A 144179-nucleotide genomic window follows, 5' to 3' on the forward strand; every position below is an offset into this window, starting at 1 on the left:
TTTTTAAAAACTCACATGAATTCGAAATTCAACTTTGATAAATGTGCCTCGTAATGTTTGTAAATTATGTATTTTATGTATGATAGGAAGAGTTTAATATCGTAACCCTGCCAACTTCCCCAAATTGGAAAATTAATTATTTGGCTGAAGACACCAGGTCTTTTCTGTTCAAGTGAACTGCAGCCTGGCATGGGTATTTTAGGTACTCAGCTGCTGAAATCTGCCAGAAAAATAAAAATTAATAAGTTACCTTCTGGATGGCTGAATCATTTTACTTTTTGGCACAGTGGATCCAATCGTTGCCTGAGATTTCACATTGGAATGTTTAATGGAGGGTGTTCTGGAAACTGCACCAGATCCTGAAGGATTCAGACCAGGAGAAGATTGGATTTTACGTATACCACTTGAATTATTGTAGCCAGAGGATTTTATTGCTTGCCTTGAGGTCAAGTGTGAACTTGTGCTGACACCTGGTTTAATAGGCTGGCGAACGGACAGTGCAGGTTGATTGTTTGCATATCGCAGTTTACTTGGAGGAGTACCTGAAAAACCAAATTGATTGTTAACTACAGTTTTCATTGCATATGCAACCTGCATCACCAAAATTACAGTTTGAAAACACTCATGTACTTACTGCCCATATTATAAGGATGTCCACTACAGAAAGATATTTGAATCCTAAAAAAAACCGAAGTATAGGGCTAGACAGGGGCCAACATGAGCTAGCTCAAATATGCTGGTTGATTTCATCCCTACCACGGGCAGTAGTCTCCTCTCTTTTCCACATTTGTAAAGTGTTGGCTCTGCTTCAGCGTGAACAGACTTCAGTGGGTTTCGGCTCAAAATAGAGTGCTGCAGTGGGTCGGGTACCCCTGGGTAACCAGCAGAAACCTGCGGGTTGCAGATACGAGTTTCGGGAGCAGGTAAAGACGCGGGTTGGCAGTTCTTCAGGTTTGCGGGTTGGGTCGCAGGTCTTCTCAATAGCGAGTTTTACTCCTTTTTTTTCTGATCACGCCTACTTCTAATGATGTCACTTCTGGTTTACAATGACAGGACTTACTGTTTCTTGATGGTCAGCAGGTTGCAGATAAGGTACTTGTGGGTCAGGTAGCAGGTCCAAGCGGGTCTGGTTTAACAAATTGGTTTCGCGCAGGACTCTAGCTCAAAATGCAGAGACTCGTGGTTCTTCCCTTGAGGGCAGAGACACGCTCAGATTCGGCGAGATTAGTCGCCCAGCAACAAATATCCTCTTCTTCGGGCGACTAATCTCCCCAAACTGCCTCCTGCCAGCTAGAATGTAAATCACTGGCGGGATGGCAATTGGTGCACCTCGTTTTCCGAAGTTGCCTCACGAGGAAACTTCATGCGACTTCGGGAAACAAATCGCTCTGAGTGCAGTCCCGCCGGCAATTCAGATTCTAGCGGCGGGAGGCAGTTCGGGGACTATATATCCCCGAATCTGAGCGTGTGTCTCTGCCCTAAATCCACCCAGTCTGTTCCAATCAAATCTGATTTAACACTTACGAATGCAGAAAAAAGAGAGGAGCCCACGTTAGGGCTCAAATCAGCATACTACAGATAGCTAATTCTGGGTACCATGTGGCCCTAGCCTAAAATGTAAGAGAACTGGATTAAGAATCAATTAGCTAGTGAATTCTCAGTGCCTTCAAACATACCCTTCTAGGGCATATGAAATTGCTATGCTTGTTGCATCTTGCATTCTATCTCGTAGTTTAGTTTGTTTTTAGAATTCAGGTATAGGATCCATTATCTGGAAACCCGTTATCCATAAAGTTCCAAATTACGGAATGAACATCTCTCAGACTCCATTGTAATCAAATAATCCAATTTTTTTTTTTAATTTTCCTTTTCTCTGGAATAAAAAAAAAACAGTACCTTGATCCCAACTAAGATATTATTAATCCTTATTGGAAGCAGAACCAGCCTATTGGATTTATTTAATGTTTACATGATTTTATAGTAGCCTTAAGGTACGAAAATCCAAATTAAAGAAAGATCCGTTATCTGGAAAACTCCAGGTCCCGAGCATTCTGGATAACAGGTCCCATACCTGTACTTTACTTTCATCTCTATAAACATATTGGTCTAAATATGCCTAATTAAAATCTCTAAACAAAAACAGTACGTTTTTCTGGACTGACAGAGAAGTTTATTTGAGATTATGCACACATACTGGTTGAAGGCTGCTGCATCCTGGTTAAACGGCTGCTTGGGCCCTGGAGATCAGACTCCAAACTTCGACTGCTTCTTACAGCTTCAAGGGAACGCAAGCTTGTCTTTGCCAGGTTAGGCATACTGTGGCGCATTTCATCTAAAACATATAGAGGTGGTAAAATGAGACACAACAAAAACATCATATACATATAACTAATGTGAAATTATGTGTGTGTAGCAGAATAATTATGACAGAATAGTTTTTTAATAGGAGAAAGAAAAGAGACACGAGGGCCGAGATAATAGCCATTTTATCAGCATTCCAATAACAGTAGCCAGAATGCGTGCCATAGTGATGCCACTTTGGACCGGAAGTGATGTCACTCCAGTGCCAAATCTGCAACAACAAAAAAAAAACTAGGAAAAAAAAAAAAAAACTACCAGAATCACAGGGGAAGGTGGGAGGGATCTGCACCTGTGTTGGGTACACAGCCGGGTTACCCAAGGACTGCCCCCATGACTTTTTGGCCAAAACCCCCAGATACCTGGACCATCAGGAAAATTCTGTTTTTTTTTGTTAAAGGGTTGAATTCTCCTTTATGTCCAGTTACTGACTTTTCTATCTTCCCCAATGATATTAGCAAACAGTAATGTTACACTAGGTGACTGCTAAAATCATGCATTTTATTATAGACTTACTCACTCACTTACATTTTAAAATGTTAGCATAATAATGTAAAACTGCAGAAAATTATACCCTTCAAGAGAAACAAAAATGTGATGTTCATGATATGTTCAAGCATTGTAGAGAAGTTTCCAGGAGTCTCACCTTCACAGTTTGCATATTTCATTCGCTCTTGGACAGGATTCTGAATAGATCTTCGGGGGGGTCTGATACGTGAAGTTGTTGCCCTCCTCTCAGCCGCTGAAGGAGACTGGCACCGGGGTGAACTAAGAGGTGAAGGGGAATACTGGTGTGAGCTACGGAAGGACAGAGAACAATCACAATCATCTTCATCCTCCAGACTGTATGTATCAAATTCCTGGTCACTGAACGTTCCTCTTCTGAGAGAATGAAGAGAAGCACTTGAACTACGTCGGGAAACAGACGCGGAGCTGGAGGCATAGTCCTGCCGGAGACCTGTGTGTTCAGAACTAGTTTAGAGAGCTGCAATATAAATACAAAACATACAAACCTTCTCAAACCTAAGAAATTGCTATGAAAAGCAATAGAAAAGGGCTACAATATGTGAAAGCAACACATTCTGACAGGCTAATAACAAATAGCAAGAGACAATGGAAACATTATTTAGCCACCCATAACCTAAGCACTATGGAGAGTCAATCCCATTGAGCCCCCTCTGGGCTATTGTATCCGAATCCATTTGGCTTCTCTTTGTAGTAAAATCTTAGCTCTTAGACTTAAAGGAGAAATCAACCTGTGGGGAAAAAACCCTGTACCCCCTACCCCAGGTAGTACTCCATACTTACCCCTCGGCACAAATTTTTTCAGCGAAGTTCCACGCATCCATCTTCCGCGTCCTCTGTAAGCTGATGGGGGATTGGTATTTCTGCGCATTCACAGTTGGAGCGGTTTGCAACAACTGCGCATGTGCGGAATTACACGGAAATTGCCGATCTCTCAGTCCGCTTACAGAGGAGGTTGATTTCTCCTTTAAGGACAGCACTCCTTTATAATACTTGCCTCGGATGCACGGCAAGTAGACACCTCAAATGAAGACCAGCAACACAAGAGTGAAAAATTCAAAATGTATTCAAAACCGCATGAACAGCCAACGTAACATTTCGGTTGCCCTGGGACCTTTCTCAAGGCAACTTTTTTTTACATTTACAAGACAAGAAACGAGACTTACTTTCCTCTTGCAGACGGGCCATGACCTGCACATCGGTCAAATCTTGTAGTTTGTAGCCCATGGATATGGAGTCATCAGAGGTACTCAACTCACTGTCTACAGAAGACTGAGAGCTTAGGGCAGAATGGATACTTAAATAACCTTGAATAAAAACAGAACAATGAAAAGGACCTATTAATGGACTTGTATACATTTGACTATGCTAAATCAATTATATTTACTTAATTTTAAATAAACTATTTCCGTTCTAAATATTCTGTTCCTTGTGCTGCATCAGCACACTGTTAACAACTGAACGTGGGCCCGATCTCCTAAGACCATGCAAGACTAACCTACATCTAGGACAGTCTGTGTGGGATACCAGCGCATGGTATGATTTAGATGGTTACAGCTTTTGTATCCGTGTTGGTTAGAGAAAAAAACTCCAAATCAACTCTTTATTGATTTTGAACTGAAAAAGCCTGGTGCAGTTTTGTGCAAGCAATTATTTTTCAAAAATTCTAAGAGCCACAGGAAGCTTTTAAGGTGGCGGCAGACGTGGCTACTGGGTGGAGATTAGTCGCCCATCGACAAATCGCCTCTTTGGGCGACTAATCTCCCCTAAATGCCTTCCCGCCAGCTAGAATGTAAATTGCCGGCGGGATGGCACACGGATCGCTTCAGCTTTCCGAAGTGGCAAAGTTTCCTCGTGAGGCAACTTCATGAGACTTTGAAAAATGAAGCGTTCTGAGTGCCATCCCGCCATCAAATTACAGTAGCCACCACCCTTAAAGGAAGGAAAGGATTTGAAGTGCTTTTTCCCCCCCCCCCAAATCAAGAACCTTCTTTATGAAAAAATCTAACATGCTTTCAGGCTGCATGTTACCACAGAACAAAAACTGACAAAACACTGTACCGCCAAAAGTTATAATTAATGGAAGAATAAATATAAAACTGAATCAGAAAAAAGCTGTATACACAGATGGGGGCAGAAAGGGAGATTAATTGGTCAACTTAACTACATACATTGAAACTTGAAAAAACATAAACCACATGCTACACTAATACAGTAGAGGCACATGACAACAATCCTTCTAGGGTGTATGTCTTTGCATGCCACTGGTTTTTCAGTTAAATAGACAAAGGCATTACACACCCATCTATTTTCTTGGAGAGCCAAGAGGCATATGTGACAGAAAAAAATCAATGCATCTTTAGTATAGTATACAAAAAGAATGACTACAGTCAGCATTTACAAGGATAACAGGAATGCAGCTCAAGGGGGTTGCTATTTGAAGAATATTTTCTAATTAATATAATTCCTTTGTATTAAAGGGGGTGGTTCACCTTAAAGGAACAGTAACACCAAAAAATTAAAATGTTTTAATGGAATGACATTATCAGAGGCGGGCCAGGCTTGCTGGCTGCCCTAGGCAGACCAGCCAGCCAGATCGCCCCCATCCGCGTCAAGTGCAGTAGCGGCTTTCGCGCGCATGCGTGGTAGTGGCATCGGGACATGCCGGTTTGGTATAGGCGTTTGCGCGCACATGCGCAGTAGAGGCTTTTGCACACATGCCCATAGAGGTGTTGGCACGCACATGCACCTAGAGGCACAGTAACGGCATTCGTGCACCAGTCTAGTGGCAGGTCCAGTCTAGGGGTAGGAAGAGAAGAAGAAGAGGTAGCTGCCCAGCGCCCCCCAATTGTTGCGCCCTAAGCAGCTGCCTCTTCTGCCTACCCCTAGTTCCGGCCCTGGACAATATAATGTACTGTTGCCCTGCACTGGTAAAACTGGTGTGTTTGCTATAGAAAGACTATTATAGTTTATATAAACAAATTGCTGTGTAGCCATGGGGGCAGCCATTCAAGCACAGGATACACAATAGATCACAGATACATTCTGATGAATCCCATTGTATACTACAGAGCTCATCTGTAGAGTATCCTGTGCCTTTTCTCCTTTTTCACGTTTGAATGGCTGCCCCATGGCTAAACAGCAGCTTGTTTATCCAACGAATGTAGAGTTTCTGCAAACACAACAGTTGTACCAGTGCAGCACAATCAGTACGTTATATTTTCATTACTTTAATACACTCATTTTTTGATGTTACTGTTACTTTAAGTTAACTTTCAGTATGTTACAGAATGGCCAATTGTAAGCAAGTTTTCAATTGGTCATCATTTATTTTGTATAGATATTTAATTACTTGCCTTTTTCTTCTAAATCTCTCCAGCTTTCAAATGGGTTTACTGACCCATTTAAAAATGCTCCATAAGGCTACAAATGTACTGTTATTGCTACTTTTTATTACTCATCGGTCTATTCAGGTTGTCTCCTATTCATACGCCAGTCTCTTATTAAAACCAATGCATGGTTGCTAGGGTAATCTGGACCATAGCAACCAGGTTGCTTAAAGGGATGCGGCCATGATTTTTTTATGGTGTAGTTTTTATTTCTACATTACACTGTTTACACTGCACATAATTCACGCTACCATATAAAATTCTATTATAATTATAATATATAATAAAGTATATTATTTTTTAGTTGTATTATTGGTGTGTAGGCAGCCATAATTTTGCCTGATCCTGTGCTATCAGCAAGAGCAAGCACTTCAGGATGGAACTGCTTTAAGTTATTCAATGTAACTGAAGGAGTCGCAGTGGGACATTGATTTTTACTATTGAGTGCTGTTCTCATATGAAGCAAGGAGCTGTTATCTTGTATCAGGGAGCTGTTACCTTCCCACTGTTATATTGTCAGGCTGCTGGGGGGGGTTGATATCACTTGCAGTTCAGCAATAAAGAGTGACTGAAGTTTATCAGAGAACAAGTCACATGACTGGGGCACCTGGGAAACTGACAATATGTCTAGCCCCAAGTTCAAAATTAAATATAAAAAATAAAATCTGTTTGTCCTTTTGATTTTTGTGCAGATTTCTGCTGAACCAACACTATTAACTAATGCGTTTTGAAAAGAAAACTTTTTCCCGGGACAGAATCCCTTTAACTGGAGAGCTGCTGAATAAAAAGCTAAATAACTCAAAAATGAAAACCAATTGCAAATTATCTCAGCATCATACCACAAATTAATGCAAAGGTAAACAATCCGCTTAAACATCTGTGCAAATGAGATCCTGGAAATTCTTCCTGCTACTGTGGAACAGAACATATAAAGACTCCAGAAAGTTTCAAGCAAACATGTAAAAGATGGGCTGTTTCAACAGCAGTAAATTAGCAGATCAAGGGTGGTACCTGCAGCTACAGGATATTTGCCCTCATTAATTCACTTTCATTAAGCAATATTTTCAGTTATTGTGTAAATGGTGTAGCCTGTTTTTAAGAACCTATATAAAAACTTCTAGAATGAGTAATGGCAATAGTTTGTTAACCCCCTTGGGATTATAGTCAAGTTTAACATGTGATAAGGCTACACTACTTTATCGCACCTCCAGAAAAATGATGGTTTTCATTTTATAAAATGTGATAAACGTATTTACTACAGAGATACAAACTGTATGGAAAGCACAGAATTACCTGTCGCTGGCTTACAAAGTATTCTGGGAGCAGTAAATACTGGTAGATCATTACAAAATTATATGTCAAAGATGTTTAAAGGGGTGGTTCACCTTTAAGTTAACTTTTAGAATGTTATAGAATGGCCAATTCTAAACAACTTTTCAATTAGTCCATCTATTTTTCATCATTTTAAATGATTTGCCTTATCCTACTGACCCATCCCAGCTTTCAAATGGGGGTCACTGACCCTATTTAAAGAAACAAATGCTCAGTAAGGCTACACATTTAGGGGCAGATTTATCAAGTTTTTTTGAACTCCCATAACTTCGAAATTTGAATAAAAAAGACCAACCGAAATTTATTAAAAAATTAGAATTTTTTCTTCGGGTGAATAGACCATGTTCGCTCGAATGGTACGAATCAAAGTAACAGCGCATTCGATCAAATTCAATTCGAAAGTTTTTTCAAATTCCAATTGACTCCAAATAGGTTCTAGGAGGTCCCTCTATAAACTGAAACAGCAATTCGGCAGGTTTTAGATGGCAAATGGTCGAAGTCTAATTTTTAAAGAGACAGTACATGGTAAATTTCAATATTCTAATTTTTTTCTGATTTGAATCGAATTTAGACTATTCCGTAGTCGAAGTACACAAAAATTAGCTCGAACTTCAAATTCTTTACTTCTTTTCACTACAATCCTTGATAAATCTGCCCCTTATTGCTAATTTTCTATTACTTTTCTTTCTATCCAGGCCCTCTCCTATGCATATTCCAGTCTCTTGTTTACATCAGTTCATGGTTGCTAGGGTAATTTGGACCCTAGCAACCAAATCACTGAAATTGCAAACTGGAGAGCAACCAAATAAAAAGCTACTCGAAAACCACAAATAATAAAAAATGAAAACCAATTGCAAATTGTCTCAGAATATCACTCTCTACATCATACATACATTAAAGGTGAACAACCCCTTTAAATAACCCAGTTGTTTTCGGAACATGTTACAGTCAAACCAGCCTTCCATTGTTAGTAAACATGCCATTAGCAATAAATACACCCAAACGTGCCGTACCTGAACTCCCACAAGTTAGTAGTGCTTTGTTAGTGGATTTGAGGCACCCCGGTGAGTTTAGTGTATTGCTACCATAGCTGCATTCAGCATTGGTGTTATATGCAGATGGCGATGCCAGTGGGCTGCAGTACAGGCTTTTCCATCTACTCGCTAGAATGAAGCATAACCTTGTTAGTCTAAACATGGAAAACACAAGATGCAAATCATCATTACCAAAGAGCTCACAAATGAGTTGCATGGCAATTCTTTGCAGAGAGATTTTAATATAAACATCTGTATTGCTTACCTTCTGCTCCCTGATGGGACTGAAAAGAAAGAATGGCTTTGTAAAGACAAAATATGGTTTGCATAAAAAAAATATTGGAAAGGGAAGTAAATTAGCACACAGTGAGATGTTGTTTAACAATAGATACTGAGCCAATTGCAGTTTGTTCCACACAACACTGATGCAAACATGTAAAGATCAATATACACAATGTTCTGAAAGTTTTTCTTGTGCAAATGAGTTCCTACTGATTTAAATGAAAAACGGGGAGAGGATTCCCATGCTTCAAATGTGCTTTTGCCTCCACCCATGCTGACCAACTATATATATATATATATATATATATATATATATATATATATTTTTTTTTTTTTTTTTTTTTTTTATCCTTGAGAAAGAGCACAGTTGGTGTTCGAAACATCAGATTTTTTTCAATAAATCTTGATTTTTTTTTACAAGTATTCCCGTTGAGTGTGAAAAAATCAAGGTTTATTAAAAAAAAATCTGATGATTCCAACACCAACTGTGCTCTTTCTCAAGGATAAAAAAAAGAAAAATATATATATATATATATACACACACACACATATACACACATACAGGTATGGGACCTGTTATCCAGAGTGCTCGGGACCTGGGGTTTTCCGGATAACGGATCTTTCCGTAATTTGGGTCTTCATGCCTTAAGTCTACTAGAAATTCATTTAAACATTAAATAAACCCAATAGGCTGGTTTTGCTTCCAATAAGGATTAATTATATCTTAGTTGGGATCAAGTACAAGCGACTGTTTTATTATTACAGAGAAAAAGGAAATCATTTATTAAAAATTTGGATTATTTGGATAAAATGGAGTCTATGGGAGACTCCGTAATTCGGAGCCTTCTGGATATCGGGTTTCCGGATAAGGGATCCTATACGCGCGCGCGTGTGTGTAAAATAGTTTTTTTTTTCTAAACAATTATACTCAGTTCTACCTTGAACACAAGATAAACACAAATAAAAACCCCTTTCATTTGAGTCTTTTGCAAAACAGAGGAAAACACTGTTACTGAGCTATACTTAGGGAAGTTCCAGTTACTTTGAACAGTAAACACAGAATTCACTCTAAGAAAGGATGCAAGAACAGTTTCACAAGGCAACTGGTGATTTCCTTTTTGTGTAAGGCAGTGCCTGCAGGAAATGCTTAGGTTTAGTCTCTATGAACATCCATCCAAAAAAAAAAAAAAAAAAAAAAAAAGCTAAAATATGTAGTCTGTGAACTATGATTAAACATTAAAGAAAAAACTACAAGAATTCCCTGTGTGCCGTGACGAACATTTTTAGTTGATGAACGTTTAAAGGAAAAGGAAAGGTTAAAACTAATAAAACTAAGTAAACCCTCAAACTAAGTCCTCTGTCTAAAGAAACACCACATTTCTTTCCTTCTATTGTGTACACATGGGCTTCTGTATCAGACTTCCGATTTTCAGCATAAACCTCCAGGGTAGGTGCTTGAGCATGCTCAGTTGGCTCCTCTCTCCCCTTCATTTTCCCCCTCCCTGCTCTAATCTGAGCCCAGAGCCATGAGGGAGCAGGGAGAGACTCAGACAAAAAATGATGTCACACCAAGCTAATATGGCAGCTTCTATCCTAAACAAACAGAGATTCTACAGCTGTTTACTCAGGTATGGTAAAGTATTCTGCAGAATAAATTGTTAAAGCTTGCACTAATGCAGGTAATCTATTGGAAATAATCTGCCTCAGTAGCTTTCCTTCTCCTTTAAACTATCCACAGAATAAAAAACATGCAATATAAATGAGCCTGACAATCTGGTAAAGGCAGCACTTGGCATTTTGGCAAACACTAATTTGAGATCTTAAGACTTCAATCTAAGATGAACTGTGTCAGGCTTTATACTATGTACTACCATTTTTTACTAAGCACACTATCTGAGCGAGTTTGAAACAATGTTCTCTAATGCCACATTCATACTACAGACTCTTATACATATCCATGAATTAAAATCTAGGGATACACCGAACCCAGGATTCGGTTAGGGATTCAGCCAGGATTCTGCCTTTTTCAGCAGGACTCAGATACAGCCAAATCCTTCTGCCCAGGTGAACCAAATCCGAATTAGCATAAGCAAATTATGGGCAGGGAGGGATAAAAATATTTCTTACTTCCGTGTTTTGTGATAAAAAGTGATGACTTAATAAAAATATTTTCCCCTTCCAACCCCTAATTTGCACATGCAAATTAGGATTTGCATTCGGTTCTGTATTCAGCCTAATCTTTCGCAAAGGATTCGGGGGTTCAGCCGAATCCAAAATTATGGGTTCGATGCATCCCAATTAAAACAAGTCATATGCAACAATTGCATATACCCATTGTTAAAGGCAGGTGCTTTCTGGGTCAAACAGAAAAGATATGAGGCTTTAAACCCCAGACTCTGAATCTATGGGACTGCTCCCCATTAGGGCCAAGCCTGACCATGCCAAACTTTTGGAGCTAAATGGAGAGATTTACAAGGTACTATGGGAGTTACTTTACTAAGTACAGAATAATGAATGTATACAATAACTCCCAACATAAAAAGATAAGACTTGCATCATTATACAAACCTTGGTCGAGTTTGCCTATTAAGGAACGACAAGCAGCTTCTGTTTCTGGGCTGTGGTGGTCCAACACCTGTCTGCACCATTTTAATGGAGAATCTGGTTTCTGCTCTGCGTTTTCCACCTTTCTTGGCGACACATACAACCTTAAAAATAAACCAAATTATTCAAGTAGGACATGAGTATTTTTTCTGAATGCAACAACAAAGCCTATGAAGTAGAAGCAACATTTTGTGCACCATAGCTCTTCATTAGGAGGATGCACTCTACAAAGGGAATATTCTGTGCATTCAGTAACTATACATGGGATCTCAACATCTGTAGATAAGCAGTATGGCATATTCTAATTGAGAACAATAAGCTCTACAATTATACTTTAATATTGAGACTTTATCAAAATATTTGTGTTTTTTCACATGAGCGGAAGCTGCCACACTATGCTGTTTGCACTCATGAGAACATAACTATTCTTTTCCATACAATCTAAACTGGAAACTTGACCTTTAGTGGCCAAATGATAGAAAGATGTATAAAGCAGTCATTTTTACATTTTTAGACATGGGCATGGCCTTGTTTTACACACCACACAACATATTTATAACAACACATAAGTGCCAACCACTATAATTTATGGAAAGATCCATTATCTGGAATACCCCAGGTCCCAAGCATTCTGAATAACAGGTCCCGTACATAGGGTAAATGTACAAAACGTACCAACAATCCTCCTCATCTTCACTGCAAGATCCCAGTTCCAGCACATCTACTTCATCGAGTGCGGTTTCATCCAAAATATTTTCTCCACTTGAATTCAGCTCAGACATTCTGCCGAATGCTTCCTCCAGCTCTGCACTTGCACTGCTATCAACACAGTAGAAGGAACTATCATCCTGTTCACAGTGGATCTCGACTTTGCTTCCAGGTTTTGAGTCACTGCATACCTTCTCGTACTGCACCTGTGCATCCAGTCTCAAAGCTGGAATGTTTTCCTTCTCCGAGTTGATTTGATCAAGTTGCGACTGTAGGTTTGGGATTATCTGAAGATCTCCTTTCTCAGGCTGGATGTTGATGCTATTCATAACTCCAGTGCAATTTAAAGCAGAAAGATGATTATCAATGCCGGATAAGTTTTGTATGTTGGAACTCTGCGGAATCCTCTTAATCTTCAGCTGCTGATTTTGAATTTCTAATCTTTTTACCAAATCATGGAGTTTCTGTACTTCATTTAAGTCTGAGCTATGATCTGGCTCTGCTGCCAAGTCCATTGCTCTGTCGCTGAGGTCTATTGCATGATCTCGTGGAATACCAGGGGAATTCCCAGGAACCACCATCGTCTAATAATCACTGGAATAAAGCAAAGTTAAAGAACATCAAACCTATGCTATCATCTGGTTACACTGGTGGGGTTTTTTTTTTGTTAAAGTGCAGATTTGTACCTATGGCCACAGGGCTGTGGAGTCAGAACATAAATATTTCTACTCCAACTAGGACTGCTCAGTTTATGGTACCTCTGACTGAAAAGTAACACCAAAAACTGAAAGTGTATCAAAGTAATTAAAATATAATGTATTGTTGCTCTGCACTGGTTAAACTTCTGGATTTGCTTCAGAAAGCCTATATACTACAGTTTACATAAACAGGCTGCTGTGTAGCCATGTGGGCAGCCATTCAAACTGGAAAAAAAGAAAAGGCACAGATTACACAACAGATAAGAAAAACCACCATTAAGTACTATGTATCCTGTGCCTTTTCTCGTTTTGCTTCCAGTTTAAATTACTTTAAAACACTTTCATTTTTTGGTGTTACTTTTCCTTTGAATATACTAATGTGTTTTCCATGTTGATTGAAAGAAGTTAAGTACACAACACACAAGGCATTTTATCACTGCCAAAGCTCAAAAAATATAAACCATATGCTTTGGTAATTGTAAACTACATAAACCAAAAACATATATTATATGAACCTGGCATAGTTGTAGATTAGCTGTCAAATGTCTCTGACAAGGAAACCTTCTTTGTATGAATGTCACAGAGCTTATAAATCTTTAGAACACTTCTTCACCGAGAGATGGTTCCAGATTTTAATGCATAAACACTATTTTCTTAATTGTACACAAGGACAGGATGTCTAAAGATATACATTGGGCATACTGTACACTGGATAACACTGGATAAAACGGTCTATTGACAGCCACTCCGAAAAAGTTGCTTGCTTTTGTTTTGGACATAGATATCATGTAGAGCAAGGTTCACATCAAGTCATGGTTGTGTCCCTCTCCAATAGGTCTGCAGAAGGTGTTAATAGAAATGTAATCATAAACTGATGGGTATTAAATGTGTATCCTGCCTCAGAGATATATATCAGGATCGTATTTCCTTTTGTTTGCAAAAGACTAGGGTGTTAACTGAACAACCTTTTGTAAATACTCATCCACACAGGAAGGCCTGAGCACAAAGCAAACTAAGTACGCGTTGGAAGACTAATAAAAGCGAAGCATGCACTTAACACAAAAAGAGCTGACCTATAAGGCAAGTTTCCGTGAATAATAGAACTACAGGTATGGGACCGGTTATCCAGAATGCTCGGGAAGTGGGGTTTTTGGATCTTCATACCTTTATTAGAAAATCGTATAAGCATTAGATAAACCCAATAGACTGGTTTTGCCTCCAATAAGGAATAATTAGATCTTAATTGAGATCAAGCACAAGTTACTGATTAATTATTATAGAGAAAAAAAGAAATACGTTTTTAAAATTTGGATTATTTGGATAAAATGGAGTCTATGGGAGATGGGCTTTCCGTAATTCGGAGCGTTCTGGATTACAGGTTTCCAGATAACAGGTCCCATACCTGTATTCTGCATGTACAGAAATATGCAGGATATGAACAGGCGCAAAATACACAAGTATTCTCATACTTCTATTCATTAGAAAGACCTAAGCAATGTATATAGCATTCAACAATAAATCCCATTCCTATGAAGAACAGAGCGGATTCTGTTACATAGAGTTACATAGTTAAATCGGTTGAAAAAAGACAAAGTCCATCAAGTTCAACCCCTTCAAATGAAAACCCAGCATCCATACACACACCCCTCCATACTTTCACATACATTATATATACCCATATCTATACTAATTATAGAGTTTAGTATCACAATAGCCTTTGATATTATGTCTGTCCAAAAAATCATCCAAGCCATTCTTAATAGTTAAAATAGCATAAAGCACATTATGCTGTTGCACTTTAGTAGCCCAAAAGTCACGTGATGACATGCAATACTTACATTATCGAGGTATGGGATCCGTTATCCGGAAACCCGTTATCCAGAAAGATCCGAATTACAGAAAAGCCTTCTCCCATAGATTCCATTATAATCAAATAATCCAAATTTTTAAAAAATGATTTCCTTTTTCTCAATAATAATAATAAAACAGTACCTAGTACTTAATCCAAACTAAGATATAATTAATTCTTATTGGAAGCAAAAACAGCCTATTGGGTTTATTTAATGTTTTAATGATTTTCTAGTAGACTTAATGTAAGAAGATCCATTATTTCGAAAACCCCAGGTCCTGAGCATTCTGGATAAAAAAGTCCCATACCTGTATTTACAAATTATGTTTTAGAACACTTCTGTTCAAATCAATTTTTCTTACACTTTTCTTACTGCTAATGAACATACAACTGCTCTCAGTAATGCTCCTTTATAAACCTCTTAACACTCTATAATCAGAGACTGCTGTGAGCCATTTACAGTCTTCTGCCATAATAGCAATATAGAGACTGGATCTATTTAAATAGCAATAATGCAACAGAACTCCAAAAAACGGAGGGTCTAAATGAGTAAGAATAAACGGATAAGTCAGACACTGCAGCCTGCATTCTTCAGATCTTACCCTGAAGCATTCATCATGGTAATTTGAACTAAATAATGTAGGTCACTAATAATGTATGTCACTATATAGTGATGGATCTACATGCAACCCTGCAAATTGACTTATCTTATGTGACAAGTACAAAAGGCATAGAACTGTGATGTTATAGCATGAGTGCAATTCACCTGTCATCTGACTGTACTGTTATGAAAGAAGGCAAGCAAATCACAACAGACTGATCCAAACCTGATCTCCAAAAATGAGGAAATATATATATATATATATATATATATATATATACAATGAAACAAAAATTATACATTATTTCAATATTTGCCAATTAACAGAGTCACCCCAATTATTTATCACCGTGGCTGGAAAGACATTTATCAGCAAGATGAGTATATCTGTATAATCGGACACCTCCAGGATTAACTGGCTTTTTACACTAAGGCCATCAGATCTCTACAGAAGTCTGGGGTGGGTGCAGTTCTGCCCTTGATTTTGCTTTAAATATGTGCCGATAATGTTTTCATGTTTGTAGTAAGGGTTAAACAGGTCCTGAACAAATGTTGGACTTCAACGGTGTACTTGAACTACAAAAGTTTGAAAATGTTTTCCATAAGGGGTGTAGAAGGGGAACAGGAGAGGTTTCATGTTTTTGTAAGTCTTATATTTATGTAAGAGTTTTACAGAAAATAAAATCTTTAAATTAAAAAAAAAAAGTATGAAGTTATCTCATGATTGCAAGAAGTAGTCATGGGAGAGTAGTGGCTGAAGTACTTTAGGGCTATAATGCCAGATTCGTCCTGTAAAGTAGGGGGCCATGCTGAGCAAAGTGTTATTTTCTTACAAAGAGGGCAAATCAGAGCTGACACACTTTGCTGCACGGGATAGGTGGCTGCCATTCATTTGATAAGTGCCAGGGGAATGGAATTTGCAGGCTGAGGATGAGAGCTGCAGATATGCCATAGGGTTTTACAATCTGGGTACTAGGGAGGGATGCAGCAAAGGAATAGAACTTCAAGTATGAACATACAAGAAACACTGGGGATATCAGGGCAGCGTTCAGAACACAATTGGCAGGATAACAAAAACTGATCACAGAATTGTAAATTTAATTCACATCCTGTACGGTTAATTAGAAATGAATTGATATGTGGGCTGCATGGTTGGACAGATAGCACCAACATTATGAGCTAATTAGTCATGCAAGTGGATGTGTCCTGCTTTCACAAGAGTGGTAGTCTTGGCACCATCACTGCAGGTTAGCAGACATTTGTAGGTTGAGTAGGCAAAAGTTGCATCTGGGGAATGACATCTGTGGTGCCAATGCTACATATAGTTACAAAAGTGATTTTCATGCAGTGGTTACCAGGGCTGTAGCTGGAGAATGTAATGGTTCACAAATCGTTTAAAATATTTTGGTGATCCCTCACTCACTGTGTTTATGGTATCTCCAACAGAGTAGTAGCCCCGTCCAGCCAGAAATCCTCCAAATCAGCTCTCAAATTAACTCTGGAGAACCACAGCAAATTCAGTGTATCTTTATTTTTCACACAACACGTTTCAGATATAGATAGCCTTCATTGGGTGCTTGTGATATCAATATCCGAAACATGTTGTGTGAAAAATAAAGATACACTGAATTTGCTGTGCTTCTCCGGAGTTTATTTGAAAGCTGATTTGGAGAATGTAAAGGGCGAGATGCAGTTAGCTGGGGTGCATGTGATGAATGGGATTTGCACTGTGGGGATACCAGGGCTGCAGAATGGGCTTCACAAGGGGACAGTACTATGGCTGCAGCTGAAAAATTGCAGTAAAGCAAATGTGAATTACAAGGGAAGGATTATGCAGGGTGGGGATTTGCAAGATGAGGATAAAGCATACCTCCCAACATTTTGGAAATAAAAAGAGGGACAAAATTTTTTTCCCACGTAGCGCAGTGAATTTGTTTGACCACGCCCATTTCTGTGGCCCCACCCCCTAATTACCATGTTCATTTTACAAAATTTGGCAGGTTATGAAAGTTTGAAAATATTTCTCCTTATCAAAACTGTTTTTTTGTGTCTCAAAATTGTTACAAAGTATCTTATTTGCACCTGTTAGCTGTTCTGGGTTCTCTGCTAAGGACAAGGCCAGACGTGGCGTTTTTTGCGGTGTTTTTACTTTGCGTTTTTAAAAATGAACAGCCAGGCGTAAATACGCATAAACTGCACTACCACTGAAACTAATGGAAAACGCACTATGGCAATTCACACAGGGCGCTTGCAAGCTAAAATCTGCCACAGGACGCCAGTATTTGCCTTTTTTTTAGCAGAAACGCCAATACGTCAAGAAACTACCAAATCAATAGCCTATTATGGGATCTGCACGTTTGAAACCACACTTTACATAAATACGCAGTGTATTTTAAATATGGCGTCCAAATTCAATGAGAACAATGAGAAGTGCATGTTGGGAAAACAATCGTATGTGCTGATAAACGCATGTGGACGGTTGCGTGTGGTTTCAGTAGTGTATTTACGCCTGGCTGTTCTTTTTTAAAACCGCAACGTAAAACGCCGCAAAAACTCCACGTCTGGCCTTGCACCTAAAAGCCAATTAAGTGAGAAACTTTGTTTCTTTTTCTGGCTGTTCAGTGCAGAGAAAATAGGGACTTTCCAGTACAAATTTAGGTTGAGTTGTCAAAAGAGGGACTGTCCCTCTGAAAAAGGGACAGTTGGGAGGTGTGAAATAGGAATAGACAAGAGAGAATAGGAGTAAATAGCAGAGCTGATATGGGATTGCAAGGTGCAAATAGCAGGGGATGCAGCTGGGAAATGGGATTCTCAGGGTGTAAATAGCAGAAGTGCAGTTGGGAAGGTGATTTGTATAGAGCGAGTGTCGAGGAGCAGCTGATGAATGAATGGGATGTGGAACACAGGAGTGACACAATATAACCATTACAAAGCTGAGCCCTAGCAGGACCGGCATAGCCTGAGTTGTGCATCTTTGTCTGGTACCAGAGCAGCCAGGAGGGGGGGGGGTGGTTCCAGGCCCGGTGGGTTTTAGATGATAAGCGGGGCCCGGCTGTGGGAATACGAGCAGTACGGGAAGCTGTACAAGAACATGTAAACAGCCTACCTCCCGCTCTCCTGTACGAAGTGTGCAGTTCGGCGATATCACTGGGCCATACTGCCCAACACAGTCCGCTACCTACACCTCCCGCTGAACTGTATTCGCTGCAAGATGCCAAGCTCCTGTCTATCACAATCTCCCGACACTACAAGTCTCATCACGCGAGATTGTGACATCACGACTACGCGAAATCGCTGTGGCAGCCTTGTGGGAGTGGCTAGCGGAATTTAACTATAAAGTGGCGGAAAATTCGCTCCCAATGGGGTTTTCTACTCTGCTCTCACTTCCTGCCTTTGTTAAAGAATAAATAATAGAGACATAGCTTTGCTTCCATGTTGGTTGGCTAACATTCCCTCAGGTGAAGTCATTTATATTTTCTGGTCAAAGCTCTGACTTACGCCCATGTAACTAATCAAATACTTTCCCCTGGTAGTCGTCAGAGTCTCTATTTCCCAATCTGACCAAAAAGGAAAGTGTTTTTGTGCAGTGGGTTGATACAAAACTGTCGCTCTATAAAAACCAGCGACTAAGAACGTGCAACCAGGGCCGCCATCAGGGGGGGGGGGGTACAGCTCAGCTGCTGGGCTGTAAAGTTCTTGCACCGCCGGAGCCACAAAAAGACACGAAGTTGAAGTCTTGAAGCCGCGAAAAGACCCGAAGTTACGAAATCCTAAGGAAACCGAAGAAGCTGAAGAAAGAACCAAAGAATATTTTTTTTTTAAGAAAAACCTTGGTGCCCTTACAAGTTAAAAAAATTGGGGCCCCAAAAAATATTTTTTAAAAAAACATTGGTGGCAGGGGCCTATAGAATATTAAAATAATACATGGGGATTTTAAAAAAAAAAACACACATTGGTGTTCAGTAGAATTGAACTCATGGCTTCAGGACTTCAACTTCACCTCCTTTCGAGACTTCGGGTCTTTTAACCGCTTCAGGACTTTAATTTCGGCTGTTTTCGTGACTTCGGGCCTTTTCGCCGCTTCCGGACTTTGGCTGTTTTCGTGGCTTTGGGTCATTCAGCTTTTCGGCACTTCTGCATTTTGGCTGTTTGGGACTACAAAAATGTCCGCACGGCTTTGGCGCTCTCAACGGGTGCCCGACTCTTTCAAAAGTGCAGCACTGCCGGGCCCCCCTTCATGCCCGGGGCACTTGTCCCCCCCTGATGGCGGCCCTGGTTCTGAACACCACTGGCCACCAATGATTTTTTTAAATATTCTATGGGGCCCCTGATCACCAATGTTTTTGTACATTTTTTTATTGGGGGGGCACTGGCACAATTTTTTTTTTAAAATTTATAGGGGGAACTAGGGTTGCTACCTTTCTGCCCATGATGTGGCAGGGGCGGGGCCATGATGCTATGGAGGCGGGACAGTGATGTCAGAGACGTGGCTATGACGCAGCAACCGGCGATTGGCAGCCCTTCAAAAAACCGTGCTGTCCGGGTCAAAACCGGGCAGGTGGGAACCCTATGGGGAGCCCTGGCCACCAATGATTTTTTTAAACTTGTAGGGTGCCCTAACCACCAATGTTTCTCTAAAAACTTTTTGGCATAGATTTATCAAAGAGTGAAGTTAGAGCTCTCTACAGTCCGCAGAGTGAAACACCGCCTCTCTCCATTCATTTCTATGGGATTTTTAAAGGCGTATTTATCAAATGGTGAACTTTCACTATCACCCTTTAATAAATACGCCTTTAAAAATCCCATAGAAATGAATGGAGAGAGGCGGTGTTTCACTCTGCGGACTGTGGAGATCTCTAACTTCACTCTTTGATAAATCTACCCCTTTGGGTTGGCCCTGGTGCAAATTTTTTTTCTTATCATTACAAGAAAAAAGCAAATCAATCAATACAGCAATGCTGTATTTCAGAGATTTTTAACCTGAAAAAGAAGAAAAGCCACAGGATACACAGCAGATAACAGATACGTTCTGTACTATACAATAGGATTCTTCAGAACATATCTGTTATCCACTGTGTATCCTGTGCTTGAATGGCTGCCCCATAGCTACTTATGAGCTTGATGATATAAACTATAGTTTTGTTTCTGAAGCAAACACACCAGTTACCAGTGCAGGGCAACAGTACAAGATGTTTTTATTATTTTAATACACTTCAATTTTTTGGTGTTATTGCTACTTTAAGGGACATGTTGTCAGAAATATAAATAGGAATTCATTTACCCTTTTTAAACATAAGCCTGTCTGCAATAGGTGCCATCAATGATGTTTCCAATCTGGGCATGAGTTACTTCCTTCACAGCCTTATGTGAGTTTATTGAAGGGCTCCCATCTGTCCTATTTGTGTATATCATTAACCATAAGGCCCGGGAGAGGGTTTTTGTTGATGGTAGCCCTGCCTGTTACTCTGGATGGGAGGTAAAACAATAGGATGCACCAGAGAGACCTGGGCCTTAGCACGAACACAGGCAGGCATTACACACTGCCATTACACAAAAATTGGGCAAAGGCTTTTACACAACAGAGAGGCAAATACTTATCACCAACTTCCCTTTCATTATCTTTGCACATTGTCTGCATACTGCCATCCTTTGTACTTTTCTGTCTCTTCCCAGCCTCCCCTTCACCCCCCGGACCTGTCACCAAGCTTGCTTCATACCTCGTGTTCAGCTCAGCTGCGGCGTCACCTGGGCACGTGCTCTCCTAGCAGACACAACTAACCATGGGCATGTGGATCAATTCTCCCTCTACTGGAGGAGAGGGGCTCGGAGTTATCTGCCAGACTTTACAGATTAAGGGGTGAGGCATTTGAGCATTTTGTTGCCTTGCTTGCATGTCATGACAGCTGTTTAGCTAAAGTGATGCAAGAAGATGTAGTGCATTATGGCTATTGGGAAGTTAGTTTACATTCAGGCAGAAGTATGTCTAAGTCTTTAATTCCCATGGAAAGAAAAGGGTTGGTATGTCTAAGGCTTTAATTGCCATGGAAAGAATAAGGACATGTCCAAAAGGGGTAGAACATGCCCAACTAGAGTAAGGTGGGAGTAGCTGAGCTCCACAAGAGAATATTAGTGCAAATATTAGAGTAAATAAAGGCGTCTGTGACAATGAGGATATCCCCTGTAATGCTACACTCATCACAGTGGCAAAAAGGTAAAATGTCGGCAACTATGCGGCTCCTGTAGCTGTGGAACTATATAGAACCTGATACATTTGCCTGTAAGGTAGCTCATTATGTTTAGACATGCAGTTTGTAAAAGGAACCTCATCCTGAAAACTGTATTTTTACACAACGAAAGCTGTAATAGTAAGGAATTACATCTTCTAAGGAATCATTCTTCAGTGGAGTAACTAGGGGACCATGTCCTAGTTATATGCCCTTTTATGTAGAGGTAATGGACTGCGCGGCTGCAGGTGAACTCATGAGGTATAAGGGGGGCCCTATAGAGTCCTAATTAATGAGCAGTTTCAATATATATTGGTAAAACTGGTCACTTTCTGGACATTTCTATTATAAAATGTAGACCATGAATGTTCTTTTGTCATGTGAACATTGTTGTACAGGTATGGGATCTGGAAATCTGTTATCCAGAATGCTCCGCATTTGAGGAAGGCCATCTCCCATAGACTTTATTTTAATCAAATATTTCACCTTGTGGTAGAGTGCCCAAGGAAATGTGTTAAAGGGTCTGTTTTGCCTTTAATTTTTCCATAGTGGGAGATGCAAGCTACAAGGGAGATGTGAGATGTGTTTAAAGGCCCTGGAAGCAATAGTGTTCTGGAAGGAACAGGCAAGCCAGATAATCTGTTCCAGTTGTCAGGTTCGTATATTGGAGCTCACTTTCCACAGGAAGGCTGTCCTGTGGAATGGTATTTAATGGTAGTGAAAATATTAGGAAGGTCTCTCAGAGCAGGGCACTGAACAGGTAGGTTACCTAGGTCTGTGTTAGGAACTCCCAGAGGGGCGGGGGTTGCTGCCTGTCACTGCAAGGAGCAGAGGGAGTAGTGACCAAGTGACTGGGAGTCTTAAGTGATTGAGGAAAGTCAGAAGGTGAGCCAGGCCAGAGGCAGGTGAGCTGGTTTCACTGAAGGGGAGTCAGCAGGGCTTAGTAAAAAACCCAAAGTGTGTAAGCACCTTGTATGGTGAGAACCACATAGTGGGGTAAAGTTGTGAATGCGTGCTGTTGAAACGTTAATGAACTGTGTTCCTGTGACTTTATGTTGGGAAGAGATTGCCAAAATAAACCTGTGTTCTTGTCTGAAGTTCCGGTGCCCCTGTCTTTATGCTCGTGACCATACGCTTACCTGCCTACCATAGCTAATTTCCTCCCAAAAAAATTAGTGTACCGGCACAACATTTAATAATTAAATTTTTTTTTATAGTAATAAAACAGTACCTTGTTCTTGAGTCTAACTAAGTTATCATAAATCCTTACTGGAGGCAAAACAATTCTGTTGGGTTTATTTAATGTTTTAGTAGACTTGGTAGAAGTAAGGTCTATATGAGAAATTAACCCATTATGTGCTCTATTTAAGATTGTGTGTTCTTCCTCTTACATTTATTACTATTAGAACTTCAATGCATGTTGTCTAGATAGTTTAGGAACAAAGCATGACTGATATAAACCTGTTTCTACAATAATAATGATGCAAGTTGTTCAACAGTAAGTTAAAAGCAGATCAGTGGAATAACCCAGCAATATATGCAATTGTATATTGTAGTGTTCATACTTATCTCCCATGCTTTGACAAATCACTTAGCACATACATAATAAAATGTCACTTATAAGAATATTTATTTTGTGATATTTAACATTACAGACATATAGATAATGAATAAGGATAACAAATGTAAAGCAGAATAGTAAGTATATCCTTTTAAAAATTATATTTACCTATTGACTTACTTAGTAATATAAAAGTATATTTCCCTATGGCTCCTAGTTAATGACTTATAAGTCAATATTATGGAATGTGCATCCATTAGGTAGTGCAATTTTATACAAGAACTAAACAGGTTTTTTTTGTATTAATTGTTTTATTACACAAATGTTTTTGAAATAAAATGTCAATTATTAATGTAGGTGTGAATGTAGGAACATGGGCAACCCATCACATCTTTGCTATGATTATTTGAACTACACTAGTAAATTGTAACTGTTGATTTGTTGCTATTTATTATTAGACCTGGACAACTTTGCTTCTTTTGTCAATGTTTTGAACAAAATTATATTGTTAGCTGATTGTACATTTCTTTATTTTTGGAAGAAAAGTCTTGATGTAAGTTGCCCAGAACGTTTTAGACATTTTTCGTGATTTTTTTAACTGGTGAATTTCACTTCACCTTTCACTGCCATGCTATTAATATGGGTGCCAGATACTGTAGTCTCTCAACAGTTTGGGGGTTATTTATTAAAGTCTGAAAAATTACTATAAAATCCAAATTTTTAGTGGGAAAAAAACCTTGAATTTTTCAAGATCTATTATACCCCGAGGATGCAAAAAGTCAGAATCCAAAAATCCAGCATCTCAGACCTGTCGAGGTTGTATATAAATCAATGGCAGAGGTCCCTATACAATTTGGAAGTTTCTGTGCTAGAATTAGCCCAAAAACCTGACGATTCCAAGAAATTCAGACTTTTTGGGAAAAAAACAGAAAAAAAATCGAATGATTCGGGTAAAACCATCCCCCTATTCGATTAAATTGTGCTTTTTAAAGAATAAATAAGATCAAATACTGGACTCTAGTTTGGTCAGACTTTTTTATTCTATAAATTCAGATTTTGATAAATAACCCCCCCTTAGTGTGCAAGTGAAATGGTTGACTGTGATATGTCGTTTTCAAAGATCTAAACTGGTCATACACATTTAAGGTGACAGAAGCTAGAACCCTTTGCCATTGGGTACAGAATGTCCTAATCTACGTACTAAGTAACAAGTAGAGGACAGAATTCTAAGGCAATTTGCAACTGGTTTCCATTTTTGTTTTTCTTATAAATCACGCTCAACTTTTCTAATATGAGTTATAGGAAAGTAAAAGAATGCTTGTATGCTCAATAAACCCAAATGTTCTGAGAAATAAAATTTGCAGTGTTAGCCTTATAAAACAGAAGGGTTGGCATGATATAGAATGAATTAAAATAGAGGAACATGAAAGTAATTCATATGCTTGAATTATTATATACTATTAGGGGGAAGTTACACTAAAGGTTACTGCCCTCATAGTAAACTTTGAGTTGCAACAGGCATGTGATGAGTTTGGGTTCGACCAACCTGTAGGGAGTCACAGATTGCTTAAGCTTAACTTCTATAGCGTATTCATATAAGTATATACAGTGTCAAGAAAACCAAAATTAATGGGGGCCATTAATCAGTTAATCACAAAATTATTTTTTAATAATTTGCAAAGCATTAAAACTATTTATTGTTCACCAGCTTCCCAATTTAATAACAAGGTAATTAATTGGCAAATTCACAGTTATGTTTTCTTATGCTTTTTACAGAATTCCTGTGAGACGTTTTAAACAAAAATAATTAGGGGTATAAATAAATATCTGATTAAAACTTGGAGACTCATACATATCTCCCTCTGTATCCCATATTGGTAATATTGTAATTTATTATAATAATGGTATAATTCTATACTATATCACCAGCCTGGCACATGCTTTATAACAAGGTTATGATAAAATATTTCATGAATATTTACAACCAAGGTTAGCTGATATAACTGGAAATTTCAATAATGGTACTGAATGTATGTAATGTTTCCATGCATTTATTTATAAAATTAAGCAGTTTAATTTATATATTAAATAAACTTACATAGGGGCAGAGTAAGCAATTTTTAAGATTTAATTCCTATAGGATTTTTAAGGGGGAGTTCACAATTTGATAAATACACTTTTAAAAATCCTAAACTAATAGAAAGTGGTGAGTTTTTCTATGGGAAACGCCAATCTCCCACTTGAATCTGCCCCTAAAGATCTCTAAACTGCTTGTTAAATGAAGGATGACTAGGCTTTAATATGTTGGTATGTATATTTTCATTTATATAGCGCTACTTTTACACAGTGCTATAATATACAAGTAAGTGAATATGGAGATAAAAGGGGAAATAGGAAGTTGCATATAGGTCATGTAATTGAATGTAATACACTGTTCAAAAATATATCTATAGTCCAGTTTATTTTTTTCTAGTCTAATTAGGTTAAACTTAATAGAAGGAATACTGTATATATCATATAAGTAAGAACTGCCCTTGATTCATATTTGTTTAATCCGTAGAAAAAAAGTCTTATTGTGAGAAAGTAGATTACTATATTTATAAATAAGGTATATTTTCTCATTACGGGCCATGGTAAGCATTCTGTTCTATCAAGACATTGATATTGTATTCATTAGCACCATAGATGATGAGTTCTGATTGCTTTAAAGGCTCTTTAAATTTACCATAAAATTGTAGACCATGTAGACGCTCTGTTCTTTTTGAACAGCAGCAGCCATGCCATTGTGGGAATTGTTGGTTTATATAAGGTGATAAGGGCATTTTTATGGCCTTTGAAACTGTTTAAAAGAGAACAAACTCACAATGTGCATTTGAGACCCTCTAAGCATCACAGTATTATTATAATTATATACAATATCAATACTTTTTTATGTGTAAAAACCATGAGAGGCAAGGTAGGCTTTGGCATTTTCCTGCTCTTCAGTCCGGTGATCTGAAATATAAATATGAATAAAATACATGAGCACATTTGTATGGGAAAGGTTAAATAATTTATGAATTTAACAGCTCTGTAATTTCTTCATGGTGCCTTTCGAGAATGCATTCAGAGGATTTAGAGTGCAGTTTGGAATGTCTATAATTGTTGGTCGGTACAAATTACCAAATGTTTGCACTAGTAATCCATATACTGTAGGTACATTAGTAAAAATCTGAGAAATAAGCATATATTTATAAAAAAAACAAATGATATATTTCTTAGTTTGATCTGATAGGGTTGGTCAGTGTAAAATTGACTTTATATGGGACATTTAAACCAGGTCTGTCAAACATAAATTGAAACATACATACATCATGGTGTTATACTAATAGTATGAAAGTATTCCATCACCCTACCCTGAACACAGTGGGACATAAAGAAGATAAGGTCCAACAGTCCTTGGAGTCATACATCCAGAGGTAGGGTTAGAGGGAATAAACAAATTTGGAGGGTGCTGGGATCTCTATATGGTTCCATAAAAGCCACCTGGCCAAATAACACATGCATTCTCAGTTGGAAATTAAAGGGGATGTAAAGTCAAAAAATGAAATTCCTTTAAGGGGTCCACTGCCTAAATATAAACCTATCTTCAATATACTCATGCAGGCTGATGTCCGTGCGCATGGAGAGAAGGGATGCTGGAGCACAGAAGATGTTTATGAAAACTAATAGATTTTTTAATTAAAGCAAATTGAAGATTTATTTTTAGTCAGTGGACCTGTTAAAGTAATTTTACTATTTGACTTTATATCCCCTTTAAAGCTGACCATATACTTTAAGAGGGTTATTAACTAAAACTTAAATTTTTCTTACTTTATTAAAAAAAAATTGACCAAACTCCCAAACCCGAATCACCTTAATTTAACAATAAAACTTCTTAAATAATAATTCTTCTTAGATAACAAATCTGTGCAACAAAAAGTCACAACAAAATTGATCATCAATTAGTGTCATGCAACTTTTTTTGAATTGTCACATGTTGCCCTGAAAACACGAAATTATTGAATGAAAACCAATGCAAACAGCCGAAACTATTGAGAATTCTGAAGGTAAAAAAAACATGTTCCATTTGTTAAAGGGACCATCTGCCATTGACTTTTACATGATTCCGACAGGTTTTATTTGGAGTATATTCGGATTCTAATTTTTGACAGCTTTAAAGCATAATAAATCTCTAAAAATTTGAGCTTTTTTTCCCTCTAAAAAATTGAGGTTTCATAAATAGGTCCCTTAGAGTCACTTGATTGGCAAGTTAATTTTTTGCCTGATTTGGCCACTTACGTGCTAGGACAAATCAGCTGCTGTAAACATTTGCCCCTGAGAGCCTATGCAGGCCGTCAGGCACACATTGAATCAGCACTCCAGTGTGTTCCTCGTCTGATGGGATTCTCAATCCTGCCCAATAGGTATCTGGTCAATTTTCAGCCAAATATCTATCGGGGGGGCAAGTCTGGTGGGACCTATTAAGTCAATCATGTTTACACTGTATTATTACATTTGTTTATTTTAGCAGATTTTAAGCATAGTGTTCCATATTACAGAAAGACCCCCTATCAGGAAAATCCAGGTCTCAGACTCTTTAAAAAACTGATTTGATGCCTGTATTAAAGTGCACATTCTAATATTGTTTTAGCTATTTTTTACTCACCTAAAAAAGCTTTTCATAGCAGCTCTCACAGTGCACCACATCCCGGTGAATAAATAGGCTATCGATCAAATCTCCCATTGGCTTGTTACAAATTCCACACTACAGAGATATGTAATCAATGAGTTAGAGCCCAGAGCTAAAACAGCTACTATTGTGTCATACAATTAATAAAATAATAAAAATCTCTAGCTCTTCCATGCTTGCTGGTGTATCTGTAATTAGGAGTACCAGGGGAAAAGAAGAATTTAACCATTGTATTTTTAACCACAATACATATTGCTGGCCTCATAGTTTATGTCTAGAAAAACTGTTAATATTTCTGCATGTGTTAAAAATGATGTGCTATGTTTTTGCAGAATGGATGCCCAATATTTTCTGTATTATTAAGAAGAAGAGCTTTTGTAGTAAGAAAAAATATTTACCTTAAAGCAGTACTCATGGCAGTAAATATTAAGGTGGTCTAGAATGATTTTTGCGCAGTCTATGATTTCACGGCCGCAGTAAGTACAAGGTCCTCCATCAGAACTGTGAAACAAAATGTAGTATTTCATTACTTGTGTCTATAAAAAGTTACGTTTCCTTATATTCGTTAGAGGTTGTTGCAAGTCATTATACTGCAATTACTAATCAGTCTTGTATGGAGACTTTTATATTATATATATGCAGTATATGTGGCCAAAGTGCAAATAAAGGGTGCAGTCGATCCAGCTGCATAGCATTGTGCAAATAGTCGAAGGCCTCGGATTTCAGAGACCTGCGGACTGAGCTTTGAATTAGGTGTGGCCTTTGAAGCATAAAGGGAGCTGCAAGCTCTTAGCGTGAGCAGTAAGGAACATGCTCTTGTGTCCATTGGTGCACTTGTGCCCAGGGGCAGTCCCGGTGATATTGGGATGAGCATATGACATCATGGGTGCCAGTTCGGGGGTGTGCCTGTGATGGCGAGGTTATGATGGGGCAATCACCAATTGGTTGATTGCCATGCCATTCATTTTGCTCTGTTTTTGAGGCCTCTCTCTTAGGGTGTCTGAATGCCTCATGTCATATAGGCCCTTATCCTAGTGTTTTTAGATGAACGTTGTAGTATATTTGTTTTTACAGGCATTGCAGTGTCATTTTATTTCATACCTTTTTGGTGCACTGTTGTAAAGGTAACTTGAGCTGCTGTAGGATTTCTCTAAGTCTTCGGCAAAATATGGTAGGCTTCTGTTAAAGGGAAAACAATAAGAAGAGTTAATACTGAGGTTACCTGCCTTTGCAAGTAGAGCTTAAAACATTCTCTTTGGTAAACAGTGGAGAGCTCTATTTCAACCCTTGTCTACACTTCTGGTTTTTGCATGGGGAGAGCATGTAAATGTGGAAAAGGTAAGTATTCATTGTCAAAACAGGCTAAAGGACCTGGACTTTGTTTTAAGCCACAAAAGAGCAGGCACTCAATGAAGGCAATCTTCCACCAGGCAGATAAATACAAAGTGAAGAGTTTATTGTATCCACAGCCTTACAACTTTCGTTAAAAACACTTAGGGGCACATTAACTAAGGGTTGAATATCGAGGGTTAATTAACGCTCGATATTCGACCATTGAAGTAAAATCCTTCAACCTAGAATATCGAAGTCAAAGGATTTACCGCATTTACTTCAGTCGAACGATCGAAGGAAAAATCGTTCGATCGAACGATTAAATCCTTCGAATCGAAGAAATTGCTTAGAAAGCTTATGGGGAAGGTCCCCATAGGCTAACATTGGTGCTCGGTTGGTTTTAGGTGGCAAAGTAGGTAGTCGAAGTTTTTTTTAAAGAGACAGTACTTCGACTATCGAATAGTCGAACGATTTTTAGTTCGAAACGTTCGAGTCGAAGTCGTAGTTGAAGGTCAAATTAGCCAATTCGATGGTCGAAGTAGCCAAAAAAAGACTTCGAAATTCGAAGTTTTTTTCATTCTAATCCTTCACTCGAGCTTAGTAAATGTGCCCCATCATCATTTAAGCCACATTTGAATTAAAGACACCCATATTCATCTCAGGTACACTGGGGCAGGTGATGTCTGGGGTGGAACTGATGACCCCGTTGGGGGGTGACATCAGGGGCAGGGCTGATGACATGGTGATCAGCGATTGGCTAAGTGCAATGTCATGTCCAGATTTCCTGATTTGAATATCCGCACAGGCAGTTTTTACCTGGGCAGCCCTTCCAAAACCCAGATAGGTTGCAACCCTAGATACGTGTCCTTCCAAGGTTGCTAGAACTCCCCCTGGAACCTGTATGCCTTGAGGTTGAGGCTGAATATTTAAGGGAACTAAGGCATTTGTTACTCTTTTAGACAAATCTAAAGCAAATAAGCATATTTAAATAACAGGTATCTGTGAATGTGTTTAGCCTTACCCAGAGTTTGTTGGAGATTTGAGACTCCCACTTGTGTTAACATATTCCTTTACGAAGAGAACTCCTTTATTGCTAGTTGGATAAAACAAAATGCAAAAATCAGTATTTCTTTATATTGAATACTTTTATTTTAAAGGGAACCTTTTTTCACAATATTATGGCTTGTTCATAACTTTATAACCCCATTTATTAGTGAATATTTAAACACACATAACTCAGGAAGTTACGGACGTCAATGAAAAGTAATCTTATAGTGGATTGGTAATTATATTTGCACCAACATTAATCTGTCACATACATTATTTCTAGTCTACTCCATTAAGCAACAGTCTTATATATCCTGACATAGAAATATATTGCAGGGGAGGAGGCTGAAAGCAAAGTAGGAAGGGATATTTAACACCAAAGTCCATTGCTGCAATTAGGTCATGTCTGAATGTATTCAGTAATTGAAAGGTTCTTATGATCATGTTGCTTTTACCTTGCATTTTGAAAACATCACTGGTTACAGAAAAGGTTAGCTATAGTTCCATTTGAGTGAGAATTACAAGCTGCTACTTGAAATGTGCTGCAAATTGCCCTGACCATTTCATTGGGTAATGGCACACAGTGTATTAACCACTGCTACAATTAGTTGGCAGTGACCTAAACAACACGTTTACTATTGGCGTTAACCTTTTATAAACAAAACCTGAACATTAAGGGGCAGATTTATCAAAGTGTGATTTTAGAGCTCACCCAATTTCTATTCACCCGTAGGGGATTTTTATAAGTGCATTGATCAATGGGTGAAAGTTAGAGTTCACCATTTTAAAAAGATTCTAAAATTCCCATAGCAATGAATAGAAAGAGGGTGAGTTTTTCTGTGGTGAGCTCTAAAATTGCACTTTGATAAATCTACCCTTAAATGTATATTTGGTACTTCAGCTACATCGTTAGGAAGAACTGCATTTTTGAAAAGCAGGAAATATAATTGGTATCCTGAAGTGAAGTATCTTAGCATCATTTAAGTGATTGTATGGAGGTATAAAAACAATAGCGTGAGATCATTCTGAAAGTCGAGGGTGCAATAGGTATAGGTAGAGTAGAAATTCCAATATATACCAACAGGACCGCCATCAGAAATCGCAGGGCACAAAATTTCCTGGGCTGCGCCCCCTGCAAGCCCCACCTACAGGTCCGCCCTCCCCACCACACAGTAAAAAAACAAAAAAAATATTGGTGGTTAGGGTTCCCACATGTTAATAAAAATAAAAACATATTGGTGGTCAGGGCCCCCCATAAAAAAAACATTTGTTTTTATGTCAGGGCCCTCCATTAAAAAATATTGGTGACTAGGACCCCACATGAGAAAAAAAAATTGGTGGCCAGGCCACCCCCCCATTTTAAGAAAATTGGTGGCCAGGGCCCCTTAAACGTCCATGCCTTCCCGAATTCAGCAGCTCTCAGAAAGCAGGGGGGCCCGGCTAATCAAGTAAGTGTGGCGTGGCCGGGCCCCCCTTACCCTCAGGGCCCCCTAAAACTCTCCCCCCTGTCCCCCTCTGATGGCGGGCTGTATACAAATAAAACTTTAATTCAAGAAAAATACAGACATTTTACAGAAGTTTTCTTCAGATTAAGAACACACTGAAGTGTCTGATTCCGCTTACCTTGTGGACCTGGAATCATTTCCTTCTACATATTCAGTGTAAGAAGGTTCTGTAGAATGAGTTGTAGTAACTGTGGTGCGGGAGCTGTAACTATAAAAGAAAACCTTTAATTTTGCTTTTAACAAAGCAAATTGTTTTAGCATAGACATATTATATTGTCTATGCTTGGATAGAAAATGCAATTGGCAAAAATATGTTCCACTCTGTTGGATTATAAAAAAAATGGATTATAAAAAAATAAACAGTTATTTTAAACTGTTGATTTAAAAATATTAGCTGCCTTATTGCTAGAACAATTGTATTTTCACTTATAAAGCAGCCCAAATCACTTGCAAGTCAAAAGGCAGAAAACTGTAGCAATAAATATGCAGTATAATCAGAGCCTTGATGCTTGCATAGATAATTGTGCAATTATAAGGGATTTCCTAATGGAATTTAACCAACATGACACCAAAAATAATTCTTGGCTTGAAGGGCCCTGTGAGGCCTGAAACTTTGCCTTTTGTCTACTTTGTTTTGAGCCAATAAAATTGCACAACTTAGAAGATGATTCACTCTGTCAGTGTGCAACAGTCATTTCGACTGTATGTGATTTTCTTGACCCTTGGCAGGTTGGGTAATACACTGTTTGGCACCTGATCCGAAAGGAAGGATTTCAGGGCCTGAGCACTTCATCATTGAGTGGAACCAAAAATAATTCTGTCTAACATTTACATTTTATCACAAAATTGCACAGGAAAATGTTTTGCATAATTGCAACACATCTCTAATTAGATTTTTTGTAATTTTGCACATAGCTGAAAAAATAAAATTTATAATCTTTACTCAATCAAACCTTTTGATGAGATTGAAGTGACATGTAAGAGAAATTTATGTGAAATGTTGTAGTATTGCTTAAATCTTTGTATTATGTTTAGTAGTATTTCCTGATTCGGTGAACTAGATCAACTAGTTTGGAGGAGAAATAACTGTATGACCACACCAGTGTAAAGTATGTTGGGAATGTTGAAAATCCATCTGTGATAAAAAAAACATAAGAGCCAATCACCTTTTAAAAGGCCTAAGGCACTTGACTTGGGGACTGACAACTCCCATTTCAGATATGTTTTCTTAGAATATCTACTGAATCACAGAAAAAATTACCCTTTTTCAGCACTGTTTTGCCATTTGCAAATACTCAGTAGAGTTTATTGAATTACTGATGTAGAAGCAAGTTCATACCCATGATGAGTGACTGGGCAACACTATGGCAGAACTACTGTATAGCCAATATAAATTGAAATGTAATGAGGTGAGGTACTGTATGGGGATAAGTCACAATGAAAACAAAATTATTAGAAGGGAAGGAATGATCCACTATGACTGGGGCCCATAGTGAAATTCCAGCTTATCCTAACAGACTAGTCTGCCTTGATATAAAATGGAATTCTATTTATGACTGTTTTTCAATTCTTGCACATTGATATATCTGGTCAAATGTAAAATAGTAAGTTTAGCAACTAGGACAGGATTTTCCAATATTTATTATTATTCATAGTCAATATTAGAGGCTGTAATATACAAGAAAAGAAAAAAAAGGATGGCAGCATTTCTGTATTGCTTCAAACATGGTTAAAGATCCATTATAATTCATGGAAAAGGCTTATGTTGTTCATTACAGTTACCAGTTTTATAGACTTTTTTTTTCCTCTGGTGATGAATTTACCTGTTACCATTTGTAGTGTCATACAATGTGTCGGGTACTGAGTACTTGGATTCAGTAACTGTAGTAGTAGTATTATCCCTGGCACCTGGAGTAGGCCTAAAACATAAATAAGTTTCATGTTATGTTAAAGAATGTGGCAGGTGTAGCCTTTCTGCCTAAAAAATGTGTAGCACTGAAAGGCATTGGCAGGCAAAAGCCTGTTCTAAAATTCCAGTCTAATAACTGGTATCTCCCCATCCTTTAAATGCCTGTCAGATATGAATCATTAAAACTTTTCAAACACAACCCATTTGACACAAATGTTGTTTAGTTCATCAGGAGTTGTACAAGCAAGATGGGTTGAAAAATCTTTAATAAACTTGAAGATCTTGATCTTCAATAATCTTCAATTTACCAAAGTGTATGCAGGTAAATCAGACCTTACACATGGGACATATTGTCTACTAGTGTATTTTAGCTGGAAGAGATGTGCCCTAATTCATCCCTGACATCATCCACTAAGGTCAATGTGAGGCAGCAGAGCAGTTTCAGTCACTTCTCTTCCAGCTGAAATAAATCATAGAAGAAAAAGCGCTCTCCACCTAAAGTTTAAGTTGTTTATAGGCTATTGCAGTACTAAGTACAAAGTCTAAAATGATTGTTACTACATGTACAATATTATGTTATTGTGATGGCTTTCTTTTATGGAACACTTTTTTTACTTGGGTGAAAGTATTGTCTCCCGTTGATAAATCTGGTTAGAAATTTAAAACAAAATTCTAATTTGTTCCTGTGGGCAACTGCCTTATTCACGTACAGTATAAACCACCCCCCTTAAAAATTTACCTTGGAGAGCTGCTTCTGTCAGAACCACTTGAGTTTTCATAACGTGTTTCTCTGGTTATTGTGGTGGAACTTCTACTTCCTGACTGTGAGACAAGTCTATAAACAAAAGTTATATTTATATTTATTGTTGTGTAGGAAGTCCATAGAAAGCAGTTAATTATCATAACACTGGTTAAGATTGGCTAAAAATGCTGTAACAACAGCATTACATTTTGACCAGTCTGCCGCATATAGAATACAAAAAGCAAATATCGAAATGTTTGCTAAGGGTATGTATGGGTTTACGGAAAATTTCGGAGTTTTGCGGAACATCGCCAAAAATGTACCACAAGGTCAGTTGCATCAACAAATGTTGTGTGGTAGACAAAATACTCATGATAAACAAAATAGTCATGGTAGACAAAAAAAAACGCTCATCGACTGTAATATATTTTGCTACAAAATTGTTGCCCATAGGCTTTAATGTGTTTTGCGAATTTTTCAGTTTCACAAATTTTTCAGTTTCGCAAATTTTCTTGTAGTTTTGCGAAACAGGACAGATTTGCTCATTACTATTTTACACCACTCTTTGCACTGTTCTTGTGTAATTAGAAGAATTACTTTTAGAAAGCTATTCCAAAATGAAATTCAGTGTACTTTGCATTGAGCCAATAACAATGTACATATTTGTTTGCTCATCTCTGATTTTGGCAAGCATATGCAAAAACAAAAGGGTGAAGCTGGCAGGTACAGTAACTAATCCATTAACCACAAATTTAATGTGGCTTTACAGGGTCCTGTAACTACATCTTGACCTATGCAGAGGGTAATTACAGGGTGTGCTGTGCAGTTATCGGGAATAAACCTGCCATAGTAATTAGCTGCACAATTATTTTTTTATATTTTTATACTTATAAGGCCCTGGGGTCATGCATGTTTAATAGATAACTTTCATAACTAAAGTGAATGTAAAGCTAACTATAAACCCTATAGTTTCCTTCTAATTCAATCAGATATATAAATTCAAAACCACAGTTATTAAAAAGTGTAAATTCATGGCCACAACTATATGAGCTATAGTCATTTCAGAGGTAATATACTTCACTATGTTATTATAGTAAAACATTTTTAAGGTTTGCAAAGCAGAAAGAGTCGTATAATTGTATGTACTGGTCCCTCTCATACATAAGAGGAAATTAAAGCAGAGTAGAGTATTTGTGAGCTGATACTGCAAAAGTTATATTAGTGCAGAAAAGCCTTACGCATTTTGGGCCTTCTAGGGGCTCTTCATAGGCTGCTACTGCAACCTGGATTGAGATTAGTTTACAGAAATTATTTGACCAAACCATGAGGACTTTAATTGGGGGTGCATTTAAAGTAGCTGTCTTGGAGACTATGGAACTCTATAGCAGAGTGAGAGTTAAGGCAAGTCTATTTTCCCTGGTTATACACATTATGGGTATGTGTGTGTTTTAGACCTATCCCTCATGTCCCTGATATATTAGCAGTGGTTTTATTAAAGTTAACATCTGTCTTAGCATTAAAGACATTTTAAATAGTCCACTTCCATAAGCACTGAACTGGCTATCTGTACTGTGACAATAACCTTTTGAATGCATTTAAACTATTTGTGACTCACTACAAAACCCAGAAACCACCCTTTTACCGTTGGGACATAGTTGGCATCATATTGGTTGCTTGAACCTGCTTTGGATTATAGCCAGTCCTTTGCAGACACTGCTTCAGTGATTCACTCTAGCAAATAAGTGCAAATACCCTTTTACCATTATTGTTTCTGAGCACTCTTAGGCCAAGATCCTTGCAGAGTTCAGAGAGAAAATCCTCCTACCTAACCAGGTTTTATTTTATGCCAGAATCCAGTGCTGCTGTGAGTTCTGAGATATATCGAATGTGCATTAAACATGAAAGGACATTTTGACTGAACATCACCCATTTTACAACATTCACTCCTGGACCAAGTAGGTACTGTTATTCCCTGTCCAGACAGAAGGGTTTCATCACCTTAAGAGATTGAGCAGGCTTATAGTAGTAGACTGCACCACATTCAGATACAAGCACCTCTTCTAATGCTTAGATATCAATTACAATCTTAAATTATTATAGGCCCATTGTCACATTGTGAACGTTTTGATAAATATAACAGACAAACTGCCCAAGGTGACATTTACTAAATAAAAATCATTTTACCTGTTAGGAGATGCTGAAATCAATGATGACTCCATTATAGATTTTTCACTGAAGAGAAAAATAAAGACTTGTAACTATGAAACATAAACCCCCATTCTTAAATAGCATTGCTAATTTTATGCACTTTACTAATGTGTTCAGGTGTCATGTAGGCAATTTAACACAAAAAACCTGTACCTTAGATCAGCCTTGGTATTGTTCCTATGTGGACACCCAAGTAATCTCTAATTTGAGCCATGCATCCTTACATAGTATATTAGGTTACAAAAGCATTATCATTGGTTGAGTAATTTGTTCTTTTTACTCATCTGTCAGGTGTGTATATACATATATATATATATATATAAATTACACCCATATATGCCACACCTAGCCTCTTCCAGGATCTGCAGTGTTGATGAGCCTATCACACCTGCCTGCAGCTTGTGGATAGAACTCAGCTCTGATAAGCAGGTTGCACTGCTTTTTGACTATAGCAACGCCTTCTGCATATAAGAGATACCACTCTGCCCCCTTCCCTTGGATCCATGCAGTACTCTTTCCAGTAAAGAAGCATCTTTCAGTCGAGACACTGGGGCCATCAAGAGAAAATGAAATACTAATGGGAATGGGAATCAGGCCATCATGCTAATCTGTATGAGTCAATTTTCCTTTTAATCTAGTTATGTTGACAATAAATGAAAGTGAATGAAGACAAAGTATTCAAACCAACCCAAATAAGAAGATTTGGGACTGAAAAGTCCACAAATACAAGAAAGCAGGTAGCAGAGACAGCAATGCTCATCTATTACTTTATACTTCTACAATGTGCAACAACTGTCACATAATCAGGGTGTTGAGCAAGAAAATAAAAGGAAGATAAACTCCAGCCTTACCACAATAAAGCTAAGAACTACAGGAACAGTGGTAAAATTTATAACATCCATTTAACACAGAAATATTTACCTAAAGGTAATACAATTGTTTTTAGTGTCCATTGCATTTCACAAATACCTTTCATATGGGCCTGCACATAATCTTAAAAGGATTTAAAGTGCAACAAGCTAACAGGTCATGGCGTTATGACATGTGGAGCATCAATAACAGCAACTGGTTGTTTAAAAAAAAATGCACAACACATTTCTTTCCGAAAGAATTTTATAATAGAGGAAGGGTGTACAATTGCCAGCAAATCCATGCAACATCATATACTTTAATGTCAATCCATTGACAATTTGAATGATAACATTTGGAAATGTCATCATTTAAAAAAATGCCTTTTAGGAATAAAGGTATAAATGCTGCTAAATTACACAGGGGATTTAAAGCACACTGGTAAGAGTTTCAGTAATGAAACATGTTATTTCTAAATCTCAATAATCATTCGGGAATATGAAATAAATATTCTCCCATAGTGGTAGAATAAAGGAATCATTAGGTATAGTTATTAAAAATATTGCATTGTATGCATTGAAGGTCAAGATCTATGCAAAATTGCCTAAATGCAGCATACTTTAAGAACAAGCCATTTTGAAAGTCTTTTCTACATTATAAATGTTGTTCAGCTTGAAGAACAGGCAGGGCAAGTTCTATGAGAGCACACTCTAGTTTCCACATGTGTCTTCTTTAGAAGAGAAGGTACACTTTTGTCTTCCTGCGATACTCCAAATCACTTTACAGCAGTGATCCCCAACCAGTAGCTTGTGAGCAACATGTTGCTCTCCAACCCCTTGGATGTTGCTCCCCAACCCCTTGGATGTTGCTCCCCAACCCCTTGGATGTTGCTCCCAGTGGCCTCAAAGCAGGAGCTTATTTTTGAATTCCAGGCTTGGAAGAACATTTTAATTGCATAAAAACTAAGCATAGTGCAAAGTAGAGCCTCTTGTAGGCTGCTAGTCCACATAGGGGCTACCATACAGCCAAGCACAGCCCTTATTTGGCACCCCAATGGACTTTTTCATGTTTGTGTTGCTCCCCAACTTTTTTACATTTGAATGTGGCTCACGGGTAAAAAAAGGTTGGGGACCCCTGCTTTACAGGATGAAAAAGCTAACCTGACTGTGAATGCTGGCAGTCATAGACAACTGTGTCACCTTAGCTGATACAAATAACACAAAGGCCTTTTTATTGTGATTGCTGGCTGAAGCTGTGGGGATAACACAAGAACAAGAACACAAGGTTCCTGGGTGCGTGTAGAACTATAAAACAGTACTAATAATTAATAGCATGCTCATCTATTGACTAAGCAGAGCAAAACTAGTAAACACATATATTCTGATCACTCATAACAGTTCAGACTGTTGCATAGTTTGTCATTGGCAAAAAATGTGAGGTATGCAAATAAACCTTGAGTTTTAACACTTTCGCTAACAGAACCATGTTTGCTTTTCTAAATTTTCACATTATCATGGTTTAGCTTTTTTTTTTAACCAGACAATTTGAGCATGTTTGTTCCAGATTATGGGGCAAATTCACTAACCTGCGGAGTTGCGCTTGCGCAGGCGAAGTTTCGCCAGGGCGCTGCTAATTCACTAAAATCCGAAGTTGCGCTAGGGTTAATTCATCAAGGAAAGCGAAGTTACGCTAGCGATGCCTAATTTGCATTCGGTGCCAAGTTAAAGTACAATGGACGTATGTGTAACACCAAATACATTACACTACACAAGCTGGGAAAGCTTTATATAATAAAATAGAGTTGTTATATTGCCATATACATGTGCCCACTGTATAGTTTAGGTGCCATAGGTTAGGAAATGTAGGGGGGGAAGGAGGGCACCCCCCAAAAAATGTACGATCTTTTTCAGCCTATCACCCTTAAAAAAGGAAAAGATGCCAGCGTTTTTTGGGACTTAGAAAAAATGTCAACTTTTTTTGAAGCAAGCCCTATCTACTCTATTGCACTGCGCCTGGTCTCAGTTGGCGAAGACAAGTCTGACGCAAGAGTTAACATTCATGAAAATCCGCAAGTTAGTGAATTAGCGTAGTTACGTCCCTTCGCCATAGCGCAACTTCGCCTGGTGTAAGGGTGCGAATAGTGCTAGAGTAGGTCCACTTCGCTAGCGAATTTACGCCAGCGCCCGTTAGTAAATCGGCGAAGTAACAAAATGATGTCACGCCGGCGAATTTGCGCTACCGTTAGCCACTTCGTGCTTTAGTGAATTTGCCCCTATAAGTGCAAAATGTCCATTTTTTACTAACAGCAGTTGTATATATCATCTATAACATATATAAAAGGGCCAGTTTGGGAATTTGTATTTAGAAGCCTCAGGAGCAAATTCTAGATTACACTAGTAAAAAGGCACTAGCAAAGCATAATTAACATGAAATTCTAGCATTTGACCTTTTCAACAGATTTCTGGTTTGGTTTAGTTTTGTACAGCTTATGCTAAAAATAGTGGGAGGAGGACCTTAAGGTTGTTAAAAGTATTGCATTCCTCATGTAGCTCATCGGCTAGGGCCATCCCTGAATAATCAGAATTTATGTTTACCTGATTACAAATCTTGCAAAAAAAATCCAGGGGTTGGCCAGTCCAATCCAAGTTCAAGATGTAAGGTCTATTCTGTATTTTAGTGCTAGAATCTTTTTTTTCTGGGGGAGGGAGAAGATATTGCTCTACAGTACCATATTAACCATGTAATTTTCAAAACTACAGAACAAGTCTACATATATTTGAATTTAGCAGATGCACTAGCTATATTCTCCATCAGACATCAATCTTGTGTTTTACAGCAAGAAGCAAGCTGTCCTTAAAATATATATATTTGCTGATACACAGAATTCAGAAAGATCTGGGCAGTTACAGTATTAGGTAAAGGAGGCACCGTGCTGGAATGAAGGTGTCCTTAGAACTGTACTATACTAACCACATAGCAAAGTCTTACAGTAGATCCCGTAATCAGTTATCAGTTATATGAAAAACATTATGCAAATTTGTAAGTTATTATTTAACAGAAATAGCATTCATCTTGAAAACTCTATTAATATTATCATTACCACTGTAGAATAATTTTAATGTTAATGCTAGCACTTCTCAAATCTTTTAACCTGTGAATAAAAGCTTACGGTGTTTTATCTGCAGTCTCTGCTTCTTGCGCTCCTTCCAAATGAAACCTCTTCTGCTTCTCACTAAACTAGTTTATAATTTCATTCCTACCTGAGGCAAATATCATGAGCTATGGGTGTGACTAATACTGTAGGCAACTCTACTCCCACAACTGAAATCTCTTGAATTAGGCTTTGTTATATGTTAATGTCTTTCACTCACAAAACAACAAATTGTATTAAATACATTTTCATGCTTTCTTGAGTGTTTCTATTAATATTTATCAACATATTTACAGTTATGATGCAGTATTATACAATTTTATTTCCAAAGAGGTATGAATAAAATATGTTTTGCAGCACCAACAAACTCCTCTTACTACTGGATCTAACATTTGGGGGGTTATTTATCAAAGTTTGAAAATTTATCAAAATTTTTTTTAAAACCACTCCGACCAAACTCCTGTGCAATTTTTTTTTACCTTATTTATCAATATATTTTCCCAAACGCAGGAAAAGACTCTATAAAATCGTTAAGAAATCTGAATCGTACAATTTTTTTCTGATTCAATTCCTGAAAACTGAGACATTTTTAGATTATCGCCTGAAAAACACAAATTCTTCGGATGATTTAACGAAAGCCAGTGCAGTTCAGGATATCTTCCAATTGTAAACGGGACATCTGCCATTGACTTCTACATGAACTGACAGGTCTGAGATGGAGTCCTTTTTAATCCGGTTTTCCACTTTAAAAGTCCAATGGACTTTAATAAATAACCCCTTAATAAATCTCTAAATAGTAAATAATTTAGTATGAACTGTGAAAGAAATGTTCTATCAATCAAGGAGTGCCCATTACTCCACCTCCAGTTTCTCTCTTTATAATCTATTTATAATCTATTTATAATGACTACAGATAACACAGGTTCTTGCATTTTTTACTCCACCCCACAAATTATTTTGCTTCCAAGATCAGAAAGGTAATAGGAGGGGTAACATTGGCCATCTCTTAACGGCTCCTGAGATCAAAATCTGTGCTTGCAATATTCTGGTATTATACAGTACACCCAACTGACTCTATAAGCTACAGTATTTCCAGACCATTATCCTTTATGTTGGAGAAATAGTGGAATGCCAGGTACATTACTGCATATTTCTGGGACTTTCAGGCTGTGTAACTCTTTTAGACCAGATGTTAGCTTGCAATGTCCCAGTGGACATGCCCTCCTTCCGGTTGGGCAGCCATTTAGTTTAGTATTCCAGTTTGGAATACAAATTTCATAGTCTTGACTATAGACTATTTCATCACACCTTTTAAAGGGGTGGTTCACCTTTAGTAAACTTTTAGTATTTAGTAGCAAAGAATGACCAATTTTAAGCAACTTTTCAATTGGTCTTCATTATTTTTTTTTATAGTTTTTGAATGATTTGCCTTTCTTTCTCCTGACTCTTCCCAGCTTTCAAATTGGGGTCACTGACCCCATCTAAAAAGCAAATGCTCTGTAAGGCTACAAATGTATTGTTATTGCGACTTTTTATTACTCCGCTTTATATTTATTAAACTCCCATGAACTCGAAATTCGACCACAATTCGACCAACTGAAATTTATGAAAAAATTCGAATTTTTTAAATTTGAATGAATGGGATTGACCTGCAAACACAAATCAGGATCAAATTCGAATTGAATTTGATTTGAGTTTTTTTTCTCCGAAATTCGAATTTTCACTTTGACCCTTTATAAACCTGCTCAATAACTCAAAAGTGAACAACCCCTTTCAATGTACTATTTACTTATCATTTCAAAGTGTATTTATTTACAACTTCTCTGTCCATAATTAGATAATGCCTGAGACTAAATTAAACATACATTTGTTATTCAATTTTTTCCACCTCCTCTTTTTGTTTTTCCCTTTGCTCTATTGTAAAATGCAAAAATTCAATAAAATATATGTTACCAAAGAAATCTGCCCACAAATGTGCATTGGAAGTTACAGTACAATATCTACCTCTGCCACCCATTAACCTTCCCTACTGATGATAATATTTTATGCAGTGACAATTTTTATTAATACACAATATTTATATTGCCATTGTTTATTTAGCACCAGATAAATTATATAACATTTTATTATTTGTGTGTGTTTATAATAATATAAAGACACAAAATGCAAGAGAATCAGAAACATAAGAGTTTGCAGCTCAGGCTTGGGATAGTCAGACCCCATACAAAGCAGCATCTGGACCTAATTCTTATTAAAATGAGTATTCAAATAAAAAATAATGGATTTCTTTTTGCATTTGCAGGTGTTGTATGATACAGAGCTGTGTGCCAGTATTAGAGTGAATGACATGGAAGCAAAGATAATCTGCTGGTTATTTCCTGTGCATTGTAAAACCATTTGAACTGTGGTGTAACAGATATTAATTGGGTAACTGTAATCTGTGTATATTGATAGGTTTGGGGCACAGAACATATTTTTTAAACAAATATTTATATGAGAGATGAATTGTGCATATGGCATAAAAGTCCATTAACTTCAACCATCAAAATACCTTACCCTGTATTACATTATGAGTGCTAATACAATTTTATAAAAAGGGATTGACACCCTTCTACAGTTGATAAAAAACAATTACATACAGTATGTCTGATGAAGGGGCATGCCCCCGAAATGTTACTTTAAACATTACACTGGCTCACTTGTAGTGGTACTTTTTTGTAGATAAATTGTAATCTACAACAAAACTTTTGTATACATAAACAGACATTATCTATTTTTATTTAACTTCCCAAATAAGTTCAGTTTAAGAAGGAAAACCTTTGATGTAAAATCATAGCAACCTGAAGGTGTATACTCAGTCCTCCCACACTTGCATAATTAAAGGGTTTTACACCAACCACATAAAGGCATTAGCCTCAGATACATAAACAACAGTGGAAACACCCTATTTTTTCTTAAATACTATTATTTAATTAATAAAAACATGCAAAATAGGCAGGCTGCCATGAGATGCACATCCTCTATTACTGAAAATATGTCAAATATGCTCGCAGGACTAATGGGTTCTTAGCAGAAATAAATTAACTTTTAAATGGTCACTCCCCTGTGACTTTTCAGCCTGTGGCACATGAGGCAATTTTAGCTGGCAAAAAAATGGCAATGCAGAACTGTAATTTAGTTAAATGGAATTAGGGCAGAAAAAAACTCAATTGTATGTTTTCTGTTCAAATATGTCATTATCGCTAGTGACAATCAGATTTAACTAAATGACAGACTGCATTGTCAAAGCTGACAGATAATATACCCCCCTGTGCCATAAGTGTAAAAGTCCTTACAGAAAGGAGAAAATAATCACATGGACAACACACATATTCTTTATATGTATTTTTACATGTATCGATGGGATCAATTATCTTAAAGTGCTTGAGACCAGTTTTTTCCAGATAAGGGGTGGGGCCATATCCTATGTGTCATTGCCCTTAGGGTCACAAAACAATGAGTAGTGAAAATTGGATTGAGAACCCCAAACAAACAGAATACATATTGCCTATGCTTATCTATAGTGATGGGTGAATTTGGGGCGTTTCGGTGAAAAATTTGCATCTCGTTTTTGACGCCGGTATCCGTTTTTTTTTTACGCCTGTGTCAGTTTTTCGCTGGCGTCCAAAAAAATGTCCATTTTTTTGTCGACTGCAAATTTCCATGGCGGTTTCGCGAATTCGCGCCTGGCGAATAAATTCGACCATCACTACTTATCTACTGTATATGTCATTATCATCATGGCATCTTGGAATCTGTGCCATCTTAGAATTCACTTTCAATTGGGTAGGAAGAACAAGGAGGTTGATTGCTCTACTCTGCATTGTTTAGTGAAGCCCAAGGAGTCAAACTAAAATGTAATTCTATAGTTAGTATAGATATGGGTATATACAGGTATGGGACCTATTATCCAGAATGCTCAGGACCAGGGGCTTTCTGGATAAAGGATCTTTCTGTAATTTGGATCTTCATACCTTAAATCTTATAGAAAATCATGTAAACATTAAATAAACCCAATAGGCCGGTTTTGCTTCCGATAAGGATTCATTATATCTTAGTTGGGATCCAGTACAGGCTACTGTTATGTTATTACAGAGAAAAAGGGAATCATTTTTAAAAAATTGTATTATTTGGATGAAATGGAGTGAATGGGAGACGGCATTCCCTAATTCAGAACTTTCTGTATAACAGGTTTCTGGATAACGGATCCCATACCTGTATAATTTATGTGAAGGTATGGAGGGGTGAGTGTATGATTGCTGTGTTTCATTTGGAGGGGTTAAACTTGATGGACTTTGTCTTTTTTCAACCTGATTTAACTATGTAACTATGTAGCTACAAAATCAGAAAATACTCCTTATCCAGAAAACCTCAGGTCTCAGTAACAGACCCCATACCGATAATTCAAATGCAATATTACCAGGTTGCCATGCGTTTTACTAGTCTTGTCTGTTTCTTCTAAGCCCTTATTTTTTTATGTAAGTTAACTGAAATAGGTATAAATATTGTAAATATTTACATGGCACATTCAGGGGGTGGAAGTTAACGGTTTGAGTTTTTATTGCAGGTTTATGAATGCAAAAAAAGTCACTGCAGTGATCTCAGATGGAATTGTTGCTGGTATTTAATAATAACATATAAGTAATAAAGTTTATCTTTGTGTAGTAATCCATATTAAATAGCCAAGTTACTAAGCTGGAAATACTGGATTTTTTTTTAGTACCATGAGAAAATGTCCCTATTAAAAAATCTATTTAAAAAATGTTTATTAAACCATTGCAAGTAATCAGCTAACTATGGATCGGTTGCTAATATTAATTATGGTATTATCCTGTTGAATCATTATTATTGTGCTACTGTTTATTAAAGCATGTACTTGTTATTGTGAGAAAAAATTAGAACAGCAATTAGAACACATCATTACTTATGCAGGAAAAACTAAGATCAAAAAAGGAAAATCAGAGCAGCACTCCAAGTCACATGTGCACTCAAAGGATAAATGACTAAAGGCAAATGTCAATAGAGAAATAGAAAAGTTGCTTAGAACAAGCCCATTGATAATTTACTAAAAAATGACGGTGAACATCCCCTTAAATAACACATATGTTCTCTGTAATTTTTGTATTTCTAAGCAGTGCAACTCAATTTGCATTTTTTAAATGTGACACTTTTTGTTATAAATCTAGAAAACCTATTTAGTTAACATTAGAGATAGCTGTTCAGAAGGTTCAGCAGAAGCTGAATCATAATTTTCATACAATTAAGGCAACTCTTTGCAGTAAGAAATTTGGTCAGGAAGACCCCCCGGCCCCCCAGCTAATAACAAGGTTACAGATAAAACATTACTCATCCTTCCATAGTTTTAAGGTGGACCTTTATATATCACCTACCTAATTCCTCCAGAACTTTGCTTTGTATCCAGATCAGACCAGCTAATAAGATCAGATTCAGTATTCACATCTGGGCTGTTAAATAATTAGAAGGAGAATACGCATTAGATATATATATATACATGGAATTCTTTATTGTGTTTATACCATGGAATTTTCTAATTAGATTTATATAGCATGTATAAAATATATATATATACTTAAATTACCAGCTGCTTCCATGAGTAGGTGTTCTGCCCTTTAGACATCAATTATACCCTTTTCCACTTAGCTTTTAATGAATGTTGACCATTGATTAAAATGGCTTATTTATCAACACTAAGGGGTTATTTATCAAAGTCTGAATTTATCTCAATATTTTCTGAAAAAAACTCCCACCAAATCCGCACAGGTTTTTTGGGCTTATTTATTAATACACTTTCCCGAAAATTTTGTTTGTGGGAAAAAATCAGAAATTTTCTCCGATTTTTCACCCCGAAAACTCAGAATTTTGTCCGAAAACTTCAGGGTATTGCCAAAAACCCAGCGCACATCAAAAAAGCATTGGGACTTCTCCCATTGCATCTAGATATGCAATATAGTCCAATTTATTGCATTCAGAGTTATTAAATAACCCCTTAAAACTGGACAAATTTGCAACTGGGCAGGAACCCATAGCAACCAATAAGTGATTATCTGTTTTTAGCTATCATGACCATAAGAACAATGAAAGCAAACATATGATTGGTTCCCATGGGTTACTGCCCAGTGTTAATAACTAAGCCTGAACAGCAACAAAATCATTAGAGATTCTTTATTGTACCCTTGTTACAAGATGAGTCGGTAGGGTATTATTAAAAGGTATTATTATCTTCTATTTATAAAGTAACAGCAAACTGCTAGGATATTCAGGGAATTCTGTGGTAGAATTTGTGTTTGCATGAAATGTTATTAAGTGAAATAAATATTATTAACATTCTAAACATTTATAGCGTCACATTGTGGTGTGCAGACTCCCTGGTATGTTTTAAGAGCATTTTTGCAGTGTGAATGTTTGTACCTCGTAATTTCATAGCATAAAAAACGTAAATGGTTGATTTTATTTCATTAATTGATACTGTTGTGCATAATGATAACAGGGGAAGGTGAGATTACTTGTCGTCTGCAGGCTTAGATACATATATATTCTAGAGAATTTAGGGTTTTTATTAGTTTATGAATGCCAAAGATATATGGATCATAGCTATTCACATTCCATGAGGAACAATTAAAGGAAAATGTCGGCCTACTGGGGATTTTTGATACAAGATACAAAATAAAAATTATAAAAACAACTTGAAATACATTTGACCAAAATAATTAAGACAGCCTAATAAAATAGTAAAACTCTTGAGTTGCCTGTTTAGTATAAAAAAATTCTGTTAAAGAAATAGCAGCAAATGAGGATACCTGCTAGGCACCCAGTATGTATGTGGACTTATATGTGTATGTGGACTGTTTAGCAAGAGTGCACCATTATAGAATTGCTAATTCTAAGTAACTTTTAAAAAAAAAAAAATCATAGTTCTTGATGTATATACCATCCTGTTCTGACTGTTACCAGCTTTCAAATGGGGGTCACTGACCCCAATCTAAAAAAAAAAATGTTCCGTAAGGCTACAAATGTATTGCCCTTTTCTATCCAGGCCACCTCTTACTTCCAGTTTCTTATTCAAATCAATGAATAGTTGCTAGAGTAAATTGGACCCTAGCAACCAGACTGCTAGAAATACAAACTTGAAGACTGCTGAATAAAACGCTAAACAACTCAAAAAAACACAAATGAAAAAAAATGAAAACGAGCTGTAATTTGTATCACAACATACTACGAGTTAAAATTTGATTGAGTGATAAGTCCCTATGAAGCCAAGTAAACGAGGTACTTGTATTCATGCATACTTTTTTGCAAGTATGTTAATTTGCATCTCTAACAGTGAATCACAAGAAAACTGTGGTGGACACAATTTATGGTGGCCATACACGGGCCGATAAAAATTGCCAACAGACCAAGTCGGCAGTTTATTGGCCTGTGAATGGGGCCCCCCGACAGGCTTTCCCGATCGAGATCTGGCCGACTTAGATCGGATGGGACTAAAAATCCCGTTGGATCGCAGCTGCATCTGTTCGTTGATACAGTCTCGCGATCCGACCGCCCGTAAAGCCACCGTAGGATCCGATCGTTGGGCCCTAGGGCCCACGATCGGATCAGCCCGATATTGCGGATCTCTCCGTGTATGGTCACCTTTAGTCCATGTCCTCAATTACACTGGAATGATACGTGGCAATTTTGTATTTTTTGTTTTGTCTGCTGTACTAAACCATACCAGCTCAAAAGTCCCTTTACTTGAATTATAGCTACCTCTGAATGTGTCATTTATGTTTATAGTCATATAATTAATTATATGTTTCGTTATATAAATATAACATAATATAATATTTAAATATAATATATAAATATAACTTTACAAATGAATACATTGCCAGAAAACTCACATGATATATATATATATATATATATATATATATATATATATATATATATATATATATATATATATATATATATATATATATATATATGTAAATAAATAAAACTTTGTGAATAATTGATGCTTTCCTGAGTGCCCGGGAGACTTTTGCAAGGTGTTGGATCTACATTCTAATTTTCATATAAAGGAGCATTTAATGTAACCCCCTATTATTGGGATATTGAATACACATGTACAGAGCACTCACAGATGTCACCTAGATTGTTGCCTGTTTCATTTTTTTGTTTTAATCTGAAGCCAAGATGGAAATGGAGAAGCATTTTTTTTTGCAGTTTTTATATATACCTTTCATCTGTAATGACAGTGATTTTTCCTGATGTGGCCCGGTTATCTGGTTTAGTATAGTCAATGACATTTTTGGTAGACCAAGAAATCAGTTTTGGAAGTTCTGCAGTATCCTTGATACTAAGAAACAAAATATAGAAATTTAGAAGTTATACGGTAATCATAGTAACTGCTTTGTAACACAACAAGGACCATACAGTATGTTACTATTAAGTCTGGGGAGCCCATTTAATATAAATCGAATTGCAATGTTCTCCTAGATTTCTTATAAGCACTTACAATTTGAAATCTATTAAATGAAAAAAAAACACAAAAACCTTTAATACCAACGTTTGCTATAGAAGTGAATGGGAGCTGCGCTGATCTTATTGGACCGCTTTTAATCAAATTGGACCTTTATTGGTTTACTGATTTTTTTTCAATAGGAATTGTCTGAAAACCTAGAATTTTTAGAGGTTTTTGAGGCTTTAGTGCATCGTTTTTTTTGTTCGCACTTTTTATATTTGTGAGTTTAGTTGTGGTTTGCAAAACCTCTAAAACCACAAAAAGTGACCTTTAATAAGTAAGCCTCTGTATGCTTCAAAACAAGTCATACATTGGAAAATGTTCCCTGCCAGTTTGATAGTTTTGTAGCAAACTGGCTGCTAGTTATTCATTATGCAGAGCCCGAAGCCATTGTAAGATAGAGTGAAATATTCAGCTGAAAATCTAAGCAAGCAAAAAGATTTGTGTTGGTCATACGTGTAAATATCTACTGCTGATTTTTATCTAAATGCCTTATCATGGGTCATTTATAGGTAACAGGCGTGCAGTTTGTACAGACCATGCTGTGATTCCACTGACCAGAAAGAAAATACTAAAAATGCCATTATTTTTTTCCAGTTAATGGAAATGGGAAGAGATGTGAGTAGCCCCTTTCCTGCAGTTTTTGCTTGAAAGGGATTCTGTCGTGATTTTTATGATGTCGTTTTTATTTCTAAACTACACTGTTTACACTGCAAATAATTCACTCTACAATATAAAATTTCATTCCTGAACCAGCAAGTGTATATTTTTTTAGTTGTAATATTGGTGTGTAGGCAGCCATCTCAGGTCATTTTACCTGGTCATGTGCTTTCAAAAAGAGCCATCACTTTAGGATGGAACTGCTTTCTGGCAGGCTGTTCACCTACTCAATGTAACTGTATGTGTCGCAGTGGGACCTGGATTTTACTATTGAGTGCTGTTCTTACATCTACCAGGCAGCTGTTATCTTGTGTTAGGGAGCTGTTATCTGGTTACCTTCCCATTGTTCTGTTGTTAGGCTGCTGGGTGAGGTAAGGGAGGGGGTGATTTCACTCCAATTTTCAGAACAGCAGTAAAGAGTGACTGAAGTTTCTCAGAGCACAAGTCACATGACTGTGGGCAGCTCGGAAATTGACAATATGTCTAGCCCCATGTCAGATTTTACAATTAAATATAAAAAAATCTGTTTGCTCTTTTGAGAAATGGATTTCAGTTCAGAATTCTGCTGGAGCAGCACTATTAACTGAGGTGTTTTGAAAAAAACTTTTTTTCCCATGACAGTATCCCTTTAAGGGCCCTAACACACAAGGGCATTGTGAATGTGGATTCAGTTAATATTGGTTGAATACAGTGAAGAAAAATGTCATTCCCAACCAAAGATTTTTTGTCTTTTCTGGGAGAAGGAATCCTACAATTTATCATACAAGTTTGAAATGTCTTTGAACAGGCCCAGCTCGAGCAAATGCCTGGTGGGCTGGTCAATTAAGGGTTAAGTGGGCTGGGGATTTGTAGCCGCCAAATGTGGAGCTGAAGCCATAAAGACGAATGGGGGCTGAAGCCGAAAAGCCAAATGGGGGCCAAAAAGCCCAATGGGAGCACATTTATATGTGGGCTGCTTTTTACTCCCAGTCAGGCCCTGTCCGGAAATCCCCTTTTTGACCAGTGAACGGGGCATCAGCTGACAGATCTCCAGCTATCCCATTAGATCTTAAATAGCTAGGCTGAAAATTTCTTTTGCCAATACCCCCATCTTAGTTCATTTAAGGCAGGACAGAGAGCTTTTGCTATGTTTGCTTCTTCAAGCCAACAGAGGAAAAACAGATTGATGCAGTATTGTTGTTCTCGCTTATACTTCAAACATTACAATCTCAGAAATTGCAGCAGACTGAGAATCATATCGAACACACTGAATGATTTGCTGTTATGTAGTCATGCACAACATTCATATTATATATTAGCAAGGCATACAGTACATTGTGTACCTAAAAGAAACCGCATCGGCTAGTAAATGGCGCACTGCTAAATGGCCATTCCTGAGGGAAATAAAATTATTTCCCTCACTTATTAGAGCCTTAGTTACCTTCTTTCTTTGAAGGCAGTGATCTTTTCAGGTCCAGTCTGTACATCTGATCCCCTTGTCTCTGTGACGCTTGGGCCATATGTTGTCAGTTTGAGAACATCAGGTTTACTTATACTGAAAAGACAGTATATATTATATTGTATATATATTGTATATATATATATATATATATATATATATATATATATATATATATATATATATATATATATATATATATATATATATATATATATATACACAAATAAAACAACTTCTTGTATCATTTAGCAATGATAAGAATTATCTAGTAAGTGAAAGAAGCTGCATTAAGCACTTTATAATCTACATCTGCCGTTTAGAAATACAGAATGAGACATTCTGTGTACAGTAGGGGGCAGATTTATCAAGGGTTGAAGTGAATTCGAGGGAATTTTCGAAGTAAAAAAATTCCAAATTCGAAGTACATTTTTGGATACTTCGACCAACGAATAGGATACTATGACTTCGAATTCGATTCAATGTAAAATCGTTCAAATATTCGACCATTCGATAATCGAAGTACTGTCTCTTTAAAAAAACTACGACTTCAATACTTTGCCAAATTAAACGTGCCGAAGTGCTATGTTAGCCTATGGGGACCTTCTAGAGCAAGTTTTTTGAAGTCGAAGAAAAATCGTTCGATCAATGGATTTCATCGTTCAATCGATGAATTTCATCGTTCGATCAAACGATTTTACCTCGACCGCAAAACTGTTAAATTCGGTGAAAAAAACTTTGACTTCGATATTCGAAGTCGAAGTAAAACCATTCGATGGTCAAATTTCGAAGTATTTATCACTTCGAAATTCGACCCTTGATAAATCTGCCCCTAGGTTTTGGGCATCCTTTCCTGGACTCCCAAAGTCTGAGTCTGAGCCGTCGGTAATACAGAACCCCTTCTTCTGCCCCCTTGTTTTTCCATTTTAGTTCTCCGGTCTCTAGCATAACTAAACACATTTTTTTGTTTAAAGCCTGTGACTTTGGGTCCCGTTATATATGTGAGTGCTCATAAAACAGATTACTTGATAGCTTTATGAAGGTGACTTGATAAACAGGAAGACAAATCTAGTCATTACTAGCTGTGAATGCTGCTGCTGTATAGTGGGTTAATATGCCTAAAGCAAAAGGAAAAAAGTTCCATCTGCAAGTGGTGTCAAGAAATGAAAGGAGGTACTGTACAGTACATGGTTTGCACCAAATTAGTACAGATTTTTCTATTCACTTTATGATGTTGATTCAATCAGTTAATTCATTGGCCACTAGAGGGACACAAAAATCACTTGATGTACTTAGGGCAGGGGTCAGCAACCTTTACTATCAAAAGAGCCATTTTGACCCCTGTTCCACTAAAGAAAAATAGTCTGGAGCCGCAAAAACATAACACAGCTTATAAACTTTTAAAAGTTTTAACCTTTTTTTAATTTCAACTGTTACAACAACAGAACACAATAAACAGAAGTGCAGTGTGTAGGCAGGGTCTGACTGGCCCGGCAGGGGACATCTGGAACAAACCTGGTGGGCCCTGACCCTCATGTGCACCCTCTGGGCCAGACCCCTTCTCCTGATATTGGGATTCGGAAAAAAAATTGTCGTGCCACCTGCGCATTCGAGCCGAGCAACGCAATACATGCACATGCGCGCCAAGCCATGCAGGCACGTAACAGTAGGGGGGGCCCCTGACAGCAGTCCCGGTGGGCCCCAGGCCCCCAGTCTGACCATGCATGTAGCCCTACTTTGAAATAAAATAAATGCTAGTGTTCTCATCTGTTTAATGTGACTCCATGCTGATCATCCCTCTTTTGAATGTGTGACCGCGGTAAGGACCATGATGAATAATCTTGCTGCGGCTCGGTCTTGCCTGTCACTTCTGGGACTCTATACAGCCCTCGCACCTGCTGCGGCTTCCGTTTGCTTACCATGGTCGCACACTCAAGAAGCTGCCAGCAGGTGTGAGGGCTGTATAGAATACGTGTCAGGCAAAGCGCAAGACCGAGCCACAGCAAGCAGGATGAAGAGCCGCATGAGGCTCCGGAGCCGCGGGTTGCCTACCCCTGACTTAGGGGGTTATTTATCAAAGTCCGAATTTATCTCAATATTTTCTGCTACAAACTCCTAACAAATCTGCTTGGGTTTTTTCCACTTATTTATTATTACATTTTGCCGAAAATTTGCTTTGCAGCAAAAAATTTAATTTTCACAAATTTTTTGATATGTTATCCGATTTTCACGAATTATTCGGATTTTTTTTTATCCGATTTTCATGATATTTTGGGATTTTTCACCCAAAAACTGCGGGTATTGCACGAAACCCAACGCACATCAAAAAATCATTGGGACTTATCGCATTGACTTACAGTATATGCAACCTCGACAGGTCTGAGATGCCGGATTTTTAGATTCGGACTTTTCCATCCTCAGGGTTTAATAAATTCCGAAAAATTTGTGATTTTTTTAAAAGTCAGATTTTATAAAAAAAAAAAAAAATCAACATTTTTTGTGATTTTTGCGTTCTGAGTTTTGTAAATAACTCCCTTAGTGTACTACTTGATGTTGTGTCTAGCAGCAGAAGCAAATTGCCAGTGTTACTTAATACTGGTAATCTTTATAAGTTCAGTTAAGAGAAAAATATCTTGATACAGAAAGCATCGAGTTACCTTTCTTCTTTGATAAATGTTATCTTCCCTGGCTCTGGTTGGCTGGTTGAAATAATTGTCTCTGTGGTGCTGCTGATATTCCTGTGGCTCAGTCTAGGGCTGCTGGATGGACTTGTTCCATTGAAATAATGTTTTTACAATTAATATGCAATCATTGATAATATAAAAAAATTAATGCTTTGCACTGTAATTGCAAGGTAATGTTGATTTATCTCAATATACAGTATATTAGCCCTTGTTCTTATGTATATTGCTGGCCAATAAGACTTATAAACATATACTTACAGTACAAAGTCTATAGACACACCTGGGCAGTGGCGTAACCACCAGGGGTGTGGGTGGTGCGATTGCACCAATGCCTGCACCCCCTTGAGGCCCGCTGGAGCCACGATAAGTGTTATTACAGGAGCCAGGGCAGAGAGGAATATCTTGGCATGTGTGCTGGAAACGAGCTGCTGCAAATTTTTTTAAAGGGGAGCCCTGGTGCACATACTGCACCCGGACCTGCCGATCGCTTGTTACACCACTGCACCTGGGGCCTATTTACAAAAATAGGGAGCATTTCTACCTGGTCATAAAACCAATACCATTTTGCTTTTATTGTTATACTTGCTTTAAAAAACACTAATTTGTGCCCAATGTCTGTAATAAAAACCCAAGGGAACGTTAGTAATAGAAATTACCTGTCATCTTTAACAAATGTTATCTTCCCCGGCTCTGGTTTGATGGATGAGATGCTTGTCTCGATGGCACTGCTAATATTTGTAGTGGTCAGTCTGGGTATACTTGCTGGGCTGGTTCCACTACGAGTAATTAATAATTAGCATTAGGTGTTTAATAATTATTCATAATAAACTAATGGTTTGTGCAACTCTTTGTAGTAAAGTATAGACATATCAAGAATGATATAGTTGTATTTCTACATCACAGGAAGAGTAACTGCATTCTTTTTTCAATAATATAATAGATATGAAGAGCGTATAAACTATTAATATGAAAGTATTCTAGCTGAATTCATTTTTGAAATGACATAAATTACCTTTCATCTTTGACAACTGTAATATTCCCAGGTACTGGAATGATGGATGAGATACTAGTTTCAATGGTGCCGCTGATATTCTTTTCGGTCAGTCTGGGGCTGGCAGCTGGGCTTGTTCCACTGAGCAAAAAAAAAAATATTTTTTAAGAAAGTAAAGATAGTAGCATGAAATGGAAGAAGGTATTTTCCAGTGTTTAAGACAGATTAACGTAAATGTGTGTCGAAATTCCCATTCTTCCAAATACCAAATACCCTACTAGTGTATTTTAAAGTAACACGTGTGATTTTGCTCATAAGGGCATTTTGGCAATGCGACAATTAAGCCAGAATGTTACATGTAATATATTTTGCATGCATTGATCCAAGAGATTTATCACCTGCATTAGAGCAGATTTCCCCCAGGTAACATATCTCCATGTGTGCCATTGTCATTAGGAATAGAGCTCCTGCTCATTGCATAGTCAAGATGTCTGCATTTCATTGTACAATATAAATATATAATAAAATGAATCAGCACAAAAGAGACGGAAGGTTCAAAAATAAGTATTTATTAAAATCAAAATAACCTGTGTTCCATGGGGACAAACCACTCTTTCTTAGGTGAAACAAGATTAAAATATGATGAAACCTGCAGTAAAACCATCAAAGTGTGGGGTCTTACAAAGCTAAACCCCTAACTAAATGAAATCCAGGAGTGCTTTTTGGTCTGCTGACACCACCTCCTGACACATTTTCCTAAAGTCTGGACTGGGATGAAGAGAGCAGATGCAATGTTGTTGAGAGCCCAATTGTGATGTCTACAGTGTTGTACATGGAAAAAGTGAATGTACTTTTTTATTTATATGGTAATGAGAAGAAGGCTTATCTAGGCAGCTGCAGCTATTGATGCAACCTGCTAAGAAAACCCTGGCATTGCTGACATGTCTAGGTTGCCATTAATCTCAGGGATCCTTTGTTTAAATCCATGCACAGGTAATTCATCAGAGTAGCCAAAAGTGACCATCAGGGTCGAACTGGGACAGTGGGGCACCGGGAAAGAAACCCGGTGGGCCGGCTCTCATTGCCAGCCCAGATCCGCTCCCTACTTAAAGCACAACAGCTCTCCGTACCTCCCTTTCTGGCTCCAGTCAATGCCACGTGAAGGAATAGGTAATCAAGGGGTGGGGGGCAGAGGGGGTTGCAGCTGGGGGAGGATAAAGTCTATAATAACCAATAAACCAATAAAGTCTATAATTAGTGATGGGTGAATAAATTCACCAGACACTAATGTGTGCCAAATTTCCGCAAGAAGATTAATTGCGGAAACTACTGCGACAATTTGGTTAATTGGGCACAGATTTGGCCATCGCTATCTATAATAGTTTTATGTGCATATAACAGGAGGAGCTGAATAAGTGATAAATAATAAATTCAACCCCAATATAAGTCACAAGTACTATTAGGCATGCTTCAATAAGATTAAAAAAAGTTCACTTTTATGACAAAACAATGCAATCTCTTTACTAGTGTACATACGTGCGTGCTGCTGAGTTGGAAGATGGTTGACTGGACTGAGATACTGTGTAATTGTTTTCAAACCTGTAAATAAAATGATATAAAGATTCAGTATAATGTTGAGTATAGTATATATTGTGTCATCTGTACAGTATGTTAAAGGACAATATAAACACATTTCCTAGGGTTTATTTATTAACAGAAGAAGAAGTCGGTCCCAGGGGCCAAGGTTAGCAGTTAGAGACACTGGGGGTGTCTTAAAGGAACATAAAAATGCAAGTGTTTAAAAATAAGGAAAATAATTATTGTTGCGCTCCACTGGTAAAACTGGTGTGTTTGCTTCAAAAACTCTACTATAGTTTATATAAAGAAGCTGCTCTGTAGTAGGGATGTAGCGAACGTCGGAAAAAATGTTCGCGAACATATTCGCGAACTTGCGTCAAAAATGCGAACGGTTCGCGAACGTCGCGAACCCCATAGACTTCAATGGGAAGGCGAATTTTAAAAGCTAGAAAAGACATTTCTGGCCAGAAAAATGATTTTAAAGTTGTTTAAAGGGTGCAACGACCTGGACAGTGCCATGCCAGAGGGGGATCAAGGGCAAAAATGTTTCTAAAAAATCCATTGTTGACACAGCGCTGCGTTTTGTGCTGTAAAGGGCAGAAATCACACTACATTTCTAAACCTGTGTAATAAAATGCTTTAAAACGTCCGGCGTCTACATGCCAATCAAGTCGTGTAAAGGTTATAGCCTGTTCACACGCAAAGACGAAACGCGGTGCTTACTGCAACGCAAAAAGACGCAAAGAGCTTTAATGAATGATACCGTCAAGTGAGCAAATAATAGTTTTTAATTACTAGTTGCTTGTCACCTCCAGGATGTTCGTCCTGTTGGTGGCAATATTTCTGTAGTGGTGTGTTTAGCAGTCACCGTGCTTGTGCGCACGTGCACGGTCAGGCAGAGGTAATTCAATGTACAGTGAAGTGAACCAAAAAACACTGATTCTGCAGTGTGGGCCCAGTTTTGGTCTACTTTATTGATCACCTGCGGTGACCATAAAAGATGCGATTTTGCCACTGTTGCAGAACCCTGAAAAATTAGGCATGTGTACTTTCCTGAAAAATTATGTTTTTTTTGTCGCAGCCACTGAACCAGAAGTCCAGAAACAATATGCCATATAAATGCTGAAAATATTAATTTTTTTTTGTGGCAGCCACTGCAGCACAGAGGCCAGAAAAAATATGCCATATAAATGCAAACAATATTAATTTTTTTTTGTCGCAGCCACTGCAGCACAGAGGCCAGAAAAAATATGCCATATAAATGCAAACAATATTATTTTTTTTTTGTCCCAGCCACTGCAGCACAGAGGCCAGGAAAAATATGCCATATAAATGCTAACAATATAAAAAATTTTTGTCGCAGACACTGAAGCACAGAGGCCAGAAAAAATATGCCATATAAATGCTGAAAATATTCTGTTTTTTTTGGCCGCAGCCACTGAAGCACAGAGGCCAGAAAAAATATGCCATATAAATGCTGAAAATATTCATTTATTTTTGTCGCAGCCACTGAAGCACAGAGGCCGAAACAATATGCCATATAAATGCTGAAAATATTCATTTTTTTGTCACAGCCACTGAAGCACAGAGGCCAGAAAAAATATGCCATATAAATGCTGAAAATATTCTGGTTTTTTTGGTCGCAGCCACTGCAGCACAGAGGCCAGAAAAAATATGCCATATAAATGCTGAAAATATTCATTTTTTTTGTCACAGCCACTGAAGCACAGAGGCCAGAAAAAATATGCCATATAAATGCTGAAAATATTCTGTTTTTTTTGGTCGCAGCCACTGAAGCACAGAGGCCAGAAAAACTCAGGATTTACCTGGATTCAAATTAAACCAGTAGGGTTTGCACCCTAGTTTGTAACGGTGGTGGAGGGAGGAGGACGCTAAAGGACAGCTGTATGTGGAGTCATGAGGCGTGCAGAGAAGGACAGCTGCATGGGGAGTCAGAATCAGAAACTCAGAACAAGTCTTCCGGCGTGCAGTAACCCTCCGAGATCCACCCCTCATTCATTTTAATAAAGGTCAGGTAATCCACACTTTTGTGACCTAGGCGAGTTCTCTTCTCAGTTACAATCCCTCCTGCTGCACTGAAGGTCCTTTCTGAGAGGACACTTGAGGCGGGGCAAGACAAGAGGTTCATGGCAAATTGTGACAGCTCTGGCCACAGATCAAGCCTGCGCACCCAGTAGTCCAGGGGTTCATCGCTCCTCAGAGTGTCGATATCTGCAGTTAATGCCAGGTAGTCCGCTACCTGCCGGTCGAGGCGTTCTTTGAGGGTGGATCCCGAAGGGTTCTGCCGCTGCCTTGGACTGAAAAACATTTGCATGTCTGACGTTACAGAGTGGCCAAAGTGCTTTGTCCTTGCAGGTGCGCTCATGGCAGGATTACTGGCACCTCTGCCCCTGGAATGTTGATGAGTTCCTGAAGTGACATCACCCTTAAAAGCATTGTACAACATGTTTTGCAGGCTGGTTTGTAAATGCAGCATCCTTTCAGACTTGTGGTATGTTGGTAACATTTCTGCCACTTTATGCTTGTACCAAGGGTCTAGTAGAGTCGCGACCCAGTACAGGTCCTTCTCCTTAAGCCTCTTGATACGGGGGTCCTTCAACAGGCATGACAGCATGAAAGACCCCATTCTCACAAGGTTGGATGCAGAGGTATCCATCTCCGCTTCCTCGTTATCAAGGACTGCATCATCCACGGTCTCCTCCCCCCAGCCACGTACAAGACCAGGGGTCCCCAAAAAGTCACCACTAGCCCCCTGGGAAGCCTGCTCCTGTTGGTCCTCCTCCTCCACAAAGCCACCTTCCTCCTCTGACTCCACTTCTGACACCTCTCCCTGCGTTGCAGCAGGTGCCTGGGTTCGTTCTGGTGATTCCGACCAGAAATCGTGCGCTTCCTGCTCCTCGTCACGCTGGTCTACAGCCTCATCTGTCACTCGTCGCACGGCACGCTCCAGGAAGAAAGCAAAGGGTATTAGGTCGCTGATGGTGCCTTCGGTGCGACTGACCATATTTGTAACCTCTTCAAAAGGGCGCATGAGCCTGCAGGCATCGCGCATAAGCACCCAGTAACGGGGGAAAAAAATCCCCAGCTCTGCAGATCCAGTCCTACCACCCAGTTCAAACAGGTATTCGTTGACGGCTCTTTGTTGTTGCAGCAGACGTTCCAACATGAGGAGGGTTGAATTCCAGCGAGTCTGGCTGTCGCAAATCAAACGCCTGACTGGCATGTTGTACCGCTGCTGAATGTCAGCAAGGCGTGCCATGGCTGTATAGGAACGTCTGAAATGGGCCGACACCTTCCTGGACTGCCTGAGAACGTCCTGGAATCCTGGGTACTTTGAGACAAAACGTTGTACTATTAAATTCAGAACATGTGCCATGCAGGGCACATGTGTTAAATTGCCCAGTCTCAGTGCTGCCAACAGATTGCTTCCATTGTCACACACCACTTTTCCGATCTTCAGTTGGTGTGGGGTCAGCCACCGATCGGCCTGTGACTGCAGAGATGACAGGAGTACAGATCCGGTATGGTTTTTGCTTTCCAGGCACGTCATCCCCAAGACAGCATGACAACGGCGTACCTGGCACGTCGAATAGCCTAGGGGGAGCTGGGGGTGCACAGGTGTGGAGGAGGAGGAGGACCCAGCAGCAGAGGACGAAGAAGAGGAAGAAGACGAGGTAGAGAGCGAAGGAGGAGTAGAGGTGGTGGCAGAACCGCGTGCAATCCGTGGCGGTGACACCAACTCCACTGTCGTTGTTGAGCCACACATTTCCTGCTTCCCAGCCATGACCAAGTTCACCCAGTGGGCAGTGTAGGTGACATACCTGCCCTGACCATGCTTGGAGGACCATGCGTCAGTAGTCATATGGACCTTTGGCCCAACACTAAGTGACAGAGATGCGGTGACTTGGCTCTGCACATGGTGGTACAGGTGTGGTATTCCCTTTTTTGAAAAAAAATTGCGGCTGGGTACCTTCCACTGCGGTGTCCCAATTGCTACAAATTTGCGGAAGGCCTCAGAGTCCACCAGCTGGTATGGTAAAAGCTGGCGGGCTAAGAGTGCAGACAAGCCAGCTGTCAGACGCCGGGCAAGGGGGTGACTCGCAGACATTGGCTTCTTACGCTCAAACATGGCCCTCACAGAAACTTGGCTGGGGGCAGATGACTGGGAATGGGAACTGGTGGTCAAGGTGGAAGGCGGAGTGGAGGGTGGTTCAGACGGGTCAAGGACAGCAGAGGTAGAGCAGTAAGATGCTGGACCAGAAGGAGGGTGGCTTTTAGTTTGCCTGTTGCCTTTGAGGTGTTGCTCCCAAAGTGCTTTGTGCTTGCCGTTCATGTGCCTTCGCATAGAAGTTGTACCTATGTGGCTGTTGGGCTTCCCAAGACTCAGTTTCTGACTGCACTCATTGCAAATTACAACGCTTTTGTCAGAGGCACACACATTAAAAAAATCCCACACTGCTGACCTTTTTGAGGCTGGCAATCTGGGGGTAAAAGTAGAAGTCGGCGGCGTTGGCGGCAATGGCGGGTGCGTTGGCCGGCTGACCACAGGTGCCGATACATGTTGTTGCCCTACTGTTCCCTGCGAGCTGTCCTCCCTGCTTCTTCTAAGTCTTATTCTCCTCCTGCCTCTCTGACTCTCCGTCTCTCCATCTGAACTATCCTCCTCTTGCTCTCTTCTACTGGGCACCCACAAAACATCAATCTCCTCATCATCATTCTCCTCAGATGCATCAATTTCTTCTAACAGCTCACAGAAGGAAGCAGCAGCGGGGACCTCCTCGTCATCACTCATTATGTCCATCTCTGTTGTGTTCTCTGCCAGAATTAAATCTGGTGTAACGTCCTCATCTCCTTCATCTTCTTCTGCCAATAATGGTTGCGCATCACTCAGTTCAAGAAACTCATGTGAAAATAACTCCTCTGACTCCAGTGAAGAAGGGGCGCCGGTGGTGGAGGAAGTGTTACGTGGGGTGCCCATAGCAGTGGAGGATGAGGATGTTGTGGTAACGTTAGAAACGGTAGAGGATGGGGTGTGCTGTGTAAGCCAGTCAACTACCTCTTCAGCATTTTGGGAGTTCAGGGTCATTGCCTTTTTAAAACTGGGCAATTTCCTAGGGCCACAGGATAGCATAGCAGCACGCCCCCTAGTGCCTCTGCGTGGCGGCCTGCCTTTGCCTGGCATTATTTTTAAAACAAAAACAACAACAACTCAGGTGGTGTTTCTGGAGACGGTATTATTATTGATATTTAGACAGAATGTGAACAAGCTCACAGAGCTAGATGGGAGTGGTTTGAAAATGAAGAACACACTGGGCAAATAATGCCTACAAGGTCAACGTATACACTACAGCAGTGGTGGATACGGAATATATTATTGCTGCTTGAAAAACGTCACTCAGGTGGTGTTTCTGGAGACGGTATTATTATTGATATTTAGACAGAATGTGAAAAAGCTCACACAGCTAAGTGGCAGTGGTTTGAAAATGAAGAACACACTGGGCAAATAATGCCTACAAGGTCAACGTATACACTACAGCAGTGGTGGATACGGAATATATTATTGCTGCTTGAAAAACGTCACTCAGGTGGTGTTTCTGGAGACGGTATTATTATTGATATTTAGACAGAATGTGAACAAGCTCACACAGCTAAGTGGCAGTGGTTTGAAAATGAAGAACACACTGGGCAAATAATGCCTACAAGGTCAACGTATACACTACAGCAGTGGTGGATACGGAATATATTATTGCTGCTTGAAAAACGTCACTCGGGTGGTGTTTCTAGAGACGGTATTATTATTGATATTTAGACAAAATGTGAACAAGCTCACACAGCTAGATGGGAGTTGTTTGAAAATGAAGAAGAAGAAGAACACACTGGGCAAACAAGGCCTACAAGGTCAACGTATACACTACTACAGCAGTGGATACGGAATATATTATTGCTGCCTGAAAAACGTCACTCGGGTGGTGTTTCTGGAGACGGTATTATTATTGATATTTAGACAGAATGTGAACAAGCTCACAGAGCTAGATGGCAGTGGTTTGAAAATGAAGAACACACTGGGCAAATAATGCCTACAAGGTCAACGTATACACTACAGCAGTGGTGGATACGGAATATATTATTGCTGCTTGAAAAACGTCACTCGGGTGGTGTTTCTGGAGACGGTATTATTATTGATATTTAGACAGAATGTGAAAAAGCTCACACAGCTAAGTGGCAGTGGTTTGAAAATGAAGAACACACTGGGCAAATAATGCCTACAAGGTCAACGTATACACTACAGCAGTGGTGGATACGGAATATATTATTGCTGCTTGAAAAACGTCACTCGGGTGGTGTTTCTAGAGACGGTATTATTATTGATATTTAGACAAAATGTGAACAAGCTCACACAGCTAGATGGGAGTTGTTTGAAAATGAAGAAGAAGAAGAACACACTGGGCAAACAAGGCCTACAAGGTCAACGTATACACTACTACAGCAGTGGATACGGAATATATTATTGCTGCCTAAAAAACGTCACTCGGGTGGTGTTTCTGGAGACGGTATTATTATTGATATTTAGACAGAATGTGAACAAGCTCACAGAGCTAGATGGCAGTGGTTTGAAAATGAAGAACACACTGGGCAAATAATGCCTACAAGGTCAACGTATACACTACAGCAGTGGTGGATACGGAATATATTATTGCTGCTTGAAAAATGTCACTCGGGTGGTGTTTCTGGAGACGGTATTATTATTGATATTTAGACAGAATGTGAAAAAGCTCACACAGCTAAGTGGCAGTGGTTTGAAAATGAAGAACACACTGGGCAAATAATGCCTACAAGGTCAACGTATACACTACAGCAGTGGTGGATACGGAATATATTATTGCTGCTTGAAAAACGTCACTCAGGTGGTGTTTCTGGAGACGGTATTATTATTGATATTTAGACAGAATGTGAAAAAGCTCACACAGCTAAGTGGCAGTGGTTTGAAAATGAAGAACACACTGGGCAAATAATGCCTACAAGGTCAACGTATACACTACAGCAGTGGTGGATACGGAATATATTATTGCTGCTTGAAAAACGTCACTCAGGTGGTGTTTCTGGAGACGGTATTATTATTGATATTTAGACAGAATGTGAACAAGCTCACACAGCTAAGTGGCAGTGGTTTGAAAATGAAGAACACACTGGGCAAATAATGCCTACAAGGTCAACGTATACACTACAGCAGTGGTGGATACGGAATATATTATTGCTGCTTGAAAAACGTCACTCGGGTGGTGTTTCTAGAGACGGTATTATTATTGATATTTAGACAAAATGTGAACAAGCTCACACAGCTAGATGGGAGTTGTTTGAAAATGAAGAAGAAGAAGAACACACTGGGCAAACAAGGCCTACAAGGTCAACGTATACACTACTACAGCAGTGGATACGGAATATATTATTGCTGCCTGAAAAACGTCACTCGGGTGGTGTTTCTGGAGACGGTATTATTATTGATATTTAGACAGAATGTGAACAAGCTCACAGAGCTAGATGGCAGTGGTTTGAAAATGAAGAACACACTGGGCAAATAATGCCTACAAGGTCAACGTATACACTACAGCAGTGGTGGATACGGAATATATTATTGCTGCTTGAAAAACGTCACTCAGGTGGTGTTTCTGGAGACGGTATTATTATTGATATTTAGACAGAATGTGAACAAGCTCACACAGCTAAGTGGCAGTGGTTTGAAAATGAAGAACACACTGGGCAAATAATGCCTACAAGGTCAACGTATACACTACAGCAGTGGTGGATACGGAATATATTATTGCTGCTTGAAAAACGTCACTCAGGTGGTGTTTCTGGAGACGGTATTATTATTGATATTTAGACAGAATGTGAACAAGCTCACACAGCTAAGTGGCAGTGGTTTGAAAATGAAGAACACACTGGGCAAATAATGCCTACAAGGTCAACGTATACACTACAGCAGTGGTGGATACGGAATATATTATTGCTGCTTGAAAAACGTCACTCAGGTGGTGTTTCTGGAGACGGTATTATTATTGATATTTAGACAGAATGTGAACAAGCTCACACAGCTAAGTGGCAGTGGTTTGAAAATGAAGAACACACTGGGCAAATAATGCCTAAAAGGTCAACGTATACACTACAGCAGTGGTGGATACGGAATATATTATTGCTGCTTGAAAAACGTCACTCGGGTGGTGTTTCTAGAGACGGTATTATTATTGATATTTAGACAAAATGTGAACAAGCTCACACAGCTAGATGGGAGTTGTTTGAAAATGAAGAAGAAGAAGAACACACTGGGCAAACAAGGCCTACAAGGTCAACGTATACACTACTACAGCAGTGGATACGGAATATATTATTGCTGCCTGAAAAACGTCACTCGGGTGGTGTTTCTGGAGACGGTATTATTATTGATATTTAGACAGAATGTGAACAAGCTCACAGAGCTAGATGGCAGTGGTTTGAAAATGAAGAACACACTGGGCAAATAATGCCTACAAGGTCAACGTATACACTACAGCAGTGGTGGATACGGAATATATTATTGCTGCTTGAAAAACGTCACTCGGGTGGTGTTTCTGGAGACGGTATTATTATTGATATTTAGACAGAATGTGAAAAAGCTCACATAGCTAAGTGGCAGTGGTTTGAAAATGAAGAACACACTGGGCAAATAATGCCTACAAGGTCAACGTATACACTACAGCAGTGGTGGATACGGAATATATTATTGCTGCTTGAAAAACGTCACTCGGGTGGTGTTTCTAGAGACGGTATTATTATTGATATTTAGACAAAATGTGAACAAGCTCACACAGCTAGATGGGAGTTGTTTGAAAATGAAGAAGAAGAAGAACACACTGGGCAAACAAGGCCTACAAGGTCAACGTATACACTACTACAGCAGTGGATACGGAATATATTATTGCTGCCTAAAAAACGTCACTCGGGTGGTGTTTCTGGAGACGGTATTATTATTGATATTTAGACAGAATGTGAACAAGCTCACAGAGCTAGATGGCAGTGGTTTGAAAATGAAGAACACACTGGGCAAATAATGCCTACAAGGTCAACGTATACACTACAGCAGTGGTGGATACGGAATATATTATTGCTGCTTGAAAAATGTCACTCGGGTGGTGTTTCTGGAGACGGTATTATTATTGATATTTAGACAGAATGTGAAAAAGCTCACACAGCTAAGTGGCAGTGGTTTGAAAATGAAGAACACACTGGGCAAATAATGCCTACAAGGTCAACGTATACACTACAGCAGTGGTGGATACGGAATATATTATTGCTGCTTGAAAAACGTCACTCAGGTGGTGTTTCTGGAGACGGTATTATTATTGATATTTAGACAGAATGTGAAAAAGCTCACACAGCTAAGTGGCAGTGGTTTGAAAATGAAGAACACACTGGGCAAATAATGCCTACAAGGTCAACGTATACACTACAGCAGTGGTGGATACGGAATATATTATTGCTGCTTGAAAAACGTCACTCAGGTGGTGTTTCTGGAGACGGTATTATTATTGATATTTAGACAGAATGTGAACAAGCTCACACAGCTAAGTGGCAGTGGTTTGAAAATGAAGAACACACTGGGCAAATAATGCCTACAAGGTCAACGTATACACTACAGCAGTGGTGGATACGGAATATATTATTGCTGCTTGAAAAACGTCACTCGGGTGGTGTTTCTAGAGACGGTATTATTATTGATATTTAGACAAAATGTGAACAAGCTCACACAGCTAGATGGGAGTTGTTTGAAAATGAAGAAGAAGAAGAACACACTGGGCAAACAAGGCCTACAAGGTCAACGTATACACTACTACAGCAGTGGATACGGAATATATTATTGCTGCCTGAAAAACGTCACTCGGGTGGTGTTTCTGGAGACGGTATTATTATTGATATTTAGACAGAATGTGAACAAGCTCACAGAGCTAGATGGCAGTGGTTTGAAAATGAAGAACACACTGGGCAAATAATGCCTACAAGGTCAACGTATACACTACAGCAGTGGTGGATACGGAATATATTATTGCTGCTTGAAAAACGTCACTCAGGTGGTGTTTCTGGAGACGGTATTATTATTGATATTTAGACAGAATGTGAACAAGCTCACACAGCTAAGTGGCAGTGGTTTGAAAATGAAGAACACACTGGGCAAATAATGCCTACAAGGTCAACGTATACACTACAGCAGTGGTGGATACGGAATATATTATTGCTGCTTGAAAAACGTCACTCAGGTGGTGTTTCTGGAGACGGTATTATTATTGATATTTAGACAGAATGTGAACAAGCTCACACAGCTAAGTGGCAGTGGTTTGAAAATGAAGAACACACTGGGCAAATAATGCCTACAAGGTCAACGTATACACTACAGCAGTGGTGGATACGGAATATATTATTGCTGCTTGAAAAACGTCACTCAGGTGGTGTTTCTGGAGACGGTATTATTATTGATATTTAGACAGAATGTGAACAAGCTCACACAGCTAAGTGGCAGTGGTTTGAAAATGAAGAACACACTGGGCAAATAATGCCTAAAAGGTCAACGTATACACTACAGCAGTGGTGGATACGGAATATATTATTGCTGCTTGAAAAACGTCACTCGGGTGGTGTTTCTAGAGACGGTATTATTATTGATATTTAGACAAAATGTGAACAAGCTCACACAGCTAGATGGGAGTTGTTTGAAAATGAAGAAGAAGAAGAACACACTGGGCAAACAAGGCCTACAAGGTCAACGTATACACTACTACAGCAGTGGATACGGAATATATTATTGCTGCCTGAAAAACGTCACTCGGGTGGTGTTTCTGGAGACGGTATTATTATTGATATTTAGACAGAATGTGAACAAGCTCACAGAGCTAGATGGCAGTGGTTTGAAAATGAAGAACACACTGGGCAAATAATGCCTACAAGGTCAACGTATACACTACAGCAGTGGTGGATACGGAATATATTATTGCTGCTTGAAAAACGTCACTCAGGTGGTGTTTCTGGAGACGGTATTATTATTGATATTTAGACAGAATGTGAACAAGCTCACACAGCTAAGTGGCAGTGGTTTGAAAATGAAGAACACACTGGGCAAATAATGCCTAAAAGGTCAACGTATACACTACAGCAGTGGTGGATACGGAATATATTATTGCTGCTTGAAAAACGTCACTCAGGTGGTGTTTCTGGAGACGGTATTATTATTGATATTTAGACAGAATGTGAACAAGCTCACACAGCTAAGTGGCAGTGGTTTGAAAATGAAGAACACACTGGGCAAATAATGCCTACAAGGTCAACGTATACACTACAGCAGTGGTGGATACGGAATATATTATTGCTGCTTGAAAAACGTCACTCGGGTGGTGTTTCTAGAGACGGTATTATTATTGATATTTAGACAAAATGTGAACAAGCTCACACAGCTAGATGGGAGTTGTTTGAAAATGAAGAAGAAGAAGAACACACTGGGCAAACAAGGCCTACAAGGTCAACGTATACACTACTACAGCAGTGGATACGGAATATATTATTGCTGCCTGAAAAACGTCACTCGGGTGGTGTTTCTGGAGACGGTATTATTATTGATATTTAGACAGAATGTGAACAAGCTCACAGAGCTAGATGGCAGTGGTTTGAAAATGAAGAACACACTGGGCAAATAATGCCTACAAGGTCGACGTATACACTACAGCAGTGGTGGATACGGAATATATTATTGCTGCTTGAAAAACGTCACTCAGGTGGTGTTTCTGGAGACGGTATTATTATTGATATTTAGACAGAATGTGAACAAGCTCACACAGCTAAGTGGCAGTGGTTTGAAAATGAAGAACACACTGGGCAAATAATGCCTACAAGGTCAACGTATACACTACAGCAGTGGTGGATACGGAATATATTATTGCTGCTTGAAAAACGTCACTCAGGTGGTGTTTCTGGAGACGGTATTATTATTGATATTTAGACAGAATGTGAACAAGCTCACACAGCTAGATGGCCACTGGGCAAATAATGCCTGCAAGTGCACTACTATTGGTGCACTACTATGAAGAACAGCAAACAGCACTGGACACCTTAAAGAACAGTAAGATAAGTAAAATAAAAAAAAAAATTATATGTATATTAAAAAAAAAAATATTCTCGGGTTGGTGCTGCTGAACTACTAGGAGCAGCACAGTAGCACACCAGTCCCACTCCCCAACACTGCTAGACTAATAGCACTTGGCTGTTAAAGTAGCAAAGTAAAACAACAAAAAAGAAAATAAAAGCAGTCCTTACAAGGACTATTGGGTTATTACAGAAGTCAGCAGATAAGATCAGAAGAGATCAGTGCCCACAGCAGGCAGCTACATACAGAGCACTGCAGTAGAAGGTAGATTACTAGCCAGCAAAGCTACCCTAAAATGTCCCTCAAATCCCTGCAGACTTCTGTCCCTCCAATACAGAGCAGTATCAAGTAGATTACTAGCCAGCAAACTTACTATCAACTGTCCCTCAAATCAGTGAAATCACTAGCAGCTCTCTCCCTACACTAGCTCTTCCAAGCACACACAGGCAGAATGAAAAAACGCTGCAGGGCTTCAGTTTATATATGGAAGGGGAGTGGTCCAGGGGGTGTGGGGGTGGTCCAGGAGGGAGAGCTTCCTGATTGGCTGCCATGTATCTGCTGGTCTGGGGTGAGAGGTCAAAAAAAAGCGCCAGGTAAGGCGAACCCAAAATGGCGAACGTCGCGCGACGTTCGCGAACTTGCGGCGGACGCGAACAGCCGATGTTCGCGCGAACAAGTTCGCCGGCGAACAGTCCGCGACATCCCTACTCTGTAGCCACTGAGGCAGCCATTTAAGCACAGGATACACAGTAGATAACAGATAAGGTCGGAAGAATCCCATTGTATACTGCAGAGCGTATCTGTTATCTGCTGAGTATCCTGTACCTTTTCTCTTTTTTCCAGCTTGAATGGCTGTGCCCACGGCTACACAGCAGCTGTTTATATAAACTATAGTAGAGTTTCTGAAGCAAATACACCAGTTTTACCAGTGTGGAGCAACAATACATTATATTTCTTTAAAACAATGTCACTTTTTGGTGTTACTGTTCCTAATTAAATAAAAGACCAACTAGAGTGCATTCAGCTCTTTTGCATTAAAACTTCTATTGTCCTAAAAAAGGAATTTAGGGGTGCAAAGCCCCAAAAAGAGCTCATATTTGACAATTTGACAATCCATTGAATAATTTCAATTTGGCTATCAAGGTGTGTTGTAGATTGTACTATATCCAATCAAGGAACTTGGCCTGAGTTTCAATAGATTTAGATGCTTTATGCTTGCTTGTATCATATTTAATAGTAAGCTGTTACACTGGTATCTCCTACTTGCTGGTATACACATTACTAGAACAGGTATGGAATCTTTGATTTGGAAATCTGAAATTCAGAAAGCTCCGAATTTCAGGAATGCCATCTACCATAGAGTCAGTTTTAAGCAAATAATGCTATATATTTTTTAAATTTTATTTCCCTGTAATAATAAAACAGAACATTGTACTTGACAGGAACTAAACTGCATGAATCCATATTGGTGGAAACACAATTCTATTGGGTTCATTTATATTTTTATTTTTAGAATTATGCCATGACTATCTGGAAAACACGAGGTGTTCTAGATATTAAATTCCATACCCAGTATTTTTGTTATGGTAAATGTATTAACTTATCAATTATAATGTTACAGTACATCAACATTTGCACTGTTTGTATATAGTCTTGATATAACTATTGCATTTAATGCTTGAGTTCTGATGTATTTAGTTTGTGAGCCTTGTATATTTAACTTGAATTACCTTCATTTTTCTGTCACTTTTTTTTAATTGGAATATTTAAAACTTTACCCAAAAAGCTTACGTTCTGCTACCACTGATTACCTGGTTGCATCCTCCAGCAGATAATCAGCAAGAGATTTTGAAGGTGCGGGACTCTTGTTGTGTTCTCTTCTATCTTCTGTATTCACCCAGCTAAAATGATAGCATTCATTGATTCCTTAGCATTTAATTTCAGTTGTAACAATGCCATATCAGAGTGGATCTATCTTAGTTTTGACTGCTCTGGACCTGTATTCTTACTAAATAGAAAAGATATATGTAATTATATAATTATTCACCCTTCTACTGTGTCACATATGGACCTTCCTCAAATGTGATGATTCATTTTGAGAGAGATTACAACATGAAATGCAATATCTCAGTTAGTATGCCAGTTAATAAGCTACAGGGGGCCAATGTATCAACCCTGATCGTTACAGGACACAGTATATGAATTACCTTTCATCTCTGATCAATGTAATCTTGCCTGGCTCTGGTTTGATAGATGAGATACTTGTCTCCGTGGTGCTGCTGATATTTCTAATGGTCATTTTGGGGCTCCTCGATGGATTTGAGCCACTGAGAACAATTAATGATGTTTTCGAATTGTCATTATGGGATTATAATTCACACTTGGGTCTTTTTCATCTGATAAGAATGTGTTGTAATGATTCTACATTATATGAACTACAGAAGACCTTCCATTTTATGTTTTTCAGGGAACCAAAAAAAATTATCTAAAATCCAGGAAAGTGTAAGATTACGTAAATATATTGTGTAGCAAAGTAACAAAAAAACCTGTACCTATAATTTCCTATTTGTATGACTGATGACAATTGGCAAACTATATACAATATAATCCGAACACTAAATAGATTTTTTTAATAGAAATATAGTATATAATACTATACAATACTCAAAAGCCACAAACCTCTTAAATGTAACTTTAAATAAACAGTGTTGCTAGGTATAGTGGTACATCACTAGGGTCTAATGATTCATTTGGATTTGTGTATTATGAGAAATGATGCATTACCTTCTATAAAATATAAGTAAATTAGATTTAACCATGGAGCTTCCTGATCTATATAAAACCATCTTTCTATGATCACAAATCTCCTTGAGGACCATCAGTATCCTTCTTTTTTTTACAACAGGTGCAGTTTACCTTATATACATGTGCAGAACATATTCAACCAATGAGAACATGCTGTAAGAATTATGATTATGAATTACCTTTCTCCTTTGACGACTGTAATCTTCCCTGCTTCTGGTTTTATAGATGAGATACTAGTCTCAGTGGTGCTGCTGATATTCCTGGTAGTCACTTTGGGGCTGCTGGCTGGGCTTGTTCCCCTAAAAGTTTTAAAAGTGTTTTAGAATTAGCATTATGAGTAAATCATTGTTGATAAAAGCAAAAAAAAACATTGCTTTGTGAAACATTAATACATAGTATAACGTATAGATGAGAAATTATCATAGGCCGTTGCTGAAGAGCCCAACCATGGGAAAGATTTGGATTTGTTCATATACTGTGAACCTTCACACTTGGTGGAGACAAACAAGTTGTAAGAAATAGGAATTACCGTTCTTCCTTGATGACTGTAATCTTCCCCGACTCTGGTTTTATAGATGATATACTGTACTCACTGGTGTTGCTAATATTTCTAGGATTCACCTTGGGGCTTCCGGCTGGGCTTGTTCCCCTAAGAGTAATAAATGATGTTACAAATTTTGCATTATGGTTTAAATGAATGATGAAAAACAATTCTTTGTGAAACCTTAATACATAGTATAATTTACAGCTGGGAAAGCATCACGGGCCTGTGCAGAAAAAGCCCAACTATGGGCAAAATTTGGTGTAGTACAAATACATATACTATATACCTACAGTGCTTTACAGTGGGGCAATCACACTATTAGAAATGAGAATTACCTTTATCTTTTCTATGATGATCCCAAATCTCCTTGAGGACCAGTATCTTTCTCTTTTATAACAGGTGCCGTTTACCTTATATACATGTGCGGAACATATTCAACCAAAGAGAACATGCTGTAAGAATTACGATTATGAATTACCTTTCTCCTTTGACGGCTGTAATCTTCCCTGGCTCTGGTTTTATAGATGAGATACTGGTCTCAGCGGTGCTGCTGATATTCCTAGTCATCACCTTGGGGCTGCCAGCAATAAAAAGTGTTATAGAATTAGCATTATGGGTAAATGAATGTTGATAAATAAACATTGCTTTGTAAAGCATTAATACACAGGAAAACTTACAGCTGGGAAATCATCACAGGACTGTGTGAAAAAGCTCAACTACGGGCAAATTTTGGTTTTGTTAGAAATAGGAATTACCTTTCTTCTTTGATGACTGTTATCTTTCCTGCCTCTGGTTTGACTGATGACATATTTGTCTCCAGGGTTCTGCTGATATTTGTAGTGATCAGTCTAGGGCTGCCGGATGGGCTTGTTCCACTGATGACGATAATCAATATTTTTTTAAATTAGCATTAGGGTTTAGTGATTGTCGATTACAAAGTTATGCTGGGTAATATATTTTCATGATAAAGTATGAAATTACCCATAGCTAGTGGCCCATTTGAGTCTCCTGGCTGGGCTTGTTCAACTACAAAATAATCTATTCTTTGCATCCAGAAATTTAACACTAGTTTCTTAATGATCTCTTCTATCCACTGGTATCCCTCTACACCTGCACTTGGTCTGTTTCTTAGTGTCCATAGGATTCCAACAGGACCAGCAGCGATCTCTGCACCCATGCAGTTATGCCTCCACATCAAACTGTGAGCCTGGTTGGCCATATCTGCCTCCAAAGTTAATTTCCCTTTCCATCTACCATGCATTTATTGCCACCTATCTACAATGTGAGTTAATGCTCTAGTATATACTGTACATATTATATATACAGAGTCATACTCATATGTGTTTTGTAATCACTTCTTTGTGCTATAATCCCATGAACCTTTTCTGGGTTGAAGCCTCTGAGACAAAACCCAAAACAATTACTTATCTAATTTCATACGATGCATTTTCTATGAATGTTAGCCAGAAAATGGACACTTAGCCAAAATCCACCCTTGTGCATAGTTACAGGTAGATTCCATTCAAACTTGTTACTTTATGGATGGAGCTATAAACACAAAATCTACATTTTCTCCATACGCCTTTACAACAGTGTGTATTTGGGCAACTTGATAGTCGAGGAAAGGCAATTAGTTCCAAAATGAATGATTGTACAAACCTGGATGCTGTTAGAGAAGTTGGCTGACTGGTTTGTGTTGTTTTGTAACTACTTTCAAACCTGTAAATACAAATATACAGTACATCATTTCAGTATATGGGGAATATTTATCAAAAAGTTAGAGATCGTCACAGTCCTCTAGAGTGAAATTGTGCCACTCTCCATTAATTTCTATGGGATTTTTAAAAGCGTATTTATCAATGGGTACAAGTTCATCCTTTGATAAATACGCCTTTCAAAATCCCATAGCAATGAATAAATATACCCGTTTGTGTTCACTTGGAAAGTAAGGGTTATACAGCTACTTTCAATAATTTTGTCAAAATAGCACAGCTTAAGGGTCAAGCCACACTGGGCGTTTTGGGGAGATTTGGTCGCCTGGGGACTAATCGGCTCGTCACACATGTGATTAGCGTTGGCGTTTTTTTATTTTAGCCGGCGCAGAGTGAGGGAAGGCGTTTGGGGAGATTGGCCGCCGCAAAAACAAGGCGATTAGTCGCCAGGCGACCAAATCTCCCCAAAACGCCCAGTATGGCCTGACCCAAAATCATGTAGAAAATCATGTAGAAGTCAGTCGCAGATGTCTCTTTTACAACTGGATGATCTTTTTTGCTTCGTAGTTTTTGAGGTTTTTGAAGCTTTGTGTGATAATATGAAAAAGTTGTATTTATTATGCAACAAGTCGAAAAAGTTGCAGTTTTCGGGACTTTTCTGCAACTTTTTCCTGTTCATGCTTTTTCGGTTTAAATATTAGAATTGCTTTCGTGGCATTCATGGCTTTAGAGAAAGTGGGTTTAGTTGTGGTTTCAGAAACCTCTAAAACCACTAAAATTCAACATTTAATAAATAGGCCTCCGTAGTATTTTGCACTGAAAAAGTCACTGCGGAATAAGTTGCAGTAAAAACTACCAGTGACTTCAATGCCTTAAATTTTCCCCCAATGCCTCAAATTTTCCCTCAGTTTTGCTATTTTTTCAGCAAAACAGTACATATTTGCTTATTATTATATATCACACAAAAGAATTGTGAAACTTTAAAGTGGGGCCTGTAAGGCAACTTTTGAACCAGTGGTGCCCTTCAAATAGCAAAAATTGAATGTTGGGAAACCTAGTCACTTTAAATGCTGTTGGCAGCTTCTATCAAATGTTGCTATAAATACAGCCAACAGTATCTACCAAATACCTGCAGTGCATGTATAAAGAAAACAGGCCTAGACTGAGAGCTTAAATCTTATGATACCAGTAACAATGACTTACCTATTGGCGTCTTCCAACAGATAATCAGCCAGAGAATTTGGACGTGCTGGGCTTTTGTTTTCTTCCCGTTTTTCTTTTATGTCCTCGCTGCTACAAAAAAATTTACTATATGTTTTTGTTTTGCTTTTGTTGCCAAGCATAACATTTGTATATGTGATCAGAGATCACTATACATGAAGAACAGGCAAAAAAAAGAATATTTTAATCTCAGTTGCAAATTGGTAGTCCATTAGCTCTTTAAACTCTTTTCTCCAATGAAAAGAACTCATGCACTATCTAGTGGACATAGTCATTTTGTACCAGATACTTGGGGTGTATGCAATTGTGTCATACTGATGACCATGGCCATATACTAACACACCCTTCAGTGTTTACTTGGGCAAAATAATAGCATGTATGGAAGCAGTGCACAAAGGATATGTATGCATCCCATCAGTGAAACTGTCTTTGACTATAATAAGAAGCATTGCCATTCTGGAACCCAGTTTTCAACAATAGTTGCCAAAACACAACATGCACCAGTGCCTGTAACCATTAATGGATGGGTAGTGCAATTGATAGTCAAATTATTTCAATATCCAGTGTACCTTCGCCCTCTGTGCACCAGGTCAGGATTTACTGGTGAAATTCTACTCTCCGATGTACTGCTAACAACCCTCTGGCTCAGTTTAGGGCTTCCAATGGCAGCAGGTGCACTAAAACAACAAAGAATTTTTCATTAGCCATGAATGCAATAGGTCCAAGCATGTGAAACTTGCTGCGTACTTGCAAATATATATTGAATAACTTAATAACTGTCCATATTAATCGCTTCTTTGGTGAGGTGCCAAAAGAGTTTAAGATTTTGCCAAGTGAATGGCTTAATCAGGAGTATACAGTCATTTGACCCCTATTATCAAATCATATTAGGGGCCAATCAGACTAATTGGGAGGAAAATCCATGGAGAAAAGCCATGACCCAATGCAGTTTGCCCCTAACAGATTTTTTTCAGTTGATTTAAATGTGGCAAACTTGGAGCAGAAATATTGGCACCTGTCTGTCTTAAGGTCAAAATGTTATAATGGAAAGGAAATGCTTACCTGTCTATTACTGTAATTGTTGTTTCGTTGGCACCCACTGAATATGACTTCTCTGCATTTTTTAAATTTGCATCATTTCTAGGGGAAAAAACGTGCCCTGATACAATGAAAAGTTGCCATACAAATATTCTCCTGCAATAATATACGTGATTCCTGAATAGTTGTAGAGGAGTGAACCCAATGTATATTTTTTATTCAGCTGTTTATTGTAGTAAGATATCTAGTGCAGCTATGTAACAGTAAGCACCACAGTGCCACAATATGTATATTTAGTTTATTATATAAGAGTTCTGCTGCTCTGTTTAATAATACAATGTATTGATATATGGCAGATGTGTAGAGAACAGCTGGGCTGAAATGCTTGGGAGGTTGGCTCTATTAGAGTGTTACAGTCTATTAGAGTGTCTGTTAGAAATCATAGGATGAGTTTGGAACAGGCCCCAAACTGATTTTTAAGATCCATGCTTTTAAATATACTCTCCCCATGAATGTTTCTCAGTGATGTCTTCTATCATAGGATGAGTAACATCTGATCTGACTATATTAGCAGATATTACTAAATGCTTTACAAACCTCGGAGAGAATGAACGTGAAGGTGATCCTTGTTTATCCCCATAATTGGATTTCGAGTATGTTTCGCTCTTATGTTCTGCATGTTCTTCTTTTACCTCCACCCTTACAAATTAAAAATATCACTGTTCAATTTTTTTCTTTACATCAAAATGCTAAATTGTTGAAGAGAACTAAAAACTGAATAGGGCAAACGGGCAGATAAATTAAATATATAAATAAAATATCCAGACAATTCCCACTTTTTTTTTTCATGACCGTCATGAAAGTGTTTTAACAAACTGACACATTTATGTGTCAATTTCTCAGAATGTATTGGACAATATTCTGTTCAATGGAGTGGTAACACTCAAGTTATACACTAACTTTAATTTTAATCCATAATACTTGGCAGCATTAAGGGAGACAGGGGTTGGTTCTTTCATAAAAAGTAATTCATCCTTTTGGAGTGGGAAATAAATAGTAATGGTTGATTTTCAGTTTCCATAAGTTGATAAAAAAAAAAGTGATAACTTGGGCATGGTTTTCTACATGCTAAAAACTCTTCTGCATTGTTCGAGCTTGGAGCAGTGTAACTTAAAGGGATCCTGTCATCAGAAAACATGTTTTTTTCAAAATGCATCAGTTAATAGTGCTACTCCAGTAGAATTCTGCAATGAAATCCATTTCTCAAAAGAGCAAACAGATTTTTTCATATTCAATTTTGAAATCTGACATGGGGCTAGACATTTTGTCAATTTCCCAGCTGCCCCATGTCATGTGACTTGTGCCAGCACTTTAGGAGAGAAATGCTTTCTGGCAGGCTGCTGTTTTTCCTTCTCAATGTAACTGAATGTGTCTCAGTGGGACATGGGTTTTTACTATTGAGTGTTGTTCTTAGATCTATCAGGCAGCTGTTATCTTGTGTTAGGGAGCTGCTATCTGGTTACCTTCCCATTGTTCTTTTGTTTGGCTGCTGGGGGGAAAAGGGAGGGGGTGATATCATTCCAACTTGCAGTACAGCAGTAAAGAGTGATTGAAATTTATCAGAGCACAAGTCACATGACTTGGGGCAGCTGGGAAATTGACAATATGTCTAGCCCCATGTCAGATTTCAAAATTGAATATAAAAAAATCTGTTTGCTCTTTTGAGGAATAGATTTCAGTGCAGAATTCTGCTGGAGTAGCACTATTAACTGATTCATTTTGAAAAAAAAATGTTTTTTCCCATGACAGTATCCCTTTAACTGTTATGAGAATACCCCCCTATGATATTCTCTGCACATGCTCTTATGACACAATCAATGTTTTCTTTAAGCACACTCCTCATATCAGTCCCCTTTTTCAGCACTGACAAGAGGGTGACTATATAAAAGGCAGAAACTAAAGGCTTGTGTAAAGTATAAAATACATAATTTTTAAACTTACCTTTTAGCCAAAAAGTGTGATTGATTGTTATCTGGTGCACCAATTCTAAAACAAAGATTCATTTTTAAATGTTATCAATATATCTGGGCCAAATTTTGCAGTACTAACAATGACAATGAATTGAAGTCTCCATACTTGTTTCTACTCTGTAGATGTAGTAGATGCCCACCTAGGGCGCAATCATGGGGGAGGGCGCACTTTAAAGGGGAAGTTTTTTTTTTAAACCCTGGTTTGCTTGGCCTTTAATAGTTTTTCAATTTTATAAACCGCCTGTTCCAACCCCTCTTGCCCATAATTCGTACTGCAGAAAGAAGCACTCCAGGCCTCCCTTATGGCAGGTGCTGGCATAGGAACATATTTGTGGGCAATAACTTGGCTGCTGCTTGCACAGGTAAACAGATGATTAGGGGCAAAATTAGGGATTTTTGGCTGCTGCTGGCACAAGTACATATTTGGGGCCACTATTGTGAATTTTTTGGCTTCTGCTGGCACAGATACAGACTGGGGGTAATATGTGGGATTGGCTGCTGCTGGCACTGGTACACAGATGTTTGGGGCAATATGATGGATGTTTAGCTCCTGCTGGCACAGGTACTAATTAGGGGCAATATGATGGGGTTTTTTGTCTTCCACTGGCATAGGTACAGATTGGGAGTAACAATATGATGGATGTTTTGTTTTATGCTGGCACAGGTACAGATTGGGGGCTTGGAGGCAATCTGAGGGATTAACTGCTGCTGGCTCAGGTACAGGGGGCAATATGAATGGTAAGGTGGGAAATGGTAATGCAGGAACGGGTGGGAGGGGGCACTGATTGAAGCCCTTGCCTAAGGTGCCAAAATACCTTGGCCCGGCCCTGCTAGGCAGACCTGAATATGAACAGTATTATAGGGAAAGAGCATTACCAGACCTATTCATCTGATTGTACCTTTATCTTGTATTTTAAAAATAATACTGCTCATTCAGAGACAGTGTTATCACACACAGAGGTGTAACTAGATATTACTGGGCCCCACAAAAAAAAAATTTCGGGCCCCCAAAATGTGTAGAGGTTGACCTGTTTTACCATTATTTATTGAAATTGTACATCAGTTAAAAAAAATTGACACTCAATTTTGTCGCAATGTTTTTTTTTGCACTGCTTTTTTTTAAGAAAATGTATTGGTAAATTAAGGGTTTGGGAGTTTGGTCAGATTTTTTTTATTTTTAAACAGAGTGAGAAAAATTGGAGTTTTACTAAATAACCCCCCTTTGTGTTACATAAGATGACAAAAGTAGAGGAATTATAAAAATTCAAAACTATACTGTATTGTTATAAGTTTAGTTATTCATTATTAAACATTATTTTTAAAAACAAAACAAACACTGCCAATTATCCAGTAAGGTGCATGCCAGGATCTTGGAAGTATTTTTATTCCTTAGTGTAAATGCCTCAGTAAAGTAGGTAAAATTATCCTTTGGTGGCTGCCATTTAGCTACAAAAATCTGTTACCAAAAACCCATGAGCACTACAGGGAGATTTTTAATTTCATTTGGAAGTACTAGGCCCCTATTCTATGTGATTTTACTTTTTCAGTTGTGGAATATTGAGCTCCCTATTTACATTACAATTCTTACTTTTACTTTGGGAAATACTGAGCTTCATATGGGCTATATTGACAGCTATAACCCATAGCACATAGTACTAAATGAATAGTAGAAAGACTACTGTGTAATGAAATAAAAGGTCCAGTAACTTTAAGCAGCCAATTCTGTCTTTCTTGTCTAATCTACAGAAGTAAAGGCTGCCTACTGATTGATTGGTTTGGGTTACTACTACCAAACCACACTCTTTATCTCATTATCCCCCACTCCTTGTTTTGTGTCTTTGAGTCTCCCAGAACACCCCAGAAATATGAATCGGAGTACTGTACTCACTATTCAGTTTATAGACAGATCCTTAGTTTATATTTTGATAGGAACTTACACACTGCTTCTTTTGGCTGCAGAAAATACATATGACCGATCCTTTGTGTTCTTCAAGACACCACTTGCTGCTTCAGTTCTAAAACAGACAAACATTTATTCTAAAATATACATAAATAAAAAACTGATTATTTGTGCATAGCTGTTCATTTACAGAACCTTTCATTTGGTTACTTGTAACAGTAAGTTGTGTGTATACAAGGGTTTGGACTGTACATAGAACCACTGAATGTAATATAAAATGGCAAGTGTATGAGCCCAGGATGGTATAGCTGTATAAATGAGGACACATTATTCGGCAGGCGCAAAAGCAAATTTCCCGTGTTTCTCTACCGTCTAATAAATTCACGAAATTGCAGTGACAATTTTTTTGACGCCGGCGACAATTCCGACGCCAATGACAATTAAAGGCGCCCGTTGACTTAATGTGCGTTAAATTGTTGCCAATGTAGTTGACGCCGGTGTCAAAATTCACGTTTTGCAAATTATTCGTCCATCATTACACATAAGAGATAATTATAGATATACGCCTCATTAAATCAGTGAAACAGATTTGTAAACACTGTGCATACTATCTGTTACGGACATAAACAGAAATATATACCTATATAGGAATTGTCATAATAAATAAAAGCTACCAGTACACAAAGCATCAGATAAGATAATAATCTAATAATCAATTTAAAAATGCATAGTGAATAAAGCGTGGCATAAAAATGATATCAGAGCCAACAGACTATGTTACCTCCTTGCTTGCTCCTCAGCAGAAACTGATGTTTCATCATCTGACAGATCCCCTATAGATGTATTCCTGGTGTTAAATGGAGCTCTAGAAAGGTTAAAGGTGAGGGTGGAAAAAATCAGAATCATTGCCTTGTAAAAACTTTTCTACACTAAAGCCCAGATTTATCAAAGATCAAATTTGAAATCCTGCAGGATTCATAGACATTCAATCTCTGATGGAATTTTGATCGAAGTGATAAAATTATCTTTTTTATTTCAGTTTCCCAAGGAATCGATCTGAATTAGATCTATTCACAATGACAATGTCTGATTCGATTGAATTCATATATTTATCAAGGGTCGAATGTAGAGTTTATGAGAGTTTATAAAAACTCCATAAACTCCCATAAACTAGAAATTAGAAAAAAAAAGACCAATTGAAGTGTATTTAAAAAAAATCTAATTTTGTAAATGCGGATGAATTGGATCAACCTGCAAACACTTTTAAAAAAAAAATTGATTTTCAAAAGTCCACTAAATGACTCCCAATTGATTGAAGGAGGTCCACCATAGGCTGATACACCAATTCGGCAGGTTTTAGATGGCGAATAGTTGAATTCGAATTATTGAAGGGACAGTACATGATAAATTTCAAAATTCAAATTTCGAATTTCTTTAAACTCAACTAGATTTTGGACTATTCCCTAGTCGAATTACACTAAAATAAACTCGATATTCGAATTTAAAAATTCAAATTTTCAATTCGACTCATGATAAGCCCCATAATGTCTGGCTTTAAAAATGTAGAGAGAAAAAATAGAACTGTAGCAGGCACACTGGTAGAAGGTCAAGGCAGCCGAAAATACAGGGCTAGCCCTATATACACATCTTGCAGGTCTTTGGCTACCAGTACCAGAATGGTATTTGGGGTGTCTTTTTCTTCCAAATGGTACTAATAAAGCCTTTGAGGGTCCCCAGGATGATCACTTCCAATGCATAAGAACTGCACTGTATAAAGATAAGCATTTCCCTCCTGTATTTATGCAACACATTTTAGTATGTTGGAAAATGTAGTTTCTTAAAGGGGATATGTTGAGTTAAAAAGAAGAATGTGCCAGTGCATAATACCTTTAAGTATAGAAGGAATGTGCTTTAAAAAGTTGTTTCGGGTTGATTTATTTTCTGCAAATCCCAACTAGTCTTGCCCATCTTTTTCACTTCCTGCTGCCTCCTTTCCCAGGCTGTGCATGTGAGCTGGCGGCCAGGGCTTGATTTACATAGCGGGCACCCCTAGGCCCAATGCCGTTCATCACCCGTGCCCCCCCTTTATTCATGAAAATTTTCATAATCGAGACCAGAGCAATGGGGACCGGGCATGGGAAATCTACAAATTTATTGTATCTTCTGCGCATCCCCAGTGTTTTTGAACCAATGGGAGTGTGGTTGGGCAGCATGCCGCCCCCCTAAAATCCTAGGTGCCCTTTCCACAAATCAGGGCCTGCTGGCGGCACTCAGCATACTGCACTTTAGGATAACAGCTAGGCTGATAGGGAACTGAAGCTTGCCTTTGCTTGTGTGAATGCAGGGCTGTGATTGTCTATCCCCCTCCTACTGTGCTTCTGGCAGGGACTACAAGGCACTCCCAACCTTCATTTCATACTCAGACAGGGACCATAGCAGATTAATAGGGAGCTCCAAAAAATGGGCCACTTTAAAAAATAATATTTTAGAAAATTAATATTTTTAGCAAAGTAAAACCAGCACCATATTTTATTCATAATTGCCTACAAGATTGGGGATTTTTAAGTTAAGTTATATATATATCTTCTGTAAGCATTTTCATTAGCTAGTACCATCAACAAACTTCTCAGAGAGTGGAAATTATGCCCAGGACATCTGGATCAGGAACTGTACCTATGCTGAGTGCCCAGCCTCTGTTGCAAGTCATTTCACTGGGTCAGTCATTGCCCATTATATATATTATGACTGCTGTCAGCCATCCTGTGCAAGAACAGGAGTATGAATAATAATGAAGAAAATCATACTAATATTTCTTAAATGAACGAAATCATTCACTCACCATACTCTGATTAAATGCATCATTATTACAGTATTTGTGGCAATATTTTGTTGCAAAAACAAATTCAGGAACTGTTTTTAAAAAGGCCAATTTATGTCCCTGGGTAATTCCATGTGACTTGTGCTCTTTTCCTTACATTTTCTTGTATTCTTCTGTTGACATCTTGAAACCAGAGGTAGTAGGCACACGTGGAAGGCTGGCACTCTTAGTCTGCACAGCATAGCTGGAAAAAACAAATGTAACAGAAAGTTATTCTTAGTTCCCATTGAGTGTACATACTGTATGTCCAATGGACTCATTTTGAGTGGGACAAATACTTGCTCTTAGTTTTATTGAACAATGCTTCCAAGTCTCCAAAATCTTGTGAAAAATTATTGGAAGTTTTTGTGGTAATTAATGAAAAAAATATCTCAGACAAATTAGTGTCCTTCTCCATGTAAATAATTTGGGAGAATGCCCAATTCAAACTCTGGTGCAAAAATTGGTCCGACTATATCCAAACCCATATAGCAACAATACCCAAAAGAGAAAACCTTTGCCAGAGCTGCTGCCCAGTTGTATGACCTACTATCAAACTATTTACTTCGTTTGAGTGAAGGAATAGAGGAAAAATAGTTTGAATTTCGAATGTTTTTTTTGGCTACTTAAACCATCGAATGTGCTACTTTGACCTTCGATATTCGAAGTCAAAGGATTTTACTTTGACGGTCGAATATCGAGGGTTAATTAACCCTCGATATTCGACCCTAGGTAAATGTGCCCCTAAATGTGTTCTTAAATCCTAGCAATTAGTCTTAATGAGGTGCCTTATTATGCTTAAAGCACAAGGAAAGTCTAAAATAGAATAAGGCTAGAAATGCTGTATTTTGTATACTAAACATTGGGACTCCTATCCACTCCATTGCACTTCGACTGGTCAGAGCTGGCGAAGGCAAGTCTGGCTCAAGAGGTAACGTTCAGTAAAATCCGCATCTTAGTGAGGTTACAGAGTTACGTGCGTTCGCCAGAGAGAAGATTCGCCTGGCGTTAGAGTGCATATCAACGCTAGCATCTATCTCCTTCTCTAGCGAAGTGACGCCTGCGTAGTTACAAAATGACGTCACACTGGCGACTTTTCGCTAGCGTTAGTCACTTTGCCCTTTAGGGAATCTGCCCCTTAAACTGTGCGATTCCTGTTCTCTGCAAGAAAAAGGCATTTTGGGTGCTTTTTCCACCCTTCACAAAATGATCTATTTATTAATAGAAATAAATCCACTTTCTGGCTATTGTAATCAAAGATGAAAGCTGCCTGTACGGTAATAAACTCAAAACAGAATAGTCCACAAGATAGATAAGTAACTGATAACTGCTTTGGTTCTAGTACTTTGGGTTTTTGTGTAATTAACATAACACACAAACAAGGATAAAATACACTGTTGGTTTTACAAATAAAACAGTGTATATGTTCATAATCTAGATTTGTTGAGGTAATGTGCAGCAGATTTACTTCTGACCACTAGTTCCATTGATGTGAGAGATTTTGGCAAAGGGGAATTTGGTTTTCATTGAGTTTACAATTGGAAAAAGTAAAAGTAATCCAACTAGAATAAAGGCCTCTTTCATGTAATTACCTGGAGAAATAACAAGCTGTATTGCATTTAGGGTGTGTAAACTCCGTATATAACCATCAATGAGTTTAACTTACACTCACGCATTTCTGCTTTAGTTGAGCACACAATAGATCTGAAATTAAGGTAGCACAATGCTGCAAATGTTAAAGGAAAATACTGTAGCTTTATAATTATAGCAACTGGGACTCCTGATGAATTTAAATTACTGGGCAGCTTCTGAAGAAAAAGTTAAATCATCCAAATCCCACAAAGAAAATATTACATTGTAACACAGTAACAAATTATCTACATCTACAAATTGGCTACATCACATTTAATTTAGGATGCTTAACAGATAATAATGTAGGAAATATATTTTAAGAAGTTATCTAAAAAAAAATGCAGATTCAGGTCATTTATTCACGTATAGGGATGGGCAAATTTTTCGCCTCGTTTTGCCGAAAAAACAACGCCCATAGACTTGTATGGCAGCGTGTGTCAAATATATTTCGCTGCATGACATATTTTTTTTTACGCCCATAGACTTTAATGGGCGTCTGCGGCGAATTTTGGGCGAAATGAAACGGGTCAAATTCGCCCATCCCTATTCACATACCTACAACTGCATCTGCTCCAAAATGAACTCATTGGAGAGTCCATATTGATGCAATTCAATAAGGTACTTGCATCCAAACATGCTCCTATGTTTCCATATGAGTGCAAATTGTGTCCATTCAAACTCTTCTGTAGAGCATGTTCCATAGCAATCCTTCCACTACAACCAAATTCATTTTAGGGTGTTCCCTGTACCCCAAACACACAAAAACCTCCACAACAACATTTTCTTTTATAGAGTTTCTTAATTCATGGGCTATTGTATCATTTTCAAGAACAGCACTCCAATGCAACTAAAGTTATGGCACCTCAATAACCTCAGCTTGCCTTCCAAGAGATATTATGTTTGACAAGCAGTTAAAGTTGTTGTACCGTGTTTGAGAAGCACAAAGCAGTGTTTTACTACGATGCAAATTCCTAATAAACATGAATACTTGTTAAATCAGGAGCCAGCACAACATCTCCAGGAGGGCACCAGATGAATCAGAAGGTGAGAGACAATAATCTTTGATGCATAAAGCAACAGTTATGGGAAATTCTATAGTAGTACCATGCATTACTATTGTAGAAATGTGCTATGAGTGACTGCACTTTGGTTACTGGCACTGGCACAATTAAACACCCGTGTTACTTAATAAGAATTACGATTTCATTTTACATGACTTACTTTTTCTGGTAACCATTAAATGAGGACTGGGTCTTTTCTGTGCCAGAAAGTGGTTGACCCCTGAAAACAAATCAAATAAATACATGAAAACATGAACAAAAGTCATATTTGTATTTCATTTATGGTAAGTGTTCCTCACTCACATACCAAGTTAGAGAACACATACAGTATGAACCATTATTATTTAAGGTTCCAGTCCTATAAATATGTACATGCATATGTTCTCCACAGCTTGCTGGAGAGTTGCAGGTCAGTGGCTGTGGTCTAGGATTATATCCTACAAATGAGACTTTTCTCATAGATACTGGGTAAGTGACGAGGGATTACAAAAAGTCTGATCACCAAAAGTGTGCTTACAACTCAAGAAATAAAAGGAATGCAAAACAAATCATCTTACCTTATGATGTATCCAGTTGATAATCTGGAACTAGATGTCCTGTAGAAAGAGTGAAAGGCATAATATGGATCTAGGTATTGTGGTATAACTTAACAGATGGACCAATGTAGCCAGGTCTTATGTGTTGCTTGACCCAAACATGAAACTCTATATAATATTTATCGGCATAAAGTAGCCCAGCCTCCGGGTCTTTCATTTATATAATATAAACTATTATTGCAAAGAATGAGTTTATGAAGCAAATCCCCCAAATCCTGAGCAGTGCATCTAAAAGGTGGCCATAGACGAAAAGATCCGCTCATTTGGCGACATCCCCGATATGTCACTAACGGGCATGGTTATATCGGGGGTAATCTGATCGTTCGGCTCAAACCTGTCCGATCGACCAAACCTGTCCGATCGACCAAACGACCGATCTCCGCTGGACGAAAAATGTTGGGACTCTCCATACACGGTCCGAAAATCGTACGAATCCTCGATTCGTACGATAGGATCTTTGCGTCTATGGCCACCTTAAGACGCATCCAATAATCTTTTCCAAAACTACATTTTTAAATAAAGCAAAGCATGTGGATTTAATGGATGGCTGTAATTGCCTCTATTAAGAAACTGTCCAAACTTTAAGATCATCATTTGTGTTTTCTGATGATGGCATGCCAGGCATCTAGGTACTGTACTCCATGTGAAAACTATGCAGATTATATACACAGTTGTCAATATTTAGCAATACTCCATGTCAATTAATGCACACAGACAAGTGGACTAAAAAAAATAAAACTTGCCATGACACACAGTCAAGTAAAAATATCAGTACTTATGTATTTGATATTCTCCTAGGGTCCTGCTAAATTCATTCTGGCTTCAGATTAAAAAAAGTAAGGGGCAAATTTACTTATGGTCGAATATCGAGGGTTAATTAACCCTCGATATTCGACTGCCGAATTGAAGTCCTTCGACTTCGAATATCGAAGTTGAAGGATTTAGCGCATTTCCTACGATCGTACGATCGAAGGAAAAATCGATCGAAGGATTTTCGTTTGATCAGAAAATTGTTAGGAAGCCTATGGGGAACTTGCTGAAATAGGGGGTCAAAGTATTTTTTAAGGAGACAGTACTTAGACTATCGAATGGTCCAATAGTCTAACGATTTTTAGTTTGAATCGTTCGATTCGAAGGTCGAAGTAGCCAATTCGATGGTCGAAGTAGCCAAAAAAATACTTCGAAATTCAAAGTATTTTTTATTCTAATCCTTCACTCGAACTAAGTAAATGGGCCCCTATATAAATGTAACAATGAAAATTCAGTCCAAATTCTAACAACCTGGGGCTCATTGCATTCTGCAACAAAAATATATTATAGGAACAAGTTGCACTACCAGTGTGCAATTCTGTCTGAACCCAGGTGTATTGTGCACTAGTTTTGTTCTTTGGTCCCCTCCTACATAAAACCTTTTGTCCCAAAAAAGATTTAAGATTTTTTAATGGAGAGTTTTTATATAATAGCTAAGATGTCTGTTTAAGAATACCTACATTATACAGCCAGTGATCATATAGCATGTTTGTAATATGGCGGAGCGGTTTTTTAAAAACTTTTTTTCACCAAGTATAATGTCATAATTATTATTTGGTTCTACAATTTGTAATATTCTCATTATCACTCCAAATGGATTCATTAGGAACTAAGGTGTTGTAAGAGTTGTAAAGACCCATTGTAATGCTGCGAGGCTTGCTTCTGCCATAATGTAATATTATTATTTATTACATTATTTATCCAATAAACCATCACTTACTTGTTAGTTGCTTGAATTGGACTTGAGGAAGTTCTGTTAACTGTCTCTTTGGATGGTACAACTGGTGAGTCACTTTAAGGAAAAAGATGTTGTTTTAATGAAGCACATCACGGTAAGCATTTTCTTTTTTACATTTCAAATAAGAAAAGTCACATAAAATACATTAGACCTAACAAAATATCATACACTGTCTTTGTTGCAGCACATACATTGCATTGAACATACATCATTTGACTTCATTTTGTATGTTACTTTGGCAATACTATAGATGATTTTTTTTTGAGATTGCAAAAGATTCTGTTGGCTTATATGATCATAGGACATTCATTAAGCTCATGGCACACATTTCACCTTGACCTGGTCCTCACAGAGGTCAATTGTTTCATCTAACAGCAGCTTCACATGAATGAATGGGAAATATGTTTTCTGGGATAGAGTGATGCAGACTGCTGCTGGCAGATGGGGATGGCATGGAAATGCAAGGCTGTGAGTTGGGTGGTATGTTTACTCCGTTCTTGATTTTACTTTACTATCAATGTATTGTAATGATATTTTGATGATATATAGCATTCGTTTTTGACATATCGTTTGGTCTATTTATCTTTTTTATATGGCGTGCATTGGTATGGAGTAATAAAATACTTAATGCTACTGGTTTGAATTAAGGAAAGCATTTTTAACCATTTGCTTCCCAATCACTGTTCTATTTCTGCTTGATGTGCCCTCCAATCTGCATTATGCAGTGATAACCATAAATAGTGCATAGCAGCCGTCAGTGGTCACAGGAGATTTGGTTTCTGTAGTTCTTAGTGAGAATACTGCTGCAAAGTAAAAATGCTGTTTGCCAAATCTTTAGGGAATGGCCTAATTCAATGGTCTAGCATTGCCCTCCCACATAAGCTGCTATCATTGTCCTCTAATAAATAGGGATGCGCGGAATCCACTATTTTGGATTCGGCTGAATAACGAACCGAATCCGAATCTGCAGATTAGGGATGGGAAGGGGAAAACATTTTTTACTTCCTTGTTTCGTGACAAAAAATCAGAGGATATCTCTCCCTGCCCTTATTATGCATATGCAAATTAGTATTCCGATTCAGTTCGGCGGGCAGAAGGAATTCGGCAGAATCCTGCTGAAAAAGGCAGAATCCTGGGATCGGTGAATTCCGAACCGAATCCTGGATTCGGTGCATCCCTACTAATAAACCAACTTCTTCAGTGTCTGAAGAAAATGCCAGATATGATCTAATCTAAAACTGACGTCACACAGATATACTTTCATTAAACCAGACTAATAGGTCAGAAATGTGTAAAATTTGGTTATAAATATAGCTGCCAATATTACACCCTGGACTAAAGGCCATGCACGCAAATATCTGCTCGTTTGACGAGGTTGCCAAGAGAGTGGATCCCTCCTCAATATTCCGACCTTGAGGTGGACGATCAATCCGATGGGATTATTAAACCTGCCTGATTGACATTTGTCTGATTTTCAACCAAATATTGATCAGGGAAGCCCATCAGAGGGCCCCATACACTGGCCAATAAGCTGGTCTGTCAGCATCTTTTATTGATCTGTGTATGACCAGCTTTACTGACTAGATTGGGACTGAATTGGGTTCTTATATGGAATTAAAGTCACATATAGATCTGGATTGACTGTTGTCACTATAAAGCACTGGTGACAAATCTTATTGGAATCATACTTTTTACTTTTTCACAGATTGGAAAATTAGGGTTTAGATTTGACAAATCATTTGTGGAGGATTAGGTGATGATGGATTTGCTACAATATATCCCTACTATGGACAGTGAATTGGATTTAATATTTTAACTAATAAACAGTGCATTTGGCCAAACTGACTTCACTGTATAAAAAGAATTATCTATAAGGAAAACATACACATATGGGGTATAACTACCTACACTTTAACATATCCATCATGTGTATGCCTGGGCAATATCCTTTTTTTTTTTTCATAATTACAGACAGACACCTTTACTTTACATCTGTTTTAAACCATAAATTCCCTCCACCCCCACTTTATTACTTTCTTGAAATGTGTGAAAATGTTCTCCGCCAGATGTTTGGACTTTGTTAGTGTGCCCTCTGAAGGTATCTGAACTATGGTAAGTGGAGGGTGTACACACACACAGAGGTTACCAGTTTGAGAGAAGTAACTGACGCCCTACATTTCCCAAAAGGTAAGATTACAGATCATGTGACAAATTGGTGCACACTTGAAAATGCAGCAATTGCTTTAAAAAAAAAATTTAACAGTGCAACCTGAATTTTTGGAAGTGTTCTAGATGTTCTAGTGTTCTAGATGTCTTACAATAAGACAAGGGAACACTTTTTGAAATAAACATGAAAGCTGGCATGTGACTGGATGAAAACAGAGGTATAACCAATGCCCATGACTGTGTAGCCGATACTTTGGTCTCCTAGGAGTACATTGTGTACAGATATCATCAAAAGTATTCTAGTACTAACAAAACATCTAGTTCTAAGTGCTATGTAAGGCAACACACACACATATATATTTCAACACCTCCTGTTTGATAGGTAACTACAGCATTAACCCTCCACTTTCAATATAATTTCTGATAACTTTCATAAAACGAGTAGAAATGCAGAAACAACATAATCGCCATAATGAGTACCTGACATCGTTGGCATCTGGAGTTGGGGGCCATAGTAACTTCTGTCGGGGTGACCTGCGAATATATAAGAATGTGTATGTATTGTCAAGATTCAGTAATATAAATAGAAAAAAAACATAGATGCATCTTTACACCGCTCCCGTAACCCATAGCAATTAACTTTGTTTTGATTGGTCTAAGGCTGGTTATAATAATGTAATCCTTGATAATGCACTGTCCATCCAAATGTGGGCATGTACTGTATGACTGGCTTAAAGGTCAGCTTTATCTTTGCATGCCCCTGATTTCATGACCTTATTTCTTACAGTGGATTGGCATGTCCCTCGTTCTTTTCTTCCGTGCTTTGCTGATTAATCCAACTCATGTCTTTCTTTAGTGTAGTGCGCACTTTCATTTGCTTGATGATTTCTTTCCTCTCTACCTCTGCAGTGCCACTTCCTTCTGAAAAACAGAAAATGCTTTAATGTTTTAAACATATAAGAAATTAATGTCAACAACTCATTTAGAGAATATTCATACATTCCAGATGGGCTCCATTTAACTCCGTTGACCTGATCTTAATTATACACATCAGTCCAGTGATTCTTTATATGACAATAGACCTCAACTCAACCAGCTGCACTTATTCTTAAAATGTATTTTGTCCACTACTCCATCCACTCATGGCAAAATTAGTGCTCTGATTCTACACAGTGCAGTGCATCTTCACATAGATGGTAAGCTCTTTGGGGCAGGGCCATCATTCCTACCAGGTATTGGAGCTCCTAGCACTTATGGATTTATTCTCACTGTCTCATTTGCATAATCTTCTAGAAATCCAATATACTGCAGCACACTGTAATTTGTGTAAAATTCAGAAGTGTACTTTATTGGCTCAAATATGAGCAGACATGTGGCAACGTTTCGGGCCTCGCAGGACCCTTTCTCAAGGCTTGAGAAAGGGTCCTGAATTTTACACAAATTACAGTGTGCTGCAGTATATTGGATTTCTACAATTGATTGTTTGATCCGTGGCAGGTGTGATCGAATACTGCTAGAAGCACCTGATCCGAAAGGATCATTTGCATAATCTTGGCTTATATAAAGTATTGTCTCAGTGCATATTTGCATACTCCATCTTAATGTAATAAATCATTAATTAGGAAATGAAGGCTGTAACACCTCCTTCAGACTTTATAAGATAAAACTGAAATAGATTTTTTACTGAGAAATTTTATAGGTAGGAAAAATTATGTTCAAATTTGTATTTCTGTTATGATTCTGCCTCTAGTTTACAAAATAGACATTGACTTTATGGGGCAAATTCACTAAAGGACGAAGCGCCTAACTCTAGCGTTAATTCGCTAGCGTAGCGCATTTTCGTTAATTCGCCGATTCACTAACGGACACTGGCTTAAATTCGCTAGTGTTACTTCGCACCCTTACCTCTGGCGAATTTGCGCAATGGATGTAACTACGCAAATTCACCGGCGCGTGCATTTTTCTGAACGCTACCTTTTACGCTAGACTTCCTTCGCCACCTCAGGCCAGGCGAAGTGCAATAGAGTAGATAGGGATTGCTTCAAAAAAAGTTCACATTTTTTCAAAGTCCCAAAAAACGCTGGCGTTTTTTCTTTTTTTATGGGTGATAGGCTGAAAAAGATCGAATTTTTTTTTTGGTGCTCCCCTCCTTCCCCCGTACATTTCCTTACTCATGGCAACTTAACTATACAGTGGGCACATGTGTAGGGCAAAATAAAAATTTTATTTGATGTTTTGAAGGTTTCCCAGGCATTTGTAGTGCTGCTACGTATTCCTCCATTGTAAATTCAATTTGGTGCCGTATGCAAATTAAGCATTGCTAGCGTAACTTCGCTTTGCCTGGCAAATTATGCTAGTGCAACTTCGCAACCTTTCGTTTCCCCTGAGCGCAACTTTGGATTTTAGTGAATTTGCGTAGCGCTGGCGAAAAATCACCTGGCGAAGAGGACGCTGGCGCAACTACGAATCTTAGTTTATTTGCCCCTAAATGCTCTCAAGTCATACAATAGATTGTGTTTCAGGTCACATTTTTAATTACATCATTCTTATTAAAAAAAAAACATTTCCCAACAAAACTGGAACTCAACAAAATGTAAGCCATGCATTGGCGGGGAAACGAAATGAAGTAATTACCTTTATTCACTGAGCTCGCCATCGCTGAAATCTCTTTTCACCTCTTGTATATTTTTCTTTTGATATATCTGAAAAATGTATGTAAACAAATATTGTAAATCCATCCTATCTATCTGGGAAGAATTACCGACTTTATGCTTGTTTACTTATCAGTATATATTCATTTACTTATAACATTTGTACAGTTTACAGACTATTTTTTTAGAATTATTGCAACCCCTACCTAAAAGTTTTGCATGACATTTGAACTACCCAGTCACCTCGCTCTACCTTGAGTCCTTGAAAAGCTCTTTTTTTAATGTTTTGCATGGTCCAGGGGGTGACAGAGTTGGGAAAACTACTGTGCCTCAGTAGGAGCAATGAGCACACCCTAGTTAGCAGTCTGGATTTCTTTACTGAAACTCTAGTTGGCTCTAGGTCCTGCAACATAGGCACTCCCAAACACCACAGTCACAAATAGTTATTACTCACTTGTATGTATTTAGTCATTGGTCTCTTCTCATCACAATACAGAAAGTCAGTGGTGAAGTGCAGTGGCCCCATCAATGTTTTACTTTTAAACCAATGTATATGGTTAAAATAAATTGTGAAAATGCAGATGAAAAAAAACATTTGTAATCAGTGGTGTAACTGACCCCGAAGTCGCAGGGGGGCCCAGGGAACAGGGGGAGCCAGACTGTGGGGTCTGCTTCCTCTATAGCAAATAAGGAAAACCCCTCTTTGCCAGTCGCTGTCTTACTGGCTAGGAAGGGGACGCAAGTCGGGGCAGGCAGTGGGCAGAGTCAGGGTGGGTCATGGGTGGAGTCAGGGCTGGAAGGGAAGTGGTTCGGAGGATGGGTATAGAGTTTGCCAGACCCCTCTGAAAGTTTTTTTGCAGGGGGACCTGGCACACTCTATTTACATCAATGTTTGTAATATGCCTTAAAAAGGTGGTTTACCTTTACGTTAACTTTTAATATGTTATAGAATGATCAGTCATTATTTTTTATAATATTCAAATAATTTGCCTCCTTCTTCTGACCCTTTCCAGCTTTCAAAATGGGGCTCACTTACCACAGCACCTAAAAAACAATTGCTCTGTAAGGCTACCATTTTACTGTTAAGGTGGCCATAGACTCAAAGATCCGCTCGTTTGGCGACATCGGGGGCTATATCGGGGGGTAATTCGAACGTTCGGCCGTATGGCTGAACGATCGAATTACGATGCGCCAAGAGGCTCCGACAGGTCGGTCGGGTAAAAGTCCAACCTTCCTGATCGATATCGTGGCCAGATATCGATCGGGAAGACCCGTCGGAAGCCCCCATACACGGGCAGATAAGCTGTCAAATTGGTCCAAACGACCGATATCGGCAGCTTTATCTGCCCGTTTATGGCCACCATTACTTTTCTCTGTGTGTAGGCCCTCTCCAATTTATGTTCCAGTCTTTCAATCAAATGACTCCCTGGTTGCTAAGGTAAACAAGATCTTAGCAACCAGATAGCTGTTGAAATCTCAAACTGGAGAGCTGCTCAACGAAAGGTACCCTACAAATAATACAAAATTGCAAAGTTTCTCAGAATAGAACTTTCTAGATTATATTAACAGTTAACAGTGAACAATCCCTTTAATTAAAGACTAAAGATTAAAAAAAAATTTGTTTTATTTTTGCCTAGTACCCCTTATTCCTATGGTACCTGTGCTGTTTTTAGTTCCAAAAGAATAGCACAATGGTCAAATCACCCGTCATTACTTCACCACTTCTAAATGAAAACAATGAAAACTATCGTGCTGAGCTATTGCCAGCATTCCTTTCATATCAGATTGCCACCAGAGTACACTTGATACACAGTGAAAGAAGCTGCAAACAAATAAAACAGACAAGAATACTGTTTACATATTGTATGCCTAGGAAAACTTATAATGAAGAAATCAATGCCTAGATTTACAAATCCAAGCAGAAAAGGCTGGATTGCTAAAATTCTAAAATTTTAGCAAGATATTACAAATATAACCTCAAACATCTATCACACTATTTTATATGTTATTTTCCTAATTGATTCCCTTTGATTAATTGTACTCTCATCACTAGATAGAAAGTGACGTGGTGAAATTGGTGAAAGAGTATCTTATGCTCTATATACACATATAGGGGCCCATTCACTAAGCTCGAGTGAAGGAATAGAGGAAAAAAACTTCGAATTTCGAATGTTTTTTTTTTGGCTACTTCGACAATCGAATTGGCTACTTCGACCTTCGACTTCGCACTAAACGTTTCGAACTAAAAATCGTTCGACTATTCGATAGTCGAAGTACTGTCTCTTTAAAAAAAACTTCGACCCCCTAGTTCGCCACCTAAAACCTACCGAGGCCAATGTTAGCCTATGGGGAAGGTCCCCATAGGCTTTACATGGTTTTTTTCATCGAAGGAATTTTGTTCGATCGATGAATTAAAATCCTTTGAATCGAAGGATTTAATCGTTCGATCGAACTATTATTCCTTCGATCGAACGAATTGCGCTAAATCCTTCGACTTCGATATTCGAAGTCGAAGGATTTCAATTCGGCAGTCGAATATCGAGGGTTAATTAACCCTCGATATTCGACCCTAGGTAAATGTGCCCCATAGTATGTGTATAGATACATGCAGGGCATGCTGCTATTCTTCACATAGATATTCTAGATGACAACATCTGAATTAATCTTTATTTCTTTGACAGAGCAGCTAATCAGGAATATTTTGCTTTTATTTCTGTTTCATTTACTAGTGATTTAAGAGAACCCTATAAATTGGCATTTCATTTTATTACAGAACTTAGTTTACTGACAGCTTCTGATAAATAACCCATAGGCAGTTTAATAAGAATGTTTGGGGGAGAAAACTAGACACAGGTATATCACTGGTCTAATAGCTGTTTTTCCTCCTGTGTAATTCAGTTATCGGAGAGGTGCCCAAAACTGTCACTGCTGCCTACCATTCAGTTTAAAGGAAAATGCCTCATAGCCCCATAAGAAGCTCTTATCTGTTCAGTGCCTCCCAAAATACCCTGGTAGCCTTAATAAATGGGGTAGGCCCTATATAAATATGGTGATGTCTGCCTAATGTTGAGAGGAGGTTTCCAGCACCACTGCCTCTGCAAGAAAATGAAGGTGCAGTTCCAGACTTTTCAGCCCAAAACACTCCTTAGGGCAAGTGCACCCTAAAAAGTGCAATTCTTGCTGATTGCTTTATTCTGTCTCTATATCCTGCCTTCCATTCTCTTTTCCATAATTCTGTTTTTTATTATCTGCCGTCCTCCTTTCATGACAGCCACCCTTTTCCTCTTCTCCTGCCTTCCAATCTCTTTCTTTATCCCTTGTTCATCATTCTGTTTTTGCATGCATACTGTATCTGTAGTTTTCTCCTTTTCCTTTGTGCCCAGTCTTCCATATTTTCTTTTATATATCCTTCCTACTGTCTTCATCTTCATTTCCACCTGCCATTTAATTTTTTCTTACCGTCCTCATAGATCGTGCCAACACACACTGTTTAGACACATGATAAAACAATGGAGGATCACTTCTAGCATTCCAATTATTATTCCAATTAATGGTGGTGGAACTCCTAAACATATGTCAACATTATTCCATGGGAATAGCAGAAGGGGAGTTAAGATGGACTATATATATATTGAATGGACATTTCCTATATTTCATTAATTTTTTATTAAAAATTTTTTTTATTTTGCTTTTTGCATTTTTATGTTTTCGTTTTTGTTGCTTTTTAGTTTATAGCCTCATTGAAGCACCCCCTCAATATAGATATATGATGCTGTGATAGCCTTTCTTGTGGCATACCAGAAAGGCGTGCAGAGACTAGCAAAGGTCTATGTGCCTTTCTGGTATGTCACAATAAAGGCTATCATAGCATCTTAACTCTGGGGTGTACTGGACACCTACTTTCTGCAACTCATACTGTTTAGGGTATCTGGGATTCATACAGCTTGAATATTGAGATAGATTTGAACAGTTGGCAAGTTTTTCTGGATAAATAGCACTGTCCACGAGTAGAATATTACAAAATCTTTGTTTTAGTCAGTGTTGTAACTGTCTGGGTCAAGGCAAGTGTTCCAAAAAATCTTTTTAACTTTCCACTTTTGGATGGTGCTGTTTATCATTTTTCTTTGCAGTTTGTCAAATCGATTGTGGCCATTGAGATATTGGCACAAAAGGATATTTGCATGTTCCGACCGGATCTTCTCATTACATTTTCTATTAGGCCTGTTGGCATCTCCTGCTAAAGACAGACAGCAGTGTAGGAGCCTCTAGCACTCCAGCAAAGCAGCTGTTATTTCACCAATAAGTCATAAATTCCTTACATATTGTGAATTATCTGCAAGAAGAAACAGGTCTATGCTTTTAAGGCTCTAACTTTTCCATTAATTTAGGGAAACTAAAATTTCTAGTTTGTTATAAAAAAACTTTAACAAGTTAAATACTAGCTTTGATTGCTAAATTGCTAAAGTGATGAGCCTTGCATAATCCTAGAAGAAAGTGCTCATTTTTTAGTATGGAGCAAAGTTACTCAGATGGCTGCAAATTTTGATTGGCAACTCCTGTTTATTAACAGGAGTAACTGCAAATTCAAGTGCCTTGGTAGAATCGACAATGACAATTTTAGCAGCAACACTTGACTCATTGGCTCCTGAGTTATACTAATCATAATGAGGCTCCAACAAGGTACAGCAGAGGTGCCCTGTAAGCATCTATACCCTCTGTAGCAATGATACTCACCAGCCCTCTATGCTAGTGGGTCGTTATGCTGGTGCCAATAGCTGCTTACTAAATAAGCCCTCACAAACTCCTAGATGATCTCAACCCAAGAGAATTGGAACTTTTTAAAGATCATATGTAAAGTGCCGCTTAACATGTCAACAATAAATAATAATGATCTATTCCTCCTCTAGCTATTTTTCTGTGATTCATCTCTCCCTAATGTTGCCTCCTTTTGTGGTTTTCTGATATAGCACTCATCTTCATTGGGATCTCCTACTTAAAGTTCTGAACTACAAGATGTTCCAAGAGAAAAATTACCATCTTTTTGTACATTGGGTGGTCATCAGGCACTAATTATAGCACTTCTATACACATGCAAAAGAGAAAGTAAAACATCCCATAAATTGTTTGCAATTAATAGTGTTCTTCAAACTATATTAGTTTTTTTTATAATTAAAAAGTAAGATTATTGATTTAGTGTGCAAAGTGTTCTTTTTTTTCTCCATATATGACTGTATAATACATTAACAACCTATGAGTGTGAACAAAGTTGCATAAAACTCATTTGCATTCCTGGGGAATTTATTGTCTTTTAATCTACAAAGGGCATAACAATATGGGCAGCAGACTCAACAGCTACTGTAGAGCCCAGTCATATAGGGGGTACAGTGGGCTCCAGGCTTAACTTCAATATATTTTTATGATATTAAAATACTATACATTTCAGGGAGTATAGGGCAGGCAGAGTATGGCACACACAGGGAGTATAGGGCAGGCAGAGTATGGCACACACAGGGAGTATAGGGCAGGCAGAGTATGGCACACACAGGGAGTATAGGGCAGGCAGAGTATGGCACAAACAGGGAACATAGGGCAGGCAGAGTATGGCACACACAACGAGAAAAGGGAAGGCAGAGTGTGGCATACACAAGGAGTATGTGGAGGGAAGAATTGAGCAGGAGACATGGAAACCTATCAGGACCACTCTATAATAAACAGTTGATACTGTGCTACATACAGTGACACAATGTGGGCATTTATAGTCTGGGTCTGAGTTGTGGACAGTCCAGGGCTTTACAGATAGGAACAATGCAGGAGTTTACTGTCTGAATTTAAGGTGTAAACAATGCAGGGGCCATTTAATCTCAGTACTGATCTCTATTAAAGCTTACAATAGGTAATAAGTCACAGCAGCCAGACAAGGGAGGACTGCGGGCCGCCAGTTGACCAGCACTGTATTATGTAATATGTTTTTGACTCTGGAATTCCCAACCAAATCATATATCGGTTCTACTTATAGTAGGATAAATGAAATGCTAACATTGCACTGGTCCATTTCTTGAACAAATCATGTGTGTTAAATTGTAGGATATGAGAAGTATAATAACAATATAATGTAGCTTTTTTATTGCAATTCTAGACATCGATAAACATAATGAACTTTTCCGTTTCACCTAAACTGCCCAACCACTGCACACTGCACAGCGTGGCTAACCTTCATGGAAGCCGTTTCAACTGAAAGTTGTGCAAACCCCATTACATAAGGGGGCAGATTTAATAAGGGTCAAATTGAAAATTAGAATTTTCAATTTTTTTTATGGTCTAAACTGTCAAATTCGACTAGTGAATTATTCAAACTTGAATCAAATTTTTTAAAAAATTAGATTTTTGAGAGTAATCAAACTCTGACCCTTTAAGAATTTGAATTTGACTATTCGGCACCTAAAACCTGCCAAATTCATGTATAAGTCAATGGGAGAGGTCCAGTGACCAATTTGAAGATGGTTGTAGCCTTCATGACATTCGAGAAAAACTTCAATTCAAGTTTGGTCAAATTCGGATTGAATTTGATTCGAGATTTCGGGTCGGTAAAATTCGTCCGTGAATAGAGTTTTAAAAAACTCACAAAAATTTGAAATTCGACCCTTGATAAATCTGCCTCTAGGTGTGTAAAGACCTATAATCCAGTGTATCCGTTTCTCCCATTAGTGCATAAGAAAAGTCATCAGCAAACCTGAAACTGAAAAACCTTATTTCTGAATGAGTTCCCGTTGCAGTATGCAGCTTTCCTTCTTTCTTCACTTTCTTGCTATGAAATGGACGGTTTTAGTTGGATTACCATTAATAGAACGCATTCTTCATTTCTGATATGAGGCAGATATACTTGTTCATATTGTTTTCTTGCTAGATTTGACTTCAGTTTGCTTACAGGATAGTGTTCAGGGGTCAGCAGAGGCTCCTGTGCATTCATATTGTAAGGGCAGTACATTGCTACTACCTTCCATCTAAAGGAGAGCGTAACCCATAGGAGCATTACCATGGGTTGCTAAGGACCACTGTGCAAATGTAGGCCAGTACTTTACTATAGATATCAAACAGAGAACCACACACAACTTGCAGTGCTTTTCCGCAAAGACCAAAATATCTACATTTCCAGGGGGAACCCCCATACAGCTTTTGCAGTGACACAAATTGTTGGACTGGGCCGGTGGGTTGCTGGGAAAAACTCCGGTGGGTCCCTGGCCCTAGTGAGCCCTGCCATTCTAGATCGGCCACCTGGATTTCTTCCTGGGGCTTCTGTCTCAGGGCCCCCCTCCAGACCCTGAAGGCTACCGGACTGCCGCTCGTGGGCACAAGTGCGCACTCGCGCATGCGTGTCAGCACAGCTTTTTGCCGCAACCAAACAGTGCGTGCGCGAGCGTGGTGGGGGAGGGTTGCAGGACGGGAGGCAGTGAAGCAGCAGTCCTCAGAGTCTGGAGGGGAGACCCTGAGGCAGACGCCTCGATGGGCCCCAGGCCCCCCAGTCCAACCCTGTATATATTGACCTTATGGTGTCCACTACAATAAGATAATTAGGGGGGTCTATGCTGCCAGTCCATACTGGGTAGTAGAGTACCAGGATCTTGCCCCACTTCATAGCACACAGTTAAATAACTATCCACCAAAAATATATATCCCGTGACTCATAGTCCATAAAAGTCCAAATGTATTCAACTCTTGTTGTGCCCACTGGCAAAGGGGTAGCTTCCCTTGGTTAATGTAGGGTTCCATGGCACATTGGCAAGGAAGTGTCTGTGTAACCACTTAATATATGGCTTTTTGAATTGAGTTTTTGTGCCTAGAGGCTACATCTATAGTAGTAAATAAAGCACTAAAGGTGATTATGTAATAAAGATGAGTCTAGTCACTATAATGCAGACACCTAAGCAAACATCTTATTGAATTCTATGGGTTATTGTGCCTGTGCCAAGATTGTGCATTTTATTACATAAGTGATATCTCTCCTTATCGAATGCTTGCTACTGCATACACAATCCTCCAGCTTAAATATCCAACTAAGATACAGTATTACAGAAACTGTAGTCTAAGATGTCTATACACTGTTCACAATGTCCAACCAATAGGCAACAGTTTAATCAATCTGATACTGTATAATTTGGCCCCACATACAGAGGGTAAATCTTTATTGACTGACTCATTGCCTGTTGGGTTAGGAACAGACAACACGTAAGATTAGTAGAAGGTTGAATTGTGGCTGATGACCCTACACCTGCCAACCAGCCTGTTTTTTCCTTTCTTCAATTGACATGAGCCAATCACTTGTTGGGTATAATCATAGCGTTTGCATGGTATGAACACTTCACTAAATTTAGAAAGCAAAAATGCTTCCCTTTAATTTTTGCAGACACTTTGTAGCAAATTTTTTTATTTTTTTTTATTTTTTTAGTCTTTCTTGTATTGTCCTGCTGATATTTGTATTTCATGGGTAGCGCCAGCATCCCTTGACTGTTGTCAGTGTACTGTATAGCTCCTCTGTTCCCACCCCTGTTATTTAATCTTCTGTGACAGCAGGCATGCTTGTGGAACAAGTCAGCAAATCTGGAACTGCCTCTGTTTTCATTGCCTGCATTAATGAGCAACACCCGAGACTGCCTTGCACAGCAGAGATGGGAAACCCATTTAATACTACTCAATGGTTTGGTGCTTTGTAAACAAAAGACAAAAAGATTTTCCTTTTTTTTGTTTGACTAAAAATCCCAACACCCAAGTTATTTGCGTAGCCAGGTTTTGTATTTTTGCACAGCCATCTGTGAGCTATCAATGCCTGTCTGTCCACACATTGACTTCCTTCGTGATTTGAAAATATTGTCTCAATCTGTAAATAAAGAAGGTTGTAACTATAACATGGATGAAAGAGTCACGTCATTCCGTTTACTTCCCGCCTCTCAGATAGTAGGAACAAAATAGCAATTCTTTTGTCTGTATGAACCCTTAACATCCTCCCTCTAATATAAGCTTTGGAAAATGGCATTGCTGCAAAAGCTCCAGACAGCAACAGAAGCAGCATTCTTTTGGAGGCATGTAATATGTTTCATTAGAGCAAAATTTGTTCTCAAAGACCGTTGCGAATGTTAGCGGCCATGTTTGTGTCCTTTTTTACCGATTACGACTTTCTCACACAGTTTGCGACCAAATGGCTTTTGCAAACATTCGCAATGTATGTAATAAAATTTCTCAATCGCAAAGCTTATTTCTTGACAAAATATTTGCTTCGGTTTAAGCAAGTTACACCCTAGGCAGGTCAATGAAGTCAATGAAGCCTACCATCAGATAAGGTTCAGTTATAAACAGCTTTCAGTTTCTAGTATTCCACAGTAGTCAATTTAAAGGCACTCATTTACTTGTAACACTTGCAGGAGTGCAGATACCAAGATCTAACAAGCTGAATGCTGCTCACATTTACTTGCTCTTAATTGTGTAGTCTAGGGGTCTATTTATTAAACCTCAAAGTTTTTAGAGGAAAAAACCCTCAAATTTTTCGATATTTATTACACGGTGCAGCTGCTAAAAATTAGAATCCGAAAATACTCCAGCTAAAACCTGTTGAAATCATGTAGAAGTCAATGGCAAATTGAACATGTTTTTTGACTTTCAGGCTGTTCGACGTTGATTAACGTTCGATAATCTGATAAGTTTGAGTTGTCGATGAGACAATTCGAAAAAGTTGCACTTTTTTCCCGCCCGACTCAAAATCACATATATTGGTAAATTAAGAGGGTTTTGGGAGTTTGGTCGGATTTATTTTTGATATTATAGAGAGAAAAAGTTGAGTTTTAGTAAATACCCCCTTAGTCTCTAGAAACAAGATACAGTAGTTAGATCTGAACAGGGACCAGAGCAAGTTGTATGACACCCTTTACAGGCCTAGGGTAAAAAATGAGAGGGAAGGTGTGGAGCATGCAAGCAGTAATCTTTGCCTTTTGTTGCTTTAGGAATCTTGCAAACTGTGTAAATACTGTATCTACTCTCACAGCATGGGGGCTTGAGACCAGTTGAAACTGCACAATTATGCAGTTATATTATTATATTATACTGTACCAGGAGCACTTTTTAAAGCTCTATAAATTAAATTACATGTATATAACCGTCAAACATGCATGAAAGCAAAACTAAAATATAAAATGTGATCCATGTGCACCAGCTCCAGACCCTGAGCAAGGGAAGCATTAATCGTTGTTTGAATAAAAACAGGATAGGCACTCAAAAAAACACATAGGTCATCAAAAAAATATATTAAGAACATAAAACCTAGCCATTGCAGACATATTCATTTTTTGATGCATTTTTAGTGCTTTATTAATGCGTTGTAAAGACAGTTTTCTAAACTCAGTGGGGGGTCATTTATAAAGTTTGTGCAGCGCATATTTATTTGCAAATGTATTGCCCATGTTTTTTCCTGAACGCTAAATTATTGCACTGCTGTGCCCATCTTTCCATTTTTGCGAATTCGCATTGCGATTTTTTTTTTTTTTTTGCAAATGAGTTGGGTGTTTGCGTGAGTGAGGCCACTTTGCGATGCTGTTCTGCGAGAGAATATCGTTGACAGCAATTGAAATTCCCAATTTGCAAAACTGTTTTGTGAATATTTTCTCCTCCACCAAAGTTGTGGCATAAGTGTGTGCACAAATATTTGCAATTTGCGATTTATTTTTTTTTCCATAGTAAGCTCTTGAAATAAGGTCTTGAGCTGTATTAAAAGGGGAATTGATTTACGGCAGGAAAGGGTCATTCTTCCACTTCTTAGAGCACTTGTAAGGCCCCATCTAGAATATGCCGTACAGTTTTGGTCTCCATCACTCAAACAGGACATTATTGTATCAGAGAGGGTACAGAGAAGGGCAACTAAGCTGGTAAAAGGTATGGAAAATCTTAGCTATGAGGAAAGACTGGCCAAATTGGGGATGTTCATGCTGGAGAAGAGGCGCTTAAGGGGTGATATGATGACTATGTATAAATATATAAGGGGATCATATAATAATCTCTCTAATGCTTTATTTACCAGTAGGTCTTTCCAGCTGACACAAAGTCACCCATTCCGATTAGAAGAAAAGAGGTTCCGCCTAAATATTCGGAAGGGGTTTTTTACAGTGAGAGCTGTGAAGATGTGGAATTCTCTCCCTGAATCAGTTGTACAGGCTGATACATTAGATAGCTTTAAGAAGGGGTTGGATGGTTTTGGGCAAGTGAGGGAATACAGGGTTATGAGAGATAGCTCATAGTACAAGGTTTTTTGCCTTCCTCTGAATCAACTAGCAGTTAAGCAGTTTAAAATAGAGTTACAACAAGGTTGAACTTGATGGACGTGTATCTCTTTTTTCAACTACTACAGGAGAGGTTTTAGAAGAAGAACTCACCTAAACAGGACACAGAGATAGAATGAAGAAAAACAATAAAATATTTAGTAAAGAGGATATTGCCAATAATTAGCTGCAAACTACTAGAAGAGTTAAAAAATTATCATGCAAAAGAGGCAAGAGTTAAAATCATTTTGATGTACAAAATAGAAAGCGAAATTGTGCAAGTGAAGCTGCAGTGGGTATGTACTATTTGGTTGCTGCAGAATGCTTTATTGTGAAGCCATAATCCTTCAAGCAGGTAAGTCCCAACTTGTTTTTCATTATAAACTGTCTGATTTTGTTTTTTTTTTCACTGCAGCAGTTTCACTTTTGACCACTCTTAATCTTGCCACTGCTTTTTAATGAGGGTGTGCCCATCCTCTCTGTAATTCCTCCGTGTGTCTTGCTGTCAAATAATTTACCTTCCCAAACCCAACTAAACCTGCCTGGCCGCATTCTCTCATGCTGAGAAGCAGCATAATGAATTGCTTCTGGCTTCCTTGCCCATCAAGTGAAACTAAGACTTGCAGCAGGATGAGAAATCTGTAAGTTAAACCTACGTTAAAATGTAGAATATGGTAGAAAAGCTGCAATTGTTACATATAGTAGTGTCCACCTTGGCATATTGATGTCATCTATTTATCTTCAGAGTAGGCTCCTTTTCACCACAAGCTAGTAATGTGTGAAAGTATGCACTGTGTCTGTATATCCTGCTCAGTGGATTCATATTCAAGGGGATAAAGCAGAACGTATACAATGAAATCCAGAGAGGTAAAAGTGATACCAGTGAAATAATCCATCTTGCTCCATGTAGCAAACTGTTCTGCAGCTGGCTGGACAAGAGAACCGGGCCCTATAACAACAACAACGTTTGCTGCATAACACGTGTAGCTAGGTAACTACCTCAATGTCAGGTTTGTACAATGGCAGTGGTCAGGGGAGTTGAGCCCATGCAACATCAATACAAAGTACTTACTACTGTAGTACAAATGCACATCTGACTAAATATGTATTTCTAGAAATGGGCGAATTTTTCCGGTTTCGCCGAAAAATTTGCAAATGTCCAGTGAAAAATCAGCGAAACACGAATTTTGACGCCCGCGTCAATTCTGATGCTCACGTTAATTTTGACGCCGGTGTTAAAGTTAATGGGTGTCTGAATAATGTTGAGGCGCGATGGTTTTGAAGCAAGCGACTTTTCTGACACACGTTCAAAATTCTAAATTTTCGTAGGGTTTCACAAATCTATTCGCCGTCAGCGAAACATAGAAAATTGCGGCGAATTCGCACCTGGTGAATTTACTCGCCCATCACTATGTATTTCTAGTACTGTAATAGTCAGAAATGCAGCTGCAGCATTTCCCAGTCATAGAAGAACAGTATGTACCTATTCTGACTGTGGCATAATCATCAGGTACAATATGACTTGGATATGCCTCTTGGCCACATGCCAAAAGAATGGCTACTTGTAACGCACTGCTTACGACATTCATCTGCAAATGTCTTACCTGACACTTGCCTGCTTGCATTGAACATTACTAGGCAACTTAAGCAGCATTGCATCCATAAATGCCCAAGCTTGTGTTGGCTGAGTTGAAGTGCTGGAGGCAGTATTCCCCAATTTTGATGGTGGCTTTAATTGTCGAATTCGATGATTACCCGTGCCCACCCAAGCAGCCACACAGTGAGCTTACTCAGCACAATTTAGCTATAGTATTGTGTCTCATTAACAGACTGCAACAGGCAAACTGGAACGTGACACTACTATAGATAAGTACAAATATGTGAGTAAGTGCATTATGTATGACATTTTAATTAGCACCACTCTGCAAACAATTTTCTGCCTAGTGTTGCGTCCTGACAATCTTGTCTGTGATACTACAGGGAATCTTACAGGAAACAGTTAATAAAATCCTTCAGGCAGTATTCACAGTCTGAGAGTGCAATTAATTATCCATTAGGCTTAATGTGGACATAAATGGGCTGATTTACATTACATCAACTAGTAATCATATGGGCCATCAATACACCAATCTCACTAATCAGGTTAATAAACTAAATCATTACTTGGAAACCTGTTCTATCCACTAATTTGCTAGCAGAAAATCCATATGCATGTGGCAGTGAGGACCATTGAGAAATCTTCAGTTTTACCCGATTAATAAGTATTTGATTTTTCAAGACAGTTCTGGGTATTTACGGATATAAATTAAGGCTAAGTGGACAGATTAAATGGTGTGATGATATAATATGACTAAGAATATTACATTAGTATAAAGAATTATGGAATGAAGGCAAAGAGTAAATTAAACACTGCTCTTAATTAATATACAATGTAATGACAATTAATCCAAATCTACATTTAAATGGAGTCTATGGGCTAAACCAGCTCTGTATCTAATAAAGCAAGAGACAATGGCCTGATTTACCTACTTACTATATCAGATGTTTGTGGTCATCTGTTCATTTGTTCATTGGTTGCAATTAGTAACAACACTGGTTTAAGCACACAGGAGAGTAATTTGCCCCACCCATGTTATAGTAGTTCTGTGACTCTTGGTCCTAACACAAAATAAAGGAATATTTACTCAGTGCTCCTATACTTGCCTGATGGTCTGCATTCATTGTGATCTGAAAAGTTGGATATTGGATTATAAATCGGTCATGATATTTGTACACCAGCATACTCCATTTTATTGCCATTTTATTGACTATTATGGTACAGGTATGGGACCTGTTATCCAGAATGCTCGGGACCTGGGGTTTTCCAGATAACTGATCTTTCCGTAATTTGGGTCTTCATGCCTTAAGTCTACTAGAAGTTCATTTAAACATTAAATAAACCCAATAGGCTGGTTTTGCTTCCAATAAGGATTAAGTATATCTTTGTTGGAATCATGTACAAGTTAATGTTTTCTTATTACAGAGAAAAAGAAAATCATTTTTAAAAATTTGGATTATTTGGATAAAATGGAGTCTATGGGAGCTTTCTGGATATCGGGTTTCCAGATAAGGGATCCTATACCTGTAGTAGTTTGGCAATTGGACCTGACCTGTTTGCCATGTATAAGGCAATAAAGTGAATTGCTTTCTGCTTGGTGGGCAGCAAATACAATTAGTTGTCATCTTTTTGTAGAGGACCATTATTCTGAAATTTTTTCTGGATTTTAAATTTTTTGGCACCCTATACTATTAATATTAGGAAAGACACAAACAGGTCTAAATGTAAATCAATACATTCCATGGCACACCAAGATAGAAAATCAGAAAGAATATTTCATTTAATTAATTAATGTTTTATGTATGCACCTTTCTATTGTACAGTGCTACTGAATATGTTTCCGATTTATAAATACCTGTTAACTGTAATAATAAGAAATCCAGCCATCTCTTGCAGATACAAGGCTTACTGGCTTACCATAAGCTAATACTGGGGTTGCCACTTTCACGGTTCACTTAATTTGTGAGTCAACACTTCCCTTGGAAGTACCTCTTCCTTCCTTTATTCTGACTAACACGTCAAAAGAGAAGAATGCAGTTTCACAGTCAATCATAGTTGTGTATGTGTGCCACTGTAGGAAATTCTCTACAGTTCACCAATTCCCTAAGGGAGGGATGTCTCCCAGTTGGCACAAAGGTGTTATAGATATTTCATAATTAAGGAAAATGTAATTTATAATGCTATCTCCTTGACCTCCACCTGAAGAAAAGGGCAAATGGTGTCAGGACCCTACGGTATAAAGAAAAATTGCCACCTGAATACACACCAATAACATCTAACAGTCTTGAGTTGTCTAAGCATAGTAAAAGGCAATTATTAGATCAACTATTAGTTGGTCAGCAGAGCACAAATGGGTGTGTAAGTGTTGAGTAATAAGCCTTGTGAATAATATGGTTCTAGAACCCCTTGATTTTAAGGGTTTAAGGGTACGAAATGCAAATGCAAGAACTTGAATATGTGAATTCAATTTTACACCCAGGGGCATTTTACGACTATTGTATGTTGTGGTTACTATTGTAATTGGCAGTGGGCAGAGTTTGTATGTTATTTTCTAAAGTACGATTTTTTTCTGGTTTTTAGAGTTTTAAAGGGGAAACACCATTTTTTCGTAGAAAAAAAAAAACTTGAATTTTTCGAGATTTATTCAACCACAAGGCTGCTAAAAGTCCAAATAAAAAAGTACTCCATCTCAAACCTGCCAAAGTCATGTAGAAGTCAATGGCAGATGTCGCTTTTACAATTGGAAGATATCCTGATCTGTGCTGGGTTTCATACAAAATTCTGAAAAATTCATGGTTTTCGGGTGATTTATCAAGTATTTTCTAGCACCAGATTTTTTCAAGTTCATTTATTGAAAAATAAGGTAAAGATGGGGATGGGAGTTTGGACGACTAGTGGTTTTACTAAAATAATGAGACATTTTCAGATTTTAGTAAATAACCCTTTAGGGAGTTAATTACTAAATTCTGATTGCAAAAATCCCCAAAGAAAATTGTGATTTTTTTTTTAGTATAAAATCGGACTTTTAAAAAATCATGAAATTTTATGAATTTATTATACCCCGAGGAGAAGTCCCAATGATTTTTTGATGTGCACTGTTTTTCGTGCAATAACCCGAAGATTTTGGAGTTTACGGGGAAAAAACATACAAAATCTGAGTTTTCGAGTGAAAGCAAATTTTTGGGAAAATCTAATAATAAATACGTCGAAAAAACCTGTGCGGATTAGATCAGAGTTTGTATCTGGAAATGTTTAGATAAATTCGGATTTTGATCAATAACCCCCTGAATGTCTGTAGTATGAACATCCTAATGCCCTATTAATAGGCTGGTCAACCTCTGCGAATGTGTTAAAGCAAAGGGGTCGTTCTAGTAGTTCTGCTGTATTTACTCTGCTTCTGCTACATTTCTTTATTAGATTAATGGTACCCATGGTATTTTTCTTGCGGAGACCTTCCCAAATGCTTGCAATTGTTTAGAATCAATGGGGGTCATTTATAAAGTTTGCGCAGCACATATTTGTTTGCAAATGGTTGTATTGCCCATGTTTTTCCCTAACCGCTAAAAAATTGCACTGCTGTGCGTCTTTCCGGTTTTTGCAAATTCACATTGGTTATACATTTTTGCAAATGGCTCACAAATGAGATGGGTGTTTGTGTGAGTGCGCCCACTGTGCGAGGTTGTTGTGCGCGAAAATATCGTTGACGATAACTTAAATTCGCAAAACTGTTTTGTGAATATTTTCGCCGCCAAATTTGTGGCGTAATTCAGTCGCAGAGTGTGCACATAAATATTCACAATTTGCAAATTTTGACATATTTAAAAACTTTTATAGATGGAAAAAAAAAAATCGCAATTCTATTTGCACCACACTTATTCAGCTTTATAAATATAACCATGTGCAGGGCAAATATATTGACTTTGCGAACCAATGAGCCCCAGTGACTTTTATAATCAGTGGGAATCACCATGCGTTTGGCAGCTGAAAAAATTCCATGTCACCTCTTCTGGAAAATAATCACAGCGGCATCCAAAAGCAGTCATGTGGCTACAGGGAGCTGTGATGTAAGGGCTAAACTACATAGAAGAATTTTAAGGATGGTGTCCTACAAGCTGAATATACTGTAGTTATAATTGGGACTAAAAGAACAATCAAATATGTAATCTACATCATGACACGGCACACCTTTTGGAAGTGAACGCTGCATGATGCGCCTGCATCTGACAAGATAAAATCTGATCAATGGTATAACTAAATCTTACTGGGCCCCATAGCTAATTCAATTTGGGCCCCCAAAACATTGGTAAGTTGACCTATTGCACTAAGATGTTGGCCTTTCTGGGCCCCTTACACTCCTGGGCCCCCTGCAACTGCAGGGTCTGCTTCCTTTGTAGTTACGCCCTTGAATCCGATGGTGCTTGACAGACTTTTTCTTCTCATTAAAATATATTAACTCTCGGATGTTGATGCAGGAACAAAACACACCATCCGACTTTATCTGATCCGAATTACATTATAGTTACGGGGAGTCAGATTTTGCAGGATCATACAGAATATTGTGCTGTTGCTTGACAAGGTTTAGTAGGTCAGATAAAAATCAATGAATAAGTACAAATAAGGCATGAAACTGGTAGGGCATATGGAGATGACAACTATTTTAATGTAGCTTCAAATAAAGATTTTTTTAAAGGGGTCATGTCATGATTATTTCTATATTACACTGTTACACTGCAAATGATTCACTCCTAACCCAACAAGTATATTTTTTTTTTAACTGTAATATTGGTGTGTAGGCAGCCATCTCAGGTTATTTTGCCTGGTCATGTGCTTTCAGAGAGGCCAGCACTTCATTATGGAACTGCTTTCGGGCAGGCTGTTGTTTTTCCTACTCAGTGTAACTGAAGGAGTCGCAGTGGGACATGGAATTTTACTATTGAGCTCTGTTCTTAGATCTACCAGGCAGTTGTTATCTTGTGTCAGGGAGCTGCTATCTGGTTACCTTTCCATTGTTAGGCTGCTGGGGTGGGGGAGGGAGGAGGTGTCATCAACTTGCAGTACAACAGTAACGCCTGACTGAAGTTTGGAAGAACATTTGGGAAATTGACAATATGTCTAGCCCCATGTCAGATTTCAAAATTAAATATAAAAAAATTGGTTTGTTCTTTTCAGTACAGATTTTTGCTGGAGCTACACTAACTGATGTGTTTTGAAAAAAACAAACATGTTTTCCCATGACTGTATCCCTATTATTTTTGTGGCCTTTGTGGAATCCTTGAGTGCCTAAATGCCCATTTTCTTGGTTTGTCGGATTACCACTCCCTCTGCTGAGGGTCTGGAGCTGGTACACTAGGACAACCTGTGCTGTTGATATGTTAAGAAGATCACATCTGACCCACAAAATATCATCAAAATCTCCCAAATAGTTCAGCTCTCTATGTAAACACCTGTTTATCAGGAAAGATTTATACAGTAAGGGCTAAAATACACAGGTGATTTTGATCAGATTTTGTGGATCAGATTTTATCTGTCAAGTGATTTTGTAGTATTTTACAAAATCTGAACCCCTTAGCTGTCTGTTGGATGGTATCTTTTGTTCATGCACCTACACCCAACTACCAATGGATTTCATTGAGAAATAAAAGTCTATGCAACTACTTTCCGATAGACAAGTTAGAAAAAAATCTATAATTTGTCATTGATCTGCAATCTATTGATCTGATACAATGCTACAAGATCTTCTGAGTAGTTTAGACCTTAAAGTGGACCTGTCACCAAGACACAAAAATCTGTATAATAAAAGTCCTTTTCAAATTAAACATGAAATCCAATTTCTATTTTTTATTAAAGCATTCATGGCCGTTGTAAGCTCATTTAAAAATCCCAGCTGTCAATCAAATATTGTCTACCCCTCCTCTATGCCATGGGCATAGAGGCGGGGCAGACAATTACTTTCACTTTCCATTCAGCACTTCCTAGATGTCACTGCTCTCCCCGCATTCCCCTGTTCTCTTTATCATTTAATTGTGTAGCCAGTGCATGGAAATGGATAGCGGATCCCCCATTCTGGTGCACAGACAAGATTTTGAGATGATGCAAGGCTTGTCTTAATAACAGTGTCCACAAAATGGCTGCTGCCTGCTTGCTATCATTTTGAATTCCCAGACTGAAGGAAACAAGATTCAAATAATTTATATAGTGTAATTAAAGTTAATTTTGCTTGACTAATGTGATAAAATAGGATTTTGAATAATTTTTTTGGGTGATGGGTCCCCTTTAAGCAATGGTTTTTAGACTTCTTTGCCCAAGTTCCATGTTCATATATCTTTAAACTTATTCTGAGGACCTCAGAATAAGTTTAAAGATATATGGAAATATTGTTTTACCAGCCTTCAGCCATAGCTCTAAGGATACACAGAACAGGAAAGCAGCCTCATCCCAAATCTTACCTTGGCTAGGATTGCAGAAGTATCTTAGAGACTCAGTAGATTTTCTCACTTTCTCTCCAAATATATGTATGGTATTGTTTGAATGTTACATGTTCCACAAAAACAAATATTATAGTTTGAATTCTGGTAAACCATTCATGGGTCCATATGGGAGACCTGTAGTCTTCAAAAATGCCTAGCAGTATATACTGTGGCTGCAGAAAGGCTCCGGACATGGGAGCTGACTGAGACACAATTGCTTATGAGCTGCCTGAGACACAATTGCTTATGAGCTGCAGGTTGTTCTCACCGCAGCACTTGCTTATCTTTGCGTAAATGCGAATGAGGCTCTGGCCACTGGACATTAAACAAATGCACTGCATTACAATACAGGAGGGGCACCAAGCTTAAAACCCCTCACAGCCAAACAAGTTTATTAGCATTACAAATGGTAGCAAAATCCTCAAATGAATTCAACTATCTCAAGTATATTTACAGTATGCTTTTTACTGGCGTGTAGCCACTATAGTAAGGGGAAAGCAATATTGACGATATAATTATAGGAGAAGTAAGTAGGATGCTCGAAACAGCTCCTCATAGACATGGAGGCCCATTTATCAAGATTCTGATTTTCGTGATTTTAGGCTTTGGGCACACGGGCTGAAGGCTTGGCTGCTCTCAGCTTGCACATTTTTTCAGGGTGAGAGCAGCAAATCCACTCCGTGGCCCATCCTTGTTCTTTGGAATTGATTTCACTTGTGTGTGCTCACACATGGAGAGAAGGTCTGCGTGAAAACACCTGCCTTTGCTTATTTGGGCTAATCTCTGCTGTGTGTGAGTGCACGCAAGTGGGAGCAATTCAAATCAACAAAGATGGGACACGGAGCGGAACCGCTGCTCTCAACCTGCAAGAATACGCAGGCTGAGAGCAGCTGAACCTTCAGCCCATAGTCGTAGTGGTTTTTTTTTTTTTGAAACAACAAAAGAACTAATATTCACTAAAACCCACAAATGCCAAGTCATTTATCAAAACAACTTAATATATAAGCACGAATGAAAAAGAATATGGAAACCTCAAAATCCTCTTTTTCAGAAGAATTTTCTTACAGATAAAAGTGTAGAAAAGCCCGAAAACCACTAAAATCACCAAGCAAAGAAAGATTTTCCAATTGAATAAGGACAGCTCCCATTGACCTCTGCATCTTCTATTTCTGTTTTTGTGGTTTGTCATTTCATAAATGACATATTTTTCATGATTGTGGGATAAAGAATCAATTCAAGGGAATAAAAACAATACAAACATTAGTAAATCGGCACCTTAGTGTGAAATCATGTGACCAGTAGATGCAAACTCTTGTCAGGTGTTTTTAGCCCTAGTTTATGTGGGCTAAACAGTCCTATGTAACATTGCCCTAAAAAAAATAAACAGATATATAGGTAGGGGTGCCACCTTTTCTGGAAAAAAATACCGGCCTTCCTATATATTTATCTTTTTTCCCTATTAATAACATTGGGATCAGCCATCATTTTTACCAACCGGGCCGATAAAATACCGGCCAGGTGGCAACCCTATGTACAGGGCTTCCTCAACTTACAAACATCCGACTTACATACAACTCACACTTAGAAACAGAGACTATTACAGTAACACACTGTGCTGTGGCGTAACTATAGAGGAAGCAGACCCCGCAGTTGCAGGGGGGCCCTGCTTATAGCAGAGGTCCCCAACCTTTTTCACTCATGACCAACATTCAGATATATAAAAAGTTAGGGAGCAACACAAGCATGAAAAATATTCCTGGGGTACCAAATAAGGGCTGTGATTGGCCATTTGATAGCCCCTATGTGGACTGTTTGGCAGTACACCTGTTTTTTATGCATCAAAAACTTGCCTCTAAGCCAGGAAGCAACATCCAAGGGGTTGGCAAGCAACATGTTGCTCACGAGTTACTGGTTGGGGATCACTGCTCTATATCTAATAAGAAAACCACTTCCTCCCCAGCCCCCTCCCAGCGAAGAAGGGGACACAATTTGGGGTGGGTATGGGTGGAGTCGGGGCTGGTGTGGGCGGAGTCAGGCACTGTAGAGGTGGGGCTTGGCGGGGGTGGTATAATGGGGATCAGGGTGCAATGGGCCCTTCTGAAGGTTTTTTTGCAGGGGGGGTCCGGCGTACTCTTGTTACGCCTCTGATACAGTGGTTTGCTTAGCCTTTATTAACATTTAGGGCAGATTTATCAAGGGTCGAATTTCAAATAAAAAAAAAAAAACTTTGAAATTCGAATAAAAAAAGAACAACCAATATTTATTAAAAAAAAAAAAAAATCTAAGTTTTTTTTCCTGGTGAATAGGCTGTTTTCGTTCAAATTCGAATCAAAGTAAAATCGAATTCGATCGAATTGGAATTTAAGTTTTTTTAAAAACAACTTCGATTTTTCAAAGTCCTCCGGCGATGCGTTTTCAATAGTCGCCCAAAGTTGCCTCACACTGCGTGTGCATTAACGCAGGCGACTTTGCATTGTAGCCTATGGGGAAAAACGCTGAGGCAGTTCGGGGAGATAGTCGCTCAAAAGACGAGGTGATTAGTCGCCAGGCGACAAAATCTCCCCGAATCACCTCGTGTGGCCTTAACCTTAAGGACATACCCTAGACCCTATCTTGTATGTAACCCGAGGACTGACTGTACAAATGCCTTCAGTTACGGCAAATACAAGTGTCACACTGGGCATATTGTGGTTTTGTGTCAGAAGATAATTGTCATTGTGCTCTTAGAGATAAAAGTCAGTGACAGTAGTTGTGTTTGTGGCACACGCAAACCGGCAAAAGGCCAAAGTACACCCAGCTGCCATTACTCTAAATGGTGGAATTAATAACAGCAATGGCTTTCACTGCAAAGCCAAAACAAAATTGCACAAACAAAAACAATCAAATGTAATTGCTATCTCCGCATGTGATTTGTTAATCACAATAAATGTTGTTTGTAATTATACACTGGGGGGGAGATCTGAATGTTAAGGCACAGCTCACGCACTGTATGTTCATCTTTCATTCCTTGGCAATAACAATGCATTTAATATATACAATTACAAAGTATCTGATTATATATGTCATGCAGTCAGCGTCTCTAGTTAATTCAGTGACTGCATTTGTTCCGAGCATTCCTCTTACTTCAAAGGACATGTATTTTCTTGTACTGCAATATAGGTGTTCCCTGAATTTACAGGTGAGAAAGAAAAATAATATTTTAGCATTTACAAATTGTGAATATGTACTAAGGGGCATATTTATAAAGGCATTGAAATACAGCAAACATTGGCAGTTAGCTGCACCTTCAAATCTACTTATTAAGGTGATTACTTTATGGGTGGTCATAGGAAACTTCTGCAGCAGAAACAAAACTTCTTTGTAGTTAAAGGGATTATGTCAGGATTTTTATGATGTGGTTTTTATTTCTAAATTACACTGTTTACACTGCAAATAAATCACTCTACAGTATACAATTTCATTGCTGAACCAGCAAGTGTATTTTTTTTTTAGTTGTAATATTAGTGTGTAGGCAGCCACCACAGGTCATTTTGCCTGGTCATGTGCTTTCAGAAAGAGCCAGCACTTTAGGATGAAACTGCTTTCTGTCAGGCTGTTCTTTCTCCTACTCAGTGTAACAACTATTGAGTGCTGTTTTTAGATCTACCAGGCAGCTTTTAGCTTGTGTTAGGGAGCTGCTATCTGGTTACCTTCCCATTGTTCTGTTGTTTGGCTGCTGGGGGGGGGGAAGGGAGGGGGGTGATATCACTCCAACTTGCAGTACAGCAGTAAAGAGTGACTGAAGTTTATCAGAGCACAAGTCACATGACTGGGGCAGCTGGGAAACTGACAATATGTCTAGCCCCATGTCAGATTTCAAAATTAAATAAACAAAAAAATCTGTTTGCTCTTTTGAGAAATGGATTTCAGTGCAGAATTCTTCTGGAGCAGCACTATTAACTGATACGTTTTGAAAACAGTATCCCTTTGATGAGTTCTTGGATCGAAGACACATCATCAAATGACGTACAGGTATAGGATCAGTTATAAGGAACCCGTTAATCAGAAAGCTACAAATTATGGGATGGCCATCTCCCATAGACTTCATTTTAATTGAATAATTTACATTTTAAAAAATAAGGGATGCAGTGGGACTTTATAGAAATGAATAATGTTTTATACCAACACACCTATAAAAAGGCCCCTAATATTAAATTAAGAATATTACTGACCATTCCTTTCCAGCCTTGCAGTAATAATAATACTTAAATAATACAATAAATATAAAAATAAGGGATGCACTGAATCCACTATTTTGGATTCAGGCGAACCCCTGAATCCTTCGCAAAAGATTTATCCGAATACCGAACTGAATCCGAATGCTAATTTGCATATGCACGTTAGGGGTGGGAAGGGGAAAACATTTTTTACTTTCTTGTTTTCTGACAAAAAGTCACGCAATTTCCCTCCCGCCCCTAATTTGCATATGCAAATTAGGATTCGGATTCGGTTGGGCCGTGAAGAAGGATTCAGCCGAATCCGAATCCTGCTGAAAAAAGCCGTATCCCGAACCAAATCCTGGATTCGGTGCATCCCTAATATAAATCCTAACTAAAGGGGAAAAAAAGATCTATATTGTTATTTTAAAAACAAGGTTACTTAACAAAATATAAATGGAATAAAGGATGGTATTTTGTGCAATATTGCTTCCTATGTCTGTATCATATTAAATCATCTACTGCTGCAATAACTGTGGAGGACATAAAAGACACAACATGATCTAGAACAGTGATCCCCAACCAGTATCTCGTGAGCAACATGTTGCTCTCCAACCCTGTGGATGTTGCTCCCAGTGGCCTCAAAGCAGGAGCTTATTTTTGAATTCTAGTCTTGGAGGCAAGTTTTGGTTGTATAAAAACCAGGAGCATTGCAAAACATAGTCTCAATGTAGGTTGACAATCCACATAGGGGCTACCAAATGGCCAATCACAGCACTTATTTGGCACCCCAAGAACATTTTTCATGCTTGTGTTGCTCCTCAACTCCTCTTACTTCTGAATGTTGCTCACGGGTTCAAAAGGTTGGAGATCCCTGATCTAGAATAACTAGAGATACATGATAATGTAGGGTAAAGAAATGCCTTTAAATTTCTAATGGTCCATGCTTTTGTCAATTTAGTCAATAAGAAATTCAAGAATGATGAAAAAGGTCCGTTCACCTTATATGTTAATAACATACACATTAATACACTTTGCAACTGGCCAATGAAAGATCCCACATCTCCAACCTAAAGAGAGTGGTGTATATATATATATATATATATATATATATATATATACAGTATATATATATACACAGTATATATATATATATATATATATATATATATATATATATATATATATATATATATATATATATATATATATATATATATATATATAAAAATGTTATTGTTACACCCATTGCGGTGGATGGAACTGGAGGTTCCTCTCATGTCAGAAACCTAAAATTACTTCCGTAGGGTGTTTACAAAAGAAGTTTCATTCATAGGTTACCACCTACAACCCATCCCACATTAAAAATCTGACTCAACCAGTAAGCAATACGATTTCACAGCTGGCTGCATTTTGTAACTGGAACGACTCTTTTGTGACAGTTTCTATTACAAATGTGTAAAGCTATTACAAGTAGTAAACAGTAAAGTATTTATACAGTAAAATACTGACTGAGCAGCTGGTACTTTCTTTGTATCCTTCAACGTGAAATCATAATATGAGCAAATATTACTACTGCTACAGGTATGGAACCTGTCATCCAGAATGCCTGGGACCCAGGGTTTTCCAGATAATGGATCTTTCTGTAATTTGGATCTTCATATCTTAGTCTACTAGAAAATCATCCTCATTGCTTCCAATAAGGATGAATTATATCTTAGTTTGGATCACGTACAAGGTACTGTTTTATTATTGCAGAGAAAAAGGAAAGGAGATTAAGGGTCAGGGCACACAGAAAAATCTCTTGTTCGGGGCGACTAATCTCCCCAAACTGCCTCCCCTGCCTTCCCGCCGGCTGTCCCGAAGTCGCCCAAAATTGCCTGACAAAGAAACTTAGAGCATCTTCGGAAAACGAATCTTTCCAAGCAGGGCCGATTTATAACTATAGAACACCCAACCCGATCCGCCCCCTGCTCCACTGGCACCCAACCCTCTCCCCCGTGCACCCGACCCTCTGCCCCCTGCACCTGACCCGCCGCCCCCTGCACCCGACCCTGCTGCGCCGACCTGCTGCCCCCTGCCCCCGACCTGCTTCCACAATCCCCATACACAACCCGTTACTCTCGTGCAGCCCCACTGCTCACCTCCATCACTTCAGTAGATTCTTGTTTGCCAGCGCTGGGGACTAGATGGGCGGGAGATTCTAACTGCCAAATCTCCTGCTCAGTCCCAAGTTTCAATGCAGCCAGCGGGCAGCATGCCGCCCCCAGCTCTCTGTAGTGCCATGCCCACCTAAGGGCTGGAGACCACAGGCCAAGTCCTTTTTATACAGGTCCTGCAACACCAAGGGGTAAATTTACTAAGTGGTCAAGATTCGCCATCGACGGATTCACACCCATCGCAAAACACTTTTCCAGGTGAAAATTCGCTGGGACAACGCTAATTTACTAGTATCCAAAGTTTCGCCCTGGCCGATGGACGCTGGTGAATTTTCTCTAGCGTTACTTCGCCAATGCAAGCAAATCAAATTGAAGATGTGCTAGCATTCAATTCTGCCTAGCACAAATTCGTTAGAGATCTTGCACTCAGGCTAATTTGCATACGGCGGGAAATTTAAAGTTGAATGGACCTCTTTCTATTACATGTTGCACTTCACCTGGTCTTAGCTGGCGAAGGCAATTTTGGCTAAAGCTAACGTTCAGTAAAATCCGCATTTTAGTGAATTTGCGGAGTGACGTCCATTCGCCAGACTGAAAAGTCGCTTGGCAATATAGTGCAAATCACCGCTAGCGTCTATCTCTTTCTCTAGTGACGCCTGCGCCTGTTAGTAAATTGGGGAAGTCCCTGCAGGCGGTAACTCTGGCGAATCAGCGTTAGTCACTTCGCACTTTAGTAAATCTGCCCCCAAGACCTAAGAAACACTATACTTCTGTCAATACATATGCATGCAGAAACCACACTGTTACCATCACTGATGGAATCAAATTGGTAACTTGCTTTCAGTGTTTAATAAAACAATGGGAACCCCATGTCTCAAGATATAGCTTCAAAAATTATTGATATAATACTTAGCAGTACTGCAGCTCAAATGTAAACGACTAAAATCATTGACACCGTGCTTCAATGTTCCTAATCAGTGGGAGTGTCCCTGACTGCACATGTACAAATCTCTAACACAGTTCAATTGATTTCCAACAGGCTACATAATTGTCTCCTCTTCAAATGATTGATCCCTCTAGTGCAATTTCACAAAAGTTGATTGGCCAGTTTAAAACCAGAACGATTGATAGCCTGATGTGGCAATTGTATTCACTTGCTTACCAAGAGGAGACCTGCATTGTTCAATCTCATAATGTGGCACATGAGCCTGTAGGCCAAGAGTCTCTTGTGCTGGATGGAACATATAAGCGAGTCCGGATTTTTTGAAAATCGAACCGCATTGTCGAGGGCTGTAAAACTGGATGTTCACAACCCTACAGTCATTACAGCACAGAATTATTTGCAAAACTTTTGGTACATCAAATATTTGATGGAAAACCACAGGGTGGGAAGGGGAAAACATATTTTACTTGTTTTTTACCTTGTTTTCACACGATTTCCCTCCCCACCCCTAACTTGCATATGCAAATTAGGATTTGGTTTGGCTGAGCAGAAGGATTCGCATGAATCCGGCTGAAGAAGGCCGAATCCTGAGCGAATCCCAAACCCATATAAAAACAAACAAACAAACATGGTTTCTGTTCTTTGTCCTTCTAGAAACAATAGGATGGAAGAATACAAATTGAAGGTTATTTCCAGTGGGGGTGCATAGCAAAAGCACAGAAATCTCTAATTGTAGTGTGTGTTAAACAGAGCTGTTACATAATGGCAATTTGAATGACAACCATCTAGAGAAGACAGAAGATAGATAGAAGACTATGGTAAATGCTTTCCTAATAAGATCAGTCCACAGCTCTTTAAACAAGATGTCAGTCATGGGAGATGCGGTGTCACCCGCATGAAGCTTCGGGCTGCAAACTCCTTTGCATGAAAGGTGAACTTTGTTTTTGAAAGGCAACAAGGTGCATCACTGTTGATAGAGACAAGCTTGAATGCTCGACCATGTTTTTTTGTGTGTTGGAGTAGTTGTCTACTTTTAGGGGCAGATTTATCAAAGGTCAAGGTGAAGTTTCGAAGTGAAAAAAAATTTTGAGCTATTTTTTGTGTACTTCGACTATGGAATAGTCATACTTCGATTCTAATTTGAAAAAACTTAGAAATTCGAAGGTCGAATTTTTTTGAAGTACTGTCTCATTAAAACTTTGACCATTTGCCACCTAAAGCTGCCTTAGTGCTGTTTTAGCCTATGAAAACTCCGAATTGAAGTACGATCGCATGATTCAAAGTAGGCCCACTTCGGCCCACTTCGACCCCAAAAAAACTTTGACATCCAGTCGATTGGTCTTTTTGAATTCGAAGTTCAACGTTTTATTAACTTTGACCTTCGATAAATATGCCCCTTAATATAAAGCATGTAAAATGGGATATAGTTGCGTGTACTGTGAACACTACTATTAACATACCATTGCACCTCAGTTATTATATTATTTTTCGTGTGGATATACAAAATGCACTGCAATGCAGAAGTGTGGGCCTGTGTATTTCTAGGTTGGACAATATGGAGACGCACACATGTCCTAATTTGGGTAACTCATTTTCATGATTCTTTGTGTTGTCTAATCATCTATGCAGGCTCACTTATGTGGAGCGCTCACCTCCCCAAATCACACTTTTGTAGTGCCAGGTGCTGTACTGTGAGACCCACTCCTGTCACCGGGTCAAGTCAATATCCAGAAAAATGCCAGCAGCACACTGAGTCTGGTTGCAGTATTGTTCAAAGATGAAAATTTATTAAGCCCATATGCAAAAAGGCAACGTTTTGAGCCTACCAGGCCATTTATCAAGCTTGATAAAGGGCCTGGTAGGCTCGAAACGTTGCCTTCGCCAGAAATCCCATCCGCAGGGACATCGCCAATTCACAAACAGGTGTAGGCAATAATTTCCAAGTGAACGAGACTGTCGATACTTTTCGTTCGCTCCCTATTGCCAGGTGACTTTTCCCTCTGGTGAATGGTCGTTACTCCGAAAATTCACTAAGATGCGAATTTTACTGAATGTAACCTCTTTCGCCAGAGTTTCCTTCGCCACCTCAGACCAGGAGAACTGAAGCTAGATCCTCCTCAATCTTATGTCAGTTATATCATATCCTGTATGCCGGAAATGCATTAAAGTTGTAAAAAACGCTGGCGACTTTTTTTTAAGCGGGATTGCCTTCAAAAGTCCTAACTATTAAACTTTTTTGGGTGAACATTTTGGGGGGCATGGGACATTCGTTTAAGGGTGGACTCACGTGTAGGCCATTATAGGCGTACATATGTTTTGTCTTTATTCAGGTTCCTTGGACATTTGTAATAAAAAATGGCCACTTTAAACATTTGCACCAACATCTCTAATAAAGACGTCCATACGACTTACAGTAAATGTAGCCGCCCTATTTAAAATAACCTAAGCGTAAGAGGACTAACAAAGTTTTTCTAGGCAGAAGTGATCACTAGAGTAGTTGCGCTTTAAAAACCTTGCATTGCCTAAGTAACTCTAGTTAAAAGTCGCCAGCGTTCGGCTCCCAGGACGCAAATTCGCCTTTTAGTGAATTAGCGTAGTGGTAACAAATTTTCGCCTGGGGAAGTGTGGCGAAACATTCGCTGGCGATAATTCGCCCTTTAGTGCATCAGCCCCCATTTCTCAATGCACACGCTTCTCCCTACTATTTTGCAGTGTCTTTAAAGGAAATAAAAAGATTTTCTAACATTTACTGGCCTTTGAATGTTATCCAAATGAGTGGAAATTATACACAGATGTAGAGTAGAGTACACACATATTGAACAGACCTTTTCTTGCAATGAACACCTACAGCACTGCATCTGTACTGCAAAGTTACGGGGGATCATACACCAAAGGGAACTCATTTTTAGGAATTCCTACACTGTCCTTGCAAACCTCCATGGCTTTCTCTAAAATAGCAGGTCTCTGGTTTTCCTGGACCTTGTGCTAACAAAAGGGTCAAGTTGCAATGTCAAATGCCAGCAGATTGTTCAGTACAGGGCACCTTACATGTATTTTGTATTTTTGCCTCTAAGTGCGTAATAAAGTTTGTTTGCACACATCTACAAACAGTAAAGCCAAATAAGTGCCGGACACTGCAGAAAAAAAAAATCTTAGAAAACAAACAAAAAAGCTATTCCGTAAACATGCCCCTAGCAACCTGGAGTAGTCTCTTAATCAGCAGAGTAGTCTCTTAATCAGCACACTGATTTGTCCCTTAGTGGGTTTGTTGTTTTTTTTACATATAGGATAATTTAAGGCATTTGTAAATATATATAGAAACAAATAAGTGCAACATAATCAAAATCTAAAGTACAAAATAAGGGAACTCCAAATCCATTAGTAAACGACCCGCAATGAAATAATCCATGTCAGTCCCAAGCATGAATGAAACCTATTGTAGATCTGCCAATTAAAGAATATATTAAACAGCAGGAAAATAGAGTTTTGTGCTAATATGAAGTTTTCTGTGGAGTCTGGTGTTGATTGTCTGTTCACTACACCAAATACTCAAACACACCTACTCAGTAAAGCTTCTCTCAGACTCAGAACAAAAACTTAATACAAACAATCCACTGAAAACATTATTTTTTTTTTTTGATTTTACCTTTTCTATCCCCTGCAGGCTGGATAAAATGGAGTGGACTCTTGTGCTCAGTGGACAGCAAATGCAGGTGTTTTATAGAATTGTGTTCGGGATATCCGATCCAACAGCGCGTCTGCATGAAGGCTGAGTGAAAATGTAGTTTTTTAAAAGCCAAGCCCAGGCTGCAAGGAGGGAGGAGATTTCCTATGAGGTGTGCTGTGCCCTTTAGGGGATTAAACAGGTTTATCAGAGAATTCCTCAGTCCTTTCCTTCCTCAGTCCTTTCCTCTATAGGTATATCAACCGCATTCTTTACATTCTCCCTACCGGTGTCATCTTCGAATGCTGTAGCCTAGAAACGTCATTGTTTTGTACCTATGTGCAGGTTGAACCAATGAATTTAGACATATTAGCATTGAATATCCATAACACTTTTATAACTGTGCTTGCCCATGTGATTAAAAAAATATCCCCCTACTAAAATAATGTATTATAAATGCATTAAATAATATTTTTTTTTTCAGCATAATCTTAAATAGTGCTGTACTATCAGTTATCTATTAAGGTATGGACTTATGCTGTAACATGGCGCACGTTTGCCCATAACATATTGAGAAAATAAAGCCTTTTATTAAAGGGGTTGTTGTTGTTATAGTCTGCGACAATTTGCAATTGATTTTCATTTTTTAGTGTTTGTGGGTTTTTTTATTATTAAGCTTTTAATTCAGCAACTCTTCCGTTTGCAATTTCAGCAATCTGGTTGCTAGGGTCCAACTTACCCTAGAAACCATGTTGTGATTTGAATAAGAAACTAGAATATGTTTAGTAGTAGTTTATAAATAGATTTTTTTAAGATTAGGTCAGCGACCCCCATTTGACAGCTGGAAAGAGTCAGAAGAAAAAGGCAAATATTTCCAAAACTATAAAAAAAAATAAACAATGAAAAACTATTAAAAAAAAGAAGAAATAAAGTCTAAGTTTCTTAGAATTAGCCATTCTATAACACACTAAAAGGTAACTTAAAAGGGTGAACCATCCCTTTAAACCTTATGCCAACGTTAAAGGGGTTGTTCACCTTTAAGTTAGCCTTTAGTATGTTATAGAATGGCTAATGGTAAGCAACTATTCAACTGACCTTTATTTTCTATTTTATAGTTTTTAAATTATTAGCCTATTTCTTCTGATTTCAAATGGGGGTCACTGGCCCCATCTAAAACAAATGCTCTGTAAGGCTACAAATGTATTGTTATTGCTATTTTTTATTTCTCCTCTTTCTATTCAGGCCTCTCCTATTCATATTACAGTCTCTGGATTAAAATAAATGCATGGTTTCTAGGATAATTTGTACCCTGGCAACCATATTGCTGAAACAGCAAACTGGAGAGCTGCTGAATAAAGAGCTAAATAACTTAAAAACTACAAATAATAAAAACAGTTTTTAATTGTCTCAGAATATGACTCATATCACATTATACTCAAAGGTGAACAACCCCTTTAATAATGTGCCATAACATGAATCACTCATTTTAAATCTGCAGATCTTAAAATAAAGCTGTGCTTTGTCTTGGGAGCAATTTACAGTAGACCCCCCATTTTACATTTTTCGGGGGGCCAAATATTCCAGAAAAATGTAAAATCAGGGAAGTGTATTATGAATAATATATAGACATGAGAAAATGTAAAACTTAAAATCATGGGAATTGAGGTTTCACTGTATACAGTATCTATAAAGCCTCTGGATTCACGATTTATACTATGGGGCAAAATCACTAACCTCCGAAAATTCACCAGCAATGGCTTTGCTCACATCGCAACACTTGGCCACGCGTAGATTCGGCAGGACAGCGCTAATTCACTAAAATCCAAAGTTGCATCCAGGGCGCCGAACGCTGGCGACGTTGTGCTAGTGTTACCGTGCCAAGCGAATCGAAGTTGCTCTAGCGCTGCCTAATTTGCATTCAGCAGGAAGTTACATTTCAATGGACATTTATGTTGTAGCAAATACATTACATAAGCCCGGGAAACCTTAATAAATGAGTTGTTATAATGCCCTACACATGAGCCCAGTGTATAGTTTATGTGCCATATGTTAGGAAATGTAGGGGGGTTACCCCAAAAAAAAATTACGCTCTTTTGCAGCCTATCACCCTGAAAAAGGAAACGACACTAGCGGTTTTTTGGGACTTAGAAATTTTTTTTCAAGAACTCCTATCTACTCTATTGCACATTGCCTGGTCTGAGGTGGCGAAGGCAAGTCTGGCGCAAGAGGTAGTGTTCAGTAAAATCTCCATCTTAGTGAATTTGCGTAGTTACGTCCATTCGCCAGGAGTTAGGGAGCGAAGTACTGCTAGAGTCTATCTCCTTCACTAACGAAGTTACTCCAGCGACCGTTAGTAAATCAGCAAAGTACCGAAATGACGTCACGCTGGCGAATTTTCGCCATTAGTCACTTCGCCCTTCGGTAAATATATATACACACACACACACATACACAGTATATATGTCGCAGACACTCCCAACAGAATCCAAGATGGGAAACTCCTGACCTGGATCATTACTACTACTACTATAGAGATGCTGAACCTTTAGGCTAGTACAAGAAATTCTATAGATATATATATATATAGACAAATACAAGAGTCCTCTGCACTCAACCCATTATCAATATATTTAAGACAGCGACATTTTGTGCATACTGCTACTAAAAAATGCCTTACCCTTTAAACAACACAGGGATTGTTTGTCCATATATTGCAATATATTTAAGCTGGCCAACTACGTCAAAGTCATCCCATATCTGGCCAGTCCTACGCTTAATTTTATCTGATTCATTAAGAATTCTATTGCTTCATTATACATTTTACAAAGGGACAAAGTTTTACCTGCAACTTACTTGCTGCTTTCAAAGTAAAACTCCCAAACTTGGCTGCCCTTTTATTAGACACCAGTGGGGATCACCTGACTATAGCTGGGAAGGGCATTTTTAGCCATATTTATTTTTAAGGTTTAGTTCTCTTTAACAACACCAAAAGTTTAACATGTTGGGGAGAAACAGGCTACACAGCATCTAATAACAGCATAAATGAAGGGCTGGGAAATATTTTGCTTTTAGGGTGATTGGCATTCGTATTCTGTGTTATTAAAGGGTGACAAATCTTCCAAAAACTGCTTTGCATTGGAGTCAGTGGGAATCTCCAGCGGTAAAACATACAAATTGCATTCTGTTGCATTTTCCAGTGATTACATGATTTATATATTTTTAGTGCTGGAGATTCCCACCAATACAGAGGTATTTCAAGAGAGTTCTTACATGTGGATGGTGCAGATATCCCATAGGAGACAAATATCTCTTTGTGCCATAACTCTTAGGGTAAGGACACACTGGACGATTTGTCGCCAACGTTTTTAAAAAGCAAATCGCGGCGACATATCACTCCTTTTGTCTCTGAACAAAACCAAGCTCCTGTGCCCACATCGCGTTTGTGAATCGCCTGTAGCTCCAAAACGCACCGAGACCCTTTTCCGAGCGATTTATCAGAAATAGCATGTACTTAGAAAAGCACTGAAATCTCCTAGACACGCACACACATACAGATAAGTAGCAGCAATTGTATTCAAATTACAATGCGAACGCAATGACGCAAGAACGCAAGCACGTAAAGACGCCAGGTTACAGCGGGAAGCACAAACAGTTTCCGGATTGGGTGGAGCACGTACCGCACAGAGTAATGGGATACAAATCGCTCTGTTCAAAAAACAGAGAATCGTCTGTTCAAAAAAGACGATCGTCTTGTCGCCGCGATTTACTTTTTTAAAACGTTGGCGACAAATTGTCCAGTGTGTCCTTACCCTTAAACTTACAGACAGGATGATGGGATTTCATTTTGTGTTTGTTTCTTTAGATAAGGTCTATGTGCTTTTCAGACCAGCGAAAAAGCATATAAGTGCACCTAAAAATAAAACACTCATTGGTTATGGTTTGGTGCAAAAGAATACACCTAGGTGCTCTCTTCACACCTTGTTAAACTCAAAGTTTGCCCTGTTTTTGGATACGATAGGCATACTTTATGCTTTGAGAGTCAGAAGCATATATAGTGCTTGACGTGTGCCCTTTTCAAACAATATTTTCACACCTTTGAAAAGAATTCAGAATGTGTATGATCTCAGGACAAAGCTCTTGAAATTGTACGCCAACCTCACTTAAAAATCATTATTAAAGTAGAAATTTGCAGGATTTATAAAAATTTTAATTTTGCAATTTAATATTGTTCTCTTGGCAACTTTGTGAATTTTACCACTTTGGGGAAACATAATTAAACAGTCTAAAGCCCTCATTAAGGAACCTATAGCAACCAATGCAGTGTGACTAGTACATACTGCCCGCTATAGGTTGCTATGGGTTACTAGACAAGTGGCAAATTTTAAAACATTTTTTACATTACTCCTCTTGTTTCCTAAAGACCTGCTCAGTGCTTTATTTGTCAAAATGCATTTTCAGAACTAGAGGCTTTCAAATACCTTTATATTAAACAGCTATATGCACAAAATATAAATCAGCCAGATAAAAGTGGAATAATCTTTTTTTTTTTTTTTTAATATGAGGCTGTTTTCAAGTATATTTTTTTTTACCCTTGGCTACAGCTTTAGAACTATTAAATGTCTGCTGTATTCTAATGGCACTTTTTATTTTACGATAACCTTTTTAAAGAGGTCCCAGGGAATTCTAACTACAGGTATGGCATCTATTATCTGGAAAGCCATTACCAATAATTATTTTTTTTCAATGATTTTATTTTTCTCTGTAATAATAAAACAATACCTTGTACTTAATGGTAACTAAGCTGCGTGAATCCATATTGGTGGCAAAAAATCCTAATTTTTTTTGTTTTTTAAAAAAATATATTTGTTATGGTGATCCACACACACTACATAAATCTCCTTACCTGGAATATCCCAGGACCCAAGCATTCTAAATAATAGATCCCATGATACAGGTAAGTAGTGGGTGCCTATAAATTTGTTATGATGTCACTAAAAGAAAAGTGAAGAATGAAGGCAGGTGCAGACAGGCTTTCCTGGTGCATTCTGCTGGTGCAAATCACACAGCATGTTCCATTGCAGTAAATGTTTTCCTCTGCACCAGTAAGACTTCGTTTTACACACTCGGATGGCTTATTTATATAAGTATGCATTAAGGGAATGTCATATCTGTAAGCATACACATATAACTGTAGAAGATGGTTAGTACATATAAGTTGCACAGTAATCTTTTATTATAGTTCTCGAGATCTACATGATGGAATAAGTTTGTTGAAGCAGAACAAATATGTGAATCGCTGCATGAGAAAGTTGTTTGCAGGAACTAACTGACAAATAAAAGCTCATTTAACAACACAATTGTATAAGTATTTGTGAAATAGATAAATTAATCATCCTCTATAGTAAACCTTTAAAAAAAGACACTTTCCCTTTAACGTACTGTGGTTTATTCAGTTACATGGGTGGTTTACCCTCATGTTAATTTTTGTATGTTACAAAATGCCCTATTGCTAGCAACTTTGCAATTGGTCTTCATCATTTATTTTTATAGTTATTAGTTATTTGCCTGCCACCTTTATATCTTTGCAGCTTTTCAATGGGAGTTACTGACCCCGGCAGCTGAAAAACGATTGCTCTGTGAGCTTAACATTTTATTATTGTTCTTTCCTGATCTTTTAAGTCAGGCCCTCTCCTGTTCATTTTTCAATTTCTCATTCAAACCACTGCCTGGTTGCAGGTAAACAAGACCCTAGCAACCAGATAGCTGCCGAAATCCCCCACAAAAAAGAAAAAAAATCACAAATCAAATCCAACTGCAAATTGTCTCAGATTATCAACTATCTACATCATTCTTAAAGTTCATTTAAAAATGTTAATTCATGATATAAGCCTGTAATTTCATTTAAAACAAAGATATTTAAAGCAAAAAACTGCATTAACATTCTTGTTCTTTATGAAGTCACTGTATGGAGACAAAATTTTAAGATTTTCCATTACAGCATGTCATTTAATTGCTATAATGTTAACATGTTTTAAATGTAAATCCAGATTAAGACTCCGAAGAGCAGCAGAGCTGAAATCACTGCAGAGGCTTAGCACATGTTTAATTTCAGTCAGGCAACCAAAATAATAAGGTATCAAACTGTCTTCAAAGATGCACTGTTAACATCTATTTCAGTCAGTGATTTCACACCACATTAAATTTTAGCGTGGTGAGTAGCACTTTTCAGCCTACTCGTCTTAGGTGAGAATAACTTTGTATAGTTCTCTCCAATGCTTGGTCCAGGGTGACCACTGGCTTGTAACCCATGTCCTTCTTTGCTCGCTCACAGCTATAATAATGGTAGGTCCCAGCCAAAGCAACCCTCATTGGGGTAAAGGTTGGCTTGATTTTGATAAGTGGACTTATGATAAATACAAGTAGAGACAACAACATTGCTAGATAGTAAGCCAACCAGTAAGGAATGCGATATTTTGGTGCTTCATAGTTCAAACCAACCAGAACCCGGGATAAGAAAGTCCAGAATGGAATAGGCTCATCATTTGTGATGTGATATGCCTAGAAAACACAAAGGCAACATTGTTAGCTCTTGCTATACAGTGTGTCGGCAACTGTAAAGTGAATTCTGCAAATATTTCACTGCAGGAACAGGAGTGAACTAGCCACCAAGTAGATATCCCCATACTTATGCTATGAACATTACCAAGAAGCCAAACATAAGGGAGTGCTACTAATTTATTAGAAATTCTGGGATGCCACATTCAAAGTTCTCCTTAATATTCCTGTGGCTAAAAATGCCAAGTTTAACAGAACAGACAGGAGCAGGGATAATAGTCCACCAGTGGCTTTTCTAGTACAGTAATTACCTATGTTGATGTAGTTGTCCTTCCTCAGTAAATTATGCTTTATACAGAATGTTTAGTCTATATTGCTTGTGGATAAATATATAAATATAAATATATACATTACCAAAAATAACGCACTCCAATGACTTCTCAAGTGAAAAACAGACTAAATTTATTTCAACGTTTCGGCACCATCACTTGGGCCGTCTTCAGCAAGTGATACAGTTTGTGTGTTTTTCACTTGAGAAGTCCTTGGAGTGTGGTTATTTTTGGTAATGTATGAACTATGGTGTTGTTGTGGTTGGTTAAGAGTGCACCTTATAAGCACCCAAATCCAAGGTGCACACCGTTGACTAGTCTCTCTCTCTCTCTCGTTTTATCAGGAAAATGATTTTGGCTCCGTGTTCCAGTGATAAACATATTACCTTTCCACAGATTGCTGCATCTTTGTGCAAGTGTTCAGCTGCCAAAATGTTGCCATGAACGACATTTTCAACATATGTAAAATCGACCAGGTTCTTCCCATTCCTGTTGGAAAACAATGGACTGTTCCTAGTAATGATGTATACAGAAACCATGGACAAAATGTTAAAGTGAGATAATGAAGTAAGAAAGTGAGATATTCACTCCCTGGATCTATTCACTAAAGTAACAATAAAAAATAAGAGGATGATTTTACTATGATTCAAGTATATCTAAATAATGCTACTACTTGGTTAAATACTTCCAATCAAAGGACTCTTATAGTTTGGTAGCCATTTTAAGGACCAAATTCATGTAGTGTAGGCTGATAAAGATTTTTTTCCACACTTCTTTGCTAACTGTGCCCAACTGGCATGATGTTTGGCCTTGAGTTACATACCCACATTGGACCAGCCCCTCCAATGGCATCATAGAGAGATATGTTATCGTTGGAAATTTCATTAGAGGGATTAGGGTTGGTTGGTAACATCACCAATGGGATTGGATGAATGTGGTGGCCTCATCAAAGGTGTAGAACCTTTAAAAATACAGCCCACCACCAGGGCACCACCTGGACCTGAACATGGTTCCCAGCAACCACAAACCAAATCTTGCTGGCAAAGGCAAGGAGCTAAGGACACAAGAAATATTTGTAGTGTTCTAAAAATAGCAGAATGCACAATAACCATATTACAAAAAGAAAGGTGACAGGCCTGTTGTAAGTTAAAGTGTTTTAATATTTTCTATTAGGGTATACTAACGCTCGTTTACTAACACAGGGCAATATTGTCCACAGCAACCAATCTGAATTTTTTGATCAGCCTACTAGAAGCAGTAAATATCTGATTGGTTGCTCCCTTCAGGCAATTCTGCCCTGTTTAGGTTCCCTGGAGTTCCAGCAAGTCCTAGCAGAGAGTATCAAAGCTCTCCAAGGAGTTACAACAGGCCTGTCACCCTTCTCTTTGAATTCTTTTGTTACATGGTTAGTGGCCATTTTTTTTAAAAATAATACTATGGCAATGATTCCCAGTGTGAACAAATGTCCCTAAATGATTATTTTTAAATTAGGAGAACACTGCCTAGTAGTCTGTCCAGGGACTATTTAGTATGCCACAGATGCAAATGCAAAATCTCACCCTTTAGCACTCATTCAGCAAAGACTTGTATCTAGTGCTGTCGGGGCTATATCAGAGGCTTCTCTAGGCACCAGTGGCTGGAAATGGAAGCCTTACAGAGCATTTGTTTATAAATGGGGTAGTGACCCATATTTGAAAGCTGGAAAGAGTCAGAAGAACAAGGTAAATAATTTAAAAAATAAATAAAAAAATAAATAAACCAACAATGAAGAGATGACCATTTGAAAAGTTTCTTAGAATTGGCCATTCTATTACATACTAAAAGTTAATTGAAAGGAGAACCATCCCTTTAAGAGGCAAGTCTCTGCTGGTGTGATCTTTTTTAAAGATTTTTTTCCCATTTAGGCACCAAAGGGTCACTGCCTAAAGTTGCTGCCCTTGCCCTGGTCACAGGTCTTTGGGTGCCTATATGGGAAATACAGCCCTGCTTCTGAACCTTGTACTAAAACTAACCTGCCTGTGTGAATGATGTTCAGTCTAGAGGGAGAGAAATAGCTACGGGTCTACTCCCAGGTCCTGAAGAGTGAAGTGCTGCAGAAAGAAGGTCTGGATCATAAAGACATATACACTTGGGGGCAGATGTATGAAGGGTCGAATATCGAGGGTTAATTAACCCTCGATATTCGACTAGGAACTAAAATCGTTCGACTTCGAATATCGAAGTCGAACGATTTAGCGCAAATCCTGCGATCGAACGATTATTCGTTCGATCGAACGATTAAATCCTTTGAGTCGAACGATTCGAAGGATTTTAATACAACGATCGAAGGAATATCCTTCGATCAAAAAATCTCAGGCAAGCCTATGGGGACCTTCCACATAGGCTAACATTGACTTCGGTAGCTTTTAGCTGCCGAAGTAGGGGGTCGAAGTTTTTCTTAAAGAGACAGTACTTCGACTATCGAATGGTCGAATAGTCGAACGATTTTTAGTTCGAATCGTTCGATTCGAAGTCGAAGTAGTAGTCGAAGGTCGAAGTAGCCCATTCGATGGTCGAAGTAGCCCAAAAAACATTTCGAAATTCGAAGTTTTTTTAATTCGAATCCTTCACTCGAGCTTTGTAAATGTGACCCTTTTCGAACTTTGTACCCAGCCCTGCGCTTCTTAAATAATGCTCAGCATCTTTAACAAAGGAGATGTTAATGAAGAATGTCCAAACAGTACTTTAAACCGATTTGTCAAGATGCTAAGGGCAAAATAGACTTTGTATTTTAAGTATCCATGACTACATATAGAAGCAAGTATTTCTGGATGTGTACACAGTTTGGTAGGTCATAGGTTAGCTTGTTTGTTAACTTTAAGGAGCACAAAATCACGACTACCTTTGCTATTTGCTAAAGTAAAGGAATTATTAAGGAATACATACATACAAACATTGCATTATGGAGGGTTCTGTGATTTAGACCACCACTGTTTACTACAGGTTTCGCGTTTAGAATTCGACAAGGATTCTGCCTTTTTCAGAAGGATTCGGATACGGGCGAATCCTTCTGCCCTGCCAAACCAAATCCTACTTCGCATATGCAAATTAGGGGCGGGGAGGGAAATTGCGTGCCTTTTTGTCATAAAACAAGGATCGAAAAAATGTTTTCCCCTTCTAACCCCTAATTTGGATATGCAAATTAGGGTTCGGAATTGGTTCGGTATTCGTCCGACACTCTAACCTTCAAAAGTTTCTTTAAAGATCACCCCACGGAAACGATGGTCAAAAGCAAGCCAAATTTTAACTGAAATTATTACTCCACAGAATGATTTTATTGAGTTTTTCCTGCACAATTATTTCAAAAAATGTATTGATAAATAGGGTGGAAAAGTCTGTGCATATTTGGTCGAAGTGGTGTTCAGAAAATAGTGAGAACTTTTCAGATTTTGATAAATAACCCCCTTAATGATATGTACCCTTTAGAAAGAAAAAAAGGTAAAACACTAGGGATGCACCGAATCCAGGATTCGATCTTTTTCCAGGATTTGGATTCGGACAATTTCGGGGAGGGAAATCACGTGACTTTTTGTCACAAAACAAGGAAGCAAAAAATGTTTTCCCCTTCCCACCCCTAATTTACATATGCAAATCAGGATTTGGTTCGGTATTCGGCCAAATCTTTCGAGAAGGATTCGGGGGTTGGGCCAAATCCAAAATAGTGGATCCCTATAAAACACAGAAGGCTAAAGTAGATATCTTGACTTACCCAATCATGAATTTCATTTTACCACTTTTAGCTGTTTCAATAAGTATAGGAACAAGCTGTGGGTCTCTTGGGCCAAATATACCATGAGGCCGGATAGCAACAGTAAAGAAGTTGTTTTCAGGATCATTAGCAGCTAAAACTTCCTGTAAAATATATGTAATAAGGATATTGCTATTGGATCAATATTAGAACAATACAGTAATGCAAATATACTAAACCATGTCAATGAGGTAAAAGCCCCCAAATTAACTGTATTATTTCCATGACAGTAAGACTGTTTGTTCTATGAAATTTCAGTTGCAGCCCTCTGCAACTCAGGGCTTTAGGTTCTCTCTATATATGGTATAGTGAAAAGTTGGATTGGGGCTATCCAGTGAAAAACATGCAGGTCAGATGAGGCTCTGCAAGGCATTTGTATGGTGCTAAATGTTTAGAAAATAAAAACCTTAGTTTTTAGCATGGCCAGAATTCCAAAAAACAATGATTTTCAATGGTACTAACAGAAAACTTCGCCCCTTACCTTCTCTTGCAAAATCTTGGTCTCTGTATAATAATCAATGGGTTGGCTGGCATAAGGCAGGTTCTCAGACCCATTCTTTATGTCTTTCCCTTCAAAAATTACACTGGCGCTGCTGGTCAACACGAGTTTCTAGAACAAATGAAAAAAGGTCAAGTTGCAGAGAGCATAGTTTCATATACTTTACAGAACAGAAATAGATCACACTGAATTATTTCACTGCACAGTGAACTCTATAAGCAGTAATAATGAAAGGTTCAGCAGCAACAAGTTACTCACTGTAGATAGGCCCCACCCATTTGTGACATCACAGTGGGGGCAGGTATATAAAGAGGGGAGCGCGCCGGGTTAGGGTTGGGTGCGGGCTGGGCCGCAGCTGGTTTGGTTCAGGTGCGGTACGAGTTTTTCTCAACCTGCACATCACTATCATGATTTATAATTATATAAGTATTGTATATTTTTAGAAACAAAATACTGGCTAGAATTCATGAAAAAAATTGGGATGGACAGCATGACTGTATGGATGCTGGGTTTTCATTTGGAGGGGTTGAACTTGATGGACTTTGTCTTTTTTCAACCCAATTTAACTATCTAATTATGTAACTATGACTTTATAGCTTACACTGTAAGTTGGTTAGATATACAGTACATGAAAACATTCTCACATGAATCACCACTCTATATAAATCCAACAGCCACAATAACTCTACACCCACAAATTTCACACTACCAGGCTTCAGTCTAAACCAGTGATCCCCAACCAGTGGCTTGTGAGTAACATGTTGCTTACCAACCCCTTGGCTGTTGCTCCTAGTGGCCTTAAAACAGGTGCCGAGTTTTTAATTCCTGGCTTGGAGGCAAGTTGTGGTTGAATAATAAACAGGTGTACTGCCAAATAGCCAATCACAGCCTTATTTGACACCCGTGGGGACTTTTTTCATGCTTGTGGTGCTCCCAACTCTTGGTCTAAACTATGGGGAACATATCAGGACCCATTGGCTGGGTCCAAATATGCTGTTCTGGGAACCCCATGGATAGACAGTTGTGGTGGCTTACTTATTAAAGGTTGGATTTTAGTGGGTTTTGAAACCACGACTAAACTCATAAACTCTAAAACGATGAATGTTGTGAGATTTATTAAAAAAGCCGAAAGTACAAATGAAAAAAGTGGTGAACAATGTGCTAAAAAATTTAAGTATCTCGAAAAGTTCAATTTTTTTCAGACAATTTCTAGTGGAGAAAAAAATCTGAAAACCTCTAAAAGTCCAAACTGATTTAAAGTGATCCAATAGTATCAGTGAACCTCTCATTGACTATAGCACACTGACAACTTTTACCTGGCAAAGATTTGCCTTAGAGGTTTTCATGTTTTTTTCACTTAATAAATTTCAAATTTTGAGAAAAACCACAAATTGTTAGAGACTCATGGAAAAAAACCCGAAATTCGAATTGTTACTAAATGACCCCCTTAGTGTAAATGTTATTTGATCTAAACTAGAAATTTGCTCATTACCTGAACACCAACTTCTTTGCAAGCTTCGATAACTGTTCTAGTTCCAGTGAAGTTGACCCTATAGAACAATTCTTTATTATCACTGTAAGGTGCTGGTGAAGCACAGTGGAATACTACATTAACTCCTTGCAGTGCAGGAAGCAAGTCCTAGAACAAATAAAAATGAAGAAAAACAGTCAATTAGACTTTATTATAGTCCCACTTTTACAATCACTTTCAGGCTGACCAATTACAAAAGAAGAAGAAAAAGGAATATAAAAATATGGACAAGAAACAAAGTATAGGTAAGGGATCCTTTATACAGAAACCCATTCTCCAGAAAGCTCTGAATTATGGGAAGGCCATCTTACATATAGGCCATTTAAAGCAAATAATTCTCATTTTCAAAAAAGATTTCCTTTTTATTTGTAAGAATAATATGGTACAGGTATGGGACCTGTTATCCAGAATGATCGGGACCTGGGGTTTTCCAGGTAACGGACCTTTCCCGTAATTTGGGTCTTCATGCCTTAAGTCTACTAAAAATTAATTTAAACATTAAATAAACCCAATAGGCTGGTTTTGCTTCCAATAAGGATTAATTATATACTGTATTACTTGGGATCTAGTACAAGCTACTGTTTTATTATTACAGCGAAAAAGGAAATCATTTTTAAAAATTTGGATTAGTTGGATAAAATGGAGCTTTCTGGATATCGGGTTTCCGGATAAGGGATCCTATACCTGTACCTTGTACTTGATGGTAACTAAGCTGCATGAATACATATTAGTGACAGAACAATCCTAATGGGTTTATTTAATGTTTAAATGATTTTTTAGCAGACTCAAGGAATGGTGATCCAAATTACGGAAAGATCCCTTATCAAACTTTAGGTCCCAAACATTCCAGATAATAGATCCTAAACCTGTACAGAACAGTTTTTTTGTGCTTATATCTCTAACACTCTTACATTCATCACATGTAGGGGCAAATTTACTTAAGGTTGAATATCGAGGGTTAATTAACCCTCAATATTCGACTGCCGAATTGAAATTCTTTTGACTTCGAATATCGAAGTAGAAGGATTTAGCATAATTCGTTCGATCAAAAAATCGTTCGATCGAACGATTAAATCCTTCGATTTGAAGGATTTTAATCCATCGATTTTTCTTCGACAAAAAAATACTTAGAAAGCCTATGGGGACCCTCCCCATAGGCTAACATTGACTTCGGTAGGTTTTAGGGGGCAAACTAGGGGGTCGAAGTTTTTTTTTTTTTTTAAAGAGACAGTACTTCAACTATCGAATAGTCGAACGATTTTTAGTTCGAATCGAAGTCAAAGTCGTAGTTGAAGGTCCGAGTAGCCCATTCGATGGTCGAAGTAGCCAAAAGAAAACATTCGAAATTCAAAGTTTTTTTTCCTCTATTCCTTCACTCAAGCTAAGTAAATGGGCCCCGTAGTATGATGTTCATCTTATAATTAATAACAAAACTTTCTTCTTTTTTTTTTTGCATATTTTACCTTTTTACTACAGAGATCGCCTATAAAAAATTGCACACGTTCATTCTCAAATCCTTGGCGGATGTCAAAAACATTGACTGTATATCCTTTATCTAACAGCCGTTCTACTATGTGCTGGCCCAAAAATCCACTGCCCCCAATCACTGTGCATTTCTTGCTTGCCTGAAATAAAGCATACAACGAAAATATTAAGAAACACCATAATAAAAATATCTGCACCACGAAAGAAAAAGAACATTGTAACATTATGAAAAACTTTAATAAAAGCTTTATCACATGAAAATAAGAAACTATATATATATATATATATATATCCCATTAAAAAATCTGTACTGTTTCTGAAATAATTATGTTGCTCTTCACTATCCCCTCTAAGCAATATCCTCCTCTAAGTAATCTGTATCTAAATGCAGTTTATTCCACACCCTGGGTGTCTATTATATTCCTTCAGGAGAAGTGTCAGGGAAAACTGTTATCTGTGTATTATTTTGATGACAGGCTAACAATATCTGGCTCTATTTACATAGAGTACAGAGTTGAGATGACTCCAATTTGCAGAATAGCTGTAAATAGAGACTGCAGCTTATCAATGCACAGGTTAGGAGGCTTAAGGAAACACTGGGAGGCAAGGAAAGGTCTTCAATGACGTTTCAGATGCAGAGTTAAATATACAAAAAAAAAAAAAACATTTGTGATTCAAATTGAGACTCAATACTAGTTGATGTGTTTTGTAAACAGAATGTGTATTCTTGACAGTGACCCTTTCTTTAGATCTATGATAAAAGTCAACAAATTAAAGTGTAGAGCTAGTCTAAGTGGTGGGCCAAATCAGGATCATCTTATCACTGGGATCATACAGGAGCACTTCGGACATAAAGTTCAACTATAAGCCCTGATATCAATCAGGGAGGACATTATTTGGGGACTAAAAAGCTTCATACTTTTCAAGAATATGCAGGTGAGCAGCCTATGTTTACCTGTGTATGAACACCTCAAGAATCTTATAGGTGGCCATACATGGAGAGATCCGCTCATTTGGCGATGTCACCAAATTTCTCCCCGAAATGCCGATATGGGGGCGATCCAATCGTGGGCCCTAGGGCCCAGATTGGATCATACTGAAGGGTAACGGGCGGGCGGATCGCATCAACGAACAGATACGGCTGCAATCTGATGGGATTTTTAGCCCTGTCCAATCAACATCTGCCCAATTATCGATCGGGGAAGCCCGTTTAAGTGTGTGGATAGGAGTAAATATGCCGGTAAGTCTGTGTATGCAAGACTGTATTAGAAAGTGGACATATGCATGGTATGGTTCTACATTTGAGGCAAGCATCTCTAACACGGGAAATTATCCCATTTTGTAGGCTTAGTGATGGTATCATTTGGACAGCGTATAAGCTGAACTAAGATAGTTGGAGATGAGAGGGTGAAGTTTGTGTTGCAGGCACAGAAATACTGGTACAGAATTACTTAAAGGAGAACTAAACCTTAAAAATTAATATGGGTAAAATGCATTATTTTATATACTGAACTTATTGCACCAGCCTAAAGTTACAGCATCTCATTAGCAGCAATGATCCAGGACTTCAGACTTGTCACAGGGGGTCACCATCTTGGAAAGTGTCTGTGACACTCACATGCTCAGTGGGCTCTGAGTAGCTGTTGAGAAGCTAAGCTTAGGGGTCGTCGCAAATTATCAAGCAGAAAATGAGGTTGGCCTGTAATAAGCTGGTGCTACAAGGCTGATTATTAAATTATGATGCTAATCGCACTGGTTTCTGTGCTGCCATGTAGTAATTAATACAGATAATTACTACATGGCAGCACAGAAACCAGTGCAATTAGCATCATAATGTAATAATCAGCCTTATACTGTGACATTTCTATTCTATGTGTACTGTATGTTGTGAGTTTGTCCCTAAGCTCAGTAAGTGACAGCAGCACAGAGCATGTGCAGTGAATCAGCAGAAAAGACGACGGGGAGATACTGGGGCATCTTTGGAGACACAAATCTTTACTGCTAAAGGGTTGTGGTTGCCTTGGGCTGGTACAGAAGCTCAAAGCATAATGTACAACATTTCTAGCTACTTCTTTAGTTTGCCTTTAAGCAGCACTGTGTTAAGAAAAAAAAAAACCCTTAACTATAATTAAAACATTATTTTATTTAGTGTGCTACAACATAGAATTGTGCTTTATATACACCGTTATGCTTAGAATGAGTGATGTGTCAGAGAAAGATGACATGTTCTTGGGTTCTTTTGAGCTGAAACCACAGCAGAAACAGGTTTTCAGGACCATTTTAAAAGGTTTTAGTTAAAATAATTATAGAAAATAAATAATTAAAAATTAATTTTATTTGCCTTATGGAATCTATTCATATAAGGAAAAGTTCAGGTAAACATCCACTTTAATTTGAAATTTGCTACTGTAACTATTTTTTTCTGAATGTTTTGAATATTTGAATATACTGCCACCTAAAGGCAGACTTTGAAATAATGAAGCAGTCTGTTACAGTCTATCTTCCATTTTTCGATACTGTGTATACACTTTATTTTTAAAAAAAATCCACAAATTATAAAATAAAAGGTTAATGGAAACTTGGGTGTTGGTTGTATGCCTATGAAGAATAATATTATTCATCCAGGTTATTATATACTGTATAGTATCTAGTAGAAGTCCAGCTGATTTAGACTTAATTTTACTTGATACTGGAGTTGTTGGACACACTGGATTACCAAAGCCAGATCCCCCGAGGGCACCCGGAGGCCATCGTCCTCCAGCACCCCCCTCCCTCCTACAGGCTCATTCCATAACAGAGCCCTAAGTCTAGCATTTGTGCTCCAGAATCAAGCAGACTATCCATGCGGCTGTGGCCTCCCCACAAATCCAGGCCTGTGGATTACAAAGCCATTTCATAAGAAGAAATAAATCCAGTAATACCTGTAAACAAGTATTCCCATACAATGTGAAAAGACCTGTGTTTTTAAAGGAAAACTATACCCCCAAAACAATGTAGGTCTCTATAAAAAGATATTGCATAAAACAGCTCATATGTAAAACCCTGCTTCATGTAAATAAACCATTTTCATAAAAATATACTTTTCTAGTAGTATGTGCCATTGGGTAATCATAAATAGAAAATTGCCATTTTAAAAAATAAGGGCCGCCCCCTGGGATCGTAGGATTCACTGTACTCACAAACAAACCATACATGTTAGGTCACATGAGCCAATTAACAGACAGAGTTGTGTCTTTTGCTTCAACACTTCTTCCTGTAACAGTTAGAGTTGTAGTATTTCTGGTCAGGTGATCTCTGAGGCAGCACAGAGACCATCACGAAATGGTGGCTCAAGGCAAGAGATGTAAAAGGGCAATATTTACTTAAATATATATTCCAGTTTGGTAAGATTCTTTAATATGCCACTTAATATGATATGAACTATCTGTTGCTTAAGTGTTCATTTTGGGGGTATAGTTTTCCTTTAATAGGTCTTTTTGGGCTGTTAACTGAACATAAACTAGGAGAAGTCTGTTAGATTGAAAGGTAAAAATGAACAGTTGATTACTGTTCTAGTAGTTTAAAAAATGACAACATTTTTTTTTTTCATTTCAGGATATAAATAAAAATATTATATCAGGACAAATGAATAATTATCATTATGATGCCAGGGCTTTAAAGGGGACCCGTCAAACAAAAAAAAGAATTCCAAATCCTATTTTATCATGTTAGTCAAGCAAAATTAACTTTAATTACACTGTAAAAATGTTTTTGAATCTTGTTTACTTGTGTCTGGGAATTAATAATTATAGCAAGCAGGCAGGAGCCATTTTGTGGACACGGTTATTAAGGGAAGCTTTGCATCATCTCAAAATCATGTTTCTGCACCAGAATAGGGGAGCTGATGTCCATCTCCATGCACTGGTTATACAATTAAATGGTAAAGAGAGAGGGGGAATGTGGGGAGAGGAATGACATCTAGGAAGTGCTGAATGGAAAGTGAAAGTTTGCCCTGCCTCTATGCCTCTGTAAGGCATAGAAGAGGGGCAGACAATATTTGATTGACAGCTGAGATTTTTAAACGAGTTTACAACAGCTATGAATATTTAAATAAAAAAAATTTGGGTTTCATGTTTAATTTGAAAAGGACGTTTATTATACAGCTTTTTATGTCTAGGTGACAGGTCCACTTTAAAGGTCAAAGGTCTGAATTATCACCACTTTATTCGACTCAGAGGATTGGCATTGGTATGTTGCTATTGTATGTCTATGAAGATTCTCATTTATACAGGTCTTGATATACAGCATCTAGTAGAATCAATTCAAAGTAAAATTAATTACATTAAAGAAAAATGAATGAACTCAAAGGGTCATTGTAAGAGAATGGCCCAACATAGAAGGGCTAACTCCTCAGGACTCGGCAGTCTATCTACATCTCAAGGAAAAGGGACACTCCTTTGAGGACAGTAATATACACATTTTGGATAGAGAGGACTATGCCACCACTTGTCATCAACGTACAATGCTGCTTTGACATCCTTACCTTCGCAGCTTCACAACAATTCAAAATTCCAGTCATGTACATTGAAAGATTAACAGAGAGGTTAGATCAGCACCCAATGAATAAAAAAAGCCTTTATTGGTGCAAGGGCATTATAGCTGTAATGCCTTAGTAAAGGCTTTTTTATTCAGAAATATATCGGGTGATGTTCTAACCTCTCTACTCATATTGCCATTGGAAAGCGGCCATTGGATAATGTGCACCTTCCTAAGGAAGACAGTGAGTGTCGTGCTGACTACTTGTCTGCTCATTGAAAGATTAACAGCTGCCTCAATGAAAATCATGGTCCCATTGTGACTGGATCACACTTTCACACATCTGTGAGTTTAAGACAACAAGTTATTGAAGTTCAATGGAACCATTGTGATTGGATGTCTGCGACTTTACTATCCTCAAGGGTTTTCATGCCGAGGAATTTCACGAACACTTTAGTTAAACTGAAGAAGCCACTCGGATGAGTGGTGAAACATTTTTAAATGTCCAGTTACCTTTGAATCAATTCTACTAGATACTGTTATGTCTATATATATACCTGGACACAGTATCATTTCACTAGATCTGACAAAATGAGGCACTATGTACCCAGAGTTTTTGCCTTGCTTGTGTTCCTACTGCTAATAAATGGGGAAACCATCTCACCCTCAATTGTTATTAAGCAGAAGTGTTTTTTCTACTGAATAGAAAAATGTGCCTTTTTATTTTATCAACTCACATTTCAAAATTGATGGTCTTTAAAGAACAGAATATGCAATGCTCCCCCCCCCTCAATATACTTACTGGTCGTAGGCGGGTTGCCATTTCAGTATGAATTTAGATATGGTAGCAACCTGAAATGATAAGACTGTATCATTAGTACAAAACAGAACTATACTCTCCCCAAACTTTTATCGCCTGAACGAATGAATTTGATTTGCTAAAGATGTAAAGTCCCTGAAATGTATTATGAAGCACCTTGCTACTTTGCAGATGCGCTTTTCTTACCCACACTGCAACTAATTACATACAACAGATCAAACATACCCACTGCCTTTCACACCATGAATAGCACACACTTTTATAATTTCTATCTTTCAGCTCCAGTCTGTTTTTAGAATTACTTAGATCTTATCATTACTTTACACAGGAGCAGTTTAAAGGATAACTAAACCTTAAAAATAAACATGGCTAAAAATGCCATATTTGATATACTGAACTTATTGCACCAGCCTAAAGTTTCAGCATCTCATTAGCAGCAATGATCCGAGACTTCAGACTTGTCACAGGGGGTCACCATCTTGGAAAGTGTCTGTGACACTGACATGGTCAGTAGGCTCTGAGCAGCTGTTGAGAAGCTAAGCTTAGGGGTCGTCACAAATGATCAAGCAAAAAATAAGGTTGGCCTGTAATATAAGATGATGCTACAAGGCTGATTATTAAACTCACATGTTAGTTGCACTGGTTTCTGTGCTGCCATGTAGTAATTATCTGTATTAATTACTAATCAGCCTAATATTGTGACATTTCTATTCTATGTGTACTGTATATACAGTACACATAGAATAGAAATGTCACAATATAAGGCTGATTAGTAATTAATACAATTAAGGCCCACTTACTGAGTGGGCCCCTAAGCTCAGTAAGTGACAGCAGCACAGAGCATGTGCAGTGAATCTGCAGAAAAGAAGATGTGGAGCTACTGGGGCATCTTTGGAGACACAGATCTTTACTGCTAAAGGCCTGTGGTTGCCTTGGGCTGGTATAGAAGCCCAAAACATAATGTACAACATTTCTAGCTTACTTCTTTAGTTAAGCTGTAGTTCTATTTTAAGGGACTGGGAGGTGGGGGACAAACCAACAAAACACTTTAAAAGTGCCCTCACAACCCCACCCCTTTCAGCCATTCAATACTCCAATGGGGAATACCTGTATATGCAGGTGCATAATCTCGTCAGGCACTTGCTTGCAAACACAAACTGCCACATTTTAAATTGACAATTACCTGACATGTCACTGCGCCAGCGTCTGAGGCAAATACCTGCACTGATATTATATAGTGAGAAGGAATATACAGATGCAGACTGAAGAATAGTGTGGGATGTGTAAAGAGCATGTCAGCTTGTAACATTGCACAATCATCCCTGGAGGCTCACAGCAATTGTCTGCACCACCAGGGTCTCCACACTAACTTCGCTAAACAAGCAGTGCCGGCCAGTGCCTACCTGGTATTCAATTGTTGGTAACAGAAGGTAAGATCCTACTACAGAGCTCAATACAGATATATTGGGATTTTAACCCTAAGAGAAAAATGTCCCTCTGGCACCTTAGATTATTCATGTCTGAACTAGGGATGCACTGAATCCAGGATTCGGTTCGGGATTCGGCCTTTTTCAGCAGGATTCGGATTCGGCCGAATCCTTCTGCCTGGCGAACCGAATCCGAATTTGCATATG

The 144179-nt window shown here is 38.4% G+C and overlaps 3 protein-coding genes across 19 annotated transcripts in view; all 3 read right to left on the bottom strand.

Annotated features, from left to right (window-relative positions):
- Positions 1-18696, bottom strand: part of slain2l.S (SLAIN motif family, member 2 likeS homeolog) — a 21255-nt gene extending 2559 nt beyond the window's left edge. The window contains exons 1-9 of one of the 4 annotated variants that reach the window (XR_001932957.2): positions 18487-18647; positions 12200-12826; positions 11489-11628; positions 8618-8767; positions 4050-4190; positions 3005-3316; positions 2195-2332; positions 440-542; positions 251-359 (exon numbers count right to left, since the gene is read on the bottom strand). Coding sequence is in view for 3 of the 4 variants with exons in the window: in XM_018233081.2 (XP_018088570.1) it covers positions 251-542; positions 2195-2332; positions 3005-3316; positions 4050-4190; positions 8618-8767; positions 11489-11628; positions 12200-12813 (1787 nt within the window). In the remaining variant the exon portion in view is untranslated. Of the gene's footprint in view, positions 1-250; positions 543-2194; positions 2333-3004; positions 3317-4049; positions 4191-8617; positions 8768-11488; positions 11629-12199; positions 12827-18486 lie in introns of all 4 variants that reach the window. The other 3 variants (XM_018233081.2, XM_018233080.2, XM_018233082.2) reach the window with 3 other exon arrangements.
- Positions 18697-23217: 4521 nt separating this feature from the next.
- On the bottom strand, positions 23218-112278 carry znf185.S (zinc finger protein 185 with LIM domain S homeolog). Of its 14 annotated transcripts, none has more exons than XM_041575047.1 (38): positions 112042-112278; positions 92685-92752; positions 90836-90971; positions 90531-90584; positions 87867-87938; positions 86078-86116; positions 85681-85740; positions 82946-83032; positions 80752-80835; positions 80008-80085; positions 78042-78086; positions 76638-76739; positions 76065-76142; positions 75572-75679; positions 74985-75074; positions 73729-73788; positions 72825-72944; positions 72548-72646; positions 72055-72174; positions 71705-71824; positions 70928-71047; positions 70532-70621; positions 56495-56557; positions 54980-55099; positions 54624-54743; positions 53941-54051; positions 51266-51379; positions 48901-49020; positions 46049-46123; positions 36596-36643; positions 34409-34504; positions 33584-33679; positions 31879-31962; positions 30230-30301; positions 28978-29055; positions 28275-28377; positions 27853-27951; positions 23218-26159 (listed from the first exon to the last, which is right to left on the bottom strand). In XM_041575047.1, the coding sequence occupies exons 2-37, from the start codon at positions 92704-92706 to the stop codon at positions 27853-27855; spliced, it is 3183 nt and encodes a 1060-aa protein (XP_041430981.1). In that variant the 5' UTR covers positions 92707-92752; positions 112042-112278; the 3' UTR covers positions 23218-26159. The 14 variants fall into 14 exon arrangements, with proteins under 14 accessions (XP_041430981.1, XP_018088574.1, XP_018088572.1 ...); XM_018233085.2 differs by having other exon boundaries at positions 31879-31968; positions 74985-75071; positions 112042-112276; XM_018233083.2 differs by having other exon boundaries at positions 31879-31968; positions 112042-112275.
- A 16832-nt stretch (positions 112279-129110) lies between these two features.
- The window catches only part of nsdhl.S (NAD(P) dependent steroid dehydrogenase-like S homeolog), a 16097-nt gene continuing 1028 nt past the window's right edge, over positions 129111-144179 (bottom strand). The window contains exons 2-8 of the mRNA XM_018233098.2: positions 142528-142577; positions 137189-137350; positions 135687-135833; positions 134177-134305; positions 133657-133799; positions 130295-130397; positions 129111-129582 (exon numbers count right to left, since the gene is read on the bottom strand). Of these exons, the coding sequence (XP_018088587.1) occupies positions 129250-129582; positions 130295-130397; positions 133657-133799; positions 134177-134305; positions 135687-135833; positions 137189-137350; positions 142528-142548 (1038 nt within the window). The 5' untranslated portion in view covers positions 142549-142577 and the 3' untranslated portion in view covers positions 129111-129249. The remainder of the gene's footprint in view (positions 129583-130294; positions 130398-133656; positions 133800-134176; positions 134306-135686; positions 135834-137188; positions 137351-142527; positions 142578-144179) is intronic.

The sequence above is a fragment of the Xenopus laevis genome, chromosome 8S (genome assembly GCF_017654675.1).
Source record: "Xenopus laevis strain J_2021 chromosome 8S, Xenopus_laevis_v10.1, whole genome shotgun sequence".
In the NCBI taxonomy this organism is placed as follows: Eukaryota; Metazoa; Chordata; class Amphibia; order Anura; family Pipidae; genus Xenopus; species Xenopus laevis.

Bases quoted from the DNA above. Each gene is read 5' to 3' on its own strand.
- znf185.S (XM_018233083.2), bottom strand. From the start codon at position 92,706: ATGGCGAGCTCAGTGAATAAAG. The intron at 85,741-86,077 runs GTAAGATGATTT...ATTTGTTTTCAG, and splicing joins TCAACTGGATACATCATAAG to GGGTCAACCACTTTCTGGCA. The intron at 80,086-80,751 runs GTAACATAGTCT...TGTCTGTTTTAG, and splicing joins GCTGAGGAGCAAGCAAGGAG to AACTGAAGCAGCAAGTGGTG.